The sequence below is a fragment of the Aegilops tauschii genome, chromosome 2 (genome assembly GCF_002575655.3).
Source record: "Aegilops tauschii subsp. strangulata cultivar AL8/78 chromosome 2, Aet v6.0, whole genome shotgun sequence".
Lineage (NCBI taxonomy): Eukaryota > Viridiplantae > Streptophyta > Magnoliopsida > Poales > Poaceae > Aegilops > Aegilops tauschii.
In genome coordinates, this window is record NC_053036.3 from 444,958,675 (window position 1) to 445,101,026 (window position 142,352).

General features: G+C 48.7%; 6 protein-coding genes and 2 pseudogenes across 10 annotated transcripts; 5 read left to right on the forward strand and 3 right to left on the reverse strand.

The window, feature by feature from the left end:
- Positions 1-4,806: 4,806 nt before the first annotated feature.
- On the forward strand, positions 4,807-8,411 carry LOC109746450 (cyclin-dependent kinase G-2). 3 transcript variants are annotated; one of them, XR_006670367.2, is made up of 8 exons: positions 4,807-6,694; positions 6,792-6,920; positions 7,037-7,172; positions 7,306-7,394; positions 7,482-7,593; positions 7,709-7,815; positions 7,908-8,081; positions 8,155-8,411. XR_006670367.2 is itself a non-coding variant. In XM_020305572.4 (7 exons), exons 1-7 carry the CDS (start codon positions 5,181-5,183, stop codon positions 7,999-8,001), a joined length of 2,181 nt encoding a protein of 726 aa, XP_020161161.1. In that variant the 5' UTR covers positions 4,822-5,180; the 3' UTR covers positions 8,002-8,411. The 3 variants fall into 3 exon arrangements, 1 of the variants encoding a protein (XP_020161161.1); XR_006670368.2 differs by having other exon boundaries at positions 4,822-6,694; positions 8,152-8,411; XM_020305572.4 differs by having other exon boundaries at positions 4,822-6,694; positions 7,908-8,411.
- A 3,659-nt stretch (positions 8,412-12,070) lies between these two features.
- Positions 12,071-13,360, reverse strand: LOC109746446 (uncharacterized). Its single transcript, XM_020305568.1, has one exon. It carries the CDS (start codon positions 13,358-13,360, stop codon positions 12,071-12,073), a length of 1,290 nt encoding a protein of 429 aa, XP_020161157.1.
- A 2,912-nt stretch (positions 13,361-16,272) lies between these two features.
- LOC109746448 (sister chromatid cohesion 1 protein 2) lies at positions 16,273-22,399 on the forward strand. 2 transcript variants are annotated; one of them, XM_020305569.3, is made up of 16 exons: positions 16,273-16,525; positions 16,655-16,831; positions 17,762-18,095; positions 18,185-18,225; positions 18,299-18,345; positions 18,873-18,922; positions 19,001-19,126; positions 19,217-19,342; positions 19,451-19,656; positions 19,739-19,865; positions 20,517-20,689; positions 20,773-21,131; positions 21,228-21,267; positions 21,370-21,394; positions 21,483-21,618; positions 21,933-22,399. In XM_020305569.3, the coding sequence occupies exons 2-16, from the start codon at positions 16,705-16,707 to the stop codon at positions 22,053-22,055; spliced, it is 2,040 nt and encodes a 679-aa protein (XP_020161158.1). In that variant the 5' UTR covers positions 16,273-16,525; positions 16,655-16,704; the 3' UTR covers positions 22,056-22,399. The 2 variants fall into 2 exon arrangements, with proteins under 2 accessions (XP_020161158.1, XP_020161159.1); XM_020305570.3 differs by having other exon boundaries at positions 20,517-20,659.
- Positions 22,400-40,049: 17,650 nt separating this feature from the next.
- LOC109746455 (uncharacterized) lies at positions 40,050-41,354 on the forward strand. Its single transcript, XM_020305580.4, has 2 exons — positions 40,050-40,541; positions 40,745-41,354. The coding sequence occupies exons 1-2, from the start codon at positions 40,344-40,346 to the stop codon at positions 41,135-41,137; spliced, it is 591 nt and encodes a 196-aa protein (XP_020161169.1). The 5' UTR covers positions 40,050-40,343; the 3' UTR covers positions 41,138-41,354.
- A 1,470-nt stretch (positions 41,355-42,824) lies between these two features.
- LOC109746449 (protein FAR1-RELATED SEQUENCE 5) lies at positions 42,825-46,293 on the forward strand. 2 transcript variants are annotated; one of them, XM_073508780.1, is made up of 5 exons: positions 42,825-43,199; positions 43,297-43,427; positions 43,549-43,849; positions 43,929-44,367; positions 44,474-46,293. In XM_073508780.1, the coding sequence occupies exons 3-5, from the start codon at positions 43,809-43,811 to the stop codon at positions 46,205-46,207; spliced, it is 2,214 nt and encodes a 737-aa protein (XP_073364881.1). In that variant the 5' UTR covers positions 42,825-43,199; positions 43,297-43,427; positions 43,549-43,808; the 3' UTR covers positions 46,208-46,293. The 2 variants fall into 2 exon arrangements, with proteins under 2 accessions (XP_073364881.1, XP_020161160.1); XM_020305571.4 differs by having other exon boundaries at positions 42,847-43,199; positions 43,549-44,367.
- Positions 46,294-46,437: 144 nt separating this feature from the next.
- On the forward strand, positions 46,438-55,784 carry LOC109746454 (pentatricopeptide repeat-containing protein At4g38010-like; annotated as a pseudogene).
- LOC109746452 (protein FLOWERING LOCUS T) lies at positions 50,017-53,656 on the reverse strand. The gene is made up of 4 exons (XM_020305579.4): positions 52,028-53,656; positions 51,014-51,075; positions 50,854-50,894; positions 50,017-50,492 (listed from the first exon to the last, which is right to left on the reverse strand). Exons 1-4 carry the CDS (start codon positions 52,217-52,219, stop codon positions 50,263-50,265), a joined length of 525 nt encoding a protein of 174 aa, XP_020161168.1. The 5' UTR covers positions 52,220-53,656; the 3' UTR covers positions 50,017-50,262.
- A 12,512-nt stretch (positions 55,785-68,296) lies between the features above and the next one.
- On the reverse strand, positions 68,297-97,194 carry LOC141041107 (uncharacterized; annotated as a pseudogene).
- Positions 97,195-142,352: the final 45,158 nt, after the last annotated feature.

Genomic DNA, 142,352 nt, shown 5'->3' on the forward strand with positions numbered 1-142,352 from the left:
TATCTTGGACATTTTTTATGATTGTGAGCCCCCATCAAAATATTATATGCCAAAATTGTTGACCTTGGACAAGGAAGACAACGTAATGATTTATGTTTGTTCATATTCACACAGAAGTTATATTGTCATAGATCCTTTAACATGTGGTGCTTGCTCCCCATCTTTGCTAGCCAAAAATTCCGCACTAAGTAGAGATACTACTTGTGCATCCAAAACCCTTAAACCAAATCTTGTTTTGAGAGTCCACCATACCTACCTATGGATTGAGTAAGATCCTTCAAGTAAGTTGTCATTGGTGCAATAAGGCAATAAAAATTGCTTCTAAATGTGTTAGATCATTTAGTGTAAGAGAAAATTGAGCGTTGTACGAACTTGTGATGGCAAAATAATAAAGGCGACAGACTGCATAATAAATGTTGCTATCATAAGGGGCAATATAACGTGACGTTCTTTTGCACTAAGAGATCGAGCATACAACCAAAAAGCGCATGGCAACCTCCGCTTCCCTTTGCGAAGGGCTTATCTTTTACTTTTATGTATTTACTTTTATGCAAGAGTCAAAGTATCTCTCTTTCCCTTTTATGTTTCTCTTTTGGTAAGCACCATATGGTGAGGAAAGATCTAGGCACATATATCCAGTTGGATATGGGTGGCATGAGTTATTATTGTTGACATCACCCTTGAGGTGAATATGTTGGGAGGCGAAACTATAAGCCCCTATCTTTCTATGTGTCCGGTTGAAACTTTTTGCTCGTGTGTATGCGGTGAGTGTTAGCAATCATAGAACACCGTATGATGGTTGAGTATGTGGACTTGCCAAAAGGCTCCGATACGTGACCCTTCCTGAAAAGATAATGAATTGTAGTTGCAAAGTTGACTGAGAACATAGTTTGTTGGTTTTCAATAGAGTTTATGCTTTATACTTTGGATGTTGTGATGAATTGTTACTTGTTCATGAGAAGTTTATGATAAAAGTTATGTGATAAAAGTTCTATAATAAAGTTTGTTGCTCTTATAATAATATACATGATGCTTCTATGTCCATATTTTGTTTTTATCGATACCTCTCTCTCTCTCTCTAAGCATGTGGACATGTTTTTTGATTTCGGTTTTCGCTTGAGGACAAGCGATGTCTTAGCTTGGGGGAGTTGATACGTCCGTTTTGCATCATGTTTTCCTACTGTTAGTATGATGCTTTTATGCATAATAATGCTTTATGGAGTAATTCTAATGCCTTCTCTCTCATAATATGCAAGGTTCACACAAAGTGGGAGAATACCGACAGCTGGAATTCTGGACCTGAAAGAGCTACGCCAGGCCACCTATTCTACACAACTCAAATGAGCTGAAACTTCATAGAGAATTTTTATGGAATATTTAAGAATTATTGGAGCAAATAACTATCAGAGGGGGCCCACCACGTGGGCGCAACCCACCTGGGCGCGCCAGAGCCCCTAGGCGCGCCCTGGTGGGTTGTGCCCTCCTCGGCCCACCTTCGGTGCCCCTCTTCTGGTATATAAGTCATTTTGACCTAAAAATAAGGGGAGGACTTTCGGGATGAAGCGCCGCTGTCTCGAGGCGGAACTTGGGCAGGAGCACTTTTGCCCTCCGGCAGAGCAATTCCGCTGGGGGAACTTCCCTCCCAGAGGGGGAAATCATCGTCATCATCATCATCATCATCATCATCATCATCACCAACAACCTCCCATCTTGGGGACGACAATCTCCATCAACATCTTCAACAACACCATCTCCTCTCAAACCCTAGTTCATCTCTTGTGTTTTCAATCTTTGTACCGGAACCTTAGATTGGTGCTTGTGGGTTACATCTTGTAGTTGATTACTATATGGTTTTATTTGGTGGAAGATTATATGTTCAGATCCATTATGCTATTTAATACCCCTCTGATTTTGAGCATGATTATCATTTGTGAGTAGTTACTTTTGTTCTTGAGGTCACGGGAGAAATCTTGTTGAGTCATGTGAACTTGATATGTGTTCGATATTTTGATGTTATGTATGTTGTGATTCCCTTAGTGGTGTCATGTGAACATCGACTACATGGCATTTCACCTTATTAGGGCCTATGGAATGCATTGTGGAGTAGTTCTTAGATGATGGGTTGCGAGAGTGACAGAAGCTTAAACCCTAGTTTATGCGCTACTTCGTAAGGGACTGATTTGGATCCAAAAGTTCAATGCTATGGTTAGATTTTATCTTAATACTTTTCTCGTAGTTGCGGATGCTTGCGAGGGGGTTAATCATAAGTATGAGGTTTGTTCAAGTAAGAACAACACCTAAGCACCGGTCCACCCACATATCAAATTATCAAAGTAGCAAACACGAATCAAACCAACATGATGAAAGTGACTAGATGAAATTCCCGTGTACCCTCGAGAACGCTTTGCTTATTATAAGAGACCGTTTTCGCCTATTCTTTGCCACAAAAGGATTGGGCTACCTTGCTGCATATTATTTGTCGTTACCGTTACTTGCTCGTTACAAATTATCTTGCTATCAAACTACTCGTTACTTATAATTTCAGTGCTTGCAGAGAATACCTTGCTGAAAACCACTTGTCATTTCCTTCTGCTCCTCGTTGGGTTCGACACTCTTACCTATCGAAAGGACTACGATGTATCCCCTATACTTGTGGGTCATCAATCCTCTATACTTGCGGGTCATCAGAGAGGTGCTTTGTGATGGGTTCGATCTTGCGGTGTTCAATCCCAGTGACAGAAAGGGACGTGACACATATTTGTATCGTTGCCATTAAGGATAAAAAGACGGGGTTTATTCATATTGATTGTTTACTTTGTCTACATCATGTCATCTTGCCTAATGCGTTACTATGTTCTTTATAAACTTAATACTCTAGATGCATGCTGGATAGCGGTCGATGTGTGGAGTAATAGTAGTAGATCCAGGCAGGAGTCGGTCTACTTGTCTCGGACGTGACACCTATATACATGATCTTTGCCTAGAATGTTGTCATAACTATGCGCTTTTCTGTCAATTGCCCAACAGTAACTTGTTTACCCACCGTATGCTATGTTCAAGAGGGAAGCCTCTAGTGAAAACGATGGCCCCCGGGTCTATCTTTATCATATATTAACATCTAAAAATACCTTGCTGCAACTTATTTACCGTTATTTTTTTGTGTGTTTTTATTTACCTATCTATTACTACGCCAAGGTAATGGCAACCCCTTGTTTGCGTTGGCTGCAAGTATTTGTTCTTTTGTGTGTAGGTGATGTTCATGAGGTCTTGTTTGATTCTCCTACTGGATTGATAACCTTGGTTCTTAACCTAGGGAAATACTTATCTCTACTGTACTGCATCATCCTCTCCTATTTGAGAAAATCCCAACGCAGCGCACAAGTAGCAGCGTCATGGGACTCGTAGAAGAAGACTCTGGAAGGCTTGATGTTCAAGACAAGGAAGTTAGAGCCGTGGAAGACCCCCCTTCATCGACGTAGTTGACTAGGTTGTGTAATCTTAGGGGGCTCGTATCTTATATAAGATGGGGCCGAGCTAATCGATAGACCGTCCTACAATCCGTAGGTATTATCTGTACTTTGTACACCTCAATCGCAATATACAATGAGCGGGAATAGGTTTGTTCTCTATCAGAGGGCCTGTACCCGGGTAAAATCGTCTCATGTTTCCCCTCCGACCTAATCATCATGCCGGGATACCCTACTGGGAGTTCTGCCGGAATCATCTCTGACAATGGTGGCCCATGTAGGTTCCGCGTGGTGAACGCAAAGGTCTGATGGGATCTCGATGAACGCCAGTGTGATCTACGCGTTAGGTCAAATCTTCGTCTTTGGTGCCATCACTCTCGTCGCCGACTTGACCGGCCAGATCGGCTAGGTCGAAAACTACGGTCCAGCCCAAATCATTAGATTTGGCACTCTGAAGTGCGTGGTGGATTCCCGTGCTAAAATATCATCGATACAAAAAAATATATCATAAAAATAGTGATGCAAAATGGACGTATCAGTGTCGCTATCTCCCCATGGCTACGCGGACCCGACTGGTGTGCCACCCTTATCATAAAGGGTTAAAACGCCAAAAAGGGTACCTATGAGAATGTGATAGTTTTTTGCATCATATTATTATTACCCGTAGAGTGGTAGTGTTTTGTTCAAAAAAGGTTGTAGAGTGATAGTTTTATACTAGTATTTACTCGTGCTCCTTCACACAAGGAGCACTCAAAAGTAACTTTTGCGCATTGCCCTCGTGAAGCTAAACGAGGTGCTAGATCATCTTGCTAGGCATGCTACTTGTAATATGGTTCGACTTTGTTTGGATGAGCCTTCTAAATTTCTTAGGCCTATGCTTGTAACCGACTTACTTTTTATCTGAGAAAAAAAAACCCTAAAATAAATCTGAGAAAAAAGAGTCACATAAATGATATAGAAAAAGAAACACATCGAAACGACCTGATCCCATAATAAATGATAGAAAACGATGTTGCAGTGAATTTTGATATCCCATGAAACTGGAGCATAAGGTGTCAATCATTTCTTGTCGCAAAAAAAGAAGAAGATGTCAATCATTTCAAAATTTTAGGGAAAGTATTTGGAGTATTTTTTTGAGAGATTCGAAGAAACCACCACCTGCCCGGAGTTCGGCCGCCAGCCCAGCCCAACTCCGATCCCGGAATCCTTTGATGAAGCATGTTTCGAACAAAACCACCAGCAGCAGCCGGACCCACCAACCTCCCGCAGCCGCTGTCCCCACCTGTCATCCACCTGCGAAACCACGTCCCCGAGGAGCCCGCGGGTTTCCCAAGTCCAGAAAGGGAAAGCCGCAAAGCCGGCCGCGGCCCCGCACCAACGCGAAGCGGCGCCTACCCGCTCGCTCGCTTCCGTCCCCGACTCCCCCTCCGTCCCCATCCTATTCGCTCCGCCGCACCACCCACCCCATCGCCCGCCTCCCGGAATCCTCTCGCCTCCCGCCGCCGCCGCCACAGCCACCACCACCCCGGCCGGAGGCCACGCGCCCCACTCGGCCGCTCGAACCCGAGGTCAGATCCAAACCACAGCCCCAGGTCCGAATCGCGCCGCATTTTTTCTAGGTTTTGGTACGGATCTAGGGTTGGCCGTGGAATTCCGGGCGTGGGGCAATTCGTTCGATTCGCTCGGATTCCTCCGAGCTCGGATTTCGTGGTTATGGCCGCCGGGCGCCACGGAGGGTACAGGGACTACGAGGCCAGGGAGCGGGAGCCCGACGCCGAGGCCGCCAGGAGGAGCCAGAGCCTCGGCGACCGCCACCGGAGCGACGCCGACCGCCGCCGCGACGGCGGGCGCAGCAGCGGTGGCAGGGAATTCTCCAACGGCTATGGCCACCGCCGCTCGCACCCGCCCAAAAGCCGCCTCTCCACCAGGCTTGGGGACCGGGAGCCCGGCGAGGTGCTCAGCGGGAGTGCGTCAGATGACTCTGGTGGGAGGTCAGGCAGAGCGGCGGGGGAAAACACCTTGGCCAGTTCTAGCAGGGAGGGCGAGGTGGCGGTGGGGGCGCCTGCTGCCCCTTCGCCCAGTAAAAAGAGGAAATTTTCGCCCATAATTTGGGACAGGGATAGCCCAAAGCCGCCGCCGTTGCATTCTGGTGCAGTGACTGTGAAGGGAGTGGTGGAATCCGCATCTGCTGATACAGCAAGTGACCAGAAAGTGGTGGAGTCCTCTTCTGCTCAACTCCCTCCCCCTCCTCCGCTGCCGCCACAGGGGCACATCCCAGAGAGATTGGTCGTGGAGAATTCACCAATGGATGTGGACCTTGCTGTTGATACTGGGAACAATGAGCAGTTGCACGAGCTGGAGGATAGTAAAGTGCTTGAGGTAGAGGAGAGTAAAGTAAAGGATGAAGAGGAGAGTAAAGTAAAGGAGGAAGAGGAGTACCCAACAATGAGGAACATATCAACTTCAAGGTGGGCAGGTGCTAACGATGACGACGAGGAGGGTGTAACACTGAGGAAGAAGAAAGGCTTATCTCCTGCAGATTCCGCTGAGCTGGGGCAGGGTAAGAAGACTCCTACTCCAGAACTTGGGGAGGTTGTGACCAGTGATATTTCTGGACGGAGGACCATGTCAAGGTCATCTGATTCAGGGAGAATGGGTAACGACGAGAAGGAAGATTTGGAATTAGGTAAAGGTGACTACATGGATGTTGATAGAGGGGAGGCTAGTGTTAATGGTTCAGCTAATCTTCTATCTTCTGATTCGGAGGATGAAGTGCGCAGGTCTGAAACCCCTGAGCCAGTGAAGCCGGCTCATCGATGTATCAATATGCTGCAAGGTTGCAGAAGTGTTGATGTGTTTGAGAGGCTCAACAAGATTAATGAAGGCACCTATGGTGTTGTATATCGAGCAAAGGATAAGAAGACTGCTGAGATTGTTGCATTGAAGAAGGTCAAGATGGAAAAGGAGAGAGAAGGTTTCCCGTTGACCTCTCTTAGGGAAATCAACATCCTTTTATCTTTCCATCACCCTTCAATTGTTGACGTTAAGGAAGTAGTAGTTGGCAGTAGTCTTGATAGTATTTTTATGGTGATGGAGTACATGGAGCATGATCTTAAGGGTGTCATGGAGACAATGAAGCAGCCATATACCCAAAGTGAGGTCAAATGCTTAATGCTTCAGCTATTAGAGGGTGTAAAATATCTTCATGACAATTGGGTACTTCATAGGTAATGGTTAGCTTACCTTTTGTTCTTGTTCTTCAAATATTATATGACCAGGTTCCTGTTGACTATGTACTGATGATATGCATCTTATTTATTTCAGGGATTTGAAGACTTCAAATCTATTGCTGAATAACCGTGGTGAGTTGAAAATATGTGATTTTGGACTGTCTCGTCAATATGGGAGCCCACTAAAACCTTATACTCAATTGGTTGTGACTTTGTGGTACAGGTAGGTCACCAGCCAACATCAGATTCCACAGCAGCGCTTTGACTACCTTAATTTTTCACTGTAAGTTCTTTTATTTATAAATCACACTAATGTCTGTTTCTCCTCCTTGGCTACAGGTCACCTGAACTATTGCTAGGAACAAAGGAATACTCTACTGCTATTGACATGTGGTCCGTGGGCTGCATTATGGCAGAGCTTCTCGCCAAAGAACCACTGTTCAATGGAAAAACAGAGTTTGAACAGCTAGACAAGGTACTCCATTTGTCTTATGTATGCTTTCCATGCATGTTTCACAGTGCATATTCTTCTATGTTGCTGATAGCTGTAGCCGCCAATATAGATATGTATTCAATGATAGCTTATGGTGAAGCTACTTTTCTTGTAGATATTTAGAACACTTGGCACACCTAATGAGAAGATATGGCCTGGTTATGCCAAGTTACCTGGTGTCAAAGTCAACTTTGTTAAACAACCGTATGTTTCTTATACCTGCTTTTGTTGTTTCTCCACCGAGCGTATATGATTGTATGATTGCATCATATTTTGATTTTTTTTCTTCAGGTACAACAGATTAAGGGATAAGTTCCCAGCTGCGTCTTTTTCTGGGCGTCCAAACCTATCTGAAGCTGGTTTTGATCTGTTGAATAAGCTCTTAACTTATGATCCTGCGAAGGTAAAATTAATACTCTTCAATGGGACTCGTGACTACATGAATCTTGCGCTGTCAATTTTTTACGCTTCATTGTCATTTATATTACTGACTAAGGACACTTGATTTTCTTGTACAGCGTATATCAGCTGAGGCTGCATTGGAGCATCCATGGTTCAGTGAAGTACCTCTACCTAAGTCGAAGGACTTCATGCCAACATTTCCAGCTCTAAACGAACTGGACAGGTAATTTTTTTACCCATCAGTTTTGCATATCCTATGCTTATAAACATTTATGTTCAATAGTCCATTTATATCTAATGTTATAAAATATACAGGCGTACCAGACGGTATATGAAGAGTCCTGATCCTCTAGAGGAGCAACGGTTGAAAGAACTGCAAGCAAAAGGCAACCGTGGCCTTTTCGGCTGAGCTCAAACCGCTTGCTTGGGTTTTGTTCGTACTGACTGCTATGCTTCAACCTGAATCAGTGAGGTCAGATGGCTTCTGAGGTGAGATGTGCCATGGACATGAAGTATCAGATCTTCTTGGTGTCTTCAAGCAACTGACAACGTTCTTTAGCAGGCTTTGTGCTTAGTGACTTGTGGCCCATCATAGAATTCTTTTCACAGGATTAGCACTCCGACCAGATTGATCATGAAAGCAAATCTAACCTGCCTCCATCGTAAGGTTTGGCCTGTTGGCTTTATTGGCTACACACTTACACCTGTTTCACCTTTGGAACCTCTGTATGTAAAATATTCCAGATTGGTACGTTGTAAACAATGCTCAGTGTGTTGGATTTACAATAAGATTATAAGAATCTATCATTTTTCTCTCTCTGCTCCTATAGTGCTCTTTTCTTTTGATCTTTGCATTTTGTTTGCAAGAAATGAAAGTGGCGAAGGGGAAGGATGCCTTTAGCTTTTCTTCAGGAAATCATGGACAGTAATACAACTTGAAAGGTAAATATATTCAAGAGTTGTTTACCTCAAGAGATGTATTGCTGATTAAAAATTGATGAATACGTGTTCTGAAAGATCATCTATACCCAAGGGCTCTGTTTTAGTATTCATAAAGAAACACCGTCTTAAATCCTAATCATGTTCGTAGCGCTAAGAACTCCCAATTCTGAAAAAAGGTGAAAAAAAGAGAATGATAGAGAACGAAGAAAAGTGCAAAACATGACTTGAATGAAGACCCAACCTGGATGGGTGTATTCTCTTTTGCACCTTGACGATGTATACAAGTCAGTGTTAGTATCGAAGTATCTAACAGACATTGTATTATTCACCAAGAATTCCTTTATCTGAGCTGTTCTTCCATGCCTGTGCGTCATATGTCTTATCGATTTAGGATACGAGTAAAGAATGTTATGTTTCTTTAGTTACTCTTTGCGATGTTTCTATTTTATATTTATCGTGCCATTTTGACACACATGTATCTGCCGAGCAAATTGAGAACATGAAGGGAGCACTTGGATTTCATTTCTATCCGGTAGTTAGTCTAAATGTCCGTTTTACGAAGCTGGTTACTTGCCCATGACAAGATCGAAGATCAGGGATATCTCTTCTTGAGCAATGTGGTTCGCTTGTTAAGTTTTTCTCCCACGTCTTCTTTGTGTGTAAATTTGCTGTTCTGTGCTATTGGTAGCCAAAGATGTACTCCATCGCTATGTTGTTTGCATTTGGTGATAACTACTTTTACATTCTGCTCAAGTACTAGAGAGTTGGTTGGACTTACTACAGCTGTTCTATCTGTGACACGTCTGCAGCTTAAGCTGTGGCTGCTTCAAGAGGAAGCTTGATGGCCGCCAGCTTGTTGTACCTAAGTGACTAAATTTTGTGGGAGGTCTTGAAGTGTATTCATCTGTTACTTGAGTGAGCCATAGTGGTCACTGGTCAGTTTACTATCCTTCCTTGTTTATTAATGCACCATATTCATCTAGCTGTTTTTGGGGGATGGTCATCTGTTATTTGTTTGCATGGAGTATGGTTTTTGTTGAACTTTCATTTCGTCCTCTCCCATATGGCCGACACTTTGTTTTCTATTTGAAATACCTCCTTGACTGATGTAAATGCCACAACATTGGCATTGTTTACTCACCTCCATGAAATTGAGGCTATTTAGATTAGTGAAGGAGGTCAAAATTAGGCTGAAATACTAGTGTTGCGTGCTCTCTGTTCCCCAGTTTGGTTATGGTAGCCTGGTTGTTTTGATGGGCCACATTTGGAACAAACGTTTGGCATGCTCTTTGGGGATGCATAACTGCTTATGGTTCTTGATGTTTTTGTAGTAGTGTTTTTCTTGTCATGGGTTAACATGAGCTGCCCTTGCCACTACAAATGTTCAATTGCTACTTGCCACTTCATTCTGTATGACGTTGGTGATTCGGAGTTTTGCGTTGTCGAATGTGATGATCAATTTCTTGCCCATTTGTTTGCCTCTTATTTTAGTTTCAGTTGTCTTGCGGAAGATATATCAGCCCATCAGCACGCTTGAGTATGTTTTTGCGATATAAACATTTGCGTAGTTGCAGTGGTGTCGGCGCGCAGAATAGAAAGATTGCAGTGGTATCGGTGCACAGAATAGAAAACAGTCTATTCCCTCTGTTCGCAAATATAAGATGTTTTACATATTTCAATATGGACTACATACGGACTGAAATGAATGAAGAAAGACACTAAAATGTGTCTATATACTCGAATCAGAAAATAGTTAGAACATCTCAGGACTGGAATTGAATTACTGGCGGAGGGAGTGCATTATAACCTATGTTGATAACTGAGACACGTAGAGTGGGGTTTTTGTTGGTGGCTACACATGCAAACGTTTTATTTGTTTGAGTTGGCAAAGTTTTGTAGCACTGGTTTTTTTTTTTGCCCGGACCTCACGAATGCAAATACATCATGACAATGGGCAAGTTTGTTACTCCCTCCGATCCATAGACAAATCTAGGACAAGTAATATGGATCGGAGGGAGTAGTAGAAAACAAAGCAACATTTGTTGCCAATGTTTTAGGAAGTTTCTTTTTTTTTGGATTTCACTGCTTATCCAATGTGCATGTGTTCCCGGAATCAGAGTTGCACTTGTGAGGCTCGTCACTTTATGGAAGAGCAGGATGCTTCTTCTAGCATTTACACCCGACGTCAAATGCCCCTGGTGAACAGTAAAATCATGAAAAATAGAAAAAAAAAAGATGAAAAACTTCTGTTTTTTTTGTGTTAACCTTGGACAAAATGTTCTACTCCCTCTTCCCTGTAATATAAGAACGAAAAAAGGTTCTTATATTATGGGACGGAGGGAGTATGTGCTTGCAAAAATTTATCAGGAACGGGCATTCCTGGAAGTCAGTGGCAAAAAGAACAAAATCGATATTCCAAAACTGCTATTTTTGAAATTATTTTGGAGTATTGATTTTTTTTGCCATGACTTCCATGAGTGTCATTTCGTGATGAAAATTTGCAAGCATAGAAATATTTTGTCAAAGGTTACCAGAAAAATTCAGCACTTTAAAAAATCATTTTCTTTTGATTTTACTGTTCATCGGAGCTCATTTGAGCTCGGGAGCAGAAGAACACTTTAGGCTTCTTTACTAGTATGTGATATAAATAGTTCTCCTCTTGTATAACAAGCAGCCTGATATCGCTCTCCTCGCTGGACGTGAATGCCATAGTGTCATTCCGTGTCTTTGTTGCACTCCCCGCTGAACCAACGGTTCGAGTCTTCTGGATTGCCATAGTTGAGTAATCTTGTTGCTCACCACCCATTGGCGTGGGCTTGTGTAGACTCCATTATTTGCAGGTCGATGGGGATATGACCAAGCAAGGAGCACGCGCAACTCGAGAGGCAATTCGGTCTGGATGACTCAAGCAATACTACTCTCCGCTGCAGCGCACACTCGATGTGATTATTATTACATGTATAAATGTAAATAGCTCGTTAATTAGTTAGAGAATCAAATACTTCCATGAGTGCATATATGTTACTGGAAGAACGTTTGGCGGTGAGACAGTAAAATGTGGTCTGCTCACGAACCTTCTCACATCACAGTTCGTTTGGGCGGTGCACACTCAGTACCGCTTTGTTTCTCGTCGACATGACTCACTGCTGCCGATAGAGTAGCTGTGGTTGTCACGTGTGATGTGCACGTGGTAACCAACCAAAGGGCCTCGCGGGAACATATGGGCCCGGCAGTTAGGCCAACTCCACCGCGTGACTGTCCGTTTGGGTAGGGCAATGGGGTCGTGGCCGTGCGTGTCCTGGGATGTGCGTGTCCTGAGATGCGGTGGTCGTGCGTCCAGCGTGCGGCCACAACCGTTTGCCCTATCCTGTCCGTCAGGCCAAAAATGCCCATATTTCATTAAAACTAGTTTTCCAACCAAAATATTTGTCTGAAAATTAAAATAGTTTTACAACCCAATTGAAATTGTCTTTAATAAAATAGTTTTACAACCAAATCGAAATTATCTTGACGGAACATAAAATGGACCAATACATCTATTGGTTGACAATGTGATCCCACAAGTGCTCAACCAAGTCATTTTGAAGATTCAAATGAGTGTGCCAATCACGCATCTCACGGTGGAATTGGGCAAACTGTTCAAATGTGGCTGGGTCTTGGTGTAGGGGCTTAATATTTTCACCTTGATAATCAAATCCTTGGTCGAAGATACTCTCATCACGCTCGTCCTCGACGATCATTTTGTGCATGATCACACAAGCAGTCATCATCTCCCAAAGCTTCCTTACATCCCGTGACAGTGCAGAGTTTTGAACGATACCCCACCGGGATTGAAGCACACCAAAAGCACGTTCCACATCCTTTCTAACACTCTCTTGCATTTGGGCAAATCTCTTTCTCTTCTCACCTTGGGGTTTCGAGATTGTCTTCACAAAAGTTGACCACTGAGGATACATACCTTCTGCTAGATAGTATCCCTTGTTGTACTGGTGGCCGTTGATCTCAAAGTTGACAGGTGGGGAGTGGCCTTCTGCAAGCCTCGCGAAGACTGGAGAATGCTGCAGCACGTTGATATCATTGTGAGAACCTGCCATGCCGAAGAAAGAATGCCATATCCAAAGATCCTGCGATGCCATCGCTTCTAATATGACAGTGCACCCGTTGACATGCCCCTTGTACTTGCCCTGCCAAGCAAATTGGCAGTTCTTCCACTCCCAGTGCATACAATCTATACTGCCAAGCATGCCTGGAAAGCCTCTAGCTGTGTTGGTCGCCAACAATCTCTCTGTATCAGCGGCAGTTGGCTGTCTCAAGTACTCTGGACCAAACACCTTGATCACAGCCTGGCAAAACTTGTACATTGACATCAGACATGTTGTCTCACTCATACGCACATACTCATCCACCAGATCGCCTGGAATTCCATATGCAAGCATGCGGATGCCCGCGGTGCATTTCTGGTAAGAGGAGAATCCAAGCTTGCCAAGGGCATCCGTCTTGCACTCAAAGTATGGGTCATGAGCAACCACTCCCTCTCGAATACGATTGAACACATGCCTTGCCATTCGAAAACGGCGACGGAATTTATCCGACTTGAAGAGCGGGGTGTTGACAAAGTAATCAGCATAGAGCAGGGCGTGGCCTCTCTCCCTGTTGCGGTTCAGGTTGGGAGCACGGTCAGGGACTGACCCCCTGTACCGAGGAAGCTGCCGTTGAATGTGGTCGTGAACGACCAGTGCAGCCACCACAAGATCTTCATCATCCGACGACGAATCGTCCAATGAACAAAAGAAGTGATGGAAGAAAAACTCGTCTCTACTGTCCATACCTTTGTGGGCAAAATGCCGAACACCTTGCGGTCGTGGTGGCGAAGAGGCAGCGATAATCACCTCGACGCAGCAGGGGTGGTTGTCGGCCGGCTACTGGCCGCTCTGGAGCTCTCGTCGGAAGCTGCCGAGGCCGCCGTGGTGCGTCGTCGGCGGTCCTGTCCCCTCTGCGGCCGGCAAAGACGGCGACGGCCAAACCTCTGATCGACGGCCAAAACTACGGCCAAAGCACGGGCGTGGTGGCGGCCATGTTGAGAAGTGGTTTGGTAGGGACGGCCGGAGGCTGCGCGGTGAGGAGGCGGCCGGAGAATAGCGGCGGCGCCGGCGGCGGGGCGGGGCGGGAGAGAGAGGGTGGAAGCGTTGGGAGCGGAGGGACTGCTAGTGTCCCCGACAGGCGGGCCACTGGGGACAAGGGCGTGCGTCCAGGCCGTCCGCGCGCGTCCGTTTCACCCCAAACCGAGCGCAAGTTTGGGCCAGGGATGGATCGAAAACGGACGGAATTCAGACATTTGTCCGTTTGAGGCCGCGCACTGGGCCGCGCTATTCGTCCGTTTTATCTCAAACGGACGGGGCCGAACAGGATAGGGTCGCACGGTGGGGTTGGCCTTAGCAAACGCCGAGGCCGTACAAAGCACTTCGCCGCCTATATGTGGCTGGCAAGTGGCCCGAAACACTGTCTGGCCTGCACCGATGAGGCGACCACCGCCTGAGCTCTCTCTCGCCGTCTCTAGCAAATCCTGTCCGTCTCGGGTTTAGGTCCCGTTGCTCATCCGAGGTTCGTAGTCATCCGTCAAAGCAAAATTACCGCAGAGGGCTCCGCGGTGCGGATCCACCGAGTACTGTTCAGATGTGTTCTTACATTCAATCTTTCCCTGGAAGTCATCCCTGGATCAGCTAAAGCAAAAAAAAAAAAGGTTCAATTTATTAACGTGGTACGGAATACGCATTTTTTCTTTTGTTGAAAGAAAAATAAAGAGATTTATTGCATCTCTCAGTCTATGCATCCAGATGCGGACGGCCTAAATTGTTGCAACTGGTTGCTAGTGCAGTACATATTGAAATGTAGAAATGCATCAATGCATCTACAGACCTACTCAAAAGTGATGGTTATCTAACCAGTAAGGGCAGCTACAATTGCGTTGGAGGACTGGGCGTTAACGCCATTGCTACATGAATTTTCTTTTCTTTTATTTCCTTAAGCGCCCATGCAAGCGCCCACGCATTGAATGTGCCCTAAAGGCCAACTCCAAATCTGCTAGAAAACCACTAATTTATTATTTATTAACATTCGGCAGTCCTGGTTTTTTAAAGTTTTATTAGGAGCATAGTATTTTTTCCCAAGAACCATGGTTTTTTTTGTTTGTTAAACATCAATACAACCGTTTTATAAACCATGGTATCTTCAATATCATGTTTTTGGCTTTTTCCTAAACTTTGGTTTTTCAAAACTGAAGTATCCATTGACCAAGCATTGGAATATTGAGGTTTTAGAACATCGCAGTTTTAAAAACTTTGCTGCCAAACTGGGGTCAAGATTTTTTTCTTCTGATATGCAATACAACATTTTTTTTTTTGCAAAACCTTGTCTTTCATAAGAAAAAATGTTTATTTAGCAAGGAATTTTTCAATAGGCTAACTAGAAAGTTTTAATATAATACTCTAGGGAAATAAATCGAAATGTTCAAACCTTTCCCCTTCTTCGTTCCTTGCGAAAGGGAAGTGCTCAGTATCCCTTCTCTCCTCGCCAAAGAGGCCATAAGTCCACTCCCCTTCGGTCCATTCCTCTGGCGACGGGAGGTTGGGAACCCAGGATCTTCATTTGCGGTTTGTTTCCCGATGTCGATGACGCCGTCGGTGAAGTATCGTTCCCCGACTCCATCTTTGCGGCGATAATGATGCCGGTGGAATAAGGTTCCCTTGGCTTTGTTCTACCTTGACGACGATGTCCTCGGCAACGACATCGAGCAACCCATGAGGATGGTTTGTCTCTACTCTTTTTGGGCAGTGTATCTAGCTTGCCCGATGCAAGTGACGATGCCAACGGTGGAATGGGGTTCCCCTGCGGTGAGGAGTCCATGAGGATGGTTTGTCACCACTCTTTATGGGACGTGTATCTAGCTTGTCGGTTTGCTGGTGACAAGGCGACATTAGTACCGCCAACATCTTTTCTCTTGGCTCCACCCCGTTGCATCGGCATTCTTTTCACCGTTGTTGCGACGACAGTGGAGGTCTTGTTCATGAGATGGCGGATGTGCTAGCTCGGTGGCGATCCTTTTTATGGTGGCAGGTACTTCTTCTTTGGGGTGTTGGTTCTCCAAGTCTGAAGCCTTACGAGTTACGAGTTACGACTTCCCAACTGTTGGATACAAGGTGGGGCCTCTGGCAACGAAGTGCGGCGACGACGGTGTCCTAGAAGTAGAGGACACGGTGCCCGGAAGGCTTGGTTGTAATTTTTTTTTCCACAGGGTGTGCTATAATTTATGTACTACATGTTAAAAAGAGAGCCTTTATTCTCTTTTAGAAAAAAAACAACCAATGAACGTAATTTTTTTTTGAACATGGCCTAGGGAGTGCAGCCACGTCTACAACGGTCTATAATCATCGAATGGCAGGTCTATAATCGCGTCGATTTCTGTTTCCAAAAACCTTTTCACACATAATTTGTTTTCACACCGCACAAGACACAACGGCTCCAGAGCTCTGTGCCGCGGTACAAAACCCAAAAACTTACCGTTGCAAGGAAGATCAAACGGGGCATTAAAACCGTTCCGTTTTCCGTGCCCCGATAAGACGGCAACCGATTAAACACGAAATTCAAAAGGAGCAAGAAAATAGGCAACTTCCCAAAACGAAAGCCTCCCATCCCAACGTCTCGTATCATAGGACACCAGGGGCGCTCCCGTCTTTTCCCCACGCGAGCCGTTCCCCCTCCGGTCTCCTCCTTCTGCGCCTGGGGTTTCCTCCTTCCACTCGAAGCCAGCCTCCCCTCCGCTCTCGACTTCTACCCCCACTCCCTCCCTCCCTCCCCCGCCTCCCCACCCGGCTCCGGCTCCGACTCCAACTCCCGCCCCCGCCCCCAGAGGACCGCGGAGCCGCCGCCCCGCACGAGGACCGCCCCTTCACCGCCCGCGGCCGCGACGGAGGGCATTGCCGGCGGTGCTTCTGGTCAGTTCTTGCCTTTGCCTTCCCCATCTGCTCTCTGATTTCGCCGCTGCGTGGTTCTTTCCCCCCTTTTCTTGGCTCGATTTGCCTCGCGCCCGTCGCCTCATTGCGGAATTCGGTTTGTTTTCGCAGTGTGATTTAGGTCGGCTGCTCGGTATCTGCTCGTGCCCGGCGACGGCGCGATGTTCTACTCCAAGACGATGCTGTCCAAGAAGGGCCCGCTGGGCGCGGTGTGGGTGGCCGGCGTCTGCGGCGTCGCCGCGCTCACCAGGGACCAGGTCCTGCGCACCGACGTCGCCTCCTCCGTTGGTAAGCGATACCACGCCTAATTTGCCTCCGCATAACCCGCCTCCTGCAATGCAACGAAAGCTCCCTCTTTTTTGTGGGGTTTTGAGGGTTTCTTGGGTTTGGTTGGGGCCTAAGCCAGGAGGGAATCTCTCCAATTTGTGGGGAAAAGAAACTTCTTTTTTGTGGCGGTCTCATGTTCTTTCCTGGCTTGGTTAAGGACTTGAGGAGAATACGGGTCTCTAATTCGTGGGGCGAGTGGAACAGTAGATTGGGAGGGTTTATGTAGGGGTTTATATCTTACACAGTGTGATGAGTGAAAGATGGGAGGGGAATCTTTGGTTCTTCACCCGAAAAAGAAGACCAAGAGAGAACCGCTCTTTTCTCTTGTGGCTTCGGTTCCCCTTACTAGGTTGTGGTTGCTGGAGTGGTGATTCAACTTTTTCTTCTCGATTTTAGGAAGCATCGATGTGCACATCTATCTTTTTTTTATGTTCTTGTGGCGTTTCAAATTTCCTTCGGGGGAAAGGAACATATTTCATTTTTTTTTGAGGATTAGAAGATGAATGTTAGGATGTTGATAAAAAACTTGAACCTGACCATGGGGTGTTTTGGCCAACGGAGGGTTTTTATGGGTGGCCACCGGACGGTCTTTGTGGATGGTTTGGAGTTCACGGCTCTTGGCCGGCGAGAACTTTTCACATATGGTTTTTTAATCTACGTTATCCAGGCGTGAACCTGAGCTGAGTTTCAGGTTGGGGTACCAACTGAATATACCATGTGAACCAACTTTACTGTCGACAAAAACTACATAACGATATTGAATTCACTGGGAAACTGCTTGAATATCGTTGAACATTGCGTCTTTCTGTTGACAGACATAGCCCTTCAAGTATTTTCTTTCTTTCTAATAGTATTGTGATGACTAGCTCACACTTTTTCTGTTCATGGCAGACAAGATTTTACCCGACGTTGAAACCACCTACAGAATACTTGGGTTGCTTCTGCTTGGCGTTGTTAGGATTTACTGCAAGAAGGTGGAATACCTCTGCTATGACAGCAATCAGTTTTTTGAATCTACTGTAAGAGGGAAGAAAGTTCTAAAGCGAGGGAAGAAAGGTGTTTGTGCAAGAAGATTGGTGCTAGACCAAGAAGACACTAGAAGAGCGAAAAGAGTTGCTGTAGTTCAAGTCCCAGAATTGGACGAACCAGCTGATCTTCCACCAATCTTCACCGTACCCAAAAGATTTGAGCTCGACTCTTTTGATTTGCAGATACCTGAAGACAGGTAATGAACAAGCATGGCCGTAAACTAGTTTCATTTCTTTGTTGCTTGAAGTGTGGTGTCTCATTTGATCCTTGTAAATTCCTCTGCAGAGAGGATGACAATGATGATCATCACCAATTGCCTCGTCAAGGTAGCAAATGCTGCAACTTGATGTTGCTGTTATTGCTAAGAAATCATTTATGACCTTCAATTATTTTGTGCAGATACTTTGTTGGAAGATGAACATCAGCGTATGCCAAATTTGTACGAGGTACCCAGCTTCCTTCCTACCATTCACTGAATAATCAAGACATGTATGCGCATAGAGTGAAATGCTTCTTATAACATCTGAAACAAAGAAATTGGGGAGCTTGCCAAAAATATGCTATGTAGTCTAGGCAGCAGTTTCCTACTGCATGCGCCTACCACCTAATATGATCTATAAATGCGATACTTCCCAGGCAGACAGAATTACTAAGCTTGCATGCATCAGGCAGCAGTTTAAGCGCCCTGTACCTTCCACCGATTGATCCTGTTCTACCACTGATGGGGACCACAGTAGGTTCCACGTGTTACCTTACCTGATTACCATGGTCCTGTGTCAGTAGTTTCATGAATTCTCCGATTAAGGTGTTAAGTATCCATTTTGTTTGTGGTTTGTAAATTATTCCACACACGTGTGTTACCTTAGATACGTTTGTTCCTTTGCATTAGCAGGTGACATGCAATACTGTCTGCTTCCTCTTCTTTTTATGCCTTATTTGTTTTGAGAAACTAAAACTTAAGATGTCTTATCAGGGGATGCCATATGCTGATCTGGACTCTGCTTACGTTGTGCCAGTATGCATGTAAGTACATAGGCTATGTTACCTAATGGTGTTAAAAGATTACTTCCAGTGGATTTCTGAGCTGATCTCTTGATGCAGCATCCCAACTGAAATGATCAGTGTCACTGATGAAGTCACCGATCTTCTGTACTTGAGTAACATAGGGGATGAACTTGAAAATGAAAGTCAGAATCCTGATCCTGCTTGCTTTACACCAGTGAAGGAGTAAGTATATGAACTATCACTCCCTCTCCTGAATCATTCATAAGAGCAGACTTGTTCCTCTCTGCTTGCTAATATGAGACTATGAAACAGTGTTCTTCCACCTGAGGCGATGGATATGATGGCTGAAGCAAGTGACCTTCCAGAGAAAAGCAAAGAGGTGAAGAAAGCTAGAAGAGAAGTGAATGGTGATCCTGCTTGTTCTACCCCTTTGCCGGAGTGAGTATTGCTACTCCCTTTCTTTTGTTACATCAAACTTTCTTTACTTCAAGATAATTCTGAAAATTATCATTGTAATTTGACATTATTAAGCATGCATTGATTCAGGAATCAAGAAATGCAAAGACCTGTGAATGCTGTGGAGAATGTGGTGTGTGCAGATCTTGATGAAAATCATCCTGTAGTCGAAGAATCAGAAAATGGGTTAGCGGTAGGAAAACCGAACACAGCACTATCTGTAGAAATTCCTGACATCGAGGAACAAGAGTCTCTGGAACCTTCCACTCCAGAGCCCTTGCGAGAGGGAGCCTCAGGTTAACTTTTGTGAGAAGTTTCCTATTCTACTTATTGTCATTATCTTGCTCATGTTTGTGACATATTTATCTCATTTACTAGAAAAATTTGTGGTTGCAACACCTGCTCAAAATGAGAAGCGCCAGGTTACCAGAAAAAGGAGGAGGGGGTTACACAATAAGAGAAAAGTTTGGGTGCTGTGGGATGAGAATGTTATCCTTGATAATGAGTTAAGTATAGTAACTTGCTTGTACAAGCTCTTTCATCTCTTGCATTGCATATTCCTGTGTGCTTGTATGCATCCTAGCAGCCAGTTTGAACTTCTCTATCAGCTTAAGAAGTTTGTATGGTGCAAATGAGTTAGTAATATGGAAGAGCTTGCACAAGATCTTCCATATGTTTCATGCTTTTTTAAGGTGATTCTGCAGTATGATGGAACAATTTCTATATACATGGTCCATTCATACTATAACATTGTTACTGTTTTTGGAACATCCCCCCTACAGCACAATGAGTTAGTAAAATAACTAGCTTGCACAAGCTCTTCCATATGTTGCAAACCATTTTTTTTTGTTTGAGAACTGGGAGTGGTCTGATCTGCATTGACATGCTTCTTTAAGGTGTTTCCTCTTTTTGTTTGAGAATTGGGAGGGGCTGATCTGCATTGTCATGCTTCTTTAAGGTGTTTCCTCTTTTTGTTTGAGAATTGGGAGGGGCTGATCTGCATTGTCATGCTTCTTTAAGGTGATCCAGTATGTAAAATGGAACTTTAAATAGGATATGCATGGTTTCTTTAAGGTGATTCCGCAGTATGGTGATGGAACGTTGAATTTCTATATACATGGCCCATTCATACTTTTTTTGGAACGTCCCCCTACAGCACGATGAGAGAAATGGTAGATGGGGTTGGTGTAGAGGATCTTGTCGTCAAAAGAAGGAAGGCGCCTCACACTCGCCATCAGATTTGGAGGGAGCCAAGATTCCGTTCTCTGCAGGATACTTTCATGGAGCCAATTATTCAATGTGGCGCTTTCCTGGAGCCAATTATTCAATGTAAGTCAATCATTCATCTAGTCAGGCTCAGTTATTGATGCAAACCTTGGTCATCAGCTTAGCTGACCATCTTATTTTAACAGATTCGACTACAGTGCGCCTTAATTCTACTACAGCTGATGCCTCATGTGGGGAATCCGTTAAAGCAAAGAAGTGTCTTTCATATGAACCTGCTGAATCCAACAATCCCCACAAGGAAGCTGCAAATGAAGAAACAGAATGTGTCCCAGATGAACTGACAAATGGCATCCAGACTCCTGTTGGGTGCTACAATCAAAGTCAGCAAAGTCAAGATGTTTGTGAATGCAATGATGAAACACCCTATGAAAAGAACAACACACTAGTCAATGGAGATGAATCAGTGCTGCCAGAAGAGAGATTGTATGAATCAACCAGTCACAGTGCATTGCGCAATGAATCATTGACTGCTGATATAGATGCGGTAAGCAAACGTCTACATCTAAACTCGGTGGGAAAAAAGATTCTATTATGGTTTTACACCACACTTTATTCATTTGAGTATGTTCTCTGGTTGCAGGATATTCCTATGGATGAAGAGCATGCTGCCAGAGATGAAGGTAATGTTTACAACTTATAGCAGTTTATACTGCTTGTGCTCGTGCTGTTTGATGTTTGTGCTTTGTCATCCTATTCTTATACACTCACTATTATTTTTGCAGATTTCCCGCTTTCAACAAGAACTAGGTGAGAACAAGATTGTTGTTGCTTTTCCTTTGTATTCTTCCTGCTTTTGTCTGCCTGTAATACTTACTCTCTAGGTTCACTATTTCAGGGCAGTAGCAAAGTGCCTCCATCAGCTATTCTTGGACCAGAAGTCCCAGGAGCAAAGTAATGTCCCTGTGACGCTCGGCCAAGCCCTTGAAGGCAGCAAGAGGAAAACCACAGCAAGATTCTTCTATGAAACTCTGGTAAGCCTGCCGTAACATGTTTCCTAGTTGAGTTCTTTTCTTGAAAGATTGAACTGGATAAAAGGCATGGATTGGTACAAATGATCGATCACTCGGTGTCTTGACATATTTATGCATATCCATCGCATTTTTCATTCTTAAGTAAGAAATATTCTTCTCTGCAATGCGATTTGATGCCGTGTCCTCTTTCATTGCAACGCGCGTCTTTGTAAATTTGCAAAATTTGTTCCATTCTTATTCTTGCCAACAGTTGCTTGTGTCTTGCAAGGTAAATAAATAAATGCTAATAAGCTACGTACCCCTCTCTTGTGCAGATCCTAAAGAGCCGCGGGTTGATAGACGTGAATCAGGAGAAGCCCTATGAGAACATCACAATCTCTGCAACTCCACAACTCAACGCGATGCTGCAGAATCCAGTGCCCCCTTCAACTTCTTAGCAGCAGCATGTCAGGGTAGGTGGGTAGTTTTAGGAGAAGAGGACTCAAGTTTCAGCTTTTTGCTATATCCCGTAGCATCATCTCGAGGATATGTACTGGTGACAGGCCAGTTGTATATATGGATCGTTCGTTCGTATGGGTCAGGATTACATAGAGAGAGCTTTAGGATCTTGCTCGGTTAAGTTAACGGCAGGCCTAGTTTCTTGCTGGTCGCATGCGGGATGTAAGTTAGCTGAGGAGGGGGTTTATTCAGATTGCAGTTTCTTGCCGGTTGCATATTGAATGCTGATGGCATCTGCCAATGAGTAAAATAGCAGGCAAAACACTCTGCCTGGTTTGATTGATGCCGAGAGCGAGCAATTTCTTTTCTTGGTAATTTTTGGATCAGTTTTCTTGGCAGTTTCTTTTCTTAGGGGGAGCAAGTCTGTTGCTTTTGCCTTGAGAGGCGACCTTCACTGCACATGGACCTGTGACCTGTCCAATGGGAGGGCTGGGGTTAATTTGGACGGCGTTCTTGTCGAATAAGAGATAATTTTTGGCAATACAATGTTCTGGGATCTTCATCTCTTCTCATGCAGTGCGCGATAACACAATACTTCAAAAGGAGCAGCCAAGAGTAGAATGAAAAATGAATACCAAAACCCTGTCAACGGCACTGAGACGGTAGGGCAAGTTTGTGTCATACTACACCTCAAATAAGTTCCCAATTGAGGCGCTCAGTTTGGCCACCTATTTGGGTGATAACTGAACTCATATTTACTGTGGTAACCTGACAGTTGAGTAGCTATCACAAGGCACTGGTAATAACATTGGTATCCAAATACAAGACAGTTTAAAACGACACCATAAATGTGATGATAATATCTCATGTAATTGGCACGATCCCCCACATTTCGTAGATCAGGATTTAATAATGAGGTAAAAGCACGGCAGGCCCAGGAACTTCTCGCGCCCATGATGTTTTGGTCCACAAACTTGCAAATCCTCACTCCGCCACCCACAAACTTGCAGCCGATGTGCAAAAAAACCCACAGCCAATCCCGCTGCGACATCTGGCGCCACGCTGGCGGAGGCGGTCGTCGCGCGACTTTGCAGAAACCCCCCTGGCCTTTACCAGTAATGAACCCGCACTCCACGTCTCTCCCTCTCGTTCCCCATTGCAGCTCCAGCCAAATCCCTAGTTTCTCTCCCTCTCGTAGTCTCGTTCCCCACTGTATCGCCCGACGCAAGAAGCATGAGAGCTAGGTCGACGGCGGCGGCGAGTCTGGGCTACGGAGCGAGCGGCAGCAGGAAGGGCGGCGCCATTGGAATCAGTGGAGCCATGCTTGATTGCCCCTGTTCGTCGTGTTTGCACTGACGGAGTACATGTACTGGAACCTGACAGAAAAGTGAACAAGCTAAATTGAAAATAGAACGCATGGGGTGATAAGAGCGAAATGCAGGTTCTTCTTATACTCGTCGTTGTCAGATGAGAGTATAATTGGGTTCTTGTCGTTGCCTTGTTGAGCTGACGTCGAGGAAGACGCAGCGGCAGTCGCTGCCCTTGCTCGCTCTGTGGCTGCGCGCTCTGCTTCTGGAGCCCGACGGAGGACGACGTCTGCCTGCGCCATGGACCAGGACACAGCTATGATGGCGTCGCCGAGCTGCTGCTTGGCTGCGCGCAGAGCCTCATCGGCCTGCGCGTTGAGCAATGATGCCTCATACGGCGGAGCTAGTAGCCCGAAGACGACTTCGTCGGGCGGCAGGTATTCGTCGCCTCCAGCCTCCCTCCGCTGGGCGCGCCGTCTCGCCTACACCTCCTCGAACACCGCCTCCTCCCGTGCATCTTCCAGCTCGTGCTCCCGACGGACAACAGCGAGCTCCGCAGCAGTTGGCTCGATATCAGAGTTCGCGGTGGAGCGGCTCGATTAGCTTCGTGTGGCCGACAAGGAGCTGCGCGTCCTTGAAGACGAGCGGTGCGTGCCCGACGAGGGATCCGCCCCACCCATGGCTCCACTGACTCCAATGGCGCCGCCGTCATCGACCTAGCTCTCATGCTTCTTGCGTCGGGCAATACAGTGGGGAACGAGAGGGAGAGAAACGGGATTTGGCTGGAGCTGCAATGGGGAACGAGAGGGAGAGATGTGGAGTGCGGGTTCATTACTGGTAAAGGGCAAGGGGGTTTTCTGCAAAGTCGCGCGACGACTGCCTCGACCCGCCTCTGCCAGCGTGGTGCCAGATGTCGCAGCGGGATTGGCTGTGGGCTTTTTTGCACATCGGCTGCAAGTTTTTGGGTGGCGGAGTGAGGATTTGCAAGTTTGTGGGCCAAAACATCACGGGCGTGACAAGTTCCTGGGCCTGCCGTGCTTTTACCTCTTTAATAATCTTGTTACCTGTTCAATAAAGTAGCCATGACGACATTCCCTAGAAAAAAAGAAAAATAATGACCGGAAAGTCCATCTTACTTATGAAGTTATGAGTGTCATGTACTCCCTCTGTCTCATAATATAAAAGCGTTTTTGACACTTGATGGCTCACAAATGTATTTCTTAGGTATTGTGACTAAGGAGTTACTGAGTTAGTCACGAGGATACCAAATTAATTGCGAGGATACCAAATTAATTGCTCATATTTACAACTCGATGCAAGAACTACAAAGGCTTAAACGACTAGCTAAGGACGAGTTGTTTATGCACATAAAAACCCGGAGTAATAGTTATATGATCGCTGTCGGCATGCCTTGATATTTATCTTCAAGTTTATTTAAGAGCTTAGTAATTATTATTATGTTTCTGCCTTAAGGACAATAGTTCTTTGATTTATGTGAATGATATACTTTATGACCATATTCCCGTTGTGAATGGGTCATTTGTTATACATACATCCATAACACTGACGCTTAGTGTCACAAGACTGATGATTCAAATACCACTTGTTTATGGCAGTGGCGTTTGGGTCATAAAAGCGCATGAAGAAACTCTATTATGATGAATTTTTGGAGTCATTTGATTTTGAATTACTTGACACTTGAGAATCTTGTCTAATGGTTAAAATGACTAAAACACTCTTCACATGCCATATGAGACTGTCGTGGTGGGCGCACGGCAGATGCCAAGGGATGGCTAAAGAGAGGAGGAGGCTCGAGAGCGCTGGTGGGCTCCAGAGGCGAGGTTGGCATGAGCGGGCGCGGGACGCCGGACATACCCAGGTTCGGGGCTCTCCGGAGAGATAATACCCCTAGTCCTGCCGAGTGTAGTTGGATGATCGATAGTACAATGTTGCTCCTAGAGCTGTATGGAGGAGGAAGGAAGCTGGTCAAGGCTTGGGCTGCTCCTTCTCTTCGGTGTTGCTATTTTGTGGCTAGTCTTCCCGCTCGCCCCTATGATCGTGGGCTCCCGGGGGGTTTTATAGTCCAACCCCCGGGGGTACAATGGTAATGTTATAAGTCGGTGGGTCCGTGTTGTCGGTGTCCGGGGACCCGTGCTGGGTCCCGCTGAGGGCTTCTGGTTCGCCGGGTTCCCCTAGGTGCAGGCCCCGCAAGCCTAGGGGGACTGTGCGCCGTCTTGTCGATCGTCAGGGCGTGGCCGAGTTGAGTCACGTACAGTGCTCTCCGTTAGGTTGCCGCTTGCTGTCGTCAGCGGTGAGGGCGGGGGCACTGTAGCCACGCCGGCCCTGGTCAGCGGGTAGGTGAGGGGCACTGTTGCCACGTTCCTGTTGACCAGAGGCATGGGAGGGGCACTGTTGCCTCGGTCATCGTTGATTGAAGTCTCGTCCCCATCATACGACCTGGATGGGACGGGAGTTGACCCGCGGCTGGATTGCGTAGCACGGGTGGCGCTGGCTTGTTGAGGAGGCTTCGGCCGTGCCGGGTTCGGTTGTCTTGCGCCAGTTGTTGAGGCCGAGTCGACGTGTCTTGCCGGGTCGGCTAGTCTGGCCGGCTTGCGGGGCTTGGCCGGGTCGAGCGACCCGGCCAAGCGCGTGCCGGTATTGAGGGGCGGTGCTAGCCCTGTTGTTTTTGAAGAGGATCCGGGTTCCGTTGCCTGCCCGGGGTCCATCCCCCCGACAGTAGTCCCTGAAGCTGTGAAGGTCCGCCGTCTTCGGATGAGTGGGCCTTCGCAGTTTCCCCCTTAAGCAAGGTGGATTCTGCGAGCGCCGGGTCCGGCAACACCCACTGTGTGCCGGTTTTCTCGGAAACCGGATCGTGGCATCCCGGCCGTGGCGGGGACCGAGAAGTCCGCCGAATCTTGGGGCAATCCCTCGGGCTCTGCGCGGGCGCCACGTGGTGCCCGGAAGTCGGAGGGGCCCGACAGGCCACGCGCGTGACGGGACCGGACGACGGGCTGGGGCCCACCGCCGCGCGCCCTCGGCCCAAGCGCGCAGATTTATTGCGGCGTCCGGGGGCCGGTTGCTCTTCCCCGGGCAGTTACTGCGCGTGTACGCGCGCACTTATTGCGGGGTAGTGGAACGGGCGCATGCAGACGATCCCACTTCCCCACTTCCCCATGTTCAAACCGAGGGTTATAAATCGGGGGGCAGGGAGCGGCGGACATTATTCTCGCTCGCGCCCTCCTGTCCCTTTGCTCTCGCTCCACTCTTTGCAACTGACGCACTGCGGCGCCCGCTGCTCCGAGCAGAACTCCTTCGCCGTCCATCTTCCTTCTCTTCCTTCAATCATCTCGCTGCCATCGGGCTCCTCGATGGGTTCGAATGTCACCTCCGAGGACATCACCCAACTCCGGGCAACGCGGCGCCTGCCGCGGGAGACGGACGTCGGCGTTCGCCTGCCGCACGACGAGCAGAGGCCTCGGCCCGAGGGGCAGGAGCGCGTGGTCTTCCTCACGCACTTCGAGCGCGGGTTCAGGCTGCCGGCGAGCACCTTCTTCCGCGCGTTCCTGGAGTTCTTCGGGCTCCAGTCGCATCATCTTGGCGCCAGCGCCATCGTCCAGCTCTCCGGCTTCGTCACCCTCTGCGAGGGGTACCTGGGGGTCGAGCCGACGATCGACCTCTGGGCGCGCTTCTTCTCCTTGAAGCAGCAGGGCCCGTCGGCCGGGGAGTTTGCCGATTGTGGCGCCGCCGTCATCTCGAAGCGGTCGGGGGCGGATTTCCCCGAGATCCTGCTGGAGGATTCTGCCAAGAAGTGGCAGAACTCCTTCTTCTACGTCCGCAGCCTTGGTGCGGATCGCATCAACCTTCCCGCCTTCGCCATCGCTCCGCCGCGGGCGAAGATGAACTGGGGCTACTCGCCCAAGCGCCCGTCGCAGGAGATCGTTAATCTCTGCGAGCGGGTGACAGTGATGAGGACGCAGGAGGGGCTCACCGGCACCGACCTCCTCGCCGCGTTCATCATGCGCCGGGTCCTTCCGCTTCAGGGGTGCTCCTGCCTCATCGGCGAAATGGTCGGCCTTCAAGACCCCAAGTGCATGGGGTCGACGCGGCTGTCCGCGGAGCAGGTCGCGCGCGGCGTGAATGACATCTCCAAGGCCAACCTTGGGGAGGACTGGCGGTTCGGCAAGGCGCCGTACAGCCAGTCGAACCCGGCGCCGCAGGTGAGTGTCTGGTCTCCTTACTTTGCTGGCGCGCACCTTCTCATCCGTCCTGACGCGACGCGGGGGGTACTTCTGAACGCGATTCGGCATCCTTACGCCCGGGCCCCGTCGCAGGTGGCGCCGGTGGCGCCAGAGGAGCCCGCGGCTCATGGCGGGGAGGAGGCCGAGTCCGACGCCGGCGCTGGGCGTCGCGCAGGTAAGTCTCGTGCTTTTCTTCATGTGTCTTGAATTGCTGACCGCGGCACGGAACGGTCGGTGCTGACGCCAGTTGTTTGTGTAGTGGCGTTGGGCGGGGGAGGCGACGACGCGGGCGGAGCCGGGTCCCCGCATGGGGCGGCGCCGAGCCGCCCGCATGGGAAAGACAGCGTCGCGCCGCGACCCCGGGCCCCGAAGCGCACGACGGACCCGGCCGGGGTCGGGAGGCCGGCCAAGAGGAAGCGCGGCGGCGGGCACGGGAGGCCAACCCCGGTCCCGGTCTTGGCAGGGTAAGCTTCGTCTCTCATTTGCGCTCAGATTTTTTTTCTTGAGCTAGTCTTGTTTCTTTTCTGCTCATTCTGTCTTCTTCTCCAGGTCGCCAATCGCGCTGGCGAGGGCGGCGGCGGAAGCCGCGACCGCCGAAGGGGCCATGTTCCGCAGGAGCCGGTCCGACCTTGCTGACCCGACCGAGGTGGAGGGACGGGCCAACTCGGACCTCGGCCTGGATCCGAACGACGCCGAAGCCCTGGCCTGGCGGGACAGGAACCGGGCCGAGGCGGAGCTGGAGGCGGCGTCGGTCCGGGCTTGGACCGACGCGGCGGCGGCATGGGCGCGACCCGGCGCGGAGCCGGCCTGGCGCGAGATGCCGGAGGGCACGGTGGTGGCGGCGACGGTCTTTTAGCCGTCGTCGGTGAGGGAGCGCGGCCGTGGAGGCTGGGCTGAGGTGGTGATCCCCGACCGGGGGGTCGTGGAGGTGGACGATGACACCCCGCCGCGAGCCGATGTGGTCGAGCGAGCGGGGACTGATGGTGGTGGAGGCGGCGTCGTTTTGGAAGAGACGCTGCGGGCGGCGGTGTCGGAGGCGCCGCCGGTTTTGGAGGAGGCACCGCGGGCGGCGGTGCCGGAGGCCGCCCCGGCAGCTGGGCCGGAGATGGCGACGCAGGGCGTCCCGGCGTCCAGGCCAGAGACGGCGACGCAGGGCGTCCTGGCGTCCGGGTCGTTGTCGGCGCTGGGAGGGGCGTCGGAGGAGGTGCTGGCCGTGTCGCGAGCGGCCAGCGGGGAGTACGCGTTGGTGCCCCGGCAGGGAGGGCGCCGAGCTGCCGTGCCGCAGCCGGCGCGTGGCGGGGGCGCCGTTGTCTTCGGGCCTCAGACCCAGGAGGAGGCGGCGCTGGACGCCGTCAGTCGCCGCCTGCGAGGCCGGACGGAACGGCTCGAGGCCTTCGCCCAGGCCGAGGTGGAGCGGACGCGCGACCTGGAGCGTGTCGTTCTGGTAAGTCTTCTTGTAATTTTCTTCTTTGTGGGGGCGCGCCAGCGCACCCATTGGGTGTAGCCCCCGAGGTTCGGGCCAACTACGTAGTAGTTGGGTCGAATCTTTAGAGTGTTGGCCTTGTTCTGATTTCTGCTTTCTTCACCATCTCGACGCCTTCCGGGTCGCCGCCTACAATCATCTCCTGGGCAAGCACCGGGAGCTCATGGAGCAGCTTGCCGCCAAGGAGGAGGAGCTTCGCATCGCCGCAGGTATTCTTGTGCTCTTTTCTAGTGGGGGCGCGCTAGCGCACCTACTGGGTGTAGCCCCCGAGATTCGGGCCAACTGTGTAACAGTTGGGCCAAATCGTAAGTCTTGCTTTTTTTCTTCTGCTGAATCTTTCTTTTTCGTAGCCGAGGTGATGTCCTCGCGGACTCGTCTGCTCCGGGCTGGTCATCACTACGACCGGCTCGTTGCCGACACCGGCCGTCTTGGCGTCGAGGCGGCGCAGGCGAGGGCGGAGGCGGCTGCGGCTCGGCGGTCTCTCGACGAGGCCAACCGGTTGCATGAGCAGCTGGTGGGTCACAAGAGCCGCCTCGAGGCTGAGGTGGAGCTCCTTAAGGCGGAAGCCGCCAAGGTGGCAGAGGCGCAGCAGGCCCTGGTGGAGGCGGACCAGCAGCGCGGCCAGCTGGCCGACGACAAGGGCCGGCTCCAGGCCGAGGGGGATCGCCTGCGGGGGCAGGTCACCACGGCTGAGGGGGCCCGGCAGGACGGGGCCCGTCGCCGCGAGGAGGCCGAGAAGGCGGTCGAAGACAAGGACGCCAAGCTGAAGCGGCCCTTACCAAGGCGGCCGATCTGGAGAAGGCGCTCGAGGAGCGCGACCGCGCCATTGAGCGGGAGCGGCGTGGTACGTTGCTTGAGGCGCAGCACCTGGAAGAGTCCTTCTCCATTAAGTGCTTTTTCTTGTCGTTTGCCGGGTCGGGATCCAGCCTTTCTTCCTTGTTATTCTTCTTCTAACTCGCTTCTTCCTTTGCGGCAGGGGCCTTCCCCGAGACGCAGCGTCTGGCGGAGGAAGCCGCCCGCTATCAGCGCGACCCGACCAGCGTCGTTGGGTCCGGGACGGATCCGCGGGTGGCCTGAACCTTCCCGGAGATTATCGTCGCCGCTGAGGCCCACCTGCAGGTTCTGGGAACGCAGCTGGGGCGGCTGTCCCAGGCTGGCACCGCGATGACGGCGGCCCTATGGCCGGACTGCGTCCAACCGAGCACCCTCTTGCGCCTGGCGCGTTGGTTGGAGATGGGGCCGGACCGGCTTGGCGAGTGGCGCGTCTCCGCCGCTCGTGCCGGTGCTGAGATGGCGCTCCGATTCGCGCTGTCCTGGCATCCGGACCTGCAGCTGGACGCGTTGATGGGCCAGCGGGCCGGTTCGGAGCAGCTCTTGCAGGAGCAAGCCGGCCGGATCGCCTCCCGGGCCAGCTACATCGCCGAGTTCCATCCGGAGCGGACAGAAGACGGCAGGGCCGTGGACGGTGACGACTACGGCTTGCTCCTCCACGATCCGAAGGGGAGCTCGGAGGAGACGGGCGTCTACCGCGACGCGGGTGCTGAGGAGGGCACCGGCACCTTGCTGGACCCGGAGGCCGCCAAGGGAGAGCCGTCGATGTCGCGACGCGGCGCTGGAGATGCCTGAGACACTTTGTGTGAAATTTGTTAAATAGCAGGTCCACCCACCCACTGGGTGTTTTTAGGGTGTAATGAACTCGGGCCGTGGGCCTTTTCTTAAGTACTTGTGTAGATGTCGTGGGTGCTTTTGCTTTTTGCCTTTTGTTTTTTTGGACCGATTTCATCCGCTTTTCCTTTCTCAAACCTCTCCCCCCCCCCCCCGCGAGTCAGACGGCCGAGGCTCCGGTCCGTGACAAGGAGTTCGGTTCTTTGAGAGGAGCGCGCAGGACTTGGGTCCCTCGAAACGTTGAGCGCGAGCGAAACACCCACTGGGCCGGCTGCGGCAATCCGGCGAAGCCGGTTGGCGAGCAGCTGGTCGTGCGGCTGTTCATTTGATGAATGGTGGGCCGGGTTGATCGACCCGGCGGCCTTTGACTTAGTGTATGAAGCGTAAAGGAGCTTTGGCCCGTTGTGCTTGCCAGCCGACGGCCAAAGCTGGATCTGTGGCTTTAGGGCGAAGCGGGGGCCGCGATATCCTAACTTTATCAGGAATCACCAAGTAAGGCGGCGGGGTGGCGACCGAGCCGGCCAGCCCCCGAGCCCCCGGGTCAAGCGAGTCGGACCAGCGGCCGGGTTTAGTGGTATAGTGATGCAAGAAAATAGGGACACAATAAATTGGTCGACAAAAGGCAGCCCCCGAGTCTCGTTCGGGGACCCCATAGTTTCATGCGTTTACAAAAGGCGATGATACATACGCTCGTGCGGCTAACTGTAAAACGGGCGGAGGAGTTCCGCGTTCCACGGCCGGGTCATTTCTTCACCAGCGGTGTCCTTCTTGCGCTTCCTTGACTTGCGTGCGTCGATGAGGTAGTAGGCGTTGCGGTTGCGCAAGGCCCTGCTCACGATGAATGGGCCCTCCCATGGAGGGGACAGCTTGTGCTGGCCTGCCTGCTCTTGGACGAGTCGGAGGACGAGGTCGCCCTCGCGGAACGCGAGGGGCTTGATCTTCTTGCTGTGGTAGTGCCTCAGGCCTTGCTGGTAGATGGCCGAGCGACTGAGCGCCAGGAGGCGTGCTTCTTCGAGCAGGTCGACGCCATCTTTGCGGGCTTCTCTGGCTTCGGCTTCGGTGTACATCGCGATGCGCGGCGAGTCGAACTCGATGTCGGTCGGGATGACGGCTTCGGCTCCGTAGACGAGGAAGAACGGGGTGAACCCGGTCGACCGATTCGGCGTGGTGCGTAGACTCCAGAGAACGGCTGGCAACTCATCAAGCCAGCTGCCGGGTGAGCGGATGAGTGGCCCGACGAGTCGCGGCTTGACGCCGGACAGGATGAGTCCATTGGCCCGCTCGACCTGCCCGTTGGACTGCGAATGCGCAATGGAGGCCAGGTCGAGGCGGATGCCGGAGACGGAGCAGTATTGCTCGAGCGCGCCCTTGGCGAAGTTGGTGCCGTTGTCGGTGATGATGCTGTTCGGCATGCCGTAGCGCACCGCTATGTCCTTGATGCACCGGACGGCTGTTGGCCCGTCCAGTTTCTTGATTGGTCTTGCTTCGATCCACTTGGTGAATTTGTCCACTGCCACCAGCAAGTGCGTCATGCCGCCTCGAGCGGTTTTGAAGGGTCCCACCATGTCGAGTCCCCAGACCGCGAAGGGCCAGGCGATCGGTATGGTGCGGAGTGCTGACGCCGACTGGTGGCTGCGTTTGCTGAAGCGCTGGCATCCCTCACACTTGAGGACGAGCGACTCGGCATCTTGGAGGGCCGTGGGCCAGTAGAAACCGTGGCGGAACGCCTTGGCCACCAAGGATCGTGATGCGGAATGGTGCCCACACTCGCCCTGATGTATGTCGAGGAGGATGTCGATGCCCCGTTCCTGCTCGACGCAGCGCTGGAACACGCCGGTGGAGCTGCGCTTGACGAGCTCGTTGTTGATGATGCTGTAGGCGGACGCCCGGCGCTGCACTTGCCGAGCTTCGTTCTCGTCCATGGGGAGAACCTCGTTCTCCAAAAATTCTGATATTGGGAGGGCCCAAGATGGAGCCATAACCACGGCGAAGACGGCCACCAGGGTGGGTTAGGTGGGTTCCGAGTCGGCACCCCCGAGCCGGGTTGAGCAGCCCCCGGGTCGGGCATGGCGACGGCCGGGTCTGGGATGATGGTGGCCGGGTTGAGCTGAGCAGCCCCCGGGCCGGGTTCAGCAGTCCCTGGGTCGGGTTGAGGTGCGGCCGGGTCGTCTGTGTTGGGGAACGTAGTAATTTCAAAAAATTTCCAACGCACACGCAAGATCATGGTGATGCATAGCAACGAGAGGGGAGAGTGTTGTCCACGTACCCTCGTAGACCGACAGCGGAAGCGTTATCACAACGCGGTTGATGTAGTCGTACGTCTTCACGATCTGACCGATCAAGTACCGAACGCACGGCACCTCCGAGTTCTACACACGTTCAGCTCGATGACGTCCCTCGAACTCCGATCCAGCCGAGTGTTGAGGGAGAGTTTCGTCAGCACGACGGCGTGGTGACGATGATGATGTTCCACCGACGCAGGGCTTCGCCTAAGCTCCGCAACGGTATTATCGAGGTGTAATATGGTGGAGGGGGGCAGCGCACACGGCTAAGAGATCTCAAGGATCAATTGTTGTGTCCATGGGGTGCCCCTGCCCCCGTATATAAAGGAGCAAGGGAGGAGGAGGCCGGCCCTAGGAGGGGGCGCACCAAGTGTGGAGTCCTACTAGGACTCCCTAGTCCTAGTAGGATTCCACCTCCCATATGGAATAGGAAAAAAGGAAGGGAAAAAGAGAAGGAAGGAAGGGGGCGCCCCCCTTCCCTAGTCCAATTCGGACCAGACCAAGGGGAGGGGTGCGGCCACCCTTGAGGCCCTTTTCCTTCTTTCCCGTATGGCCCAATAAGGCCCAATACGTATTCCCGTAACTCTTCGGTACTCCGAAAAATACCCGAATCACTCGGAACCTTTCCGAAGTCCGAATATAGTCGTCCAATATATTGATCTTTACGTCTCGACCATTTCGAGACTCCTCGTCATGTCCCCGATTTCATCCGGGACTCCGAACTCCTTCGGTACATGAACATACATAAACTCATAATAAAACTGTCATCGTAACTTTAAGCGTGCGGACCCTACGGGTTCGAGAACTATGTAGACATGACCGAGACACGTCTCCGGTCAATAACCAATAGCGGGACCTGATGCCCATATTGGCTCCCACATATTCTACGAAGATCTTTATCGGCCAGACCGCATAACAACATACGTTGTTCCCTTTGTCACCGGTATGTTACTTGCCCGAGATTTGATCGTCGGTATCTCGATACCTAGTTCAATCTCGTTACCGGCAAGTCTCTTTACTCGTTCCGTAACACATCATCCCGCAACTAACTCATTTAGTCACAATGCTTGCAAGGCTTATAGTGATGTGCATTACCGAGTGGGCCCAGAGATACCTCTCCGACAATCGGAGTGACAAATCCTAATCTCGAAATACGCCAACCCAACAAGTACCTTTGGAGACACCTGTAGAGCACCTTTATAATCACCCATTTACGTTGTGACGTTTGGTAGCACACAAAGTGTTCCTCCGGTAAACGGGAGTTGCATAATCTCATAGTCATAGGAACATGTATAAGTCATGAAGAAAGCAATAGCAACATACTAAACGATCGGGTGCTAAGCTAACGGAATGGGTCAAGTCAATCACGTCATTCTCCTAATGAGGTGATCTCGTTAATCAAATGACAACTCATGTCTATGGCTAGGAAACATAACCATCTTTGATTAACGAGCTAGTCAAGTAGAGGCATACTAGTGACACTCTGTTTGTCTATGTATTCACACATGTATTATGTTTCCGGTTAATACAATTCTAGCATGAATAATAAACATTTATCATGATATAAGGAAATATATAATACTTTATTGTTGCCTCTAGGGCATATTTCCTTCAGTCTGGAACGTGGATGGACTCGGAGTCCAGCGATGGCTTGCGCAGGTGCTCGAGGGAGACGTCGGACGGGATGGCTTGTCGTGACGAAGCGATCTTGGCGAGCGTGTCGGCTGCTTCGTTCTCCGCGCGCGGGACGTGGAGGAACTCGCAGCCCTCGAAGGATCCGGATAGCTTCTGTACGAGGAAGCGGTAGCTTGCCATGTTGGAGTCGCGGGCGTCCCATTCGCCGGAGCATTGCTGCACCACCAGGTCCGAGTCGCAGCACAGGATGCGCCGGATGCCGAGTTCCTTGGCAAGCCGGAGGCCATGCACAAGGGCTTCGTACTCGGCGACGTTGTTGGAGGCGGCGAAGTGGATCTGGAGCGCGTAGCAGAGCCGGTCGCCCTTCGGGGACGACAGTACGATGCCGGCCCCCAAGTCGAGTCGCATCTTGGATCCGTCGAAGTTCATGCGCCAATGCGTCGAGTCAGAAGGCGGCGACAAGTACTGGGTCTCAGCCCAGTCAACGAGGAAGTCGGCCAGGGCTTGAGACTTGATGGCGGTGCGGGGCTCGTAGAGGATGGTGTGGCTGGCTAGCTGGATCGCCCACTTGGCAACCCGGCCAGAGGCATCCCGGCACCCGATGATTTCTTCGATAGGCGCCGTGCTGACCACGGTGACGACGTGCTCTTGGAAATACTGCTTCAGCTTCTTAGCGGTGAAGTACACGCCGCAACACATCTTGGGTTGAGGACAAAGGCGTAACCACCCGGGCTCGGCATGACTGCCGGGTGATCCTCCCGGGTCCAGGTGATTGAGTGATCCGACCAATGCATGAACTCCGGCTTGGCCGGGACGACGGTGTTCACCTCCTGCCGAAGGAGGCGCTCGCTACGCTTGTCATCGCCGAGGCTGGTGAAGACGACGTAGGCCGCGCTTTTGTCCGGGTAGGTGTCGTCGCGCATCGCGCCGCCAGCTGGAGGCGGCGGTGGAGGCGGAGGCGGCTGTCCCGCGCCTGGAGCCGGAGCCGGAGGGGGCGGGACGTCGCCCCTCATGATGCGCTTGGTGATGGCGCACTGCCGGAGCGTGTGCGTGGAGGGTCTTGCGCCGCTGTGGTGCTTGCAGGGGGCGTCGAGCATCTGCTCGAAGCTCATGGCGAGTTGCCATGCCGTCTTGCCGGTTTGCCGGCATTTTGCCGCCAGGTCCGCCGCGGGCTCGGTGGCCGCGACGAGCCGGTTGTCGTGATGCGGCACCGGCTGGTCGGCCTTGCGCTTGTTATTCTGGTGATGCTGCTGCCGGCTGCTTTCGCCGGCCGGCTTCGGAGGGGGAACCGGCTTCACCTTGCCGGCTTCATCCAGCGCCACCTGGATCTTCAAGGCGGAGTCGACGTTGGCGTACTTGTGCGCTGTCACCATGAGGACGGCCATGGTGGCCGGCTCGGAGCGTAAGAGCTTGTGCTTGAGGAGGGTGCCGTCTCGGCACCCGCTGACGAAGTACTGGATCGCCTGGACTTCATGGACGCCCTCGCAGCTGTTCCGGAGCTCGGTTCAGCGTGCGAGGTACTCACGACCAGTCTCCGTAGGCCCTTGCACGCACATGGCGAGCTGGCTAGGGCGGCCGGGTTGCTTGTAGTTCCCGTGAAGTTGCGGACGAAGGCTTCCTCGAAATCCACCCACGTGTTGATGCTGCCCATCGGCAGGCTGTTCAACCACGTGCGGGCCGACCCTTGGAGCATGAGCGGTGCGTAGCGCACGGCGAGACGACGATTGGCACCGGTGAGGCCAATGGCCGTGGTGTAGTCGGTGAGCCAGTCTTCTGGCTTCACCGTCCCGTTGTACTTGGGGGTGTCGCGGGGGAGCATGAATCCTTTGGGGAAGGGCTCCTCCCGGATGCGCGGGCCAAAGCACGCCGGCCCGATAGCGCCGCTCTCCTCCACCTCCAGGGAGCGAGCGAGCTGATTGAGGCGGTGGCGAGCGTCGGCGTCATCGATGGCGCGCGGGCCGAGTCGACTTGCGGCCAGGCCACGGGGGGCCGGGTCGGTTGGAGCCGGACGCCGGCCATGCTGGCCGGGTCCGCGCTGGGTCTCTAGGACGGGCTCGTCGCCCAATCCGCCGCCGGCTGTAGCGGCCCGGTCGCGCCGAGTCCGGGCTCAGCCGGAGTGCGCCTCGCCGGGTGGCAAGGAAGCGGTGTGCAGAAGTTCGCCGGGCCCGCCAAGGCGGGCGGAGCCGGATCCCGCCGGCTTGGCGAGCTGGTTGAGGCGGTCCTGCTGGGTGTTGGCGGCGTGGAGGAGTTCAAGCATCCGCCCGATGCGCTCTTTCAGCTCCTCACCCGCGAGCTGGTCCAGGACGACTGCGGCTGCCTGGGCAGCGCACATGTTCTTCGTTGGGGTCTCGTAGACGGTTGGGACGGCGCCGAAGGCCCGGCCGATCGCTCCTCCCCGGGCACGCACATCGGCGACCCGGCTTGGCTCGGCCGCAGCGGGCGTGAATCCGTAGGCGGCGTCGCGCTCCAGCTGAGCGGCGTCCAGGCGACGCAGAGTGGCGGCGAGCGTCTCAGATAGGTCCAGCATCTGCTGGCGCCTTTCCTCGAGCTGGGTTCGGGCCTCAACGACGTTGGTGGCGTCGACGTCGGTGCCGATGGGGATGCGGAGGCTCTGCATCGCGACGCGCAATGGATCGGACGGCTCGATCCGATCCGCTGCGGCCCTGGCTTCGGCAGCCTTCCTCGTCTTGCTCAACGAGGAGGAGGCGCCGTCGCCGGTGACGAAAACCTCCACATGGACGTCCATTGCCCCGGCGGAAACGCCGCCGCCGAGGGAGAGGGGAGAGTCAGAGTAGCTGAGCACCTCGCTGGGGTACTGGTCGGCCGCGAACGCATCGGAGATGCGCAGCGCGGCGAAGGAGGCGACAAGCGCGCCGACGACGTCGTCCGCTAGCGCGACGGACTCGTCGGCGTAGGGGGAGGGCCCCGTCTGAAGCATGCTCCCGGCCAGCTCCTCGAGTTGCCCCACGGTGGGCGCCAACTGTCGTGGTGGGCGCACGGCAGATGCCAAGGGATGGCTAAAGAGAGGAGGAGGAGGCTCGAAGGCGCTGGTGGGCTCCAGAGGCGAGGTTGGCATGAGCGGGCGCGGGACGCCGGACATACCCAGGTTCGGGGCTCTCCGGAGAGATAATACCCCTAGTCCTGCCGAGTGTAGTTGGATGATCGATAGTACAATGTTGCTCCTAGAGCTGTATGGAGGAGGAAGGAAGCTGGCCAAGGCTTGGGCTGCTCCTTCTCTTCGGTGTTGCTGTTTTGTGGCTAGTCTTCCCGCTCGCCCCTATGATCGTGGGCTCCCGGGGGGTTTTATAGTCCAACCCCCGGGGGTACAATGGTAATGTTATAAGCCGGTAGGTCCGTGTTGTCGGTGTCCGGGGACCCGGGCTGGGTCCCGCTGAGGGCTTCTGGTTCGCCGGGTTCCCCTAGGTGCGGGCCCCGCAAGCCTAGGGGGACTGTGTGCCGTCTTGTCGATCGTTAGGGCGTGGCCGAGTTGAGTCGCGTACAGTGCTCTCCGTCAGGTTGCCGCTTGCTGTCGTCAGCGATGACGGCCCTGGTCAGCGGGTAGGTGAGGGGCACTGTTGCCACGTTCCTGCTGACCAGAGGCATGGGCGGGGCACTGTTGCCTCGGTCATCGTAGATTGAAGTCTCGTCCCCATCATACGGCCTGGACGGGACGGGAGTTGACCCGCGGCTAGATTGCATAGCACGCCATGGGTGGCGCTGGCTTGTTGAGGATGCTTCGGCCGTGCCGGGTTCGGCTTCTTGCGCCAGTTGTCGAGGCCGAGTCGACGTGTCTTGCCGGGTCGGCTAGTCTGGCCAGCTTGCGGGGCTTGGCCGGATCGAGCGCCCCGGCCAAGCGCGTGCCGGTATTGAGGGGCGGTGCCAGCCCTATTGTTTTTGAAGAGGATCCGGGTTCCGTTGCCTGCCCGGGGTCCACCCCCCGACAGAGACGGACATCTGACTTGTTGGAAATCGTACATGCAGATCTATATGATCCGATGAGCGTAGCTGCGCATGACGGGTTCCTCTACTTTCATAGATGCTTTGAGTAGATATGGTTATACTACCCCTATCCTGGTTTATTGTTTCCAATTGTATTTTGTGTCAAATTTTGATCATAATTTAACTAACAAAATAATCATGGATGTCACAAAAAATTATATCACTGAAAACTATGTTCAAATATGAATCCAATGATATAATTTTTTAACATATATTAACATTTTATTAGTTAAATATTTGATCAAAATTTGGCATAAATTACAGAGGGGACCAATCAATTAGGACGGAGGTCATATTTACTTAATGAATCGTAAGTCTGAAACATTCAAAAAATTAAAAGAATTTCAAAGTGAAGTACAAAATCATTGAAACAAGAAAATCAAATTTCTTCGATCATATTGCAGAGGAGAATATTTGAGTTACAAATTTAACGAACATCCGAACAATTGTGGATTTAAAAATAAAATAAAATCTTACAGCTCCTGGAACACCACACATGAATGGAGTGTCCGAGAGATGTAATCGAACCTTGTATAGACATGGTGAGATTGATGATGTCATCAACTGATTTATCATTATCTTTTTGAGTTATGTTTTAGAGACTGTAACTTTTATACTGAATAGAGCACCAGCAAAATCTATCAAAACAACGCCATATAAGATATGAAATAAAAATAAACCCAATTTGTCTTCTCCTAAAATTGAAGGTTGCAATATTTATAACTAAATATTTTGTTGGTTATCGTCAAAAAATTGTTGGGTATTACTTGTATCAACCGCCGAAGGCAAAGTGCTTGTCAGCAGAAAAAATGGGAAACATAGAATGCGTTAAATTGTGGCACAAGTTTCACTAAATGGGATATAAATTGATTTTTTTTTTGCTAAATAGAGTAATATCTGTCATAAACGTAAAACTTGAGATAAAATTTGAATTTACTCTACTTAATATAGTCCCTCCGGTCCTTTTTAGTCCGCATATAAGTTTTATCCGAAGTCAAAGCATCTCTACTTTGATCAAATTTATAAAAAAAAATACCAACATTTACAATGCAATATTGTTAGATTCAATATGAAATGTAGTTTCATAGTGTTATAAATTTGGTTAAACTTCATAAAATTTGACATGATATACAAATCTAATATACAAAGTAAAAAGATCAGAGGGAGTAGATTCCTTTCCAAAGCACAAGAATCTTTTCAAGATCCTTGCTCTCGTTTGCCCGTCCCGTGGTGCCACGTCGCCGGACAAAAGAGGCCCCTAGATCGAGCACGATGCAAGGAGCATGTGGCCCGCACACGAGTTCCCATGCGGTCGCCACGCCACACGTCGCACATGCGAACTATACTATTTAGCCCTGTCGTCAAGTCCACCTCCGGCCAGCCGCCGCTGCCGCTGCTACGCCATTTTTGGATACCCCGTCCTCAACCCCCGTCCGCCAGCAGCCGCAGACCTCGCAATCTCATCTCGCCGTCGCCTGGATTGCCAGTTGCAGCGCCCGTTTGGCAGGAGCCTAGAAACACCTATCTGGGCCCGAAGGATCCCTCTGAATCCACGACAGCGACATGAATTTTGTGTAATTTTCCTCCAATTGGGAAAGGGGCGTGCACGTTCCTCTGTTTTCTTTCGTTTTCAGCCGTTCCTGCGCGTCTGTTCTTGTCCCATTCAATCGGCGTCGGCATGGCCACCGGAGGAGACGCCGGAGGTGGTGGTGGTGGTGGTGGGGAGAAGGGAAGGAGGAAGAAGGTGGAGCTGCTGCAGGAGGCCATTCATGGGCTCCTGGAGGAGAAAAGGGGCAAGCAGCGACAGCAAGGGGAAGGGGATGATGGCGCCATGGATCGTGAGGAGGATCTCTTCCTCTCCTCGTTGCTCTCCAAGGTATCTATGTCTCTGCCTCTTCTTGTACATCTGAATTGTTTCAGGTTGCAGATGCACCTTTTGGTCCCAAGATTGGATTGCATCTGCCGCTGCAATTACCTGACATTCATCTGCTACATCCGACGTCATCCTTTGTCGATACAAATCCTGCTTCATTCATTTCATCATTCGTTAGATGCAGACCCTGAATTTATTTTCAACAGTTGGAGACGCTGGAAAACGATGATGATCCGGACGGTGCCGAACTGAGCTCCATCAATCCTCACCCGGAGAGCGGCGAGGAGGCGGGGCCAGGCGACGTGGCGAAAGACCTGAGCAAGATCAAGAGGCAGAACATGATCACCCACATCCTGCTCGGCACGGTGATGGTGATGATCGCCGCGTGGCAGTTCAACGAGGTGTCGTTCCTCCTCGCGGTGCAGAAGAAGCTGACCAACCCTTTCAAGTCCGTCGGGGACATGGTCAAGAGTACCCTCAAGATAGGGAAGAAGCCGGTGGTCGAGGCGATCGAGGCGTCGCCTCTGCCCCCTGTCGGCGTCCCGGACGTTGGTCGGGCTGATCTGCCGATGCTAGCCATCGGCGACGGTGATAGCTAGATCCGCAGGATGAAGAGGGATGACTCGTGCGGCAGAAATGCCATGTGTTCTCCCCTCCAGATTATGTAATGTTGTCCATCTTGTCTACAGATGAGATTTGTATGGCCATGTGCATGTGTTCTGGGCTGATGCCGCAAGTAGGAGAAACTGAATTTAATTCAGCATATTTTGATCTCTGCACCATTTATTACTGGAGTAATCATTATCACCTGAAAAATGCCTGGGAAGGTTGAACCATCTCTTAAAAACAGCCCTGTATTTCAGACAAGGGTGGAGTGGAGGAATGTGTTTGACTGATTTCCATGTGTAGTTTCAGTAAACTCTTTGTACTACTGAAGCAAGTGTGTCTGTAGCTGAACTGATGTCTGCAGTTACACTTCATTTCTCCAAGGAATCCTGTTGTGTGGATGTGATGTTTCTGCAAATTCTGCTGGTATCGTTTTGATACATTTCCTACCTTTTTTTTTAGACGATACAATTCTGCCTGCTATGTAGCGATTCATCATGCAACTGATTTGGAGCAGCACCAAATTGGCCTGTTAATTTTCCTTTGGGACATGTCGTCAGTTTCACTGCCTGAATCCCTTCTTACCTTAGAGCATCTCCAATAGATGAGGGCACCAGGGTGCCTTTCTACATCACAAAAACCTCCTTCAATAGGTGATGTACAATAGGTCACTACTAGTGCTCCAATAGATGGTGTAAAACAAGTTCATTCACACAAACAGAAGTGCAAAGATACCAAGTTCATTTCAAACATTTTAAACATAAACATAGTTCATACTACAAACATTGCAATGACTACTTCATACCGATACTACTTGATCACCCTGAACATAAACTACTAGTCGGACTCGGGGTGCTCTGGATCGAGTTCCAGAGCGCGGTGGTCTCCTCGTCAGAACTATCGAGCTCCTCATCGTCGTCGTCCTTGTCGGACTCGATCTTGATCACCGTCGAGGGCCAGCCTCGTTCTTCTGCTTCACCTGTTTTTTTTTCTCGTGGCCGCACTTCCAGAAAAACTCCAACTCGTACTCAATGTACTATAGATTCTCCCGAGCGAACCTCGCAATCGCCACTTCATTGCTCTCGCTGGGAGCAATGTGGACCCCCCTTCTTCTTCTCACCGAGGGGGTGTATGTTCACATTGTTCAGCCCGATGAATTCCGCCTGCTCCAGGGATTCGATGTCCTAAAAGTTCATCTCATGATCGGCCAACCAAAATGCCACATGATGATGTTGTACACACGCGGGACGAGCACCACAGTTGCGAAGGTGCCGAGCCAGTAGCAATGGTTGTCACACTGAAACTCCACACAAAGCGGGCGGAGGGAAGCAACATCACCCCTTGCATCCTGTCTTGCCCTTCGGCGGCATGACAACGGCGCAGGCGCGACGTTTGATGCAGGCAACTGTGAGGCGGATCCTGGCTAGAGGACCGTGCGCGTGGGGTATTGCAGAGGTGATGCGGCGTCGAAATCGGGCAGTGTGGCTGCATGGCGGTGGATTGGGCTGATTTAGGGGTCACACGGTGGCGGGGAAGGTGCGGATCCGGGGGCGGTGGGGCGCGGCGGAAGGGTTTTGTCGGCGACGGTCACACCTGGTGGGAAATGAATGTTCCGCTTGGTGGTTGGGCGTTCACGTGGCTGGTTTTGGATTTGCTCGATCCACAAAGGTGATGCAAATATCCCTAATTTTTTTACATCTACTGTCGGGACCCGGCTTGCCTGTTCCTTCAGGAAAAAAAACCTCGGCCCCGGATGCGAAACTCGACCCCGGCCCCCGGCGCCGGCGTCACCCGAGCCCTAGAAGGAGGCCCTCCGCGCCGTGCCGCGCCCACGCCCGTTGGTCGCCGCCACCTCTCTCGCGCCCGCGCGCCGCACGGCCATCGACCTCCATTCCGCGCCGGCGTCGCCGGTGCTCGGGCGGACCGTCCTGCTCCAATCGCCGCCCAACCCTAGAATAAGAGGAGCTCGCCTTCCGCGTCTCCTCGGATCTCCGCAAGGGCCACGGCCTACGGGGACCTTGGATCCTACAATTCGCGAACTTTCTGCCGATTCAGGTACTCGCATCAGCTGGTGCTGCTGTACACCGGACATACATGTTCACTCCTGCTTGCTTGTTGGAACCTGGCTCGCTGACATTGGGAATTTTTTAAGGCGACGAGCCAGCGATGGAATCCGTAACCATCGTCCAGGCTCAGCCGTTCGCTGGGATAAACTCCCCGCTGCTGTTGGATGAGGGCCGGCCTGGTACACCGGAGAGAGATACTACAAGCATGCCTCAGCCTGTGAGTACTAGCATGAGGCAATTCCTGCCCTTTTCTATTTTCTTCAGGAATGCCTTTTTCTATCTGAGTTAGCCGGTTGTGCATTGTAATTTTAGTGAGTTTTCCCTTTCATACATTGCAGTGTTCGACTTCAACGTCCCAGAGTGCCGAGGAATGGAAGCCTGCTTTGGGGATGACATTCGAAGGCCTGGAGGCGGTGGAAGCGTTCTACAAGTCGTTCGCACACCGCGTGGGTTTCGGGGTTCGTGTCGGGCAGCAGAAGGTGGTGGACAATGTGATTGAGAGCAAGCGCTACATGTGCTCAAGCCAAGGGTTCAGGTCGGAGAAGGGTAAAAGGAATGTTAAAGCCGCGAATAAGAAGCGCAAGAGGGAGGTCACCAGATGTGGCTGCGATGCGCATATCTACGTCAAGCGCTGCAGCGGTAACACCTACAAGATCCACTCGATGATTGAGCAACACAATCATGGTTTTGTGCCACCTGATAAGCTTCATTTGATTAGATCAAACCGTGGAGCTAGCGAGAAGGAAAAGGTTATACCCGAGTGCGATGAGGCGTTGAGGCCGTCGATAGGGATGGCATTTGAAGGCCTCAGCTCTGCGGAGGAGTTCTACAAATCATATGCATGCCATTGCGGGTTTAAGGTGCGTGTTGGGCAGCATAAGTTGCTGAATAAGGAGGTAGTGCAATTCAAGCGCTTCATGTGCTCAAGGGAAGGCTTCAGGTCCGACAAAGGTAAAGACCCCTCTAATGAGAGAAAGAAGCGAAATGTGAAGGTGACTAGATGTGGATGTAATGCCCATATTGTTGTGAAATGGTGCAGTGGTAACACATATAACGTATCATCATTGATCGAGCACCACAATCATGGACTCGTTTCACCTGATAAAGTGATTAAATCAAAGCGAAGAGTTAGCGAGAAGGCAAAGAATAAACTAAGCGTACGTATCTCTCTCTGTGAGTACAATGGCTTGCCTTATGTTCTCCTTGTGACACTACTAGGTTATGCATCATGGTACTTACTGTAGTGGTTTTCTGATGTTGCAGTCTTCACTCGCGCCTGAATGTGACGAGGCATTGAAGCCATCAGTAGGGATGGTATTTGAAGACATTGGTTCTGTGGAGGAGTTTTACAAGTCATATGCACATCACTGTGGGTTTTCAGTACGTGTTGGGCAGCGTAAGTTGCTGAATAACGAGGTGGTGCAATGGAAGCGCTTCATGTGCTCAAGGGAAGGTTTCAGGTCCGACAAATGTATGGGCGTTGATGATCCCTCTAGGAAGAGAAAGGTACGAAAGGTAACCAGATGTGGGTGTGATGCTCGTATTATTGTGAAGCGGTGCACTGATAACAAGTATAAAATTACATCATGGATCGAGCACCACAATCATGGATTTGTGCCGCCTGATAAGTGTCACTTGATTAGATCTAATCGTCAATTGAGTGACAAGGTGAAGCCAACAGTATCCACACACTGCAAAGCAAGCTCAGGCACCTCCCAGGCAAACAAGCCTGATCATGTCAGTGAGGGGAGGTCTGACAATGTGGGATGCACAAAGAGAGACTTGCAGAAATACCATCATGATCTTTGCAGTAAAATCAAGAATGAAGATGCTCAGATATTTGTGGCCCAGCTATGTAGAAAGCAGCAAGAGGATTCAGCATTTTTCTTTGACTGTGATGTGGATGACCAGGGTATGTTGGTGCATGTATTTTGGGCTGATGCCACAAGCAGGAAAAACTACATTTATTTCGGTGATATTTTAACTTTTGATTCTACAAACACCATGAATCAACACGGCATGATTTTTGCACCATTTACTGGAACCAATCATCATCTGCAAAGTGTGCTTTTCGGTGCTGCATTCCTAGCTGATGAGAAGATTGAGTCGTATGCCTGGCTGTTTCAGACCTTCCTAAGGGCAATGGGAGGGGTCTCTCCTAAAACTATTGTAACTAGGGAAAATGATAGGATGAAGGCTGCGATCAGTAATGTTCTACCAGCCACCAGCCATAGGTTGTGCATGTTGGAGATGTTGGAAAGAATGCCCGAGAAGGTTGAACCATCTCTTAGAAACAACCCTCTATTTCAGACAAGGATGAACGAATGTGTTTTGGGGTCAGAAACTGTGTTCGAGTTTGAGTCAAAATGGGAGTCTATAATTTCCGACTTTGGGTTGCAGGGCAATCAGTGGCTGGCTGAAAGGTATTCCACCCGTGAAAGATGGATTCTGGCCTACTCGAGGGATACCCATCTGTCAGGCATTATCAGAAGCACTGCATGGTCAAAGAGCGCAAAGTCATTTTTCAACTGTTTCATCAACCAGAAGCTCTCTTTGGCTGAGTTTTGGCTTAGGTTTGAATCAGCCTTAGAGTGTCAGCGTCAAGAGGAATCGAATGCAGATCACACGAGCGCCTATGCGACACCTCAATTGATAACATCATGGGGATTGGAGAAGCATGGAAGTGTAGTGTTCACACATGAGGTGTTTGAGAGGTTCCAAGAAGAGATTGTCGCTGCTAGAGACCATCGCGTTGTCGAAGACATGGCACAAACCGAGGGGGTGAAAACTGTGGCCATCGGTGGTGACGACTCCGACAAAGTTAGGGAGGTGCGTTGGGACGCAGTCACCATGACGGCCAACTGCTCCTGCAAGCTATTTGAGTCGGTAGGAATCTCGTGCCGCCATATTAACCTAGTGCTGAGAAGCTCAAAACTGAATGAGCTACCGAGTAGTTGTGTTTTGAAAAGATGGCAAAAGAGTGCAAAATTTGGGTAATTTGAACTGTGTTGCAGATGTATGTTACCCTTAGCAAATCCCTTGCCAGAGTTTCATGATTGCGGCTGAAGAATTTATCTGCTGTACCTTTTGTGTGCAAGCATTGTAGTTGCTTGTCCAGACAACCAGTTATCAACAGATAACGAAGTCCTGCAAAGAGTCGGATGTCATGAACTATTGAAATTTCTGCTGAACTTACTTTTTCCATCCTAAGGGCCTCTTTGATTAGCAGGAATTTCAAAACGCAGGAACGTAAAAAATACAAGATTGAAGGGGCATGCCCACTCGAATCTTACAGGGTGCCAGAGAGTGTTTGATGCTATAGGAAAAACAAAGGAATTGAAAAAAAGAGAGGTTGGAGTGGATGTTATATTTCCTATGAAATGTAGTACTTTGAACTAAAACCATGACAAGTATTTTGGAACAGGGGGAGTACAAATGAATCCTTAAAAGAGAAAAATGTTGGAGTGGATGTTATATCTCCATGAGAGAGTGAGAGTGTTTGATGTCATAAGAAAAACAAAGAAATTGTAAAAAAATGTTGAAGTGAATGTTAGGTTATATGAAATATAGCACAATGATTCTTTAGGAAAAAAAAAATCCAATCCTACAAATCGAACGACTAACATATGGAAAATTCCTAAGGATTCTAATCCTCCAACAATCCTATGAAATTTCTTGGAATCAAAAGAGCCCCAAGAGTGTTGTGAAACAACAGCAATGGGCGGCCTCATCAAATATAGGTCTCGTTTTATTGTCTGGAATGGAGTATTTTCCAGCTACTCCATCAGTCTAGATAGAAGGTAGGGCTGAAATAGAGATTTTTCTTTTTAGTCTAAACATACTTCTCTTTATTGATCAATGTCCAAGTACATGGGAATACATGAAATATCAGGGGGATTTAGGAGCCACACATAGCGTCCTAAAAGGAGACCTAAAGTATGTTTAGCAAGGCTACGAGCGCCTCTGTATTTGATTCGCGTCCTTCGAAGATGAAGAAACATCGTTGCAACTGAGTCGAAGTTGCTCTAATCTCCTTTATTATACTTGCATATAGCCCTCCAGTGTCAAATTGAACCCACGATATTCACGATAGTACTGTAGTTTTACGGGAACGGTGAACTATCTCAAAAACAACGAAGGTGTTCCGTAACGATCTACGTATATGTAATAAAAATCAAAAAAGTGTTTTTTTGTTCCGAAACGATCTGACAATAAGGCGTTCTGAAACGAGGCTACTCCATGCCGCGATCACAAAACTCAAACCCCCTCTTCTCGTATGCCGGTCGCCCTCCGCGCCATCCTCGCGGGCCCGAGCCCTCTCCCTGCGCGCGCGCTCCCCGCCGTCCAAGCCCTCCTCCTCACCTCGGGCCTCGCCGCGGACGCCGCCGTCCTCGCGCATTTCGCCAGGCACCTCGCCTCCGCGACGCGCGCCCCGGCGGACGCCGTCCGCGCGCTGCTCCGGCTCCGCCCCCGCCCGCGCTGCGCGCACCCGTTCAACGCCCTCATCTCCCACCTCACCCTCTCCGGCGACCCCCCCGCCGCGTTCCGCGTCTTCGCGGTCCTCGCCGCGGGCGGCGACGCCGGGCGGCCCGACGGGTACACGCTCCCGGCCGCGCTCAAGGCGTGCGCGCGGCTCGGCGGCGGCCTCCGCGAGGGCCGCCAGGCGCACGCGGTCGCGGCCAGGGGCGGGTTCCTGGGGCGCCTCCCCGTCCGCAACGCGCTGGTCACGCTGTATGGCGCGTGCGGCGAGTGCGGCGACGCGAGGAGGGTGTTCGACGAAATGGCGGGGCGGGACGTCGTGTCCTGGACCGCGCTGGTGTCCGCGTTCGTCAGGGGAGGGAGGTTCGTCGAGGCTCTCGCGGTGTTTGGCGAGATGGACGTTGCGCCGAACGAGGGGACATTGGCTAGCGCGCTGGTCGCGTGCGGGCGGCTGGGGGCTGTGCGTGCTGGGAAGGCCGTGCACGGGTGGTGTCTCAAGCGGCAGAGGGAGCTGGAACTCATCGTTGGGAATGCTTTGTTAGATATGTATGTCAAGTGCGAGAAGTTGCATCTTGCAAGGCGGGTGTTCGACAGGCTTTTGGTGAGGGACATTGTTTCTTGGACGGTCATGATAAGTGGTTTGGTGCACTGCAGGCTTCCTAGCGAGGCCTTGGAGCTGTTCAATGGGATGCAGACATCAGGGGTGAAGCCAGATAAGGTTGTTCTCTCCACTGTCCTCTCAGCTTGTGCGAGCTTAGGCGCGCTGGAGTCTGGGAGGTGGGTGCATGAATATATAGAGCGTAAAGGCATCGAGTGGGATGTACATGTGGGGACATCATTGGTTGATATGTACGCAAAGTGCGGGTGCTTGGAAACTTCTCTTTCAATCTTCCATAAGATGCCCGTAAAGAATGTATCATCTTGGAATGCGTTGATCAATGGGTTCGCATTGCATGGTCATGGTAGGGAAGCTCTTGTGTACTTTGACAGGATGGTGGCTTCAGGCTTGCCCCCCCAATGAAGTCACCTTTATAATCGTCCTTGGTGCTTGCTGCCACACAGGTTTGGTGCAAGAAGGCCTCGGGTTGTTTAATTTGATGAATAATTCATACAATCTCTCGCCACGGGAAGAGCATTACGGTTGCATGGTTGATCTTCTTGGCAGAGCTGGGCTCATTCAGGAAGCATATGGTTTAATTAAGGTCATGCCTATGACGCCTGCTGTGTCCACGTGGGGAGCCCTGCTGAGTGCATGCCAAGCTCATGGGCGAGTAGAGTTTTCACAGCAGATTCTAAGGCATGTCCATGAGTTGGAGTCCTCTGGGAGTGGGTTTTATGTACTCCTCTCAAATTTATATGCTCTGAATGATAGATGGACTGATGTAAAGAGGGTGAGAGGGCTGTTGAGTGAAAAAGGCTTGTGGAAGGAGCCAGGATCCAGTTTGATTGAGGTGAATGGTAAGACCAGTGAATTTGTAGTTGGACAGACGAACCATCAAGATATGGATGCGATATGTGCCGTGCTTTTCATGCTAATGAAGCAAATACATTTGGATGCGTTGTAATTCTTCAGGCCGATTCTCAGTTTTCGTTGGAGATTTGATCTTATGCATTCAGAAAATATCTACTGATTTAGTTGGTCCTAGGGACTGGATATCAACTTTAGGTAGTCATTGCATACTGTTAGCATCATCTGGCTACACCTATTTCTGTGGGTGAGTGGGTGATCAAGTCTAACCTTGGAATTGCTACTGCACATTTATATTTCATTGTTTGTTGCTCTTGTGCTTACGCAGCTTTTCTGGCGTTAAAAATCTGAACAGCCAAGTGGAGTACAAAGTTAGCCAGACATGATTAACAGTGAATATCAGCCATTGTTGGGTGCCTCTTGGAGCCTCTCTTCAGTTCTTGAACATGATTGATGGTGAATTTCACCATCAGAACTCCTGGATGGAGGAGTGGACTCTGACCCTTACAAGGTACTGGCACAAAGCCAGACTAATTTGTAATCGTTTTATATAAGGTGAGGCAAAAAGTTGCTGAACCTTTTAACATCAGATTGAGTTGAGAGTTGAGACTGGTAGATAACCGCGCCAAGAGCTATGCAGATTACCAGCCTTGTAAACATGCCTGTTATTAGTATCTGAAGTTATCTCTGAAGCCTAGGAGTGAAGTGTTCTGAAGGAGTATGAGACATCATTAGTTCTTTGTTCTGCTATCTTTCACTCAACTTGTTAGTTGATGAAGGGCATCTGCTTTTAACATGACAGGGACAGTTGTTGGATATGCCATAATTATATATTCCTCATTAAAGAAGATAAAGTGTTGTTCAAGGTGAGATTGTAAGTTAAATTCACTCCAAAAGCACCCTGTTTAGTACTTGCATGACACTAGTTAAATTCCTTCTGAAAGCACCCTATTTAGTACTTGCATACATGACAATGTAAATTTTTAACTAAGATACATGAAACGGTCCAGCATTTACTATTGCTTTGCGATGTGGACCCTGTTTATCTTCTCACACTTTAGTTAAACCTCCTGCTTGTAGAGGATGGGTAATAATGCTTCCATATTTATCTAATGTATCGCCTGCCTCCACATCCATTCTCCCTTTGGCAATTGAAGAACACTGCTGCCACAGGGGGTCCAAGACCATAAAGTGCGGAGAAGTCTCTTGTATTGAAATTTGGTCTCCATCCTGGTGCATATATTGTTTGCCGGACGGATTGGCGGAAGAGTACAAAAGCAAAGCGATGTATTCCTGCAGTTGGTTTTGGGCTTTCATAACTGACGACTTCATTTCCTGTAACAAAATGCGTGCTAACATGTTAAAGTGATGTCACTCTAGTATTTAAATTCGAAGAACTTTCTGCCATGAATTGATGTGAACGATAGGACAATGCTCTGCTTACTATCCAGGTATGCTATTTACGTGCCTTTTCTGTTAATTGCACCCTAAGCACTTACTGTAGTTGTCATCTCCAGTTATTCTCCCTTAAGTAATCACTGATGATATATTTTGTTTGAATAAAACAAGCTACAGGTTAATTTCATCAGTACTTCTGAACCAGCTTACTATACATTTATTTTAGAATATTAGATAACTACTCAACTCATTAAGACATTCAAATTATAGTAAAGGAAAGAGAATATGAAGAACCCACCATAACTGGCATTTGTTGATTCTGGGATGTCTGTCACCAACCTGTGGCATGTATATAACCATAAGCATCACTTTTAACTCTGGAGGTGTTACATCGTAAAAGATAGAAAAGCAATTTGGTTGAGTAACTTGTACTAGTTACGACATGTTCCAGGTCTTACCAATGCAGATATTCTCTTTTTGTTGGGTTGCTTGGACTTGGCGAGTCAGGATCCACCATCACCTAATATCAAGTTAGGTTGTTATTTTAGGGAGAATAATGTTCTTATCTTAGGAACATACTAGTTACCATGGAAGCAAAATTTGATATTTGTGCAGACAAATCGATATACACATCCTGAAATGCACTTTTGCCTTGTAAGTAAGAAGCTGTGCCCACCAAGACACTGGATGCTAGTCGGGAGACAGATCAGTTCCTAGCACATAATTGCCAATTAGGCGAGTCTGGTATATTTTGGCTAGGAGGGGCCCTAATGCAGGTGGGCTAGACTAGACGGTCGCCTTCTAGAACAGTATTAAAGAAAATATCCACTACAAAGATATCCATTAACTTGATGCTTTTCGGTTAAATTTTAATTGAATTCTAAAAAGAAGGCAAAGTTAAATAACTGCAAGGCTATTACGTTGTAAGTTTCACGGTAGTATCGCTACTAGAGCACCTTCATGACGTAAGCAAAGTGTGTAGATTCATAATTGTAAGCATTTATTGCCGCATCTAGTCATGATGATTAATATTCTTGTACTTCATCGATGACGTGCATAATTTTGATTCCCGGCCATCACCGAATGAAAAAGTGCAGGTATATGTGCAGACCCTATCAAAAGTAAGTAGAATAGTATCTTTATAGGATTCACATGAAATAAATAAATGTAAGTGCAAACTTCTTTTTCAATCCGTATAGATGAGGATGTACAAATTACGGAACGTGGAGATTCTTTGCTCTCAGTGTTATATACGTACAAGTAACAACTGAAGTGCGCGGACTTGAAAAGCTCATGTTATGGATGGGAGATTGCGTACTACTTTCTAGAAGACAAATAGTAAAGCCGAGTTTGACTTGTGATGTTGAAGCCTGTGCAATTAAGCACAAGTTTTTTTTTTTTGGCTAGAACCCAAATATGCCTCCTCAAACTTAATATTGTTCATTGTAGTAATGATGTAGTTTTGGACTTACCAGAGTGTAAAGGTTCCTCATGTCGCGCCCAGCAATGTCAATCCTTGGTTCAGTTGCTACTTGTGACGGCTTGAGCTCAGAACCATTGGTTAGTTCCTTGCCGTTGTACATAACCTTAAGTGATGCTGCTTTGACAAATGGGTCCAAAATATCCCCAACAACATGTCCTATAGCAAGTGCCTCCCTCGACATGGTTAGTGAAGATTAACAATCTTCGGGGGTTGAGTAAGAATGGGTTGGGCTCTGAACAAGCTAACTTAGTTTGAGATGTGAACTTGGGTGAACTGATGAGTGCAGGTGCATGCCCTATATATACTAACAATCAAAGTGCTGAAGGCATTCATGATATCAGGAGTTATGAGCTCCAGACGCCTTGGAATCTAACTTTAAGGTAGAGTATGATATTGGTCGCCATCACTGGAAATATTTAGGCCTGTCCACTCTAAGCCTACACTAATTGAAGGAGTGTCCAATGCAATTCCACATCGATGGAATAAAATCTGATGGCCACGCTTTCTTATTCCCTATATCTGGAACCCTAGACATGATGCGTTCCTAATGAAAAGTTGATTGCCTTTTTGACTTGTCTTTCAGATTGACAACTGTTCTTCAGGCTCAACAAGAAAATTCCCTCCCTCTTCCTCAATAATAGTTCTAGGCAAATGGGATACGTAAGCATCAAAAGGCCAAGTACCTCCCCGTGTTATATTTCGCTGCTGTATACTCCCTCCGTCCGGAAATACTTGTCGTAGAAATGGATACAAATGGATGTATGTAGAACTAAAATACATCTAGATACATCCATTCCTCGGACAAGTATTTTCGGACGGAGGGAGTACAAGTTAGAGCATACATACTACAAACGATTTTATTTTATCGGTATTGCAGCCATGATCTACTAATTAATATGAACGGCAAAAGTGGTTTTTCAACCATGATTGGTTGGGAATATTATCATACCACAACGATATAAAGTGGTTACGGATTTCTATCGACACCTGTTCATTGCCGTCTCCTAATTTAATATTTTGTCTCTTGATAGTGCTTTTATCGAGTAGTGGCTTTTGAAGCTAATTAGTGGTACAGGTGTGTGGTTTATTTCAATTCATCCCGACATCTAGAATACAGAACCAAGCCTAGTTCATCCTTAAAAAACTAGAGTGGTAGTTTAGATGATGATGAGGTGGCATATTGACTTTATATTTTTGTTTCATATATTCTCTGATATGATTGTTCATTGGTCTTTCAATCGAGATCTAGCCCAGGGGACTAAACGCTCAAACAGGCATAATGTGACTAAGGCCCAGCAGTTGAGTTTGAAATGACAATTTCAGCACAGCCATTTTTCTTTTCGGAAAACCAACAAACAAAGTTTGAACAGTAACTATATCTGTGCTGGACTTGCAGTGTCATTGAAACTGAAATTCAAATGCATTTTTGCTTATCTATCCAATAGGTGAACCTATAAATTCTTTTGTTTTTGGTCCTGAAAATTAGTCATTCCCCACTCCTATAATTATATAATATTGTCATCCTTCATATCATGCTATCATCAGCGACATTCTGTCACTTAACTAATTTTTATGTACCATTAAACTGAAAGCTCCTTGGGTAACTATCGTCAGGATACAAGCTTCCACGCCAAATTCGAAGATTCATTCAACAGACACTGATTGCGATATATGCGATGTATATCGCGCATGTGCTGCTAGCTAATTTTCGACGAAGTTCTTTGTACTCCGTACGTCTCGCCCAGCTTGCCTAACAGAATATGATCTCTAAGGAGTGAGGGTATGATCTCAACGTAGCTTCCTATGTACACCCGCAAAGATGCATTTTCTCTTTGAGATGACCATCCAAACTGCCCTTGCAACTTTCTGATATTGTGATCTGTGAAATACAGTGTCGTAATCTTTCTATCATAACAGGAATATGCCTGCGGAGCTGATGGGCTTTAGATAAAGAGAAGGCGGAAAGCAAGAGAGAGATAAGGTCTACTGCATTTGTTATTGACTAGTAATAGGGGTCCACAGAATCCCATATTATTGCTGTAATCTGCGCCGTAGGCTTATGTAATCTGATAGCGTATTCCCACTTGCAGTTGCAGAGCGCAGGCCTGTTGAGCTGAACTGGAGAATCCTCTGTGATTTCTCAAGTTCTCACATTAATCGATGCAGGGGTTCCAGAAATCAGAGTGAAAGCTCATCATCTTATCATATCTTTCATGTCATCTGGAGCAAATAAACACTACTCCGGAAATTGAACCGGAGTAACGCCTGAAAGGTAATTTTGATGATGACTACTACTACTAGTAATTACTCCATTTCAAATTAATCGAGGCAGGAGTACTTAGTGCTGTCAACGAGACATTGGCAGAGGGAAACACGTTGTAGTTTCTGCTTTGAGCAACAGACGATTCTGTTCTCTGACTGTCCAATCGCATGCACTGCTCGGCAGACTGTTAATCTGGCCTTTAATATAGCACCTCCATGAAGCATGTCATGGCTAAACCTCTTCGCACACTAATTCCTGTTGGTGTCCCTGAGGTCTTTTAGGTTATTTGGATATGCCCAAATGATTAGTATGTGCTGCTACTGTATTTGATAATAAAAAGTTCACTCTTGTATGCAGGTGCTATTCTCGTCCATCAACTGGTTGGTTATGGATTACATGGATTTCTGTAGCTTTCACGGCACAAGGAGCATATCTGCAAATGGAAGCCGGATCAGATCAGTATACTGGATAGATGGAAGCTCTCTGACCGTTAGATATGCATGCCACTTTTGGGGAAAGGGGCGGAGCAGGAAAGGCAACGAGGCCGGTTACGTGGACGCAGCGAACGTCAGGCTGGAGGAAGCATCCACGGACCCAACTGTGTCTGGCATGATAATCTTGACCGGAGATGGAGCAGACAATGAGCCATCCGCCCATCCCCCTTCACGTGGCGCGGCATCCCATTCGGCATCCGCCCGATGGGACTCACCGAAATGAAAGTCGCCGACGCCGGCCCTCCCGCCGGGATTCTGGAAATGGACTACCAAGAATCGCCGGAGAGGATGGTGTGGGAGGGCAAAGCTGCTGAAAACGGCAAAAAAGATTGTTCCTCCGCCATTGGCTGGCTGGATCAGAAAATGACACTTGTTAGCGCCAAAAGTCCTTGTCGAGATTGTTCTCCTGCCATTGGCTCGTTGGATCAGAAAACGACGCTAGTTAGGAGTACTGAAGATCATTGTCTGTGCTCAGGATGCATGGAGGTCTCATGGCAAAGCAAACGTACGTACGTGGACAGCAACTGTCCTCTGGCTGAGCTGTGCGCCTACAGTGTCACCACCCAAATTCATTTTTTTATATTGAAGTTAAATGCTTATTCTTCTCGAAATGGGCTTGTTAGCGCTAAAAGCAAACTAATTTTATTTCACTTTTGCCGGCCTTAGCTTTTGACAATGTATCACAATTGCCCCTCTGAAAATTTTGTTTATGCCACTTGAATGATAATTGTCAAAAGCTAAGGCCTCCTTTGGTTTAGAGGAATGTTGTAGGAATTTCATATGATAGGATTTCTATAGGAAAAATTCCTTTAGAGCCGTTTGGTTTGTAGGAATGGAATCTTATTCCTATGAAGGAATTCTTCCTATCTTTCACATTTCATAGGAAAATAAACATTAGTCTAGACTCAATGGAAAAAAAATCCTATGATGTGAATCAAAGGGCATCTCCTTCCCTATTTCTACTCATAAGATTTGAGATACACGTCATATTATTTCCTATGACTTTCCTATTCCTACGATTTTTCTACCTTTGAATCAAAGAGACCCTAAGAGTGGCAAAAGTGGAATGTCAAAATCTAGAGTGGCATAAAGAAAATTGGCAAAATCTAGAGTGGCCAAACCAAAATTTTCTCTGTAAATAAAGCAACCAATTCGTCCATACAACAAGTCTACGAGTCGCACCAAATAAAAAAAGAGTCTATTGAGGCAACAACACAGACATGCCCTCCCCCCCCCCCCCCCCCCCCCCCCCCCAAAAGCATGAACAAAGAAGAAAAAGGCCACCATGGGGCTGGGAGCCCAGGCAATATGCGGTGCAGCAAGAGGGTGTGTGGTAGTAGTCATCACGTCTACCATGTGTTATAGTCGGTCTCGATCCCGCTGTCTACAACAGGTGTCAATGCTACAGAAATGCAAGAAATTTGAAGATGAAGTTAGAGACCCGCCTAAGAAAGACTCGCTCAATCACCACATGGTCCAAGCTAAAGCCATGAACACAAGTCGGACCCTAACAGGGGCTCTCAGTTCATAAACATCAAGATACGATACCCGACTTGGTCGAAGAAGAGAATTCTCAAGGCGAAATTATAAGACTCCGCAAGACACGGACACGAAAGGAATATACTTTACACAACAAAAGCATACAAGGCAATGTATCACACTCAAGGCGAACCGGTTGTTTATGGCACTACAAAAAAAAACACTTCCGTGATGATACGTGTTTGTCACAGTAGGTCACGTTTTCTGTCATGCATGTACATCCATAATGATTTTATGACATAATTAAGAGTCATACCTGTGTTATCGTAGAAGTGTTCCATGACAATATTGAAATTATCATCACGGAAATGACCATTTCTATGACGATAAATGGCGCATCATGGAAGTGTTTTCGTCAAGGGTAACCGACACGTGGCATCCTTCGTAGCGGGTCGCCGTTAAGCTATCGGGCCCGATTTTGGATCTGATAACCCATTAACATCAACGACCAATGACGATTTTCCATGTGTAAAATTCTCATTGGCCGAAGGAACCACGTGTCAGCTCCGCGTTGGGACAAATGTCATCCAACGAATGGACGGGACGTGCCTATGATACGTCGACACGTGGCTCGGCCCAACAGTGGTCCATTTAGGTCAAAAGGTCGGCCCGTTTGACTTGGTCAAAAGGTAGTGGGTTGGCCCACGGAAAGCCTGTTACTGGCCTGTTCGCATATAGCCCATTTACAGCCTGCTAAATTGCGGCCCGTTATGGCCTATCTGAATTAGGCCCAGTAGCATCATCTGTGCCCTCCAATATGATTCCAGCCCGTTGTAACTTTCGGCCCATGTATGGCCCATGACGTCTTTCGGCCCATATGAGGCCCTTTGCAACTCAGGGCCCTTTAACGGCCCGTGGTGAAACTGGCCCATAAAGAACAATATATCACTTTATACCCATTAACGGGCCATTATTCCGTTGGGCCGTTTCCAGCCTGTGTTATCTTTCGGCCTTCTAAGGGCCCATTTATGCTTGGGCTCATTTCCAGCATACAGTTACATACGGCCCGTTACTGTCCTGTTCCGCTGATGGGCCAAATTCAGCCTGTGGTTATAGTCGGCCCGTTTGTGGCCCATTAATCTAGTGGGCCATTTTCATACCGTCATCTAATACGGCCCATTAACGACCCGTTATGCCCGTCGATAGAATTAAGCCCGTTATACATACCGGCCTATTAATGGCCCGTTATGGTCGGCCCATAAACAGACGATTCCCATTCTAGACTGTTTACGGCCCACATTGCAACCCGTTATTGGTCCACGAATAGGACGGCCCATGTTTGGCCATTCGATCATACGACCCGTAGAAGGCCCATTGACTCTATGACCCATAGAAGGCCCATGGATCTTACGACCCGTAGGAGGCCCGTGGTCACTCCAACAGGTAGCAGGACCATGGTTACAACGGTCCATATGTTGCCCATGGTTATTGTGGCCTAGTTCTAAATAAAAAGGTTATTGTGGCCACTAGCAAACCGCCGAAAAAGAACTGCAGTGACTACAAGCAAACAAATAAACAAGACAATCAGGAAATAAATAAGCAAGAAACTTACGCTAGGCTATTACGGCTATTACAAATATTACATCCACTGGGCATCAAAATTCGCCACCAGCGCAAATATAGTGAACAAAGTAGCATATTACATACACTAGGCGTCTAAATTGGCCACCGGTGCAAATAAACGTGGCAGCAAAACAAGTCCAGAACTGAAACCACTTCAGAAGAGCTCAAGAAATGATATCCTGGGTACCCACCATGCTGGCAAGAAGATTAGTAAGCTTATTAGCTTTCTCTTGTTTGGCGCTAAAATCCTCCAACGCTTGCTCTTGCACCAGAAAGTATGCATCTGAATTCTGCAGGGACTTCCTCAATCCTTCGGCTTCTTGTCGCAGCACAACTGACAGATGCCTTTCAGCTTGTAGCTGAGACTCAAGAAGCCGAAGTGATTCAGGTAGCGAGTTCGAAGAGCTTGTGCCAGCGATAGCGGCCAGTAACTCTAACACTACATCAAGGCAGAAATTTGGGGCTGTTTCACTATCTACAAGATAGTTTTTATCACTTTGGAGACCAACAGGGTTGTCTCACTATCTTGAACCTTATCTGCATTACTTTCTCTACCATTGCATAATGGGGTGCTCTTCTTCAATATTCTATCGGCATTCTATAAGAGAAACAAGCAGACACATCACATGTTTAACATGTAGTATATGAAACTCATTTTGGTAAACCAGTTCAGTAAGGTGGACAGGATAACAACATGATACATGCATATACCTATGTACTATGGTCATTGTATTGTCTATATCATTCTAGTTTATGTTGCCAAATCAAGATAGAGACATAGTTCAAATCATATCTTTTTAAGACACAACGGCATAGACAGAATATAAGTGTGGGAAACTACACAACACTAATAACACTTGTAATGTGCATTACATGAGAACATAATTGTTTATACAACTAAAACTGAAATCAATATAGAGCAAGAAGTTAGAACAACAATCCAGTTAAATAAATATGTTTAAAACATACCTGTTGCACCATTGAAGTTTTAGTTGGATCCTTCAAATTCGAAATTAGTTGGTATGAGTAAATATAGTGATGCAAGAGCAAAGGAGTATGCACCATAGCTATGGAATCTGACCTGAGAACGATTGCTCTTCTCCTTTAAACGTGGAGTTTGGGTTCATTGTGGTGGTCTTCATGCTTTGGGCACTATAGTTGCCTTACTAACTGCTTGTGTGCGGGTACTCTGTGGTGGACATGATGCCGTGTCAACTAGAAGTGTGTTACTATCTGCTGGGGTTGGGGTTAGATGGGGTGTAGCTAGTTCTATGTCCAACGGTGTAGGTGTACAATCTGCAAGAGTCTCGATTATGTGTGGTGGGGCTAGTTCGTGGGTAGCACCGTCTTTTGTGAAGAACGGGTTTTTACTCCCTTAGATACTGCCATCACCCCCTCTAATTCAAATGGCTGATAAACAAGAAAAGAAATTGAGTGCACATATATTGTATGATGGACAGATGAAGTAATTCACATATATGTTGTCTAACCAAACATTACAGCATGACACAATTTCACCTATATGATGGCTAACTAAACAGGATAGCATGACACAGTTTTAGATATATGATGGATTAATTAATAGGATAAGCAGCTGGCGCTTGCATGTATGATCTCTAAACTAAGCAGATGGCATTGAATATTGTGTATATGATGTCTAAACTAAGGAATGCAGGACACAATATGCATGATATAAGAAATATAAACATAGCAAGTTAGAGCATACACCTCAGGTGGGATATAGGACTCGTCATCTGTCTCTGAATCCCCCTCCGAGGAGCTACCTGTAACCATCGAGATATATGCTTCAACAAGTACCATTGTCTGCTATGAAGACCTTGGTTTCACTCCTGATTTTTCCATAACCGACTCAAATGGCTGATGCACATAAAGAATAAGTTCAATATACAAAGATCGTCGACAAATGGAATATGTAATAAAAAAAGGATGGCATGGATAATTCACATATATGATGCCTGGCTACACAGGATGGCGTTGCATAATTCACATATATGATAACTGGCTAAAAAAGATGGCATTGCATAATTCACATATCTGATATAGAAACTAAACAGGAGGCATTCACACAAAGCATATCTAATCTAAGCAGATGTCATGGCAATGCAAGACACCATATGCATGATATGAGCAATATAACCCTGCCAAGTTAGAGCATACACCTCGAGGGGGGATATGACTGGTCTTCTGTCTCTGAATCCTCCTCTAAGGAGCTATCTGTAACCAGCAAGAAATCTGCATCAACAGGTAGCACTGACTGCTTAGAAGACCTTGTTTTCACTCGAGATTTTCCCTTCACCGACTCAAATTGCTGAAGCACAGGAAGAGTAGATGAATGTACAAACATTTTCAACAAATGGAATACATGATGAAAAAATAGTATGTCACGATACAATTCACATATACGATGATTGGCTAAATAGGATGGCGTTGCATGATTCACGTATATGATGCCTGGCTAAACAAGATGGCATTGCATAATTCACATATATGATATAGAAACCAAACAGGTGGCATTCACACAAAGCAAATCTATACTAAGCTGATGACATATAAGATGTACTCCCTCCATCCCAAAATAAGTGACTCAACTTTGTACTAACTTTAGTACAAACTTATTATATAGGAGAAACTATTCGTATTTCTCATTACTACGTGTTCTCAGTGTGTCTTCTTGCCGGCATGAAACGGATATTTTTGAAAAGAAATCTTAAGTTTTTGAATATATACTACATGTGCTCTGTTATACTCTGAATTTTTTTGAGCTTATATGGACAACATAAGTAGGTCCGTTATTCTGGTTTAAAAATTATATCTTAAAAAAACCAATTCAGTAATAGTACATGTTCCCGTTGTAATCTGAAATTTTGTGAGCTTATTTGGTCCACATGAATATCACATAATGGCTATCTTGCTAAACCAATTCAAATTGTGTTTCAAAAGAGCATTTAGTTTTCTCCTTGTTAACTTTGTGACCACCCTTCATTTCTTTCTAGATTTGCAACTGCTTTGAACCAAAGGATCCCTGAGGGATCGACATGAATATAGAGTAAAAAAAAGTGATGCGACGAGTGTACAACCACTTTGGCGTAGCCTTGTCAACCTCAACATCATTGGGTTGGACATGGAGGATGGTGATGCTGGTGTGACTGTCGGAGGCGGGGAAGAAGATCTGAGGCCTCTGGAGATGGCGCCGGGGGTACTGCTCTAATGTGATGGACGGTTTCGTCGTTGGAGCAGCTCCGGTGAGGTATACGACGGCGAGGCTGAAGTAGGACAAGGCAAACAACGTTAATTTGAAGTGGGATTCTAATAGCATCTGCAATAGATGATGTAAATACATCACCAAAAAGTGCTAGATGTAAAGTGATGCGTCTTCATCGTATCTATAAATTTTGATTGTTTCATGCCATTATTCTACAATTTTCATATACTTTTGGCAACATTTTATATTATTTTTGGGACTAACATAATCCAGTGCCCAGTGCCAGTTCCTTTTTGTTGCATGTTTTTTGTTTCGCAGAATATCCATACCAAACGAAGTCCAAACGCGATAAAAATTTACGGAGATTTATTTTGGAATATTTGTGATTTTTGGGAAAAAGAATCAATGCGAGACGATGACCGAGGGGGCCACAAGCTCGAGGGGCGCGCCCCCTACCCTGGGCGCGCCTGGAGGGCTTGTGGGTCCCCTGTAAGGCGGTTGGTGCCCTTCTTTCGCCATAAGAAAGATAATATCCGGATAAAAATCGTGTTAAAATTTTAGCCCAATCGGATTTAGGGATCTCCGGGAATTTAAGAAACAGTGAAACACCAGAAAAGAGGAACACAAAAACGGAAGGAAACAAGGAGAGAGATCAAATCTCGGAGGGGCTCCTGTCCTCAGCCGCCATGGAAGCCATGGACCAGAGGGGAAACCCTCCTCCCATCTAGGGGGGCCAAGGAAGAATAAGGACGGGGTCTCTCCCCCCTCTCTCCCGATGGCGCCGGAACGCTGTCGGGGCCATCCTCGTGACGGCGATATGCACCAACAACTTCGCCGCCATCATCACCAACTCTCTCCCCCTCTATGCAGCGGTGTAACATCCCTTCTCCCCGCTGTAATCTCTACTTAAACATGGTGCTCAACACTATATATTATTTCCCAATGATGTATGGCTATCCTATGATGTTTAAGTAGATCTGTTTTGTCCTATGGGTTGATTGATGATCATGATTGGTTTGAGTTGTATGTTTTATTAGTGGTGTTGTCCTATGGTGCTCTCCGTGTCGCGCAAGCGTGAGGATCCCCGCTGTAAGGTTTGCAATATGTTCATGATTCGCTTATGGTGGGTGGCGTGAGTGACAGAAGCACAGACCCGAGTAAGTAGGTAGTTTGCGTATGAGAGTAAAGAGGACTTGATACTTTAATGCTATGGTTGGGTTTTACCTTAATGATATTTAGTAGTTGTGGATGCTTGCTAGAGTTCCAATCATAAGTGCATATGATGCAAGTAGAGAAAGTATGTTAGCTTATGCCTCTCCCTCATATAAAATTGCAATAATGATTACCGGCCTAGTTATCGATTGCCTAGGGACAAATAACTTTCTTGTGACAAAAAGCTCTCTAACAAAACTAACTTAATTGTTTATTTATCTAAACAGCCCCTAGCTTTTATTTACGTGTTCTTTATTATCTTGCAAACCTATCCCTTTACACCTACAAAGTACTTCTAGTTTCATACTTGTTCTAGGTAAAGCAAACGTTAAGCGTGTGTGGAGTTGTATCGGTGGTCGATAGAACTTGAGGGAATATTTGTTCTACCTTTAGCTCCTCGTTGGGTTCGACACTCTTACTTATCGAGAAAGGCTACAATTGACCCCCCATACTTGTGGGTTATCATAAAGCATCATCCGCGCCGCGGCCGCTTCAACAGATGCTGTAAATACTATTGACTCTGAACTTAACTGAAGAAACTGAATTTTATAGTCGAAACTGAATTTTACTGACAAAACTAATTGCACTAGCTAGTAGTAGAGCACTGTAATAGAAGTTTAGGCCGCATGAGCACTAGTAGCAGAGAAGCAGTGATCTAAATCAGCAACCACTCGAGCAGGGAACACACTAGCAGAGAGCAGCTCATGCAATAGCAGCGCGAGTGAGAGCTAAAGCAGCATCTCCTGTAGCTGCAGTAGGTCGTGTAGCAGTAGCAGCAACGCGAGCAAGAGCAGAGCAGAGCAGCAGCACGAACGAGAGCAAGAGCAGAGCAGCAGCGCGATCGACAGCAACAGCAGAGCCGGAGCAGCAGCAACAACAGCGCGAGTGAGAGCTGGAGCAGCAACAGCTAGTGCTGGTGTGGATGTCGCCGTTGAGGGAGCAATGACATGGGGGAGATACACCATGGAGGAAGTGGTCGGCGATGGCGCCATCGATGGAGATCCACCATGGCTGCTCGGTATCGAGCACCGGGAGCCCCGTGAGACCAAATAAAAGATAAAATGCAGCGGTGAGTGCAAAACCTCCTTGGTGGCGCCGAGTAGGCCTCACCTTCATCAGAGGAATTGGTGAGGGTGTTGCGGTTCTGGCCGGGCAGGTGAAGATAACGCTGTGGGGATGGAGGTGGCGCGATAGACAAGGCGAACATCGGGGCAACTCCTTGGAGGTGGAGGATGGGGCGGCTGGACTGGCGGGACGACGTGGTCGACGACGGGTCCTCATCCAGTGCGGTGGATGACGGACGTCGAGCTGTTGCTGTGGACGACATCATCGGGGAAGAGGCTCCGGCTGGGCGGCGGCCGGGAGGCCGACGGAGGAGCGTGGGGTTTTGCGGGTTTTGGTGGCCTCGGTGTAGGAATGGGGGGAACGAAGGGGAAGGGAGGGGGTTCCATGGCTTAGGGACGCGCTTGTCCGAAATGTGGGGTAAGTTACGAAAGTTCCCCCACCGGTTTTGACCATGCAACATCGAGGCAACATTTCTCGCTGAGGGGTAGAAGGGGGATTTCGCGTATCTGGGCTGCGCGACCGATTTCGGATGAGGAGGGAGTTTATGCGCGCGTTGAAATTTCGGGATAACAAGGCGCGGCGCGGGTTGAAGAGGCGGGAGTTTCACAGCAGAAGAGACAAGAGATACTCTAGCTTGAAAATTTCGGGATAACAAGGCGCGAATTCCATGTCCGGCAGAACAAACTTAATGTGTACAAAAAATACAACTCATACAAGACAAAATAAAGTCATGTCCCCTTTTACTATATTGCTACAAATGCCATTCAAAAACCACAAGAAAAATCTAAAAAATTCAGGAGTACAAGATTAGCATGTACAATACCAAATCAATTCACGCTTCCCTCAACAACTAAAACAAATTAATTCGCACCACAAGAAAGAGTCATGTCCCGTTTTATATGATTACATATGCCAGGATCTCGAATTTCAAATTTTGAATCCACGTTATGTTGAATTCGAATATATCGTTAGGTGATCTTGCAGTGTATAATGGATGTAGTCCTACATTTTGATCTTCCATCTTATATGAACATTTTACTCCATCCTATGAATATATATATTGTCGTCTACCATATGGACTAAATTTGAATTAATTTTCCCTATTTGAATACGATTGTTGTCAAGTTATACCATCATTTAAATATTATCTTGATTACAGGAAACATACATATAGTAGTAATCGTATTTAAATATGAACTACAGGTATCATACGATCTCGAATTCAAATATTTGTATCCATTTTATCTTGAATTCAAATCATAGTACATTCATGATCTACGTAGCCAGACGTTCGGAATAATCTAAACCCTGTTTTCATATGTATAATGTGTTTAACACACACAACAATGCATCCCCCCCTCGCCCACACACACATTAGATGTTAGCTTTGAAAGACACACATTATCTCAAATTCGAATAGTTATGTCCATGCACGGATGCAATGTGGTCAGACGATGCCTGCCATCGGTATCGCAAATTCAAATTGATTTGGCCTTGTTCGATATGAATATAGTATATAACACATTTGATTCAAAAGCACGCCAGACATATCTCCATTATATTCATGCATGCATGAATTACAAACATCATGAGCTCTTATTCAAATATTTGAATCCACCTTTATACTGATTATCGTCTCTGTGAGTCTTTTACACGCGCGCGCGCGCACACACACACACACACTCCTCCTCCCCTTGTGGATAACAATAACTTTCCTATCGTGCATGCATATATGCACACGCGTTCTTGTTCTTTAGGTCGGTCTCCCATGATCTCCCTACCTCTCTCCATCTCCCTCTTTCCCACACACACCGATCGATATACCCCTCTAGCTAGCCAGGCCTGCCTATGACACACAAACATGTACACTCATAGTCCCTCCCCTCCTCTCACCATCCATGCCTCCCGCCCTAACTCTGAGGCACGCTGGCACTGTCGCCCCCTCTATTGTTATCCATCTTGCACTCGTACAGTGTCACAAGCTAGCTGCACCCCCTCCCCCCACCACACACACACCTCTCCCTCTCTTTGTCACTCCGGGTGTTCTTTATCTATGACACATGCATGCATGTGCACCAATCAATTTCCCTCTATGTGTAGCTAGGTCTCTCGCTATTTCCCCACACAAAATGTCCAATCTATATCTCTAGTTAAGTCTCCCCCTCTTTACCTACGTACACATAGACCGAACCATGACCTCTCTACATAGGACCGCCTACCTCACACACATTAGTTGTCCCTTCCCGTCTCATCATCCATGCCTTCCGCTTTTTCCATCGACCAGACAAGCGTGCCCACGCATGTTATTGTCTCCTCTCTTTAGTTACTGATCTCTCACTTGTACTCCTTCCTTGTCTTCGCCTAGTTGGCCTCTCGCATCATCTTCCAACATGCACCCCCTTCCTAGCGCTTGTACACTCATAAAGTTCTTCCGTCTATCCGTGTCTATCAATATGTCATGTAAACGATCCCTCCCCCTCTCTTCTCGTATATTGCCCCCTCCCCATATATATACTATGTATTCAGGCCTCTCTTTGGCACAAACATATGTATAGAGGCATGTCCGACACACCATCTCCCCCCCTCTCTCTGAATCTCTAACACACCCACTAGGTGGAGGACATGTATGAAGAGAAGAGGTGCATGCACTACCTCCCTCATACACACACGTGTAGTACACGGTGGAGCACATTTCTCTAAGGAGAGTTAGCCCTCGTGATAATTTGACGCATGTTGAAAGACTTGTTAGATGACGTGGCACTAGTAATTCGAGCATGGTTTAGTATAGACAACAACCGACTATATGGAGTTGCCATTTCATATATAGTCAACCTAATAGCCAACATGTATAGTAGCTAGTTGTTAAGTAGTACTACTTTATTAATGCATGGCCCACTGTACACTCTCACAATGTTTTTGGAGTCCGTGCTGCACCGCCATTTAATCTACAGCTCGCTTCCCTTCCCTCTCCTCTTCTCTCTCATCCAACTCAACACAAATATAATTGTTTAATCATTATAGCCTGCTAACCGTACCTTATTATACTTGCTCTTCCGGTACGTGCAAAGCAAGTAGGAAACAAAATACGAGCAAGTTTTTGTTTCGGGCGATGTCTCTCTTTTTCAGTCAATATATTTATGAATAAAATGATGGGGGAGGGGGCATCAATGAAGCCACGTGGCACATGTGGAGGTGTTGTTTGCCAGCTTCTTGCGTGGATTGATCACGCTGACATGCTGATGCTTCCACAAGAACGTAGACACTGCTAGGTACAATGAGGTTACTGTAGACGCGAATCCCAGGCACTTAGACCGTTGGATCAACATCAATGAACGGCTAATATTGCGTCACATGTGAATCTAAGAATTTCTAAATTGATTATATAAATAGCCAGCAGCGGGCTACTCATTTTTTGCTCCGAGAGGTTGCGGGCGTCTGGCTACGTCACGATGGCCTCTGAGAATGCGGGCCCACGTATGCGTCCAAGAAACGTATGTAATGAGGATTTCTAGCGAACGATCTCGTTAAGGAGCCAAAGCAAGTGTTACCCTTTACAAATTAAGTTAGGCGGTAAACTTACAGCCTATCGCACTGGCGTCACCTCAATACACGGTCGGTCCGGCCCACCGCTCACCGAGGGGACGTGCATCGGCATGGTGCGTCACTGACATGTGCGACCGCATGTAAGCAGTAGCACCAACACACGGTTGGACCGGCCTGCCGCTTACAGAAGGGACGCGCATCGGCTTGGAACATCACTTACATGTGTGACCACATGTGAGCAGTAGCATGAAAAGACGGTATGTCCGGCCTACCGCTCACCGAAGGGACGTGATCGGCTTGGTACATCACTTATGTTCGACTGCATGTGAGCAGTAGCAAACCGACAGGCCAAGATCCCCCACCTACCATGCACCAAAAGCCCGGCCTTTTATTTTAGATCCCTTTTAAAAAATGAAGATCACACCAAGGAGCAGGCCATGGCAGTTGCGAACGCTTGTGTGGCAGTTTCATTAGTAGGGGAGGGGCGTGGTGTGGCAGTTTTGTAAAATGCCATGGCACTTCTTTTTCTACGGCTGTTTTCGTCCAATAACTGGCACTGTCGGATGCAGATCTTACGGTTATTGGGGTGTTCGCCAGGAATAGCCTTGTGGTGAGCTATTGACTAGTCATTTTTCACACGCATTACATCGACACATATCACCTCTCTCCCTCTTTCCCATGCACACACCGACACTCATGAGTCCTCGGGACTTCTCGCACACACCATCTCTAGCTCTCTAGGTCGATGCCACCCACATACACTTGTACGCTATGTTTAGTATGTTGTACACAAAGAGAAGAGGTGCACGCATGCACTCGTCCTCTCTCGCACACGCATCTGTAGCTACGAATTGTAGTGTTCTCAACCATCCGATTGACTCTATGAAAGGTTCACGTTGCTCCTTGTCCTTGAGATTGAAAAGTTCAAAACACGGAGGCTCAGCTGGAGGCGCGAGGTTTTGGTTAATGTGTGTGCCGCACACGGCACCAACACGACACGAGCATGGTTTGCCTGGTGCGCAGTCGGGTGAGTACTACTAGTAGTACTACTTTGATGTGTCGCGTCAACTCACAGAAGTATGCAACACTTCCTCAACAAACAAGCATATAAGCAGCTTATATTTAGGTTTACTTCTTACCCAAAAGGATCTTATATCCAACGGACACAAAATATCCCTTCGACTGTTCGAAATTACTTCAACTACTGATCTGATGTTGAAGTAATTGCTGCATCACCATCAAAATCCACCATCTCTTAAGCTAAAGTAGACCATACTAAACCCTACTTCAACTGCTAATCTAATGTTGGATTATTTAGCATACTACTAAGATAAATAGAAGGCACTGTGGAATCATTTAGGAGGTGAGCTTGTCAATCTGAATGTGGAGGGACACCGTCCTCGAATACCCAGCCCCGACCAGCAGCTTGGGCGGCACTGTGAAGAAGGTTAGCTCCTCCACGGTGATGGCGCCAGGCTCCTTGCTGCTTGTCACCTCTATTTCCACCTTGATGGCGTCGGTCATGCCTTTGGGCGCCCCCTGCGGCCCGTTTTCCCACACCTTGGCCGCATAGTGCGGCGGTGGGGACGCCCCTGCTCTGATGCAGATGACCGACACGACGATAGGCGCGCCAACGTCGAGCGCTCCGCCGACCATGAAAAACGTGCAGCCGTCCTCCTCTGCAACAGCAAGCGTCGCGGCTCCGACACCAGCAGCTGCAGCTGGAGCACCTTGCCGTACTGGATCATGTGCACAGGCATGGGGTGAAAGGTGCTGATGTGGTGGGGGAGCGCCAGCAGCGGGCCTTCGTAGCCGCAGCCATGCACGGGGCATTTGGAGGGCGTGAGCGGACACATGCTCTGGTGATCAGCGAGCTTGTGGTAAGTGACGTAGAGCCCACAACCTTCGTGCGGGCACTCGACCCTCGCCGAGGAGAGGATGGAATCCATCGCCGTGTTGCGCACGTCGAAGCTACCACCGCGCTCATACTTCTGGCACTGCTGCTGGTTCCCAGGGCGCTCGCCGCGGCAGCCTGCGCAGGCCAGGTGCCCTCCCTTGCATTGCACAAATCATCGAACACCACATCAATCAAGAAACCTACACCTTGCTTGATCAACCGAACGGATGAGATGTATTCGAACCCCGTACACTAGAGGGTTCAAAGGGAGGAGGCACAAGGGGGAAGTGGAGCAAGGTGAGGTCCATAAAGACCTCCATCATCGGGTCCTGTTCCATTGGCATGATCTCGCCCTCCTCGTGCACCACCAACTCTCACTTTAGGGCCAGGGCATTAGAGTAGCCACAATGGGGAGTAACTTAGACTAGTAACATGCATATAGTGGGGAGTAACATATGTGTGGTATCATGCAACACTTCATTTATTAGGTTGTAGACTCATCTTGTCTTGGCATGTGTGATGTTACTCATACTACCGCATGCCTCTTTTTCTTCATTAATTACTTGCCACATCATCTATTTTGCCTAGATATATGTGATGTTACCATCTATTTTTACTCCCAGTGTGGGTAGTCTTAGAAAGTTTTACCATCACATATTCATACTTCAAGGTGCATTAAATCAACATGCAAGGATCAAAAGGAAACTCATAGCATGCATGAATGCATGCATTGTAATTAATGCATTGGTAAACACAAACCTTTGAAATACTTGAGTGCACTGCTTTGGTGTGTGAAAGCACAAGTGCTCCCTGGGCGATTTTGTAATTAATGTCAACATATCTCTTGTTGGACTAATGCTTTTATCTAGTGTATTTCAGACAAGTTCAACAATGGCATGGAAAGGACAAGAGGAGTGGAACCCCTTCAAGGTGTCTAGGACATGCATTGGCAAAAGCCCAAGACTCTTCACTTATATTTTAGTGATCCAAGATCACATTGAGTCCATAGGAAAGCCAATACCATTAAAAGGGGATGAGGTGTTGCTTAATGGTCTACTTGCTCAAAATGCTTAGTGATATTGCTCCAAAGCCCTCAACCACTTTCTCATTCCAGATATGTTCAAAACCCAAAGTCAAACTCGGCTCCATTGATATCTCCTATCCGGCGCCACAAAGTTCATTTGACATAGCCACTGCCAGAAACCATAACAGTTCGGTCACACCGATACGGACCTCGGTCTCACCGAGATGGCCTTGCAAACACTATGTGACTTGTTGCATTATTTTGGTCTCACCGAATCATGCAATCGGTCCCATCGAGTTTTCTTAACATTCGCTCTGTTGCCTCATTGCTTCAGTCTAACCGAGTTGATGCAATCGGTGCCACCGAGTTGATGTTTGCCCTAAGCCCTAGTACATCGGTCCCACCGAGTTGTTCCAGTCGGTCCCACCGAGATTCCTAATGTTCACATTTTGAATTGAATCGGTCTCACCAAGTTCTTCTATTCGGTCTGACCGAGTTGGGTCAAATGTGTGTATGGTTGGATTTTGTGTGGAGGCTATATATACCCCTCCACCCCCTTCTCCATATGTGAGAGAGCCATCAGAACGTGCCTACACTTCCAGCATACATTTTTTGAGAGAGAACCACCTACTCATGTGTGGAGATCAAGATATTCCAATCCTACCAGAAGAATCTTGATTTCTAGCCTTCCCCAAGTTGCTTTCCACTCAAATCATCTTTCCACCATATCCAAATCTGTGAGAGAGAGTTGAGTGTTGGGGAGACTATCATTTGAAGCACAAGAGAAAGGAGTTCATCATCAACACAACATCTATTACCTTTTGGAGAGTGGTGTCTCCTAGATTAGTTAGGTGTCACTTGGGAGCCTCTGACAAGATTGTGGAGTTGAACCAAGAAGTTTGTAAGGGCAAGGAGATCTCCTACTTCGTGAAGATCTACCCGAGTGAGGCAACTCCTTCGTGGGCGATGTCCGTGGTGGGATAGACAAGGTTGCTTCTTCGTGGACCCTTCGTGGGTGGAGCCCCCATGGACTCGCGCAACCATTACCCTTCGTGGGTTGAAGTCTCCATCAACATGGATGTACGATAGCACCACCTATCGGAACCACGCCAAAAATCTCCGTGTCTTCATTGCGTTTGCACACTCCAATCCCATCCCTTTACTTTCTTGCAATTAGCATGCTTTACTCTTTTCGCTGCTCATACTCTTGTCATGCTTGCTTGAAATGTATTGTGAATGTTTGAACTTGTGCTACAAATCCACCTTAACTTGAACTACCGAAAAACTACCACTTTTACTTGTTGATGGTCTATTCACCCCCCTCTAGACCCCTCTTATCGATCCTTTCAATTGGTATTAGAGCATTGGTCTCCATTGCTTTGGTTTAATCACCATTGGAGGAAGATGGATGAGTCTACGATTGGGAGTATTAGACGTAGAGTGCCTATGCTTGACGGAGAGTTCTATAATTCTTGGAATAATGAGATGGTTCGGATTTTTAATGAATATAATTTGAACAAATATATTACTAGCCCTTACGCGCCCCCATTGATCCTTTGCATCCTACCCCCGATGAGTATCTTGACATGACCCGCAATCTTAGAACTATTGATTTTATCATGAGAGGATTGCCTAGAAATTTGCTTGTGTGCTTGCCTACATTTGAGTGTGCTTATACTATATGGAAATATCTTGAGGAGCGCTTTCCAAACTATTCCTTGAAAAATCTAGATGAGATTCTTCAAAAGTCCATTGCTTTTCAAAATATGGATACTAGTGATCCTAAATTTGATGATTGTCTATTTGAGCTTCGTGACCTTATGCGCGCCAAAGGAGATGTTGGAGTCGTTAGTAGCATTATTTCACAAGTTATTAGTATTCATAAACATGCACATTGTCATGGTCATAAATCTAATGAATAACTTTCCCTAGGTGATGACCATTCACATGATGTTGAACACGGATACTATGATGATGATGATGATAGTGACTTTGATCTTGATGAGTCGATGAGACACTTTGGTCTTATGGCTAACCTACGTGGTTACATGGTCGGAGGAAAGGAATGGGTTCTTGATAGTGGATGTACTGATCATATGACCAGAGATAAAGACATGTTTCGTGAGCTTGCTGAGAACGACGGTCCCCGCAAGTATGTCACTTTTGGTGACAACTCATAGGGTAAGCTAGTTGGCCTTGGTAAGGTGGCCATCTCCCATGATAGCTCCATTCAGAACGCTATTCTCGTTGAATCTCTTGGTTATAATCTACTTTCTGTATCTAGACTAGTTGACTTCGGTTTCAATGTTCTATTTACTGAAGTAGATTGCCAAGTGTTTCGAAGAGATAATCATAATATGGTCTTTAACGATATTCGTAGAGGTGATCTATACGTTGTTGATTTCACTAAGAGAGCTCCTCGTACTTGCTTTATTGCTAAATCTTCTAAAGGTTGGTTATGGCATACAAGGTTAGGTCATGTGAGCATGCGAAATCTTGATAAGCTTATTAAAGGTGATCATATCCTTTGTGTTAAAGATGTCATATTTGACAAGGATAAACTTTGCAGTGCTTGTCAAGCAGGAAAACAAGTTGGAGGAAGTCATCCCGTGAAGAACATCATGACCACGAGAAGACCGCTTGAGCTACTTCATATGGATCTTTTCGGTCCCAACACCTACAAGAGCCTCGGTGGTAACTTTTTCGGTTTGGTCATTATTGACAATTTTTCAAGATTTACGTGGGTGTTCTTTCTTGATGATAAATCACAGGTCCAAAAGATCTTCAGGAACTTCGCTAGGAAGGCCCAAAACCAATTTGAAGTGAAGATCAAGAAGGTTCGAAGCAACATTGGAACGGGTTCAAGAACGCCAATGTGGATACCTTTCTTACGAAGAAGGGATTTCACATGAGTTCTCAGCTATGCACACACCTCAACAAAATGGAGTTGTTGGGAGGAAGAATCAGACACATATTGAGATGGCAAGAACTGTCGGATTTAGGGTTCCACAGACCCTTGAGAGGTTCGAACTCTAGGGTGCGCACGAAGGACTCTTCCTCCCCAGCCTGCATACTGAACTATTCCATGGCCTAGCTCTACGAACCCAAAGAACACAAGACACAGAGGGTTATACTGGTTCGGGCCATCGTGTGGTGTAATACCCTACTCCAGTGTGGTGGTGGATTGCCTCGAGGGCTAAGGATGAACTAGTACAGGGGACGAACAGCCTCAGGAGGAGAGGTGTTCTTGAGCTCGATGAGCTGGTGGATGTGAGGATGGAATGGATCCAATCCAAGATGAGTTGCCTCCTATGGTGGTGGCTAGTCCTATTTATAGAGGCCCTGGTCCTCTTCCCAAATGTGGGCAGGAAGGGATCCCAAAACGGCCAATTTTGAAGGGAGACAACTAGTACAAGCTATCCTGACAAAAGTAGTCTTCGCCTCCCAAAGGCTCTGGTGGTGACGCTGTTGTGGGCTCCGTGGTGACCTCCGTCCTGCTGGTCTTGGTCTTGTTGCACCGATATGGAAACCTTTGCCTGATGCCTCGGGACTCCTCGCCTGCGCTTGCCTCTTTAGCACAAAAGAGGAAACTGGTACACTGCGCCTGCTGGCGCCCGGCTGGCCTTGGTCGTCACGGCTCATGTCATGTGAACCTTGCGAGGTGCCCCCTGCATAGATATCTCCGCTCCTCGGGAGCCGGCCTAGCCAGGCCGCCCCCAGGGAGGTCTTGGTGTCGTCCGCCTCGCGAGGCTTGGCCCCTCGCGAGGTCTTGAGTTGTTGCCGTCGAAGCTGGGCTGTACTGGGCCGTTGGTGGAGCCACGCCGTGGGCCGTAGGCAGGCAAGTCTGGGCACCCCCTTACCAGGACGCCGACAGTAGCCCCCGGGCCCAAGGCGCGCTTGAACTTGGCTTCGAGGCGAAGCCAAAGGGCAAGTGCGGAGCGCCACAGGCCCCAACCGCCTGCGGCCCCGGTCGACGCATGGCGATTGACGGGACGTGGGTGCCTCCGCTTCCCCATGCTGCCTCGGCAACCGTTCAACTTGACGAGACCTTGCTGCATGCAGAAGAAAACCATCATTGCGTGCGATTGTGGAGGTCGACGATTGGCCTCCTGTTGGCTATAAATTAAGAGAGGTGCGGAGCCCCCATTGCTCATCTCCTTCTTCTCACTGCCCGCTCCTTCTTCTTCCTCCTCGCTTCACCGTCTTGCCACGACACCCATGGCGCCGATAAGGAGGTTGTCCGCTGCTGAGAAAGGGAAAACCCCCCGCGAGGAGCAGGGGCCACTTCCACCGAAGAAGAGGTTTGCCTGCTCTCGCGGCGCTGGTGTGAGGCTGGAGGTGACGAGGCCTTGGTACGAGCGGCCTCCTCCCGGCTACCCGCTGCCCTTGTGCGCCCAAGCGCAAGGCTTCGGAGGTGGGGGCGGTGCCCCGCGCCGCTCGCGTCACGGCCGTGGTGGCCAAGCTGTGGTCGCACGGGCCGCTGACCCACGAACCCACGCCGAAGTCTCTGAGTTCGTGGTGTGGGAGGTGATGCCACCACGTACATGGATCAAGCTTCCGTGGTTCTTTGCCGAAGAGATGCTGTCGAGAGGGCCGCTCGAGCTGTGGCTGCAGCACGCCGAGTGCGGCACTCCGGCAACAGGGGCGAAGGTCGAGGTCGTCTCCCCGGGCAAGATCTTCATGACCCGCGGATGGGGCAAGGTCGCCCGCGCTTGCCGCGCCGAGGGGGCCCTTGCCATCCACATCGAGTATGCCGGCGCCTCCACGCTGTTCTTCAAGGTCTTCAACGAGGAGGGGGCCGCCTGGAGTGTTGCCCTGGAGGGGACCGCCAGGATGGTGCGGCAGCAGGCGCTGACCCCGCCCTTGGTCCTGCCGATAGCTCCTCCAACAGCAGCGAGGGCTCCTGGGAGTCCAGTGACTCTCCTGAGCTTGACAAGACTCCGGAGACGAGCGACGACAGCTACGTGCCCCGGGCTCTCGCCGTGCCCGGAGCGCGGCGACAACATCCGCTCGTCGTCGTCGATGATCTGGATGGGGTTGGCGTCCGCCCCTCTTGGCCCATTGTTGATGATGGCGTTGGCGGCGACGTCTGTAGATATGACTCCTGGAAGCCTTCTTCTTTTGTTCCCTGCAAGGAATCGAGATGAATCCCGTGGGGGTATGTAAAGAATCTATAGTGCTTTTGCGTCAATATTATTCCCATCCTGATGTTCGCGGTTGCGTGTCTTGCTTCGGCATTGTCCCCCCTTTTCGTCCTCGCGGTAGCTTAGCGCTCTACGCTGACAGGTCCCAGTCCCCAGGCAGGCTTCAGTCGTCGTTGGTATGCCAGGTCGCGATGCCGTGGTCAAGGCCAGGAGGTGAGCGGCCCAAGGTCCGGTAAGAGCTCCTGAGGTGCGATGCTTAGGAGGTCCCCCTTAGCGTGCAAGCAGCTTCATGAAGGCAGAAAAGGAAGGCGGCATTGCCGAAGCAAGGCTGCAAGAGTCAAAAATCCTGGGTCACAGCGCTGGGCTAACTTGAATGCGCGACTTATCTTAGCGAGCCTGAGGCGATTCCTTGTGCAGCACCTGATTTGCGCATCAGCGGTGGTGGTATGTCTAGGTTAGGCCCGCGCCAGCTTCTCCCCCCTTTTCACGCTCTTCTAAGTGCTCTGCGTCCTGGGTCCCAACCTCGAGCGAGGCTCAGCCGCCGCTGGTATGCCAGGTCGCGATGTCGTGGTCAAGGCCAGGGGGTGAGGGCTGGAGAGTTAGTAAGAGCTCCAGAGGCGTGATGCTCAGGAGCTCCCCCTTCAACGCGCAAGTGCATTGCATGAAAAAAGGAAGGAGCTGGCGAGGCCACCCATAGTTAGGCTCCGGGGATTCGTGCGGGTTAGTTTGAGAGGGAAATATAGCTCGTAATCGCGTTTGCTGTCCTGCCACTGGTCGTTCCGCAAGAAGATGAAGGCACTGAGGACCTGGTGAGGTGACGTGCGCGGGGTGGGCCACGAGCCAGAGCTCGATCTCTCAGGTTTATCAGCGTTGCAGGGACGGACCCGAGCACAAGCGTCGTGCCAACATGTGTAGCCCTTGTTGTAGGATGAGCAGGAGGCCTGTCAGCAGCACGGAAGGCCACGAAGGGCAACAGGTAAGCAGGCGATAACCATAAGGTGACTCATAGGAGGAGGCAAGCTAGTTCAGATAGATGCAAGAACGATACATGCCACAGGGAAGAACCCATGCGGCCTGGGGATGATGCAGCCCGAGGGGCGCCTCCAACAGAGTAAGCTAAAGATGCAAAAGGATACACGTCACAGGGACAGGCCCGTGCGACCTGGGGATGATGCAGCCCAAGGGGCGCCCCCAGCTGAGTAAACTAGAAAATGTCACCTTGCACCGTTGTTGAGGAGGTGTTGGAGTAGTTGAAGATGCGTGCTGAAGGAGTCGCTCCTCATGAGTCGTCCGGCGGCCGGTTCCCAGGGGACCCGAGAGGTTCCGGCTCCTCCTCCCTCAGGACTGCCTGGCGCCTGGCCTCGCGAGCCGCCAGGGCGCCCTACATGAGTCGGTGGAAGGTGATAGCCGCGTTCGGCAGGCCGAAGGGCATGTGAACGTAGCTGTGTGGTGGGCCTTCACACCAGCCGACGCGCGAGGGCCAGAAGCGCTCCTGAGATGCGGCTCTGTTGAGCCCTGGAATGTCGACGCAGACGCGCAGCTCGTCGTCCGTGCTAGGACAAAGAGCTGCGCCAGGTGGTGGGCGGCGGTCGCTGCGCATGGGTCTTGCCTCTTGGAGCTCCTTGGTGGTCTTGGTGATGAACTCCTGAGCACCAGGCACCTCGTGCCTTGTGCCCTGATGAGGTAAGTGTGCAGCGAAGCATGCCTCCACGTGGTGCCCGAGCGCCTCCCTCGTGACATTGGCTAGGTCTGAGGCCCTACAAAAAAGAGCCCCCAAGCCCAGCTGGAGGAGGGCGCCGAGCGCGCCTTCCTATGTGAGGGAGGGAGGCACCCCATCTGCGGGCGCAGGTCCTAAGGTGGTGCCGCTGGAGACGCCGCTCTCCTGGGGTCCTTGGTGGAGCAGCTACTTTTTCTTCTTGGGGACGGCCTCAGGAGGGTAGGCGGTGCCTTCGTTGTCTGGGTCCTCGATCGCTGCAGCCTGGTAGGCGCGCTCGAGAGAGCACACCGCATCCTTCTTTTCGCAGGTGACCGTGTTGACGCTGCAGCTCCCTGGCATCTTGAGGACGCTGTAACCATGATGAGTCACTGCCATGAACTTGGCTAGGGCTGGATACCCGAGGATGGCGTTGTACGGAAGGCAAATGTGGGCGACGTCGATGTCAATGAGCTCAGTGCTGTAGTTATCGCGCTTGCCGAAGGTGACAGGGAGGCGGATCTGCCCTATCGGGGTGGTGGAGCCGTCGGTCACTCCTGAGAAGGGCTTGGTCGGCTGCAGCTGATCATACAACACTTGGAGGTGGTCGAACGTATCGATGGAGAGAACGTTGAGCCCTGCACCGCCATCGATGAGGGTCTTAGTGACAAGGACGTTGCTGATGATGGGCGAGCAGAGCATCGGGAGGGCGCTGATAGTTGCCGCGCACTTGAGCTGGTCTGACGAGCTAAAGGTGATGGTGCACTTGGACCACCAGAGCGGGTGCGTGGCCTCGAGCCTGGGGAGAGCCGCGTTTACCTCACACGCGAACTGCTTGAAGATGCGCTGGGAGGCTGGGGCCTGAGTGCCGCCCAAGATGCAGGCAATGGCGCGCGGATCCTGGAAGCCCCCAGCCCCCTCGTCCTGATGATGATCGTCGTTCCTCCTTGGCGGTGGTGGCAGCGAAGGAAGGCCAGCCTTGCCTTGAGGACGGTCCTCACGAGGCTGATCCCTCCAGGCGCCCTCGTGAGGCTGGTCCTGCCAGCGGTCCTCACGAGGCTGGTCGCGCCACTCCTGGCGGGGGCCGCGGTCGTCCCAGCGTCCTCCACTTCATCCTCCTCCTCGGCCGTAGCCCCGGTCGTTGTGCTCGGGGCGTTGACCAAAGCGCCCATCACGGATGGCCCTGAGCTCCTGACAGTCATTGGTGTTGTGGTTGTGTATGTTGTGGAAGGCGCAGAATGGACGACTCCGGGTGGTCGCAGCCGCGCTTCATCTCTGGCTCAGCCGCGAGTACGGCCGCTCCCTTGCGCTTCACATCCTTGGTCTTAGCCTTCTTGTCTTCTGGGTCGACAGCTGGAAGCTCGAGGAGGGAGAGGCGCCCCTCCTTAGCTTTTGCGCACTTGGTTGCCATGTTGAACATTTCCAGAGCAGTGCATAGGTCCTTGTGGATGGTGAGCTCCTCCTTCATCTTGACGTCGCGGACGCCATCAGATAACGCTGAGATGATGGCCTCGTCCGTTACCTTGGGCATCTTGAGGCGAACGTTGTTGAAGCGCTGGATGTACTTCTGCAGGGTTTCCCCTGGCTGCTGCTTGATGCGCCGTAGGTCACCCGCGGCCGGCGGGCGGTCGCGAGTGTCCTGGAAGTTGGCGACGAAACGCTCGCGCATCTCACTGCAGGAGGAGATCGATCCCGCGGGCAAGTTCAGGAGCCACGAGCACGCGCCATCTTTGAGGGCCATGGGAAACCAGTTCGCCATGACTTTCTCATTGTCGTTGGCTACCTCGATGCTCAACTCGTAGAGCCGCATGAACTCAGTGGGTTCGGGGGTGCCGTCGTATCATGGAGGCAGGCCGGGCTTGAACTTTCCGGGCCAGACGATGCTGCACAGCTCGGGAGTGAAGGCACAGCAGCCTGCTGTAGTCACTGGAGCCCGTCGTGGGGGCGAAGCCTGGTCTTGGTACCCGCGCGCCGCCACCGCAGGCGGCACACGGTCTTGACGTGGTGGTGCTGGGAGTGCAGGAGAGTTTTCTTGTGGCCGAGGGACCTCCTGGCAGCTTCCTTCTTCACGCGCGGGCGCCCTCCGTGGTGGGTCGCGCCATGGGGCCGCGCATCTTGGTGCGAGGGCGACGTCTTGATGCGGAGGTGGTGGAGGCGCTCCGTGGGCCATGTTGCCCGCAGCGGGAGGGGGACGAGGCAGCGAGAGGGATGGTGCAGGAGAGCCCCCAGCGGCGCTGACGAGCTCAGCGATGCGGTCCAGCCAGTCCTCGTAGAGGTCGTCGATGGGGCGGTAGCGCAGGAGCTTGCGTGCCATGAGCAGCGCAGCCTGCGTGTCCGCGGGCTCGCGGCGAGCGTGGGATGACGAACTGGCCGGAGTCTGCGACGGGGTGGCGGTGCGTCCGTCCCACCGCACGGAGGGGTGTAGCGACAAAGCCTGCTGCTCATTCCCCGCCGGGCCGGTGGCGGCGTTGGCAGCAGGTGATGGAGAGTGACGGGGAGGCCCACCGACGGGCGCCGTCTGGGCGACGCGAGCATTGAGAGCGGCCCGGCTCAGCGCAGGCTCGACGAGCATCAGCCATGGAACTGGTGGAGCAGTGGAGCCTGGATCGACGGAGGAAAAGCTTCGGCGCACACCTACCTGGCGCGCCAAATGTTGGATTCAGGGTTCCACAGACCCTTGAGAGGTTTGAACTCTGGGGTGCGCACGAAGGAATCTTCCTCCCCAGCCTGCCTACCCAACGATTCCACGGCCTAGCTCGACAAACCCAAAGAACACAAGAAACAGAGGTTTATACTGGTTTGGGCCACTGTGTGGTGTAATACCCTACTCCAGTGTGGTGGTGGATTGCCTCGAGGGCTAATGATGAACTAGTACAGGGGACGAACAGCCTTAGGAGGAGAGGTGTTCCTGAGCTCGATGAGCTGGTGGATGTGAGGATGGTATGGATCCAATCCAAGATGAGTTGCCTCCTATGGTGGTGGCTAGTCCTATTTATAGAGGCCCCGGTCCTCTTCCCAAATTTAGGCGGGAAGGGATCCCACAACGTCCAATTTTGAAGGGAGACAACTAGTACAAGCTATCCAGACAAAAGTAGTCTTCGCCTGCCAAAGGCTCTGGTGGTGACGCTGCTGTGGGATCCGTGGTGACCTTCGTCCTGCCGCCCTGCTGGTCTTGGTCTTGTTGCACCGATATGGAAACCTTTGCCTGATGCCTCGGGACTCCTCGCCTGCGCTTACCTCTTTAGCACAAAAGAGGAAATTGGTACACTGCGCCCGCTGGCGCCCGCCTGGCCTTGGTCGTCACGGCTCACGTCATGTGAACCTTGCGAGGTGCCCCCTACATAGATATCTCCGCTCCTCGGGAGCCGGCCTAGCGAGGCCGCCCCCAGGGAGGTCTTGGTGTCGTCCGCCTCGCGAGGCTTGGCCCCTCGCGAGGGTCTTGAGTTGTTGCTGTCGAAGTTGGGTCGTACTGGGCCGTTGGTGGAGCCACGCCGTGGGCCGCAGGCAGGCAAGTCTGGGCACCCCCGTTCCCAGGACGCCGACAAGAACGATGCTGACGAATACAAGACGCCAAGACACTTTTGGGTGGAAGCGGTTGAGACAGCTTGTCATGTTACAAATCGACTATATCTTCACAAGCTTCTCGGCAAGACGGCATACGAGCTTCTCACCGATAACAAACCCCAAGTTGGATAATTTTGAGTATTTGGCTCAAAGTGTACATTCTTGATAAGCATCGCCGTTCAAAATTTTCCCCTAAATCTCATGAAGGTTTCCTACTCGGTTATGGCTCAAACTCTCACACTTACCATGTCTAGAACACTTTCACCCGAAAGGTTGAAGAGACGGTAGATGTGAAGTTTGATGAATCTAATGGCACGCAAGTAGAGCAATTGCCAATTGATGTAGGAGACAAAGATCCTTCGGAAGCAATCCAAGATTTGTCCATTGGCAAGATTCGCCCAAAGGAGGTGAAGGAGAGTACCTCGTCCGTTCAAGTGGAAGCCTCAACTTCACATCAAGGTGAACCACAAGTTGATTTGGAGGCATCCACAAGTGGAACACGTTAAGACGGAGGAAATGAGGAAGTGCAACAAGATGAACCACATCGACCTCCCTCTCCACCTCCACAAGAGAACGACAATGCCAACAACAATGAAGGAGAACAACGAGAAGAAGACAATGAAGAGGATGTTCCACCCCAACCCAAAAAAAAGCTCTGATGAGTTAGAGCAAGAGTCACAAGAGATCATCCCGTCGAACAAATCTTTGATGATATTCAAACCGGGAGAATTACTCGCTCTAAAACTCGTTTAGCTAACTTTTGTGAACACTACTCATTCATTTCTAGTATTGAACCTGTGAAGGCAGAAGAAGCTCTTGAGGATCCGGATTGGGTGAACGCTATGCATGAAGAGCTACACAATTTCGAGAGAAATCAAGTGTGGACATTGGTTTAAAAGTGTCATGGGAAACCACGGCCACCTATGGGACCAAAAGTCCCTTGCTGGTTCGGCGGGGGGATGGCACGTTGCACAAAGAGCAGAGGGGCGTCGAGCAACACGACAGGGATCACACAGGCAGTCTTTACCCAGGTTCGGACCGCCGTGAGGCGTAAAACCCTACTCCTGCTTTGGTGGATTGATGGTGAAACTGGTGGTGAGCGCAACACGCTTCGCCTGGCAGCGTTGCCTCGAGGCGAAACGGTTATGTGCGTATGAATGCGTATGTGTCTGGGTTAGCTAACCGAACAACCAACCCTTTCTACGGTTGCCTTGGGCCTCCTTTTATAGACAAAGGGGTCACCAAAGTGGAAAATCAGTCATTATGCACTAATTAGATAGCAAACAGTGCTATCATACCTAACTCTGCAGGCTGACAGAGCGCATTAAATGCGCCGCTTAATGTCACATCATAGCTTGCCCGATAGGCCTTGCCGGGCTGTTTTGCTAGCTTCGCATCTGCTCGCTCGACATGTCGCAGGACGAGTGTCATTTGGAGGCATTTTCTATAGGAAGTGGCTGCCATGTGGCAAATAGCAGCCACTCAATCACCTTGGAGCTTGACACCGCACCGATCGACGACGTGCGTTGTGTTGAGGTGGTGTGGTGAGGTGGTTCTGCCCTCGTGAGTCCCGGCAGGCCTGCCGGGACGTCCTAGAGGCTCGCTTCCGGGGATGACCCCATCCTTGCCAGGCTCGCCTGCCCGGCAAGGGAGGTTTCTTCCTTAGTGGTATCTTGCTCCTCTGGCTTGTCTTAGTCTCCTTGTGCTGCATGTTGGTCCTTCGAAGCGCTGAATCCTTGTGCTCTGCTCAGAGCTTGGTGCTATAATCTTGCTCTTGTGCGTGTGCACAGTCTGGGCAACGGACCCAGGGTTTGGTGCACCAACAGAAGGCCCCCGGGCCTACCCCAAACGCGCTACCGAGCGTCATCGGGGTAGGCCCTAATAAGTGCACAGGCAGGGCGTAGAAGCGGCTGGCCCCTTGAGATATTCTTTTCTTCTACATTAATCTTGAGCCCGGGCCAGTTTCCAATTTTTCTGTACGTTGAGTAAAGCCAATCGTGGTGGGGCCGCTCTTGTAATGGACCGTGAATGACTTTAACGCACGGGGGAGTAAACGCCAATTCACTCTTCCCACCACGCCCTTATCCTTAGCCACGTATGCGGCATGCATCGCGCAGGGTAGGTAACGGAGGTGCATGGTGCGGAAGAGCATCAAGGCGAGGCTTGGCCTTCTTGAATTGGTGAAGGAGGGCGGCGGTCGCCCATTGAAGGAGCGGCTCCCTCCTCGGCCCACCTATAAAAGCAGGGGCGGGGGAAGAGCGGAGGCATTCGTCCCCACACCCTTTCTCCTCCATCTTCTGCTTTGGTTATGCCAAGGAGAAGGACGTAGGGCCAAGCCCCAGTTAGTTGCTCGAGGTTGGCAACACCAAATGGTTGTGCTGGTGCTTGGGGAGTGAGTCTGGTCCATGCCCGGAGAAGTCGTGGCGGACGAGCCGCCTGTGGCGCGGGGGATATCAAGCTTCCCCATCACAGGGAAATGCTTGTCCCCTTTGCTTCGGCCGGTTGTTCGTCGGATAGTGCGGCATCTAGCCTCGTCCCGCTGCCGCGTGTTGTTTTGGTGATCAGGTCCTTGGAGCCTCCGATGTTCGCCTGCGAGGCAGGGCTAGAGATCGCCCAGCACCGCTCCTTCCGGTGAATTCGGGGTTGGCGCTGAAGGGGGCGCGCCTTCCTTCCCGCCAAGGTGGGGAGCGGCGCACCCCGAGCCCCCTGGCCATCTTGGCCTTTGGCTGCTTCTCCAGGGAAGGCGTCGGGCTGGGGTCCTGGCGCTTCTCCGGAGTGGTGTTGAGGGAGAGAAAACAAGGGAACACGGAGAAGGCGGGTGGCGGGGCGTCAGGTCGGAGTACGATGGCGTAGATGCCTTCGCCTCCTACTGGTGACCTGCCGCCTCGTCTTTCCGCTCTTTCCCTCCCCTGGCACCATCATCACCAGTCTCTTTGGGTGATAGTCGGGGAGGGATGTTCTCTTGGTGCCTTCGCCTCCCCTCCAACAGTCTTCCGGCTGAGCTTTGGTGGATGACTCCACCGGTGCTCAAGCCGGGGCTTCTTGCTGGTCCTGGAGGTGGTGACTAGGGCACCACTGTTCTGTTCTCCGTGCTCCTCCTTCGCAGCCTCATCACTCCCGGTCTTGTCAGGCCGCGCCCGGTAGGTCGTGGCTGGACCGGGATGGGTTCCTGCTTGGGTGTCCTTTTCGTCCTCTCCTATTCCCACCTCAATACCCGGTAGAGGGAAAATGAAAAGAGGGGATTATGGGGCACTTACCTTTTTTCAATCTTAAACTGGTAGGCACTTGCCAAATTTAGTTAAAATAATGTAATCTCTCAAGTCCATGTTTGTGTTCTGTAAGGTCTGTACTTGCTTGATCAACATATTAACGAAAAAGGTGAACCTTGTCGGGGATTCATGCATGTATACGTCCATGCAGAGGTGGAATGCCTCTATATTCTAAATAAACGAATTTCCCCCAGCAGGCTATCCTACCGGTCCCTCCATTTTGCTGCTGGGGACTAAGCCTACCGGGCGAAAATTGTGATGAGGGACCAGCCCCCCGCCAATCTTTTTTTCACCAAAGGCCACTGCGACCATCCTGACCGAAGCAACATTTGTGTCAAGGGATGGGAGCACCTAAGTTTCAAAAAGTGGCGAGGTTTTCTTATGCACAAGTATTTGCTTACAGAACACGTATGGACAAGAGATAGAACTTATCTGTTTGGCTTGCCGGAGATCACAGTAGCAGCTCATATTTCCAGCTTCTTGTAGAGGCCAAGCTCACGGCAGGAACCTGCAGCTTTATGCATACGGAAATGATGCAAGATGCGATCTTATCTGTCAGGACCCCGATTCCAAGTCACATCGATCTAGCCGGTAACACCTCATATCACTTTGCGGCCTCACACATGGTATTCCCACGGGTGTCACCTTACCATGGCCCGGGACCGTTTGCGCCTTTTGGCTCACGTATATGATAGTGTCGCTAGCATCCATATGACAGAGAACCCGGGCCGACATGACTAGTCGTGAACCCAAAGTGATATGAGGTGTTACCGGCTAGATCGATGTGACTTGGAATCGGGGTGCTGACAGCTTTGGTATCAGAGCCTGACTGCCTGTAGGATTACCAAGCCAAACTGGTCGAAGTTGAGTCTAGAAATTCTTTAGTTATGTAAGGGAATTTATTGTGGAAGGGAATGTAAGGCTCTTTTTACTCCTTATACCTTATGCCCTTCTAATCTGAGTCAACCTCTTCTTTTCTACGGGGATTAAGAACTAGGCCTTCTCATCTATCTATTAGGATGACGAGTTACTATGATAGAGACTTATAGGATTGTTGGTTCTAGGCCTCAATTCAGTTTCTACTACTTTTAGTATGTTGTCAGTTGAACCAGAACCTTGATATGATGTTGTTAAGTGACTATGCAAATCCTTGTGAATGTCTCAAATCTTTTTCTGAGCATTTACAACCGTTATGCTGTTCGAGTCATCCCAGGTTTCTAGATAGTTTGATGCACTTGCAATCATTCCTCCATGTTCCTAATGTCCATTTGGGCCAGGTTAATCACACTAATCGGTGATTTGAGGTACTCTGTTGCCTCGACATATATGTTGGAGCTATTATTATGACCCTAGGTGTTTTAGGGAGTCACCCAGTAATCTAGCCATGTTTTGTGTTCCAGGTGTGATGATTCTGGCCACCAATCTCGAAAGCATCTCATGATGCCATCTAGTAGTAGGTATTCTACTCTTGGGTTCTTGACCCAAGATTCACTCTACTTACCTCGTGTTGATAGTGTTGCTCGTACCTTTAGGATATTAGTAACCTTTGCGATAGTCCTCGAGGTCCGTGGTATCCCCTTCTTCCAAATACCATGAACTGCTTATGGCAGAAGTTCTTTTGAACCAAAAGATCACAACCAGAGTGCTCTTGACGAGTTCTCAATTCTATGTTGTGACTCTGTTAGTTCTACCTTCTCTGCATGGGTTATCCGGAAGGAACCTGTTAAACTTGATTCGACATACTAATCTATGCATCCACAACTCAGAAAGTTAAATGTTCCTTTGAGTTGTCCCTCTTTAGTTGTATTCTGACCCTCGTCTATCAATTGATAGTCAGGAGTAGTTGTGCCTTCGTGTTAGCGATGCTTATTATTCTTGTGGTCCGTCGAGCCGTTCTACTTCAGAATGACTAGGAGAAACAAACTCCAGTACCTCATCCATATCTAGGATTGGGTCAAAGCAGTTGTATTCCGCAGATCAAAATGCCAATCCAGCTTTTGATTCTGTTCTACCCTGAAGTATTGCCCTCTTTATGTCAGGAATATCATAGGAATTGCACAACCTCCTATGAACTCTTGATACAGTGATACTTCTCGCCATCATCGTTCATTGCTCGGTCTCCGTGTTATTGTAACCAGAATACCGACAAGTGAACCATGATGTGTGAAATCAATACTCCTAGCAACCGTGTTGCTTGGTAGTTAATGGACATTAATATCATTCTTAGCGTGTTGGTTATCGAATCACTACTCTAGGATTGATCGTGCTATCTTGTCCTTATTTCTGGTGCACTTTTCGAGTTAGGATAGTGGCAATCCTTGCTTATTTGATCATATCATCTTGCCTGAGAAGCAAGTTTGTTCTCGAGCTTAGTAACATATCGGTGGTTCGTGATTTTCTGATTATCTTCTCGGAAGTATCACCAGGTTGTTTCCTGACTGTTATGTTGAGCTCGTGATCAAGTTGGTTTCTTGTAAATCACCCCTTGTCCAAGAATCTGTGTTGGATACCCTGAACTGGTTGGTTAAGCTAAACAACAAATTGGAGAGTTGGAAGATGAAAGCTTGTCCGACTTAGTTTATCTCTAAGGGATATCCTTGTGAGTGTGTGTGTTGAAGAAAGATGATATCTTCCTCGATTGATCCTCGTGATCAGTTGTTGAACCTATTGTCTTATCAAAACTTTGATTTGAGTATGGGCTATCGTCAAATCAAGTCAGAACCAACGGTATTCGTAATGTTGTCTTACTCGCGGTTGTCCCTCGGGCATACACCATTATATATTTTGGGTCTGACCAATGCTATCATCTTGTTCACATAATTGTGGAATTCCACTTATACGGAAACCCGGATGAATTGTTGTTGAGCCCATCAGCAACATTATTCTTCTGCTCCATGATTCGTGCAGAACATCCAGCTAGTATTGGAAACTTTTATAAGCATTATCTTCATGTCCCGTTCATGAAGCATATGTTCGGATGGAAGAAGTGATTTCCTCTGGTTCACGTGCAATCGATGCAAGTTGCCGCCGTGAATTCGAGAAAGTTTATTTTTGCCCTCTGGAATCATCCCAAGTTAGTCATGCACGTGCGAAGTGCTCTATGGTTTGATAGGTTGGCCGCCTCCATTCTATAGGTGTTCCTAGCACACCAAGCCACTGATTGACTTGCTCAAGGATAAGAAGTTCCTTCTTAAGAATCATGACTTATGTTAGGACTTCGATATTCTCGATGATGGTTCCTTACCAGAACTCGGTAGTGTTTTATTGTAAGACTACTCTGTGGCCATGCTTGTCTGGGGCAGCGTGTTCACATGTTTGTAGCAGAACCCGCTCATGTTTTGGAGCTTGCTATCGTAGTTCATTTCCCGAGAATCTCGCAACGTCATCTCATCGATTTGTGTTGCAACCTTTCCTTTTCAGACATGTTGTCTGAACTGTTATGTTACCAACCAGATCTGAATCTCAGGCAGATATGATGGTTGGAACATTTCCCAAGAACTATAATATTGGTCTCTGTAACCCGGTAAAGTGGATGTCGTGGCCAACACACCCAGCCGGAAGACCTATTATCGTAGTATCTTGATTGAGGAAGTTGGCCACCTCCCCATAAGGATTCCGTAGGATTTACTTCCGTAGTTATTCCTTATGGATTCTAGTGCTCCCGAAGTCCGACCTTTTACTTGGTGTCCTAGATACCAAACCATATCTATAAATGGGTTACGCTAGCACATCAAGGAGAACATTAGAAGCGGAGTGCTAAATGTCTCTCGGTCGATCATCTGGATTTCGTTCCCTTGGCCTCGCTAAGGTGAAATCTGAGAAAGTGTTGTCTTCCTTTACATCTGCATTGCCCATCACTATTCATCACGGTAGTATGATGTGTTGCCAGGATCCCCGACACGGATGTTGGTAAGACCTTGATGAGTATGGAAATGCTCAAGTTCTTGAGAGCACGCGCAAGAAAAATCATCCCTTGCGTTGTCTTCAACAAGGTAGTCCACTTCATCCATTCTAGCCCGAGTGTGTCGTTCTTCCGAACTCCGTCAAACGATCGTTCGTAAATTGCCTCAGGCTGGTGAGAAGAGTTCCAATGATCTATGTATCAAAAGTAATTCTTTTTGCCACCTGAGGGAATAATTCTACGGGTCACCTACCCTAAGGTGCCCCGTTATGGAATCATGGCAAATTTTTCCTCGCTACTTGAAACCCTCGTCAAATTGTTTCTTCCGTCCCTCCAGATGCATGTTTTGCCTCTCAGCTCTAGAGATGTTTCTATGTCCATCCTGTGAGTTGATCTTGTGATCATTAAGATGATCCTAAGTTGCTCGAACCCCAGGAAGATTGATTCTTCTAAAAATCTCCCTTTCTACTCGTTGTCATGTTGGATGTAGTTCTCAAAGCAAGACGTCGAGATCAAGGTGATGCAATGAATCAACATCCTCGAGAAAGACATCTGGATCGTGAAGTTTGTGTTAGCTTGTGTCCCTCTGTCTTCTTACCTCACGACTTGAATCTCGGGACGAGATTCTTGTTTAGTGGGGGTGAGTTGTCACATCCCTAGTTCTGACAATGCCTAGTGCTAGCATCTGGTGTTGCATCATGTTTACTTTTCACAGAAAGTTGAAATGGGGATGACAGAACCCCCAACACCCCCTGAAAACAACTAGGGTTTACTAAAATCTTTTTCAATGAACCTGAAATGCCCTTCTAAATGTTCATCATCTTTGCCCTGGTCTTAAACCTCTGACAAAAATGGTGCATAATTTTCTAGGACACATATGGTCACTGGATTAAATCATTAGCTATTTGCATTGGACATTTAAATGCTATAGAATATTTTGAATGTCCAAATAATTCTGAACTTAAATGAGGGCTGTTGGAAATATTCCAAACAGAGCCCACAATTATTTTCAGGGTTTTTGAAAATGCCCTAGTATTTTAATTAGGTCAAAACAATTACAGAAAAATAGAAAACAGAAACTAAATTAGAAGAGAGAGAACGTACCTGGCGCAACTTACCTGTCGCCCACCAACTAGCCCAGCCCACCAGGGGCTCCTCCCTGTCGTCTCCCCCCTTGCCAGAAGGACGAGCGTGTGGCCGGCGCGCGTGAGCACGCGTCCGGCCACCTCCTGCTTGCTTGCCGCTGCTGGAGTCGGCCCCGAGCGCCACGTGCATCGGCCCGACCTCTCCCTGGACCTCTCTCACTCTCCCTCGGCCTCCTCCCCCTCCTCTGCTCTCTTCCCGCAGCACCACCGAGCGCGGACGCCGCCGCCGCTCGCCGTAGCCGGAGCCACCGTCGTCCTCTTGTCGCCTCGCCGTGTCTAAGAGCTCCTCCGTCACCCACATCAACGAGCAGGCCGAGCCCGAGCGCTTGCAAGCCCTGCACCGCCTTCACCGAGCCGTCTCTGACCTCGCGTCGCCGGAGATCCCCTTCGCCGCCCCGACCGCTCCGGTTCCTCCCCGACCTCGCCGACCCGTTCATCGTGACCGCTGTGAGCTACTGGCCGTTCTCCCCCTCTCCGTTCTCTTCCTCGCATGCCATAGCAACTGCAGCAAGCTTGACCGCACCCGCCACCGCCTGCGCTCGTCGCCGATGATGCTCCGGTGACCATTTGGTCCCGGGCATGCGACCAACGCGCTCCCCGCATCGCGTAGAGCCTTTGTAGCACCTCGCCTCGCTCATTTGTGCACCGCTGCCCCATCCCCGCTTGCACCCGAGCTCCGGCCGCCGCAGCCAAGCTCGCCAACGTCAACTCCGGCCACCCCAGCACCCGCCGTTGCCACTGTCCGACGCACCTCATCGCGCCGGTCCCGCGGAACCCATCCGCACGGCCTCTCGTCGCCGGAAACGGCCGGACGAGGACCTCCGCCGTGTCCTGCTTAGCGCCGGCGGCTAATCACCGGTTAGCCGACGTGGCCGTCATTAGATTAGGGACTAACTAACCCTATTAGTTTAACCCCTAGACACTTACAGACGGGACCGACCGGTTCAATTAATAGGCTAACTAAATTAGTTAGATTTAATCTAATTCGATGGACCCACGGGTCAGCATTGACTTTGCTGACGTGGCGTTTGCCTGGTCCCACCTGTCTGTGAGTCTGACTAGCCCTGAGTCACTGACCAGTGGGACCCGCACGTCAGGTTTGACCTAGACCCGCCCCGTTGACTGCTGACATCATAGTGACATCATGCTGAGGCAGTTAATTATTTTCTGGATTATTCTTATTCAGGAAATTTCAGAAATTAATGCTAACTTCAAAAATTCATAGAAATTAATCTGTAACTCCAAATGCAAAGATTTATATATAAAAATGATCAGAAAAATCCAATCTATCCATCTGTACTAGTTTCATGCATGTTAGAGCAACCTAACCTTGCTGTTTAGATGAAACATGATAATGCACTCATATGAGTTCATAAATTAGGTTTGTATTTGAATCTTTGATTCAAATAAGCTCAAACCACCCTGTTTGCAGATGCATTAGCCCAACACACTCATTTTGCCCTGTCATATTCATACATCATATTGTTGCATTGCATTAATTTTGTTTCCTCTCTGTTGCCGGTGTTGTTCCCCCTCGGTAGACGTTGTTCCGACGTTGTGATCGTTGACACTAATGAAGACTCAATGCTATCTTCAGAAGTGTCAGGCAAGCAAAAACCCCCTTGTTCATTCCGATACAATCCCACTCTCTCGCTCCTGCTCTATTTTACTGCATTAGGACAACAACGATTCAACTGTTACATGCTGCGGTAGTTGAACCCCTTTTCCTCTGCATGAACTGTCATTGCCACAGTAAATAGATGAAACCCACTAGCATGAGTAGGAGTTGTTTGAGCCCTGATGTGCCTACTCATTCATGCTTGTTTGCCATGCCTGCTATTGCTTAGAGTTGAGTCAGGTCTGATTCATCGGGGATGAATTGGAATGGTGATGAACATGTCCTACTGTGTGTGAGCTAAGTGTGTGAACTCGATTTGGTAAAGGTAGCGGTGAGAGGCCATGTAGGAGTACATGGTGGGTTGTCTCATTGAAACCGTCCTCAGGAACTGAGTTCTGTGTTTGTGATCCATGAACAACTACTACCACACGTTGGGCCCTGAAATATGACCCCGCTCGAGTTATTAACCCCCCTTGTCCTCTGTCCAGGAGTTGCAAGTAGTTTCTGGTGTTTGTAGTATGCTGGAGGCCATGCGCAGCGCTGACCCGAGGGGTGGGCTATGATGCAGTAGGCATGTGGCACGGTGTACCGAGCGCCCGTTTGGTGTCTCGGGAACCCTGCACACATCGTTTGGGGCTGTGAGCGAAACCCCGGCCGGATCTCCTCGCGGATGGAACCTGAATAGGCGATAAACCTGGACTAGAGACTTGTGTGGTTAGTTAGGTCGTGGTCTACACCCACGTCGGCTTTTGCTTGAAGTCTGCCGAGCACATGTCGTGTGCAGACGCTAAGTGGTGGAAACATGTGTGAAGAAGTACACCCGTGCAGGGTTATAAATGATCTATTCGAATAGCCGCGTCCACGGTAAAGGACTTCTGGGTTGCCTATAACAGTTCATAGATAATTTGAAGTGGATACTCTAAAACTCGCAAGATAAGCATGAGTGCTATGGATGGTGTTTCTCGTAGGTTGACGGGAGCGGATCCATAGTGGTGTATTTCATGGTGAATATGTGGACTCGTGTGCGCCACCTCAAAAGAGTTACTTGCAGTCGTAGTTCAGATAGCCACCAAGTCAAAGCTGGCTTGCTGCAGTTAAACTCCACCACCCCCTTTGTTGATACTGATGCATATGTAGCTAGATCTGATGTAAGTCTTGCTGGGTACATTTGTACTCATGTTTGCCTATTTTATGTTTTGCAGAGAGACGTCAGTCTCGCTAGTAGTTCCGTGTGGACTTCGACGTTTAGCTTATACCTCAGCTACGATTTTGTGCCCTCGGCAGGATCTGGTAGATAGTCAGGCTTCTCAGCCTTTTTCATTTGTAGATGTCTGTACTCAGACATGTTAAGCTTCCGCATGTGCTTTGACTTGTATGCTCTGAATGTTGGGTCATGAGACCCATGTTTGTAATATCTCGCTCCTCGGGGCCTAATGAATAAATTCTTGAGTCGTAGAGTTATGTTGTGATGCCATGTTGTATTTACACATATTGAGCATATTGTGTGTATGATTGAAATGCTTGGTATGTGTGGGATCCGACAACCTAGTTGTTTATCCTTGGTAGCCTCTCTTACGGGGAAGTGTAGTCTTGTGCTTCCATGAGCCATAGTAGTCCGCTACAGCCCGGTTCACCGGATCCTGCTAGCCCAACACTACTGCTCTGGAACACTTGACTGGCCGGCATGTGATTCACTTCGTTCCTGTGTCTGCCCCTTTGGGGAAATGTCACGCGGTGACATCCGGAGTCCTGCCTAGCCTGCTACAGCCCGGTTCACCGGAGTCCTGTTAGCCCAGTGCTACAGCCCGGATTCGCACGCTGCTGACCGACATGCTCGATGTTGATTCATGTATGCCTGTCCCCGTAAGTTAGTGCCACTTTGGGTTCACGACTAGTCATGTCGGCCCGGGTTCTCTATCATATGGATGCTAGCGACACTATCATATACGTGAGCCAAAAGGCGCAAACGGTCCCGGGCCATGGTAAGGCGACACCCGTGGGAATACCGTGCGTGAGGCCGCAAAGTGATATGAGGTGTTACCGGCTAGATCGATGTGACTTGGAATCGGTGTCCTGACATTATCTATATGCATATGCAATGCTCATGAAATGCTTATGCAATGCACATGGTATGATTATGCAATGCTGATGATATGCTTATGCATGCATGCAACTTGTTGGGGGCCCCAACGCTTCATTTATTTGTTGTTGCTCAGGGTCTGCGCCTGGCTTTGTACAAGGGGTTACGTGCAGCTGAGGCAAGGCCTGTACAAAAGGGTGGCTGCCGGGCAGGGCCCGACAGCCGCGCCTTATGGTAAAACTTACGGAGATGCTCAATATTCCATGAGTTTTGCAATTGAATGCCATCTTCGGTCTCTAGACGGACTGCGCCAGGTTTGGTGACTCGAACTACCCGGTAAGGGCCTTCCCACTTTGGCGTCAACTTGTTTGTACCCTTGGCGGACTAAACGCGCCTAAGGACAAGGTCACCTTCCTCAGAACACTGGGCATGAACCCTACGGCTGTGATAGCAGCGCAGGGCTTGCTGATAGTGTGCAGGACACATAGCAGCCCGGAGACGGTTCTCCTCGAGAAGCACAGCGTCGTCACATCGGTGTTGATCCTGCCCTACTTCATCATAGGCAAGCACTCGAGGTGACCCGTAAATGAGTTCCATGGGGATAACTGCTTCTGCCCCGTAAACAAGGGAGAAGGGAGTCTGCCCGGTAGCTCTATTTGGTGTCGTTCTGAGGGAACAGAGAACTACTGGCACCTCATCGATCCATCGCCTGCCGCACTTCTGCAGCGTATCAAAGGTTCTTGTCTTGAGTCCTCGCAGCACTTTAGCGTTCGCCCTCTCAGCTTGTCCATTGCTTCTGGGATGTGCAACAGAGGCAAATGAGATCTTGCTTCCGAGGGCATGAACACATTGCATGAAGGCGCGACTCGTGAATTGGGTGCCGTTATCAGTTATGATCCGGGCAGGGACCCCGAAGCGGCACACCAAATCTTTCAAGAACTTGATAACTGACTGAGCAGTCACCTTTCTCACGGCAGCTACTTTCTATCACTTTGTAAACTTGTCGATGGCAACAAACAAGAATTCAAAGCCCCCGGCAGCTCGGGGAAAAGGGCCGAGGATATCGAGCCCCTAGACCAAAAACGACCATGAAAAAGGGATTGTCTGTAGTGCTTCTGCAGGCAGATGGATGTTCTTGGAATGGAACTGGCAGGCTTCACACTTGGTGACTAGCTCGACCGCATCTTGGAGGGCTGTGGGCCAATAGAATCCTTTCTGAAATGCTTTCCCAACTAATGCCCTTGATCCAATGTGGGAGCCACACATGCCTCTGTGTATTTCAGCCAGCAGTTCCTTTCCTTCTTCCCGGCAGATGCACTTCAATTTCACACCATTGGGCCTCCTTCTGTACAGAGTGTCATCGACAAACTGATACATACTGGCCCTCCGGGCTACTCTTTCAGCTTCATCTTGCTCATCGGGAAGTTCTCCAGTTTGGAGGAAATGGACTATGTGCCTTGCCCAAGATGGAGTCTGAGGCTCGGCAACAAGGACTAGCGGCACCTCCTCATCTGCGGGGGCGCATTTCTCGTCCGTGGGGCCAGTGGCCCGATAGGAGAGCGCAGCCCGGCAAGCGACGGGGAGTTGTTTCCGGCAGGGTCCCTACCAGGAGCCCCGGGAGGCTCTATCGGAGTCCAACTTCCTCCTCTTTCTGGCCATTGTTGCTGGGGATACGGAGGGTTGAGTAAGATGGAGAACAAAAATTCCTGGTTCCAAAGGAAGTTTTTGTGCAGCACACTTTGACAGATGATCAGCTATGCTGTTTTCCGCACGGGGTACGTGCTCTGTTTGCAATCCGTCAAAGTGCTCTTCCAACCTTCTCACTTCCTCAACGTATGCCTCCATCAATGGACTTTGGTAATCCTTGTTGACTTGTCTCAACACAAGCTGTGAATCTCCTCGAATGATCAGCTTCTTGATTCCCAATTCTCTCGCAATCCTGAGCCCGGCAAGGAGCCCTTCATACTCTGCTGTGTTATTGGTTGCCTCCTCCCGAGGAAAATGCATCTGGACAACTATCGGATCACGGGTTCCAGCAAAACCCTTAAGGTTCGAACTCTGGGGTGCGCGCGAAGTTCTTTCCCTCCTACCGATCCATGCCCTAACAAGCTAAGATCTCGCGGACGAACTCGACGAACTCACAACACAAAAGACACAAGATTTATACTGGTTCAGGCCACCGTTGTGGTGTAATACCCTACTCCAGTGTGGTGGTGGTGGATTGCCTCTTGGGCTGATGATGAATAGTACAAGCGGAAGAACAGCCTCCTGAGGTTGAGGTGCTCTTGTGCTTGGTGTGTGGCTAAGGATCGGGCGAGATGCCACTGGATGAGATCTAGGTGAGATGTCCCCCCCATGGTGGTGGCTAGTTCTACTTATATAGGCCCTGGTCCTCTCCCCAAATATTGAGCGGGAAGGGAGCCAACAATGGCCAATTTGAAAGGGGACATCTAGTACAACTTATACTGACCAAAGCGGTCTTCGCCTGCAAAAGGCTTTGGTGGTGACGCCGCCTTGGGCTCCATGGTGACCTCCATCTTGCCGTCCTACTGGTCTTGGTCTCGTTGCACTGATATGGAAACCTTTGCTTGACACCTCGGTACTCCGCGCCTGCGCTTGCCCCTTTAGCACCAAAGAGGAAACAAGGACGCTGCGCGCGCTGGCGCCCGCCTGGCCTCGATCGTCATGGCTTACATCACGAGAACCTCGCGAGGTTTGCCTTGCCTTGATCTCTCCGCCCCTCGCGAGCCAACCTGGTGAGGCCGCTCCTAAGGAGGTCTTGTGTCTTCCGCCTCACGAGGGTCTTGAATGCCTTGTTGATGAAGATGGGCCACACGGGCCTGCTAGCGCAGCCACGCTGTGGGCCGCAGGCAGGCAAGTCTGGGGACCCCTGTTCCCAGAACGCCGATAGTAGCCCCCGGGCCCAAGGCGCGCTCGGGCTTGGCTTTGAGGCGAAGCCAAGGGTCAAGTACGGAGCGTCGCGGTCCCCAAAAGCCTGCGGCCTTGGTCGACGCGTGGCGGTTGATTGGACGTGGGCGTCTCCGCTTCCCCACGCTGCCTTGGAATCCGCGTGGCTATGCGGCCCCGCAACCTACACAATTATTCTTCCATCACCCGCGCCATTCTCCCCGATTCCTCTGCTTCCCTGAGACTCTGCTCCTCCTCCCAATCTGGCCTGCGCTCCGCCCACTCCATCGCCATGGCGCCGAAACAAGCTGTCAAGGGGAAGAAACCTCTATCTTCTGCCGGCACGCCTTCGGCCGTCGAGCCCGCGGTTGGCCGATCGCTGGTGCTCAAGGATGAGGCCATGGGCAAGGTGTGCCCCATGCTCATCTCCAGTTTCAATGAGAGGGGAGAGACGGCCGCATGGCCTGCGTCTCGCGCTCGCATCGACTGGGCAGTCACCGAGGTCCCAATCTTCATCGACGCTTTTTGGGCTGGGCTGGTCCCCCCTTTCTCCGCCTTCTTCAACGCAGTGCTGGAACACTATCAGATCCAATTGCTGCATCTTGACCCCCAATCCGTGACTCTCCTGGCCTTCTTCGCCTTTGTGTGTGAGGCCATGGTGGGCATTGCCCCTTTCGTGGCCCTTCTCCGCCATTTCTTCTCATTGCATCTGAAGGATCCTCTGCAAAGCTCGAGGTGCGTGAGCTTCCAGGCTGTGGCTGCAACGACGGGTGCTGGGATCGACTTCGAGCTTCCTCTATCCACGAGCAAGTTTCGGACACAGTGGGTATTTGTCGACGCCAGGGTGCTCAGCCCTCTGCTTCATCCTCCGTCAGCACCTGCCGTTCCCAACCCCGGTTGGGGCCACGAGAGGCTCGCGAGCTCCGGTCTTGTCCCTGTCTGGTTCAGGCTGAAGAGGCTGAAAGACAGCGGTGTGACCGCGCCTATGGTGGTGAAGGAGTTCGTCAGGCGCCGAGTCGCTCCGCTTCAGCGCCATTCTCACCCGATGTGGGCCTTGCTCAACAGTCAGGACCATATGAGGCTTCAGGAGTCCGGGCTTCCTCTTGAGATGCGGCAAACTGTGCTTGAGGTCCTGACAGGCGTCGCATCACCGGACGACATGCCCGTGAGGAGCTGTTTGCTGTATCACTGCAGGAACAAGGCAGAATTCATGGAGCACATGCCTTCCTTCGATGAGTGGGGGCTGCGCCCGGTTGGCCTAGTGGGGCCTCGCGAGAACCCCGTCAACGTGGTTCCCTTCTTCCTTACTGGCGCCGAGCTCGCCCCGAATGTGGATGCAGGGGGGCCAGCGCCACCGGAGGCTGGCGGCTCGAGTGCCGAGGTGTGGATGCCGCCTGGGGCTCCTGGGGCGTCATCCTCAGGAACTCATGATCCTTCTTCTGGGGTGTCGGTCGCTGAGACGATGCAGCACACGGCTCCCAAGGCCAAAGCTCCGGAGGCCTCGGGAGGTCATGGTGGGACGGCGCCCGGCTGCTCCCCACAGCCCGGCACCCCTGAAGCTGTCCCTCCGAGTGCTTCCCCGGCTGCGCCCCGTGCCGGCTGCCACGTCCAGCGCTTCGGCTGGCTTTGCATGGACTTCGAGGAGCTCCGCAAGAGGAAAGGATCCCCGAGCAGCAGCGGTATCTTCGGGCCGTTGAAGCAGAGGAAGTACATCGCCGTTGACGAGTAAGTACCTCATCTTTGTGCCTTCCTGAGTGCTGCTTCCCTTCCTGACGTTGGTTATTCAGGGTCCCTTCTGTAAAGGTTGCCGTGTCCCCCGAGAAGCAGCCTCCTCTTTCCTCGTCTCCCCCGCTGGTCTTGAGCGCTCCGAGTCTGCATGCTGTCCCCAGAGCTGGGTCGGTTGGAGAGGCGCGCATGCCTTCACGATGCTTCGAGTCTGCAGTCTCGTCGTCCTTCCTCCATGGCCTGGCGTGGAGCTTGGCGGGCGTGCCCAGGGCCCCTCCTCTGGTCATGGACAGCAGCTGCCTGGCTTCGGTCTTCGGCTCCTCTTCAGGCAGCGGGCCCCGTCTAGTTCGGGCCTCTCGCGAGGCCCGGCTGGCGCCTAGGGCAGCGCCAACCCCCTGCTGAGAGGGGTGCACCGCTCTAGGCTTCGCCTGCAGCTCCCGCGGCGGAGGGCGAGATGGGTCGTGCGCTTGAGTTCGAGCACGGGCAGAGCGTTGTTCGTCATGAGCTCTTCCAGGAGGCGATGGGCGCGATGAACCGACTCGGTGAAGAACTCGCGGGTGTCGACGCGCGCCTTGAGGCTGAGGGTCTTCGGCTGGCGGAGGAACGACGTAAGCTGAAGGTGGCCATCAACCTTGGTCGTTACCAGCGAGATCTTGATAATGCGAAGGCCGAGGCGTCCCTCAAGGTTTCCTGTGAGGCTTGCTCCCGAGCTTTGGAGGAAGCTCGCGAGGCCGACCGCCGCCGTGAGGCCGCAGAGAAGCGCACGTGGGAGCTCTAGGCCTGGAGCGCGTCCCTGGAGCAGCAGGTGGAGGCGCGTAAAGCCGCCCTTGCGTCAATGAGGGGGCACCTCCCGAGGAGGAAGAGATCAGGAAGATCGAGGAGGCGATGGCGTTGGAAGCTGTGGAACGCTGCCTCGAGCTAGAGCGGTTGGAGACGAGGGAGAGCCAGGTCGTCCAAGCGGAGGATGCCGTCAATGCGCGCGAGGCCAGGGCTCAGGAGGAGGTTGATCGCCGGGTGACCGAGGCTCAGCGGATCTTGAGGGTAGGTATGACTTGATGTTGAAGCTTGCGGGGACGGAGGACGTGGGCAGGGCCGCCGCCCTCAGGCCCAAGCTGGCTCAAGTGGAGAGGCACGAGGAGGCTACGGCAGCCACCCTGGTCACAGCGCAGGCAGAGTTGGCCTCTTCCCGTGCCGAGCTGCTCTCTCTCTTCAGAAGCGGGTTGATGACGCCGAGTCCGTTGCGCGGCAGAGTAGGGAGGAAGTGCTTCAGCGGCGGACGCTGGAGCGTGAGCACGCCCCCATGCTCCAGGACCTCAGGATCAGGGCCAACGTGGCGCTGGGCCACGTCTACGACGAGAATGCTCCGTACCCACACTCGAATGACTATGCCAGTCACCTACGCTTCTTTGCCGACGTGGTGACGCGCCTGGAAGCCCGGTTTGATAGAGCTCACCAGCTTGTGGAAGAGAGAAGCCGGGGCCTGCTTGGGCGCGCGTTCTCCCGTGTATTTAGCCATCTCCGGAACACCTTACCCGACTTCGACGCCGCCATTGCCCCCGTACCGCAGGCCGTCCGTGGCGACCTGGCGCAGTGGGTGGAGGACAACGTGGATGCGCTGGTCAGAGCCTTTGCTTCTGAAGACAACGCAGTGGTGGTTGCTGCGGATGAAGGCGACGTGGTTGACGATGGCGATGCCGGCGTCGGTGAAGTTGGAGGCAACGCCAACGACGGTGACAGCAATGCCAGTGGTGTGTCTGAAGACGACGTGAGGACGCGGCGAGCGACATATCTGGCTGATCTCCTGTCCCCTTGATGTTTTACCCTGTATGCAAAAACTTGGGCGTGACCCCAAAAACTTGTGAGAGCATTTTGAGAGGGGGAGCCCCTCATGTAAACAAATCGCCATTTTTACTCTACCATGCCAAGCCGTATGTGCGCCTTCGTGGATCCATGAGTCTGGTGGCCAGTTTTGCTGTTGCGGCTTACCTTAGCTGAGGCGGGCCCCGAACTGGATTGTAAGGTCGTAAGTTGCCGCGGAGCTCCCGAAGGATCTGCTGATCCGCCCGAGAGGGCCTCACGAGGATCTGGCGCCTGACAGGCACACGTGGTGCGTGTGCCACGCCCAGCCCCGCTCGCGTGGGGCTCGCGAGGGGGAGGCAGCGAGCGCGAGCTTCAGAACAAGGCAAGAACCAGAGGCAAGAAATCGCTTGAACGAGAAAAAGCACCCCCCGCGTGCATCGATGAAAATTCAACTTAAACTTAAATCCAAATCCAGAAGGCAAGGTTACAAAAAAGAGATCCAAAGCAAATGGCCGCGTCCGGCGCCTAGTCTAGTCTTCTGGTCTTCTCACCAGCGCGGAGCTAAGTGCTGCCACTAGGCGTGAGAGGGAGCCCCCGAGGCCCGAGGGCGGCTCTCCGGGGACTCCGGGGCGTGTACAGCCCCACTCATTATTACGTGAGAGTGTCACGGGCGGCGATCTTCACAGGCACTGGGCCTTCTTCACAGGTACCGGCCTTGCTTCATATCGCCAGGCGAGGGCCCCGCCTTGCGCCACCCTCGACCACCTTTGAGCCGACCGGCAACCAGGACGACACAAAGGGGGAAAAGGGGACGCCAGCGGCGCCCTCAGCGACCACGGGTCCTCTGCCGGGGGAAGGCTCGCCGGTGCCTCCCCGGCAGAGGGCCTACTTCCGGGTGATGCCTGGCTTCGCGCGACGTGGGGAGGGGCCTTGCTCCTGGCTCCCTCCATGCAGCCCCCAGCGTGCTTCCCCTGGCGGAAGGGGGGCTGCTACGCCGGGGTCGTCGGCCGACATTGTGACTTGATTCACTTGCAGCCTAGGTTAGCGTAAGCCTACTCCTGAGAGATTAGTGGTACCCTGTAGTTGTTGTTGCAGGCGCGGTCGTTGTGGTTCCTCGTCGGCTCCTGGAAGGCCTCAACTTCTAGTGCCTCTTCTTCCCAACTTTCTCCGAGGAACGAGCCGGGGTCGTCTGCCGGCGTGTACTCTTGGTCCATCATGCGGGACACGTAGGCTTCCGGGGCTGTTACCCCGAACACCTCGCCGCAGTGCCCCATACTCCACGTTGCCCGGCCCAGCGCGGCGTCCTGAGGATGATAGCGCGACGTATCGTTGGGACCATGGGAGGCAGCGCTCGTGCCCACGGTCATGGGAGGCGGCATGGGGGCAATGGGGCCCCCGGCGCTGCCGGCCGTGCTGGTGTCGGCGAAGCCCCCAGGCACACCCGAGGGCGCGTGGTTGCGGTGAGGCCCGCCGTGAGATCCACTAGCGGCCTGAGAAGGGAGCAGATAGCAGAAGGGTGGCGCTCCTGACGCCGCCGCGTCCAGCAGCTCGGCGACACATTCCAGCAGTGCATCCCGACCGCTCTCCATCAGTCGGCACCGCAGCAACTCTCGCGCCACTGTGAGTGCGGCCCGCATGTTCGCCTGCTCCCGCCGGGTGTGTGGCGCCGTTGCTGCGGCGTGGCTTGCGGCCCTTGCAGCGGCTCGCGCTTTGTCGCGGAGTGAGGGTGGACGGCGCTTGGCTGCGCCGCCCGCGCCCGGTGGCATTTGGTGGCGCCCGTGCCGCCTGGAGAGCGGGGTTGAGGTCTTCATGGGCAGGTCAAGCCGCCCGGGCGGGCCAGGCTGCCCAGCGGTCGGAGCCGGCCCTCGGGTCGTCGGACATCGGGACCGCGGAGCATCGGCGGATCGATTGGCGGGGAAGAGGCTCCGGCGCACCCCTACCTGGCGCGCCAAATGTCGGATCACGTGTTCCGGCAAAACCCTTAAGGTTCGAACTCTGGGGTGCGCGCGAAGTTCTTTCCCTCCTACCGATCCGCGCCCTAACATGCTAAGATCTCGCGGACGAACTCGACGAACTCACAACACAAAAGACACAAGATTTATACTGGTTCGGGCCACAGTTGTGGTGTAATACCCTACTCCAGTGTGGTGGTGGTGGATTGCCTCTTGGGCCGATGATGAACAGTACAAGGGGAAGAACCGCCTCCTGAGGTTGAGGTGCCCTTGTGCTTGGTGTGTGGCTAAGGATCGGGCAAGATGCCACCGGTTCAGAGCTAGGTGAGATGTCCCCCCATGGTGGTGGCTAGTTCTACTTATATAGGCCCTGGTCCTCTCCCCAAATATTGAGCGGGAAGGGAGCCAACAACGGCCAATTTGAAAGGGGACAGCTAGTACAGCTTATGTTGACAAAAGCGGTCTTCGCCTGCAAAAGGCTCTGGTGGTGACGCCGCCTTGGGCTCCATGGTGACCTCCGTCTTGCCGTCCTGCTGGTCTTGGTCTCGTTGCACTGATATGGAAACCTTTGCTTGATGCCTCGGTACTCCGCGCCTGCGCTTGCCCCTTTAGCACCAAAGAGGAAACAAGGACGCTGCGCGCGCTGGCGCCTGCCTGGCCTCAATCGTCATGGCTTACGTCACGAGAACCTCGCGAGGTTTGCCTTGCCTTGATCTCTCCGCCCCTCGCGAGCCAACCTGGTGAGGCCGCTCCTGAGGAGGTCTTGTGTCGGATGCCTCGCGAGGCTTAGCCCCTCGCGAGGGTCTTGAATGCCTTGTTGATGAAGATGGGCCGCATAGGCCTGCTAGTGCAGCCACGCCATGGGCCACAGGCAGGCAAGTCTGGGGACCCCCATTCCCAGAACGCCGACAACAACGTACTTCAAGTGCTCCCCCGAGGGAGCAACAAGAAGCACGCCAGCCCCTGCACCTTGCATGGAGAAGGCACCATCGAAATACATGATCCACTCTTGGGGTGCTTCCTTGCCGGGGATAACTGTCTCCAGCACTTCTTCATCAGGGGTTGGCGTCCATTCTGCAATAAACTCTGCCAATGCCCTGCTCTGAATTGTTGATGTGCTCTCAAACTTCAGACCAAAGCTGGATAACTCCAAAGCCCACTCCACTATTCTGTCGGTAGCCTCAGGGTTCTAGAGTATCCTTTGCAATGGGAAGCAGGTGACAATCGTGATCTCATGGGCTTGGAAGTAGTGGTGTAGTTTCCTTGAGGCCATGATGATGCCAAAAATCAATTTTTGCACACCATAGTACATCGATCTAGCCCCCTGCAGCAGGGAACTGACGAAGTATACTGGGCGCTGCACCACTTTCTTCCTTGCCGCGTCCTTGGGGTTGTCTCCGCTGCCGTGTTCTTCTCTGCTCTGATTCTCATCTGGTCTTGCCGGGCTTTGCTCATTCTCTGTTTCCTTTACTTCCCGCTGTGCCACTAGGGATGCACTAACCACTTGATTAGTTGCCGCCAAGTACAGCAGCAACGGCTCTTGAGGTTTTGGGGCAACCAAAGTGGGCACAGAGGACAAGTAGGCCTTCAACTCTTGTAAAGCTGCATCTGCTTCCGGGGTCCACTTCATGGGCCCTGCCTTCTTCAGAATTTTGAAGAACGATAGGGCGCGCTCGGCAGACTTGGAGATGAATCTGCTAAGCGCGGAAACGCACCCTGTCAGATGCCTCACATCCTTAACTGTCCTGGGTGCCTATATCTGCTCGATACCCTTGATCTTGTCGGGGTTGGCTTCGATCCCCCGATGGGATACGAAGAACCCAAGTAGCTTGCCGGAGGGAACGCCAAACACACACTTCTCAGGATTTAGCTTTAAGTTGATCTTGTGCAGATTAGCAAATGTCTCCTCCAAATCCTGGATGAGGGTTGATTTGTCCTTGGTCTTGACCACAGTATCATCCATATAAGCCTTAATGTTTCTGTGCAACTGTGGCTCAAAACCAATCTGGACACTCTTTAACCCGAAAGGCATGCGTACAAAGCAGTATATACCACATGGGGTGATGAACGAGGTCTTCTCTTCGTCTTCCTTGGACATGAAGATCTGATGATACCCAGAGTATGCATCCAAAAAGGATAGCAAATCACAACTGAAGTGGAGTCCACAATCTGATCGATGTGCGGCAAGGGAAACGGGTCCTTCGGGCAAGCCTTGTTGAGATCTGTGAAATCTATGCAAAGCCTCCATTTCTCGTTAGCCTTGCGCACGACCACTGGGTTCGCCAGCCATGTCGGATGCAACACTCCTCTGACCAGACCAGCTGCCTCAAGCTTGTTGATTTCTTCAGCATTGAATCGCTGCCTCTCCAAGGCCTGCTTTCGAACTTTCTGCTTGACGGGCCGGGCATGTGGGCAGACAGCAAGGTGGTGCTCGTTTACCTCCCTGGGAACACCGAGGATATTAGATGGTTGCCAGGAAAACACATCGATATTCGCTCGCAGGAAGGCAACGAGCACGCTTTCGTATTTGTCATCAAGGGTGGCGCTGGTGGTGAAGGTACCATCAACTCCAGCCAGCCCTGCCGGGACCTTCTTCACATGTGGTATCGTGACCTTGGATCTCTTGTTGTTGGAACTCTCCGGCAAGTCATCAACAGGCGCAACGCACTTCGAAGAGGCACGCTTCCTGGATTCCTTGCTGGCATCCCTGCTATCCTTCTTCTTTCCTTTGCTTTCCTTGGCGGGAACTGCCGCTGCCATGGCCTCTGCCGCGGCTGCATCCCGGTACATCTTATCCATGCAAATGATTGCATCCTTCTCGTCTGACGGGATGGAAATGACTCCTACCGGTCCTGGCATCTTCAAGGTGTTGTAGGCATCGTGGGATACCGCCATGAATTTTGCCAGAGCTGGGCATCCAAGAATCCCGTTGTACGGCAGGGGAAGGTCGACCACATCAAACACAACCTTCTCAGTCCGATCGTTCAGCTCTCCCCCAAATGTCACTAGCAACGTGATCTTTCCCTTAGGATGACTCCTGCCGGGATTAACTCCTTAAAACGTGCCTGTGACCTTGAGCTCCTCCTCTGCGATCTGAAGCTTGCTAATAACCTTTGGGGAAATCATATTCAACCCGGCCCCGCCATCAACCAATATCTTTGTGACTTTGAGGTTGCGAATTGTTGGAGATACCAACAACGGCAAACATCCTACTGCGATGGTGCGGTCAGGATGGTCCTCTTCGTCAAAGGTAATGGGCGTGCGTGACCATTTGAGCAGCTTCCGAGCCTCTGCCGCTGGCTCCACGGCATTGATCTAACGCACCCACCGTTTAAGTTGGCGGTGAGAGGAGTGCAAAGATGCACCCCCGTCAATGCAAAGGGCGTCAGTGGCCTTCTGGAACTCCTGCTCGCTGGTTTCATCTTCATCCCCTCCATTACTCTCATCATTGCAAACTTCCTTCTCTCGGCCCCTGGCGGGTTTTCCTTGGTTCCGAAAAGCCTTGCCGGGATGATTTGCTTCACTACCCCGGCCCTTACCACCAGTACCATCTTGACCTTTTTCCTTGTCTCGCTTCTCGTATTCTGCTCTCTGCCTCTTGACGAGTTGCTCAACCTGATGACACTCTTGGAGATCGTGGCCCTTGGTCTAATGCCCAGCCTTCTCGCCAGCCACAACCTCCCGGCAGTCAGCGCACACGGCAGCCTCCTTGCCGGGGTCTTCGGCCTTGGCCTTCTTGCCGGTACTGGGCATGCCCGATCCTTCGACGGTCATCACTGCCTTATCCTTGCGCCTCTTGTTGCGCTTCTTGCTCTTCTTCTGACTAGTGGATTCATCATCTTCCTCTGAGTCGACATTGATGCAATCTTCTTCTCTGGGGAGTTTCCTTCCCTCCTCCATCCGAGCACACTTGTCCACCAAGGTGTAGAGCTCCTTCACAGTCTTGGGCAACCGCACATTCATCTTGGAATGAATCTTGCGGTTGCGCACATTGGACTGGAAGGCAGCTATCACAGCCGCTAGATGGATATTTGGGATATTTCTATGAACTCTATTGAATCTCTGTAGATACTTGCGGAGGGTCTCTCCTTCTTTCTGCTGGAGAAGCTGCAAGTCGCTGGGCCGTCCTGGTTCTTGATGGCCGCCTGTGAAGGCGCCAATGAACTCATGGCATAGGTCGGCCCATGAAGAAATGGAGTTCTCTGGCAGGTGCATCAGCCAAGACTTCACATTGGACTTGAGTGCCAAAGGGAAGTAGTTGGCAAACACCTTCTCATCTCTTCCCCCGGCAGCTTGAACATCGATGGTGTAGATGCTCAAGAACTCTGCCAGATTCAGCCTTCCATCATACTTCTCTGGTATCTCTGGCTTGAACGTACGAGTGGATGGCCAACGTACTTGCCGCAGCTCACGAGTAAAGGCAGGGCACCCAACCTCGAAATGCAGGAACCCGCTGTCCTTGAGCACAGGCTCGTCGATGTCAAGACCATCGTACCCATCGGTCCGACGGTGGTCGTCGCGGCGTTGCTCGATGACGACGCACGCGTCTCCCCTCCTCCTGACCTCCGGTGCTCGCCGTTGTCCTGGATGTGCCCGAGGGTCGGAAGAGGCCATCAAGACATTGTCGGGTTCTTGATTCTGCCGCGCCCACGCTGGTTGCCGCAGTAGGGATTGCACCATGGGGATGGCCCCTTCCATACGGCCAGCAGCGTGAGCCGTTGTCATCGCTTGGGGAGGCCGTGACGGGCCGGCTCGTTGCGAGTCCCCAGCCTCGGTGAAGCCAATCAGACTTTGAATGGTGGCTCTCCATTCATCCATCTAACCGGCTATCGGCAGAAACCTCAGCAGCAGCTGGGCACGTGCCATGGCCTCCGTGGTGGTGCTCGGCATTGGTGACGATGATGTAGACCGTACTGTCACCCGGCTTCTGATGGTGCCGGTGGCGACGGCATCGCACCCTCGCTGCTGCGAGCCGGCCACTTGGATGGCACGGTGACACAGTGAAGGCGTTTGAGGGCTAGCGGCTCCATTGGGCACAGCGGCTGGGTCATCCCGTCCTGGGGGAGGCGCGCGCGCTGCAGCCGCGCCCGTGGTGGGGGCGGCCGGAGGACGGCGATCCGCCGTAGACCGGGCACCACCACTGTGGTTGTGCCCTTGATACGTCTCCAACGTATCTATAATTTTTTATTGTTCCATGCTATATATATTCTGTTTTGGATGTTTAATGGGCTTATTTATACACTTTTATATTATTTTTGGGACTAACCTATTAACCAGAGGCCTAGCCCAAATTGCTGTTTTTTTGCCTATTTCAGTGTTTCGCAGAAAAAGAATATCAAACGGAGTCCAAACGGAATGAAACCTTCGGGAGCGTGATTTTTGGAACAAACGTGATCCAGAGGACTTGGAGTGGACGTCAAGCAACCAACGAAGAGGCCACGAGGTAGGGGGGCGCGCCTACCCCCCTGGGCGCGCCCTCCACCCTCGTGGGCCCCTCGTGGCTCCACCGACCTACTTCTTCCTCCTATATATACCTACGTACCCCCAAACCATCGAGGAGCACCACGAAAACCTAATTCCACCACCGCAACCTTCTGTACCCGTGAGATCCCATCTTGGGGCCTTTTCCGGTGCTCCGCCGGAGGGGGCATTGATCACGGAGGGCTTCTACATCAACGCCATAGCCTCTCCGATCATGTGTGAGTAGTTTACCTCAGACCTTCGGGTCCATAGTTATTAGCTAGATGGCTTCTTCTCTCTCTTTGGATCTCAATACAAAGTTCTCCTCGATTCTCTTGGAGATCTACTTGATGTAATCTTCTTTTGCGGTGTGTTTGTCGAGATCCGATGAATTGCGGGTTTATGATCAAGATTATCTATGAACAATATTTGAATCTCCTCTGGATTCTTTTATGTATGATTGGTTATCTTTGCAAGTCTCTTCGAATTATCAGTTTGGTTTGGCCTACTAGATTGATCTTTCTTGCAATGGGAGAAGTGCTTAGCTTTGGGTTCAATCTTGCAGTGCTCGATCCCAGTGACAGTAGGGGAAACGTCACATATTGTATTGTTGCCATTGAGGATAAAAAGATGGGGTTTATATCATATTTCATGAGTTTATCCCTCCACATCATGTCATCTTGCTTAAACCGTTACTACGTTCTTATGAACTTAATACTCTAGATGCATGCTGGATAGCGGTCGATGTGTGGAGTAATAGTAGTAGATGCAAGCAGGAGTCGGTTTACTTGTCACGGATGTGATGCCTATATACATGATCATACCTAGATATTCTCATAACTATGCTCAATTCTATCAATTGCTCGATAGTAATTCGTTTACCCACCGTAATACTTATGCTATCTTGAGAGAAGCCACTAGTGAAACCTATGGCCCCTGGGTCTATTTTCCATCATATTAATCTCCCGTTAACAAGCTATTTTTATCTTTGTTTACTTTGCAATCTTTACTTTTTATCTTTATCATAAAAATACCAAAAATATTATCTTATCATCTCTATCAGATCTCACTTTTGGAAGTGGCCATAAAGGGATTGATTACCCCTTTATCGCGTTGGTTGCAAGGTTCTTATTTGTTTGTGTAGGTACGAGGGACTTAAGCGTGGCCTCCTACTGGATTGATACCTTGGTTCTCAAAAACCGAGGGAAATACTTACGCTACTTTGTTGCATCACCCTTTCCTATTCAAGGGAAAACCAACGCAGTGCTCAAGAGGTAGCAAGAAGGATTTCTGGCGCCGTTGCCGGGGAGTCTACGCACAAGTCAAGACATACCAAGTACCCATCAAAATCTCTTATCCCTCGCATTACATTATTTTCCATTTGCCTCTCGTTTTCCTCTCCCCCACTTCGCCCTTGCCGTTTTATTCGCCCTCTTTTCCGTTCGCCTCTTTTTCGCTTGCTTCTTGTTTGCTCGTGTGTTGGATTGCTTGTTTGTCACGATGGCTCAAGATAATACTAAATTGTGTGACTTTGCCAATACCAACAATAATGATTTTCTTAGCACTCCGATTGCTCCTCTTACCGAAGCTGAATCTTGTGAAATTAATGCTGCTTTGTTGAATCTTGTCATGAAAGATCAATTCGCCGGCCTTCCTAGTGAAGATGTCGCTACCCATCTAAATAGCTTTGTTGATTTGTGTGATATGCAAAAGAAGAAAGATGTGGATAATGATATTGTTAAATTGAAGCTATTTCCGTTTTCTCTTAGAGATCGCGCTAAAACTTGGTTTTCGCCTTTGCCTAAAAATAGTATTGATTCTTGGAATAAGTGCAAAGATGCTTTTATCTCTATGTATTTCCCTCCCGCTAAGATCATCTCTCTTAGAAACGATATTATGAATTTTAAGCAACTTGATCATGAACATGTTGCACAAGCTTGGGAAAGGATGAAATTAATGATACGTAATTGCCCTACTCATGGTTTGAATTTGTGGATGATTATACAAAATTTCTATGCCGGATTGAATTTTGCTTCTAGAAATCTTTTAGATTCGGCTGCGGGAGGCACTTTTATGGAAATCACTTTAGGAGAAGCTACTAAACTCTAGATAATATTATGGTTAATTATTATCAATGGCACACTGAAAGATCTACTAATAAAAAGGTTAATGCAATTGAAGAAATTAATGTTTTGAGTGGAAAGATGGATGAACTTATGAAATTGTTTGCTAATAGGAGTGTTTCTTCTGATCCTAATGATATGCCTTTGTCTACTTTGATTGAGAATAATAATGGAACTATGGATGTGAATTCTGTTGGTAGGAATAATTTTGGCAACAACGCGTATAGAGGAAACTTTAATCCTAGGCCGTTCCCTACTAATTCCTCTAATAATTATGGTAATTCCTACAACAATTCTTATGGAAATTTTAATAAGTTGCCCTCTTATTTTGAGACTAGTGTTAAAGAGTTTATGAATTCACAAAAGAATTTCAATGCTTTGCTTGAAGAAAAATTGCTTAAGGTTGATGAATTGGCTAGGAACATGGATATAATTTCTCTTGTTGTTGATTCTTTGAAGCTTAGATCTATTCCACCTAAGCATGATATCAATGAGTCTCTCAAAGCCATGAGAATTTCCATTGATGAGTGCAAAGAAAGAACCACTAGGATGCGTGCTAAGAACGATTGCTTTTGTGATGGCGTGTTCTTCTAGTTTTTATGAGAATAAAGATGAAGATCTAAAGTTTATTGATGTGTCCCCTATTAAATCTTTGTTTTGAAATATGAATCTTGATAATGATGGGACTGGAGATGAGTCAGCTTTAGTTAAAAGGCGTCCCAATGATTCGGAGTTTTTAGATCTTGATGCTAAAATTGTTAAAAGTGGGATTGAAGAGGTTAAAACTTTAGATAGCAACGAACCCACTATCTTGGATTTCAAGGAATTTAATTATGATAATTGCTCTTTGATAGATTGTATTTTCTTGTTGCAATCTGTGCTAAATTCTCCCCATGCTTATAGTCAGAATAAAGCTTTTACTAAACATATCGTTGATGCTTTAATGCAACCTTATGAAGAAAAACTTGAGTTGGAAGTTTCTATCCCTAGAAAACTTTATGATGGATGGGAACCTACAATTAAAATTAAAATTAAAGATCATGAATGCTATGCTTTGTGTGATTTGGGTGCTAGTGTTTCCACGATTCCAAAAACTTTATGTGATTTGTTAGGTTTCCGTGAATTTGATGATTGTTCTTTAAACTTGCACTTTGCGGATTCCACCATTAAGAAACCTATGGGAAGAATTAATGATGTTCTTATTGTTGCAAATAGGAACTATGTGCCCGTAGATTTCATTGTTCTTGATATAGATTGCTATCCTTCATGTCCTATTATTCTTGGTAGACCTTTCCTTAGAACGATTGGTGCAATCATTGATATGAAGGAAGGGAATATTAGATTCCAATTTCCGTTAAGGAAAGGCATGGAACACTTCCCTAGAAAGAAAATTAAATTACCATATGAATCTAATTTGAGAGCCACCTATGGATTGCCTACCAAAGATGGCAATACCTAGATCTATCCTCGCTTTTATGCCTAGCTAGGGGCGTTAAACGATAGCGCTTGTTGGGAGGCAACCCAATTTTATTTTAGTTTTTTTGCTTTTTTTGTTCTGTTTAGGAATAAATAATCCATATAGCTTCTGTTTAGATGTGGTTTTGTGTTCTAATTAGTGTTTGTGCCAAGTTAAACCTATAGGATCTTCCTGGATGATAGTTATTTGATCTTGCTGAAAATTCTAGGAACTTTCTGTTCACGAAAACGATTGTTAAAAATCACCAGAACGTGATAAAATACTGATTCCAATTGAAGTAGATCAATAAACAAATTATCTAGGTCTTCCTATTTTGGTAGATTTTTCTGAGTTCCAGAAGTTTGCGTTAGTTACAGATTACTACAGACTGTTCTGTTTTTCACAGATTCTGTTTTTCGTGTGTTGTTTGCTTGTTTTGATGAATCTATGGCTAGTAAAAGAGCTTATAAACCATAGAGAAGTTGGAATACAGTAGGTTTAACACCAATATAAATAAAGAATGAGTTCATTACAGTACCTTGAAGTGGTGTTTTGTTTTCTTTCGCTAACGAAGCTCATGAGATTTTCTGTTAAGTTTTGTGTTGTGAAGTTTTCAAGTTTTGGGTAAAGATTGGATGGATTATGGAACAAGGATTGGCAAGAGCCTAAGATTGGGGATGCCCAAGGCACCCCAAGGTAAAATTCAAGGACAAACAAAAGCCTAACCTTGGGGATGCCCCGGAAGGCATCCCCTCTTTCGTCTTCGTCTATCGGTAACTTTACTTGGAGCTATATTTTTATTCACCACATGATATGTGTTTTTCTTGGAGCGTCTTGTATGATTTGAGTCTTTGCTTTTTAGTTGTCACAATCATCCTTGCTGTACACACCTTTTGAGAGAGACACACATGATTCAGAATTTATTAGAATACTCTATGTGCTTCACTTATATCTTTTGAGCTATATAGTTTTTGCTCTAGTGCTTCACTTATATCTTTTAGAGCACGGTGGTGGCTTTATTTTATAGAAATTATTGATCTCTCATTCTTCACTTATATTATTTTGAGAGTCTTAAACAGCATGGTAACTTGCTTTAATTGTGAAATTAATCTTCCATATTGAGTTCATTGAATATCATGAGAAGTTTGATACTTGATAAGTGTTTTGAGATATAAAGGTGGTAATATTAGAGTGTGCTAGTTGAGTAATTGTGAAATTGAGAAATACTTGTGTTAAGGTTGGCAAGTCCCGTAGCATGCACGTATGGTAAAATTTGTGTGACAATTTTGACACATAAGGTGTTCTTTTATTGCTTTCCTTATGAGTGGCGGTCGGGGACGAGCGATGGTCGTTTCCTACCAATCTATCCCTCTAGGGGCATGCGTAATAGTACTTTGCTTCGAAGGCTAATAAACTTTTGCAATAAGTATATGAGTTCTTTATGACTAATGTGAGTCCATGGATTATACGCACTCTCAACCTTCCACAATGTTCTAGCCTCTACGGTACCGTGCATTGCCCTTTCTCACCTTGAGAGTTGGTGCAAACTTCGCCGGTGCATCCAAACCCCGTGATATGATACGCTCTATCACACATAAACCTCCTTATATCTTCCTCGAAACAGCCACCATACCTACCTATCATGGCATTTCCATAGCCATTCCGAGATATATTGCCATGCAACTTTCCACCATTCCGTTTATTATGACACGCTCCATCATTGTCATATTGCTTTGCATGATCATGTAGTTGACATCGTATTTGTGGCAAAGCCACCATTCATATTTTTTCATACATGTCACTCTTGATTCATTGCATATCCCGGTACACCGCCGGAGGCATTCACATAAAGTCATATTTTGTTCTAAGTATTGAGTTGTAATTCTTGAGTTGTAAGTGATAAAAGTGTGATGATCATCATTATTAGAGCATTGTCCCATGTGAGGAAAGGATGATGGAGACTATGATTCCCCCATAAGTCGGGATGAGATTCCGGACTAAATAAAAAAAAGAGGGCAAAGAAAAAAAAGGGGCCCAAAGAAAAAAAATGAATGAGAGAAAAAGAGAGAAGGGACAATGTTACTATCCTTTTTCCACACTTGTGTTCAAAGTAGCACCATGATCTTCATGATAGAGAGTCTCCTATGTTGTCACTTTCATATACTAGTGGGAATTTTTCATTATAGAACTTGGCTTGTATATTCCAATGATGGGCTTCCTCAAAATGCCCTAGGTCTTCGTGAGCAAGCAAGTTGGATGCACACCCACTTAGTTTCTTTTGTTGAGCTTTCATACATTTATAGCTCTAGTGCATCCGTTGCATGGCAATCCCTACTCCTCTCATTGACATCAATTGATGGGCATCTCCATAGCCTATTGATTAGCCGCGTCAATGTGAGACTTTCTACCTTTTTGCCTTCTCTCATAACCCCCATCATTATACTTTACTCCACACATAGTGCTATATCCATGGCTTGCGCTCATGTATTGCGTAAGGGTTGAAAAGGCTGAAGCGCGTTAAAAAGTATGAACCAATTGCTCGGTTTGTCATCGGGGTTATGCATGATGAATGTTTGTGTGACGATATTGAAACATGGCCTAACTATATGATTTTGTAGGGATAAGCTTTCTTTGGCTATGTTATTTTGATAAGACATAATTGCTTGGTTAGCATGTTTGAAGTATTATTGTTTTTATGTCAACATTAAACTTTTATCTTGAATCTTTCAGATCTAAATATTCATGCCACAATAAAAAGAATTACATTGAAAATTATGCTAAAAAGCATTCCACATCAAAAATTCTGTTTTTATCATTTACCTACTCGAGGACGAGCAGGAATTAAGCTTGGGGATGCTTGATACGTCTCCAACGTATCTATAATTTTTTATTGTTCCATGCTATATTATATTCTGTTTTGGATGTTTAATGGGCTTATTTATACACTTTTATATTGTTTTTTGGACTAACCTATTAACCGGAGGCCCAACCCAAATTGTTGTTTTTTTGCCTATTTCAGTGTTTCGCAGAAAAAGAATATCAAACGGAGTCCAAATGGAATGAAACCTTCGGGAGCGTGATTTTTGGAACAAACGTGATCCACAGGACTTGGAGTGGACGTCAAGCAACCAACGAGGAGGCCACGAGGCAGGGGGGCGCGCCTACCCCCCTGGGCGCGCCCTCCACCCTCATGGGCCCCTCGTGGCTCCACCGTCCTACTTCTTCCTCCTATATATACCTACGTACCCCCAAACCATAGAGGAGCACCACGAAACCTAATTCCACTGCCGCAACCTTCTGTACCCATGAGATCCCATCTTGGGGCCTTTTCCAGCACTCCACCAGAGGGGGCATTGATCACGGAGGGCTTCTACATCAACACCATAGCCTCTCCGATCATGTGTGAGTAGTTTACCTCAGACCTTCGGGTCCATAGTTATTAGCTAGATGGCTTCTTCTCTCTCTTTGGATCTCAATACAAAGTTCTCCTCGATTCTCTTGGAGATCTATTTGATGTAATCTTCTTTTGCGGTGTGTTTGTCGAGATCCGATGAATTGTGGGTTTATGATCAAGATTATCTATGAACAATATTTGAATCTCCTCTGAATTCTTTTATGTATGATTGGTTATCTTTTCAAGTCTCTTCGAATTATCAGTTTGGTTTGGCCTACTAAGAACGTGAAATTCTTTTTCCTTAAATGGGAGCAGAGCAGGTTTGAAAAAGGATTTTAGAGTGTCTAGGGTTGGGCTAGGAGGGTCTCTTAACGCCTTCCTTTTTCTGCCCATCGGAGTTATTGATCTTTCTTGCAATAGGAGAAGTGCTTAGCTTTGGGTTCAATCTTGCGGTGCTCGATCCCAGTGACAGTAGGGGAAACGACACGTATTGTATTGTTGCCATCGAGGATAAAAAGATGGGGTTTATATCATATTGCATGAGTGTAACATCCCAAAATTCTAAATTTTGGAATGTTATAATAAATAGATAGATTTGATTGATTGTGTGAAATGCGAAACTTTTTGAAAGTTAAATGAGAGGGAATAAAAGGACTTTCCCAAACTTTCATTTTTGCTTTTATAAATTCAAATTCTTTTCACCACAAAACCTTGGAGAGAAGATGACATGACTTCTTCCATTTAAATAAATGAAAAGGGTTTCGAAAAGATTTGAATTTTATTTGTAAATATTTTCAAATTCAGAAACTTCAAGCAACTCGATGATTTTCATGAGAGAAGATAAAATGACTTCTTCAAAACATATGAAATATGAGTTGGGAGTTTAAAAGGATCAAATTTAAAGTCCTTTTCGAAATTATTTTCAATTTAGAGTTATTTGGGTTTTATTCAAATTATTTTTCTCCAAAAATAAAATATATGGAAAATAGGGTAACATGATTCCCTACATCAGAAAATTTGAGATAAATAAATTTGAAATCATTTTGGTATTTTTAAAATGATTTTTATTGGATATTATTAGAGCAGTAGCACTCTTTGTTTTATTTGAATTTATGTGGATTTTATTTGATGCTAGAAAAATGTTCATGTTTTAGAAATTCTTTTTCTGAAAATTTTGATATATTATATGCCTATATAATATTCTTATTTAGTCATTTTATTATTTTGGTTGCCTGGAAAAGAATGTTTAAAAAAAACTTCACGCGCCGCCTGGGCCGGCCCAGCAGCACAGCCCAGTCCGCGCCGTCCCCGCCCTCACGCCGAAAGCCGGTTCCAGCACGACGCTGCCGCGCCGTGACCTTCACGGACTTCGCCACCGCCTTGCCCCCTCCCCCACGCCTTGCGCCTCCCCTCCCCTCCTATAAAGGGCGTCGCCCCGGCCCCTCTCCCGCGCCAACTATGCAGCGCCGCCGCCGCAAAAGCTGCCGCTGCCGCCCTACTCGAGCCGCCGCTGCTCCGGCCGCCGCCGTCCCGCGCCTCGCCCGCCGGACCCCGCACCCGCGCCACCACCGCACGCCGCTGCTCCGCCCGATCCCCTCGCGTCGCCGCTCCCCGCGCCTCACCTGCCTCGCCGCTCCCCGCGCCTCGCCCTGCCTCGCCGGAGAGCCGCCGTCGCCGATCTACCGGTCCGATCCGCCGCTGCGGTTTTTTTCGCGAACCGGTAAAACCCCGCAAAAACCTGATCCGGTTTTCTTCGGTTTTCCTTTTAGATCGTTTTTTTGTGGTTAGTCCTATTCAGAGAACGTTCGCTGTTTATCCCTTCGCAGTGAACGAATTCATTCGTTAGCGTTCGGTAACGAACGTTCATTATTTAGTCTCTGCCTTTTTCTTTTTAATTTCGGCCAGGGACCTATCTGTGAATTCTTTTCTTACAGTTTAGTCCCTGATCTTCAATCGGTCATACTTTTCGCTCGTTTGTCCAAATCCAACGAAACCAACGCCCACTTCTTTGTTATGATCTCCTCTATCTAGTAAAACAACTTAAATATGTTTTTGGAAGTTTTAAAATTTGAATTCAAACATATTTGTATTCAAACTTCGTTTGATCGTAACTTGAGTTTCGTAGCTCCGATTTAGTTGATTCTTTTTGCTTATCGAAGCTCTTGACCTAAACTTTCTGATAAGTCCAAATTCAAATAATTTTGGTACTGTTAGAAATTGTTTTATGTTGGAAGAGTTATTTACTTGGTTTTGATGTTTTCCGAATCATATTCTTCGTTCTTTCCGATCTTTTGAGTGATTGCTTATGTGTGGTTACTATTGCTTGTTTACGATAGATTGACCGGAGTGTGGCGAGTAGAACTATCAAGAGTTTTGAGTGCGAATCATCTTCATCAACAGTACAGGCAAGTTCACACTTTGATCATATCCCTTTCATACCCAGTTTTTATGCATTAGTTTCACCCTCAAACATTGCATGAGTAGGATTGATAACATGTGGGTATTGGGAAGTAGTTGATGAGGTAGGAACCTATTGCCCTGCATTCAAACCTTGGGAGTTACTATTGCATTATGCTTATATTGCCATGCTATGCTCGTAGACGTGGATTGGGTTTGAGTGTATCCATGACAGATGTGAGATTGCTAATTAATGGTTCAACTTAAGGTGGCAACTTTAATACACATCTGGGTGGATTGAGGCACCTGGGGTATCCAGTGATTGCCTGTATTTTTTTGGAAATCCCGGGGTACCGTGTGATTCTCCTATGGACTGCCACCCAGGCTCAAAGGGATCATGAGATTATTCATGCTAGAAACTTCCGTGTGCAGCCACAGGCAATTATGGGCTCTGGCATAGTTAATTAAGTCGTGTGAACTCTTACAGTGGTAGACTAGCAGATGTAGGGGATGTAGGTGGTACTGTCTACCCATCGTAAGGTGCTAACGCTTTTGAAAGACTGTGTCTCGGTCATCTGTTTCTCAAACACCATGTAGTGCGAGAAATCCAACGGAGGAGATCGAGTCTTGTGGGGAAAAGTGCGCAAACCTCTGCAGAGTGTACAAACTAATCATGATTAGCCGTGTCCCCGGTTATGGACATCTTGAGTATCTGGTTCTTGGATTATCATGTGGATCTCATCATTCTTAATTATAAAATTTGATTGGGTTATTAATTACTTTTAATTGGGATTGAGATGGGGTTTACCTTTCTCAATGTTTTCAACCAACTTTGTAGTTAAATAAAATATATTCCGTTGCAATAGGGAAAAATTGGCTTTTCGCAAAAACATTATAACCATAGAGCTTTTCCACCAGCCATATATGCATGTAGTGATAGTTATTATTCATCATTATCCTATGGTGTGAATTTGCCAGTACATTCAATGTACTGACCCTTTGTGGCTGCAACGTCTCATGTTGCAGGATTTTCTTACGACGAGTAAGTGATACATTAGGGTTACGATTTCTACACTCAACTTTGCCGTTGGAGTTGATGGGAATCCACAACCTTGTTGTTTCTTCCGCTATTTGGATTGAGGTAATAATATTTTATGTTACTTTATACATTTGATTTACCTATGTTATAAATCCTCGAGTACTGTGTGTGACAGCATACCGATCCAGGGATGACACTTAAGCACAGAGACTTGACCGTCTGAGGTCGGGTCGCTACAAGATGGTATCAAAGCACATGTTGACTATAGGACATGACCCTTAGAAACTAGCAAGCCCATAGGAAGGATTTTCTCTAAAACTTTCTTTTCCAAAAAGATCTTTTGCCTCTCTTCTCTTCTGAGCTTATTCAAAATATTCCCTTTTAGTGAGATTATACCCCTTTCCCCATTTGACCACGAAGATTCGACGGATGAGACCACTTCAAGAAGTACAAGATATCGGACAACTAAGACCATTCGGAATGAAGAGGATTTTACCATACATTATGATAATGGAAACTACAACGGTTGACGACTCCAAAGACTAGGAGAATTTGAAGGCTCTAAAGAATTTCCAGATTGGTATGGCCTAAGAAGGTTACCCTTATGGAACTTGGCAGACTATGGAAGCTGTCAATGCCCGAGATCAAGTTGTATCGAAGAAAGACCGGAACATGGAGCATTAGAACTCAAAGTTTTTGTCAAGAAAACCCTAATGGAGGAGATATCAATATGGAATGATAGCTCATGATAATGACAAGAGCAGAAACACGGATATCCATGAGGTTATCGCCCGCTTATGCTATTGTCACCGTGCTTAGATAAGCATGCATTTCTTCAGAAGGATTGGATGGTAGAAGGCTGATGGGGCATCTGTCAAGAAAAGGATGCAGTTTTAACCTTAGCTGGTGTATCGCCCTTAGCTGGTGTATCGCCAGGATCTGGAGTGTTACATCAAGAAGTTAAGATGGACCTGCAGGAAGCAGTATTTGATAAGGAAGCGTTTCGTGAAGAACTTAGGACCCAGAAGCTGAAGTAGCCAAACTGGAGGAACATAACCTTGAGATACCAGAGATTCGTCAGGAACTGAAGGACAGTAGGACTATGGTTCATGCCAAGGATGTTAAAACCTAGAAGTTTGGGACGCAACTCCAGAAATATTGAAGGATGTCACGAGAGAATTCGTGTCAACATGAGATGATCTGGCAAAAAGGGAGTTGAGAAGGACAAGCACGATCAGAAGAAGCCATCAGAGACATGAACAATACTTGAAGAGTTGGACGACCTTGAAGATTTATTGACCTTTAGAAGACCAAACCCCTGTTAATACCTACGTAAGATGCGACGATTGTGAGCTGTCATTTGTTTGATATTTTTTCGACAGCCACAAAATAAAAAAATCTGTCTTTTCAAAACTTTTGTTTGTATTGTGTGCAACCCTCTCTATCTCTCTTATCTCACCCCGAAACCCATGGAACCAATAGAGGACGAATGGAGATGAAATCATATTTTCTGGACCGATGAGTCAATTGAAGACGGACCGATGGATTGAGAACATGGAGGATCACATAAAGAATAAACCTATAGTCGGCCAGGATATGACCCAGCATGCTCTTCAGTGCTTTGAAAGAGGTGCTGCTACTTGGTGGAGGATGTACCAAACCATCAATGGATGGCAAGGAGTAACCACTTGGAAAGAATTTAAGATGACTCTGCCAAAGTCTCTATTTGTGTCCCAGAAATTGAAACCTATGGAAATGATATGAAGAAACCTTGTGCATGCAAGATTTGTGGAGAAATAAGACACACCCATAAAGAACACAGGGATGAATGCCCTAATTGTGAAGGAAGTCACCCAACTGAAGAATGCCCAACTAGGCAGATCACTTGTTTCTTGTGTGAAGGGACTACCCACTACCCTGCTCAGTGTCACATTTACCCCATGGTACAAAGAACCATCCAGCAGAAGAAAGAAGCAATGAAAGGAGCCCTAATGGAGATTTTAGAAGAACCTGTGATGAAGGAAGAGGTGGAGGACACACCCGAATAAGACCCAATTAAACCCTGCACCAAGTCGTGCTATTCATGTGGAGAAGAAGGACACATCTCCCAAAATTGTTTGAATGGGGATCTAGTAGAATTCCCGATAGAGGAAGTAGAGTATGACCCACAGGAAATAGAAGCCCTGATTGGAACGGAAAAGTCCAGAAAGAGAAATAGATTGGATTCCAGGAAGGATCTGAGTCATATCACCTGTTACAGGTGCCAGGGTTTAGGTCATTACGCCTATAAATGTCGAAAGAAGAAGCCAAGAGACCAAAGGGCGGAGACCATCCCCAAGAAGCCTAAAGACTTATCGGAAGTTATGTGTTTATGCTGCAAGGAAATAGGACACCATGCAAATAAATGTCCCGACAAGATGAAAGCTGGAGCTAAGTAGTTGAGAATTTAACATTGGTAATAAGCGTATAGGAAGCATTTTTTTGGGGGGATATGGAGTGAGTTATGGAATGGAAGTTTGAGATATTGTAATGAATTCATGAAAGCAATAAAGTTCTTGTGTCATGATTTCATACGCTGAATCTTTATGAGTTGTTACCCTAGGAAGAAAGAGTTTGACCATTTTCGAGGATATGAGAAGTATGGTCTATGGATGAGTTTGTGCATTTTAAGGGTGGTAGTACCCTGTGAGGACACTTGACCCATGGAAAGGAGAATGATATACCACGAAGTGGGTTTTGGACAAAATAAGAAGGAGTCTTGTCTCGATATGTGGGGTATCCCCAAGTGTATGAAGAGATGAAGTACTTTTGGATAAAGGAGGTATGATGTTGGAAATATGGAGCAATGGCAACTCCATGATGAGTTTGAGTAATCACGTCTTAGTCTTGTACAAATAGAAGGAAGGGAGACAATACAATTGGATGGATTTTTAAGTATGCTAGGAAGCTGGAAGTTGGATGTTGGAATAACGATCAGTTACCCAGAGGATGAGTTCAAGGTTTACAAGTGATGAGATGGGCCATAACCCACAGGCCCCAAGACCTGCCAAGAAGCAAGCACATTCTTGCTGAAGGAAAAACCCTGGAAGAGTTATGATTTTATCGATAGACGATCTTATAGGAGTAACGCAAAACCTGAGAGTTGTGAAGGAACGATAGATGTTTGTTTGTCTTGCAGAATCAATGGATTTATCCGAACTTGCTTCGTCGACAAGAGAAATTCTGCAATGCTTGTGAGGATGACCGAGTGTTAGAATGCGAGATTCGCTAAACCATATACAGGGTAATGATTTGGGTGTGGGATGGATTGATCACCATACCGACTTACTCTTATTATTCGCATTGCTATACGGGATGGCAAATCTGAGTGACTTGCCTATAGTAGAGTGACGACGATCGAAACCTTGTTTAAACCTTAGAATGGTATAAGAATCTTTTCCCTTGTACACGACAACTGTTGCCAATCGTAGGTTATACAGTGAGAATGAAGCCCGGGCCCATTTCCTGTAGGAGAAACCATAAATTGTTGACCACCATGAGATATCGATAGTTGTTTAGTTTTGGCGCCAGACCCATCAGCTAAGAAGACCCAGTCTCGGAACAACCTTACCAAGAAAAAGGACAAAAGAATTGCGGTAAAGGTTATGCCACTATCGGAAGAGCCCAGAGATGGAATTTCCCGAGATCTGGGAAGACCGACACTGTCAACAATAAGGATGAAATATATGAGTATTGATGAGACTGTAACGATGGTTCTAAGGGTGGTAGCACCCCAGGCCCCCTGTGACGATCGATGGATTTTGAGAAGACCCCCAAACCTAACCTATTTCTTTTTACCCTCTCCGAATCTCGAGGACGAGATTCATTTTAAGGCTGGTAGGTTTGTAACATCCCAAAATTCTAAATTTTGGAATGTTATAATAAATAGATAGATTTGATTGATTGTGTGAAATTCGAAACTTTTTGAAAGTTAAATGAGAGGGAATAAAAGGACTTTCCCAAACTTTCATTTTTGCTTGTATAAATTCAAATTCTTTTCACCACAAAACCCTGGAGAGAAGATGACATGACTTCTTCCATTTAAATAAATGAAAAGGGTTTTGAAAAGATTTGAATTTTATTTGGAAATATTTTCAAATTCAGAAACTTCAAGCAACTCGATGATTTTCATGAGAGAAGATAAAATGACTTCTTCAAAACATATGAAATATGAGTTGGGAGTTTAAAAGGATAAAATTTAAAGTCCTTTTGGAAATTATTTTCAATTTGGAGTTATTTGGGTTTTATTCAAATTATTTTTCTCCAAAAATAAAATATATGGAAAATAGGGTAACATGATTCCCTACATCAGAAAATTGGAGATAAATAAATTTGAAATCATTTTGGTATTTTTTAAAATGATTTTTATTGGATATTATTAGAGCAGTAGCACTCTTTGTTTTATTTGAATTTATGTGGATTTTATTTGATGCTAGAAAAAGTTCATGTTTTAGAAATTCTTTTTTTGAAAATTTTGATATATTATATGCCTATATAATATTCTTATTTAGTCGTTTTATTATTTTGGTTGCCTGGAAAAGAATGTAAAAAAAAAACTTCGCGCGCCGCCTGGGCCGGCCCAGCAGCACAGCCCAGTCCGCGCCGTCCCCGACCTCACGCCGGAGGCCGGTTCCTGCACGACGCCGCCGCGTCGTGACCTTCACGGACTTCGCCGCCGCCTTGCCCCCTCCCCCACGCCTTGCGCCGCCCCGGCCCCTCTCCCGCGCCGACTGCGCAGCGCCGCCGCCGCCCCGCCCTGCTCGAGCCGCCGCTGCTCTGGCCACCGCCGTCCCGCGCCTCGCCCGCCGGACCCCGCACCCGCGCCACCACTGCCCGCCGCTGCTTCGCCGTCGCCGCCCGATCCCCTCGCGTCGCCGCTCCCCGCGCCTCGCCCTGCCTCGCTGGAGAGCTGCCGTCGCCGATCTGCCGGTCCGATCCGCCGCTGCGTTTTTTTGTGAACCGGTAAAAACCCGCAAAAACCCGATCCGGTTTTCTTCGGTTTTTCCTTTTAGATCGTTTTTTTGTGGTTAGTCCTATTCAGAGAACGTTCGCTATTTATCCCTTCGCAGCGAACGAATTCATTCGTTAGCGTTCGGTAACGAACGTTCATTATTTAGTCTCTTCCTTTTTCTTTTTAATTTCGGCCAGGGACCTATCTGCGAATTCTTTTCTTACAGTTTAGTCCCTGATTTTCAATCGATCACTACTTTTCGCTCGTTTGTCCAAATCCAACGAAACCAATGCCCACTTCTTCGTTATGATCTCCTCTATCCAGTAAAACAACTTAAACATGTTTTTGGAAGTTTTAAAATTTGAATTCAAACATATTTGTATTCACACTTCGTTTGATCGTAACTTGAGTTTCGTAGCTCCGATTTAGTTGATTCTTTTTGCTTATCGAAGCTCTTGACCTAAACTTTCTGATAAGGCCAAATTCATATAATTTTGGTACTGTTAGAAATTGTTTTATGTTGCAAGAGTTATTTGCTTGGTTTTGATGTTTTCCGAATCGTATTCTTCGTTCTTTCCAACCTTTTGAGTGATTGCTTATGTGTGGTTACTATTGCTTGTTTACGATAGATTGACCGGAGTGTGACGAGTTGAACTATCAAGAGTTTTGAGTGCGAATCATCTTCATCAACAGTACAGGCAAGTTCACACTTTGATCATATCCCTTTCATACCCAATTTTTATGCATTAGTTTCACCCTCAAACATTGCATGAGTAGGATTGATAACATGTGGGTATTGGGAAGTAGTTGATGAGGTAGGAACCTATTGCCCTGCATTCAAACCTTGGGAGTTACTATTACGTTATGCTTATATTGCCATGCTATGCTCGTAGACGTGGATTGGGTTTGAGTGTATCCATGACAGATGTGAGATTGTTAATTAATGGTTCAACTTAAGGTGGCAACTTTAATACACATCTGGGTGGATTGAGGCACCTGGGGTATCCAGTGATTGCCTGTATTTTTTTGGAAATCCCGGGGTACCGTGTGATTCTCCTATGGACTGCCACCCAGGCTCAAAGGGATCATGAGATTATTCATGCTAGAAACTTCCATGTGCAGCCACAAGCCATTATGGGCTCTGGCATAGTTGATTAAGTCGTGTGAACTCTTACAGTGGTAGACTAGCAGATGTAGGGGATGTAGGTGGTACTGTCTACCCATCGTAAGGTGCTAACGCTTCTGAAAGACTGTGCCTCGGTCATCCGTTTCTCAAACACCATGTAGTGCGAGAAATCCAACGGAGGAGATCAAGTCTTGTGGGGAAAAGTGCGCAAACCTTTGCAGAGTGTACAGACTAATCATGATTAGCCGTGTCCCCGGTTATGGACATCTTGAGTGTCTGGTTCTTGGATTATCATGTGGATCTCATCATTCTTAATTATAAAATTTGATTGGGTTATTAATTACTTTTAATTGGGATTGAGATGGGGTTTACCTTTCTCAATGTTTTCAACCAACTTTGTAGTTAAATAAAATATATTCCTTTGCAATAGGGAAAAATTGGCTTTTCGCAAAAACATTATAACCATAGAGCTTTTCCACCAGCCATATATGCATGTAGTGATAGTTATTATTCATCATTATCCTATGGTGTGAATTTTCCAGTACATTCAATGTACTGACCCTTTGTGGCTGCAACGTCTCATGTTGCAGGATTTTCTTACGACGAGTAAGTGATACATTAGGGTTACGATTTCTACACTCAACTTTGCCGTTGGAGTTGATGGGAATCCACAACCTTGTTGTTTCTTCTGCTATTTGGATTGAGGTAATAATATTTTACGTTACTTTATACATGTGATTTACCTATGTTATAAATCCTCGAGTACTGTGTGTGTCAGCATACCGATCCAGGGATGACACTTAAGCACAGAGACTTGACCGTCTGAGGTCGGGTCGCTACAATGAGTTTATCCCTCCACATCATGTCATCTTGCTTAAAGCGTTACTCCGTTCTTATGAACTTAATACTCTAGATGCATGCTGGATAGCGGTTGATGTGTGGAGTAATAGTAGTAGATGCAGGCAGGAGTCGGTCTACTTGTCACTGATGTGATGCCTATATACATGATCATACCTAGATATTCTCATAACTATGCTCAATTCTATCAATTGCTCGACAGTAATTCGTTTACCCACCGTAATACTTATGCTATCTTGAGAGAAGCCACTAGTGAAACCTATGGCCCCCGGGTCTATTTTCCATCATATTAATCTCCCATCAACAAGCTATTTTTATCTTTGTTTACTTTGCAATCTTTACTTTTTATCTTTATCATAAAAATACCAAAAATATTATCTTATCATCTCTATCAGATCTCACTTTTGCAAGTGGCCGTGAAGGGATTGACAAGCCCTTTATCGCGTTTGTTGCAAGGTTCTTATTTGTTTGTGTAGGTACGAGGGACTTGAGCGTGGCCTCCTACTGGATTGATACCTTCGTTCTCAAAAACTGAGGGAAATACTTATGCTACTTTGCTGCATCACCCTTTCCTCTTCAAGGGAAAACCAACACAGTGCTCAAGAGGTAGCAGCCCTTTGGCAAGAGGGAGAGGTACGGTTAGAATGAACTCTTCGCCCGTACCTCGTGGAGCGTGGCCGCTGGGGTGTTGCCGATGTTGCTCTCCTCTGGTGCCTCCCGCTCCCGTTCCGACTGCGGGAGGTGGTGATGACGCCGCCTGCGTCGACCGCGTCCTTCGCAGCACCCACATCCTCATGGGCCTCTGCATCCCCCACGACGTCGGCGGCCACGGGCGGCGGAGCCTTTGAGGTGGACGGGTGAGCTATAGCACCAGGCTTCTTCTTGGGTGCCATAGTCGATGGAGCCGCAAGATGATGAAGATGGCGATGAGGATGACGCGGTGCTCACACTTTCAGGTTCACGCAAGTGATCCCCCAACCTGGCGCGCCAAAGATGTCGCAGGAAACCACGACCACCTATGGGACCAAAATTCTTTACCCACGTTCGGCGGGGGGATGTCACATTGCACAAAGAGCAGAGGGGCGTCGAGCAGCACGACAGGGATCACACAGGCAGTCTTTACCCAGGTTCGGGCCGCCGTGAGGCGTAAAACCCTACTCCTGCTTTGGTGGATTGATGGTGGAAAAATGGTGGTGAGCGCAACACGCTTCGCCCGGCAGGGTTGCCTCGAGGCGAAACGGTTACGTGCGTATGAATGCGTATGTGTGTCTGGGTTAGCCAACCGAACGACCAACCCTTTCTACGGTTGCCTTGGGCCTCCTTTTATAGACAAAGGGGTCACCACAGTGGCAAATCAGTCATTATGCACTAATTAGATAGCAAACAGTGCTATCATACCTAACTCTGCAGGCTGACAGAGCGCATTAAATGTGCCGCTTAACATCACACCGTAGCTTGCCCGACAGGCCTTGCCGGGCTGTTTTGCTAGCTTTGCATCTGCTCGCTCGACACGTCGCAGGAGGGGTGTCATTTGGAGGCATTTTCTGTAGGAAGTGGCTTCCATGTGGCAAATAGCAGCCACTCAGTCACCTTGGAGCTTGACACCACACCGATCGATGACGTGCATCGTGTTGAGGTGGTGTGGTGAGGTGGTTCTGCCCTCGCGAGTCCCGGCAGGCCTGTCGGGACATCCTGGAGGCTCGCTTCCGGGGATGACCCCGTCCTTGCCAGGCTCGCCTGTCCGGCAAGGGAGGTTTCTTCCTTAGCGGTATCTTGCTCCTCTAGCTTGTCTTAGTCTCCTTGTGCTACACGTTGGTCCTTTGAAGAGCTGAATCCTTGTGCTCTGATCAGATCTTGGTGCTGTAATCTTGCTCTCGTGCCTATGCACAGTCTGGCCAACGGACCCAGGGTTTGTTGCACCGACAAAAGCCGGACGACAACCACAATGTCATTGGAACCAAATGGGTGTTTCTGAATAAGAAAGATGAGGATGGACAAGTTGTATGCAACAAGGCCCGTCTTGTCGCACAAGGCTACACTCATGTCAAAGGTATGGACTATGGTGAGACATATGCCCCTGTTGCTAGAATTGAGTCCATACGCATCTTACTTGCTTATGCCAATCACCATGATATCACTTTATACCAAATGGACATTAAAAGTGCTTTTCTAAATGGAGAAATTGAGGAGGAAGTTTATGTTAAACAACCTCCCGGCTTTGTTAATCCCAAGAAACCTAATCATGTGTAAAACTTCACAAAGCTCCTTATGGTCTTAAACAAGCTCCTAGAGCATGGTATAAATGCTTGACCAAGTTCCTTATTGGAAAAGGCTTTGAAATAGGGAAAATATATTCTACACTTTTTACTAAAAGGGTGAATGGTGAATTATTTGTGTGCCAAATTTATGTGGATGATATCATATTTGGTTCTACTAACCCCCAATTTAGTGAAAAGTTTGGAAGGCTAATGTTGGAGAAGTTTGAGATGTCTATGATGAGCTATCTCAAAATTTTCCTTGGTTTGCAAATCAAGCAAACTAAGGAAGCTACCTTTGTTTCTCAAACAAAGTATACCAAGGATCTTTTCAAGAAGTTCAACATGCAAGAAAGCAAAGGTATGAAAACACCCATACCTACTAGTGGACATCTTGACTTAACTAAGGATGGCAAACCGGTTGACCAAAAGGTTTACCGCTCTATGATCAGTTCATTGTTATATCTATGCGCCTCCCATCCTGATATTATGCTAAGTGCATGCATGTGTGCACGATATTAAGCGGCCCCTAAAGAATTTCATCTTATGGCCGTGAAAAGGATTGTGAGATACTTAATTCATACACAAAACTTTGGCATTTGGTACCCTAAAAGGTCATATTTTGATCTTGTTGGCTACTCCGATTCGAACTATGCCGGTGAGAAGGTTGATAGAAAGTTCACTTCGGGCACTTGTCAATTTCTTGGTAGATTCCTTGTGTCTTGGTCCAACAAGAAACAAAACTCGGTATCCTTATCTACTGCCGAAGCGGAATACATTGTTGCCGGATCATGTTGTGCTCAATTACTTTGGATGACCCAAACCCTTAAGGATTATGGGATACATGTGAAACATGTTCCATTGCTTTGTGACAATCAAAGTGCTATTAATATTGCTCACAATCCCGTGTAACATTCTCGAACTAAGCATACTGAAGTTCGTCATCATTTCAATCAAGATCATGTTGCTAAAGGAGACATCAATCTTAAGCATGTTCGTACCGATAAGCAATTGGCGGATATGTTCACTAAACCGCTTGATGAGAAAGTATTTTGCCGTTTGAGAGGTGAATTGAATATCATTGATGCCTCAAACTTGGAGTAGAAACTCCACTTGGATACATGCAAGGCATTAGCCTTTTATGACTAATCCTTGATATTTCTCTTATGATGATGATCATATGTCTTGGATCTATACTTGTATCTTTTCATGTTATCTAACCCTTGTAGGTACTTGGATGATCCCAAATCCATGAGATTGCAAGTCACTCACATTTTGAGTAACCTCTACATCACCAAGTCCCTACTATGTGGTTGTTGAATTCAAGGAAGCATGAACTCACTCAACATATCCTTTGACAACGTCAATATATCAAGTTTCATTTGGTATAAATTTTCATGATTGTAAATTTGGATACACAAGTGCTCTTCCTTGCAAAGACTAACCCATGTAGGAAGATGAACTCAGACTACTAGTGGTGCTCCCAACTCTTGATGGACAACATTAACCTTGAGCATCCAACACAAGTTCGACTACATGATCAAGATCAACACCACAACCCAAGTTATGTCATTCCATCTTAGAGAAGCTTTGACTCAAGTCATGAGTCAAACAACTCAAAAAGATGTGAATACATCAAAATGCATAATCGAAAAATGGGAACCCCATTTTGAGCTTAAACGATGAGTATGACCTATGATCAAGTGCTATCACTTGACTCCTCAGTCAATATACTCTAACATAGGTGACTTTGTCGCCGACCCCTTCTAGATGAAGTTCTCTAGTATTCCTTTGCTCATTTACTTTGTGTTCTTGCATATGTTTCTTGCTATTTTGTCTCCCTCTAAAAAAACTTCATCTAGATCTCTTTTCTATTTTCATTCTGTGTTTAATTCATTGCAAATCTTTCTACTAATTCCTTGCAAATTCTTGTGAGATTTCTTTTGCCAAGTGAGCCGAGTTGAAAAAATCTTTACTCTGTGTTGAACTCGCTCCCTCCAATTCAAACCCATCGGTTCGACTGAAACACAAGGTCTCCTTGTAAACAGTTCATTGGTACAACCGACATGGACTGACTCGGTCTCACCGATTGGAACCTTCTGTGACTCTGTCATTTCGGCTTCATCGACGGCAAACGAATCGGCGTCATCGATTTCAACTCTGAGAAAATGTTTTGCCATTTCTTAACTCCCTATTTTTTCAGCTCCACTCAATGGTTATTTCCTCTATAAACATCATTTGCTCAGATGCATATAGCCAAGATACATGTAACTCTCTGCTTGCTCTGTCATGATTATGCATGCACATGTTCTTATATTCTAACTTCACATGATTGCATACATGTAGGGGGAGCTCATGCATGTTACATGTCTCTCCAAAGCTTTACTTGCTGCCCTTTATATCTTTTACCTAAAGCTTTTATGTATGTTGTCATCAATTACCCAAAAGCAGGAGATTGAAAGCACAAGTGCTCCCTGGGTGATTTTGGTAATGAATGTCAACATATCTCTTGTTGGACTAATGCTTTTATCTAGTGTATTTCAGATAATTTCAACAATGGCGTGGAAAGGACAAGATGATGTGGAACCCCTTCAAGGTGTCTAGGACATGCATTGGCAAAATCTCAAGACTCTTCAATTATATTTTAGTGATCCAGTATCACATTGAGTCCATAGGAAAGCCAATACTATTAAAAGGTGATGAGGTGTTGCTTAATGGTCTACTTTCTCAAAATGCTTAGTGATATTACTCCAAAGCCCTCAACCACTTTCTCATTCCAAATATGTCCAAAACCCAAAGTCAAACTCGGCCCCACCAATATCTCCTATCCAGCGCCACCAAGTTCATTTGACATAGCCACTGCCAGAAACCCTAACAGTTCGGTCACACCGAGATGACCTTGAAAACACTCTGTGACTTCTTGCATTATTTTGGTCTCACCGAATCATGCAATCGGTCCCACCAAGTTTGCTTGACATTCGCTCTGTTGCCTCACTACTTCACTTCGGTCTAACCGATTTGATGCAATTGGTGCCACCGATTTGATGTTTTCCCTAAGCCCTAGCACATCGGTCCCACCGAGTTGTTCCAGTCGGTCCCACCGAGATTCCTAACGTTCACATTTTGAACTGAATCGGTCTCACCAAGTTCTTCTATACGGTTTGACCGAGTTGGGTCAAATGTGTGTAATAGTTGGATTTTGTGTGGAGGCTATATATACCCCTCCACCCCTTCTCCATATGTGAGAGAGCCATCAGAATGTGCCTTCACTTCCAGCATACATTTTCTGAGAGAGAACCACCTACTCATGTGTTGAGGTCAAGATATTCCAATCCTACCACAAGAATCTTAATTTCTAGCCTTCCCCAAGTTGCTTTCCACTCAAATCATATTTCCACCATATCCAAATCTGAGAGAGAGAGAGTTGAGTGTTGGGGAGACTATCATTTGAAGCACAAGAGAAAGGAGTTCATCATCAACACAACATCTATTACCTTTTGGAGAGTGGTGTCTCGTAGATTGGTTAGGTGTCGCTTGGGAGCCTCCGACAATATTGTGGAGTTGAACCAAGAAGTTTGTAAGGGCAAGGAGATCGCCTACTTCATGAAGATCTACTTCAGTGAGGCAAGTCCCTCGTGGGCGATGGCCATGGTGGGATAGACAAGGTTGCTTCTTCGTGGACCCTTCATGGGTGGAGTCCTCCGTGAACTCGCGCAACCATTACCCTTTGTGGGTTGAAGTCTCCATCAACGTGGATGTACGATAGCACCACATATCGGAACCACGCCAAAAATCTCCGTGTCTTAATTGCATTTGCACACTCCAGCCCCATCCCTTTACTTTCTTGCAATTAGCATGCTTTACTCTTTCCGCTGCTCATACTCTTGTCATGCTTTCTTGAAATGTATTGTGAATGTGTGAACTTGTGCTAAAAATCCACCTTAACTTGAACTACCTAAAAACTGCCACTTTTACTTGTTGAGGGTTTAATCACCCCCCTCTAGACCCCTCTTCTCGATCCTTTTAGTGTATCACGTCAACTCGTACAACAAGGAGAAGCTTGATTACAACGCCCTCTCCCTCGCCCATGAGCATTCTCGCTCGCAGGACGAGGAGAAGCTTTTGCTACAAGCTCTCCCTCCCGCACGCGGTGGACATGCAACAGTTCAGTCGGTGTCAGATGGCCAGAAGCATACTATAGTAGTACGATCATTGTTCGACTTCCCAAAGAGGTGAAGAGCCAAGCGCAACCCGAATGCTTGCGTGGAAGTTTCATGTGTACAGGAGGTAGTAACAAAGTCTATGATAGCGTGTAGTACTATGTTACTAGTGTAAAGTTACTCTCCATTTTAGGGCTGGCTATACTACCCACTATGGTGGAGTAGTAACATAGCCTAGGGTACCGTGTATGTTATGAGGCTACCTCTAAAGCATTAGAAGTCGATGCCATACACTGCAGACCATGCCTCTAAGCTTAAATTTTTTTGAGTCGCCTCCATGCTAAGAGGCCGTCTCCAAACATTTTTTGATTAAAATAATCTTCTGGCCCTACCTATCATCCTGGTGATTGAACTTTGCATGCTAATTTTGTCAAGAGAGGAATATATATTTTAACTTGTGGTGGGGTAAATGTTGAAGGCTTCAGCAAATATTATACACTGCAGGGTCTTTTAGCCATGTTTAGAGGCAAGCATTGGGGCCCTTGTTAGAGGCAGTGCTGCCTCCAAACACTGCAGGTGCTCTCCACTGTGACAAAGTTTGATAGCTAGTATCATGCATGCCAACTAGGCAATTTTGATGAGGTGTCATAGAATTAAATGAAGAAAAAGAGGGTTGAGTATCATATCATGATACCGTATCATAATAAATGCTATGTTACTATGTGTCATGCATGGCAATAAATAAAGTACTACATGATACTAATATATGATACTATGCACTAGGGAGGTAGTATCATACACTAGTATCATATACAATGATAGTACTAGTATATGATACTCCCCATGACAACCAGCCTTAGCATCACATGTTCATACTTCAAGGTGCATTAAATCAACACATGCAAGCATGAACAGGAAACTCACGGCATGCATGCATTATTAATGCATAGGTAAACACAACTTTTTGAGAAAATTGAGTGTACTGCTTTGATGTGTCGCGTCAACTCATACAACAAGGAGAAACAGTGAACTACGCCCTCTCCCTCGCCCATGCGCACGGTGGCTTGTGATGTCGCTTGAACTACATTGGTATTTCCCCAAAGAGGAAGGGATGATGCAGCATAGCTACGATAGGTATTTCCCTCAGTTATGAAACTAAGGTACCAATCCAGTAGGAGAACCAAGCAACACTATGTAAATGGTAACTGCACACAAAGAACAAATACTTGCAACCCGACGCTTCTAAGGGGTTGTCAATCCCTTTTTCGGGTGACGGCACCAGAGATTGTCAAGTTGACGCTATAAAATTGTGATAGATTGGATAAATAGATCTCAATAAAACACAAAATAAAAAGTGTAGCAAGGTATTTTTGGGTTTTTGGAATAATAGACCTGAAAATAAAAGTGGCAAATAATATATCAGAAAGCAAATATGATGAAGAATAGACCCGGGGGCCATAGATTTCACTAGTGGCTTCTCTCAAGAAAGAGCACATGGTGGGTAAACAAATTACTGTTGGGCAATTGATAAAACCTCGAATAATTATGACGATATCCAGGCAATGATCAATATATAGGCATCACGTCCAAGATTAGTAGACCAACTCCTGCCTGCATCTACTACTATTACTCCACACATCGACCGCTATCCAGCATGCATCTAGTGTATTAAGTTCATGGAGAAATGGAGTAATGCAATAAGAATGATGACATGATGTAGACGAGATCTATTCACGTAGGAATAGCCCCCATCTTGTTATCCTTAATAGCAACGATACATATGTGTCTTCCTGCCCCTTTTGTCACTGGAAAGAACACCACACGATCGAACCCATCACAAAGCACCTCTTCCCATGGCAAGAAAAATCGATCTAGTTGGCCTAACTAAACCAAAGATTCGAAGAAGAAATACAAGGTTATAAATAATCATGCATATAGATATCAAAAGAAGACTCAATAATATTCATGGATATAGATCTGATCATAAACTCAAAGTTCATTGGATCCCAAAAAACACACTGCAAAAAGAGTTACATCAAATAGTTCTCCAAGAGACCATTGTATTGAGAATCAAAAGAGAGAGAGGAAGTAATCTAGCTACTGACTACAGACCCGCAGGTCTATGATGAACTACTCATGCATCGTCGGAGAGGCACCAATGAGGATGATGAACCCCTCCGTGATGGTGTCTAGATTGGATCTCGTGGTTCTGGAACTTGCGACAGCTCGAATTGTGTTTCGTCGACTCCCCTAGGGTTTTTGGAATATTTGAGGATTTATAGGGCGAAGAGGCGGTGCGGGAGGCCACGGAGGTGGTCACAACCCACCTGGGTGTGCCTGGGCCCCCAGGCGCGCCCTGGTGGGTTGTGCTCCCCTCGGAGGCCCCCTCTGGAACTTCTTTGGTCCATATTGTGTCTTCTGGTCTAGAAAATTCTCCAAAAAGTTTCGCTGCGTTTGGACTCCGTTTGTCACGTCCCTAGCCTTGATATGCACTTGGACTAGCTTGGTTGCTGCATCATGTCTAAATTTCATTTAAAGTTGAATTGGGGATTGTTAAACCCTAGCACCAAATGAATTCAACTAGGTTCAAAATAAAAATATTTTCAATGAACCCAAAATGCCCTTAAAAAATGTTCATTATTTATGGAAAAAGGTTAAAACCTTTACCAGAGGTCATGCACATTTTTCCAAGCCATTTATGGTCTTTGAATTAATCCATATTGTATTTGAATTGGGGCATTTAAATACTATTAATATTTTCCAATGCTCCAACAATTCTAAAAATAGTTAAGGGCCTCTGTAATAATTCATTTAATGCCCACAATTATTTTCAGGATTTATTAAAATGATTTGGGCTATAAACTAAATCAAAACAAAATAACAAAAATAGAAAAGCAGAACAAATTATTGTTAGAGAGAGAGAGAACTGATCTGGCGCCCATTGGTCCGGCCCAGCACGGCCCAGTCCATCTGGCCGTGCCAGTCGTCCCCTTCCTTGGGACAGAAGGACGCCGGGCGTGTGCCCCTTGCGCGCGGCCACGCGTCTCAGCCACCTCCTGCTTCCGCCGCCTCCCCGACGTCGCTCTGGACGCCCTGGACGTCGACACGCACCCCCCGACCCCTCTCACTCTTCCCCGAGGCCCTCCTCTCCTCTGCTCCCTCTCTCTCGCTCGAACCCGAGCGCCACCGTCGCCGCCGCTCGTTGCTGCCGCGCCCACCACCGATGCCTTGCCTCCCTGATCAGTCCAGCACCTCCGCCACCTCGCACCACGCCTCTCCATCGAAGAAAGCTAACGCGGAGGCCCTGTGGAGCCGCCATCGTCGCCATCTTCCTCATCCCTGTCCGGTGATCGCCGTCATCGATTCGCCGCACGCAGGACGTCCCCGAGCCCGCTGAGCTTGTATACCTGACCGCTGTGAGCTCTCCGTCTTTTCCCGCTCGTTATCTTCGTTGTTTGCGACCTCCAGCGTCCGTAACCGCCGTGGCCGAGCTTCCCCTGCCGCCGGCCATGTCGCCGTCGTCATTGCAGCCACTGCACCTCGAGCCTAAGCGCGTCACCGTGCTCAGCATGTCTGCAGGACCACGAAGCACCCCACCGCTCGACCCGCCGTGCACCACAACGCCAATTCCAAGCTTGACTGAACCACGGCCACCGCAAACCTCGTCGCCGGCGTTGATTCCGGCGACCCCCGCACCCAACTCCGCCTCCTCTTGATGCGGGCGAGCAAGGGCTATGCCCTGGTGCCCTCAGCGCGCTGACCCGACGCCTCTAGCGCAAATCCGGCGCGCCCCGCCGTGTTCTGTGGTCGCCGCCGGCTGAACTCCGGCGAGGTCGACGTGGTCCCATCATTAGCAGCTAATGACATCGCTAATTAACCCTAGAGCCACTTATAGACGGGCCCCACTTCCTAATTAACCACGGCTTAGTTTTGTTTAGACTAAACTAACCCCGCAGGGCCCACAGGTCAGTTTGACCTGGCCACATCACCTGTTGACCGACCCCACACGTCAGCGTTGACTTGCTGACGTGGCTGTTGACCTGACCCCACCTGTCAGTGACCCAGACAACACTGTGTGACTGACCAGTGGACCCCACTGGTCAGGTTTGACCTGCTCAGCCGCAGTTGACCTGCTGACGTCACAGTGATGCAATGATGACGCAGTTAATAATTTTCTGGATCTAAAATAATTCAGGAAATTCCAGAAAATCCTATAAACTTCTAAAAATCATAGAAAATAATCTATAACTCAGATGGAAAACATTTATATATGAAAAATTATCAGAAAAATCCAATCTATCCATTTATGCTACTTTCATGCATGAAAAACCAACTTATACCTGCTGTATAAGTGAAAACATTCAAATGGCATTTTAAATGCTCAAACTAGAGTTTGCATTTGAACCTTTGGTTCAAATGGATTCCCTTGCACTTGTTGCTAGCTGCATTAGGTCAATTCACAGCATATTGCCATGTAACATTCATGCATCATATTGTTGCATTGCATTGATTGTGTTTCCTCTCTGTTGCCGGTGTTTGTCCCCTCTCAGTAGACGACGTTCCGATGATTTGATCGTTGACACTAATGAAGACTCAATGCTATCTTCAGAAGTGTCAGGCAGTCAAAACCCCCTTGTTCATTCCGATACAATCCCACTCTCTCGCTCCTGCTCTCTTTTACTGCATTAGGACAACAACGATTCAACTGTTACATGCTGCGGTAGTTGAACCCCTTTCCTCTGCATGACCTGTCATTGCCACAGTAAATAGATGAAACCCACTAGCATGAGTAGGAGTTGTTTGAGCCCTGATGTGCCTACTCATTCATGCTTGTTTTTCATGCCTGCTATTGCTTAGAGTTGTGTCAGGTCTGATTCATCGGGAATGAATTGGAAAGTTGTGAACATGTCCTACTGTGTGAGAGCTAAGTGTGTGAACACGATTTGGTAAAGGTAGCGGTGAGAGGCCATGTAGGAGTACATGGTGGGTTGTCTCATTGAAACCGTCCTCAGGAACTGAGTTCTGTGTTTGTGATCCATAAACAGTTACTACCACACATTGGAATGCTTAAGTGCCCCTCTCGACTTATTAATCAACTTGATCTCTGTCGAGGAGTTGCAACTAGTTTCTGGTGTTTGTAGGTAGTGTTAGTAGTCTACCAAGTGGCACCCGGTACAGGTGGGCTTGGGACAGACTAGGCACACGTGGCCTGGTGTACCGAGTGGCACCCGTATGGTGGGCTCGGGAACCCTGCACACATCGTTTGGGGCCGTGAGCGACACCCTGGCCGGATCTCCTTGCGGATGGAATCCGAATAGGTGATAAACCTGTACGAGAGACTTGTGTGGTTAGTCAGGTCGTGGCCGACTCCCTCGCCAGGCTTCCGCTTGAAGGTTGCCGAGGTACACGACGTGTACATGGTGGTAAGTGGCGAGAGCGTGTGTGACGAAGTACACCCCTGCAGGGTTAATATGATCTATTTGAATAGCCGTGTCCGCGGAAAAGGACTTCTGGGTTGCCGGTACAGTTCATAGACAAGTGAAAGTGGATACTCTAAAATGCGCAAGATAAGCGTGAGTGCTATGGATGGCGTTCTCGTAGGGAGACGGGAGCGGATCCATAGTGGTGTATTGATATGGTGAATATGTGGACTCATGTGCGCCACCTCAAAAGAGTTGCTTGCAGTCGTAGTTCAGGATAGCCACTGAGTCAAAGCTGGCTTGCTGCAGTTAAACTCCACTACCCCCTTTGTTGATACCGATGCTTATGTAGCTAGTTCTGATGTAAGTCTTGCTGGGTGCATTTGTACTCACGTTTGCCTATTCTATGTTTTGCAGAGAGACGTCAGTCTCGCTAGTAGTTCCGTGTGGACTTCGACGTTTAGCTTGTTACCTCAGCTACGATCTTGTGCCCTCGGGAGGATCTAGTAAATAGTCAGGCTTCTTAGCCTTTTTCATTTGTAGATGTCTGTACTCAGACATGTTAAGCTTCCGCATGTGTTTGACTTGTATGCTCTGAATGCTGGATCGAGAGACCCATGTTTGTAATATCTGGCTCTTCGGAACCTAATGAATAAGTACTTGAGTCGTAGAGTTATATTGTGATGCCATGTTGTATTTACACATATCGAGCATATTGCGTGTATGATTGAAATGCTTGGTATGTGTGGGATCCGACAACCTAGTTGTTTATCCTTGGTAGCCTCTCTTATGGGGAAATGTAGTCTTGTGCTTCCATGAGCCATAGTAGTCCGCTACAGCCCGGTTCAGCGGAGTCCTGCTAGCCCAGCACTACTGCTCCGGAACACTTGACTGGCCGGCATGTGTTTCACTTCGCTCATGTGTCTGTCCCTTCGGGGAAATGTCGCGCGGTGACATCCGGAGTCCTGCCTAGCCTGCTACAGCCCGGGTTCCCGGAGTCCTGTTAGCCCAGTGCTACAGCCCGGATTCACACGCTGCTGACCGACATGCTCGATGTTGATTCATGTATGCCTGTCCCCGTAAGTTAGTGCCACTTTGGGTTCACGACTAGCCATGTCGGCCCGGGTTCTCTGTCATACGGATGCTAGCGACACTATCATATACGTGAGCCAAAAGGCGCAAACGGTCCCGGGCCATGGTAAGGCGACACCCGTGGGAATACCGTGCGTGAGGCCGCAAAGTGATATGAGGTGTTACAGGCTAGATCGGTGTGACTTAGAATCGGGGTCCCGACACCGTTTGGTATTGATTTTCTGCGAAGTAAAAAACAAGCAAAAAATAGCAACTGGCACTGGGCACTATGTCAATAGGTTAGTCCCAAAAATGATATAAAGTTGCTATAAAATGATTGTAAAACGTCCAAGAATGATAATATAACAACATGAAACAAGCAAAAATTATAGATATGTTGGAGACGTATCAGCTTACAGGACAAGGAGAAGCTTTTGCTTACAACAAGCTCTCCCTCCCCCACGCGGTGGACATGCAGCAGTTGATTCGGTACTGTAGTAGTAACATCATTGTTTGACTTCTCAAAGAGGCGAAGAGCCCAGCACAATCCGAACGTGGGAGTTGTGAACGCTCGCGTGGTAGACTTATGTGTAGGGGAGGGGCGTGGTGTGGCATTTCTTTTCTACTGTTGTTTACGTCCAATAGGTGCCACCGCGGATGCAGATCTTGTGGCGATCGCTTATGAAAACCAAATAATCCCAAACCGCTTAGGCGTGGTGAATTAACTCGACCTCGTTTCTTGTTTCTTGACATGAATAAAGGAATCAACCAGAGATGTGGGGCATGTATGTTTTTAATACCTTGAGACTACCTAGCACGGCATGCAGCGGTCAGTTCATTGCATGCAATGGTAGTAAATATTAAGTTCTCTCGTTTTCCCCTCTGCCTCGGTCGTGGTGCACAATGTAGTACCACCTCCGTCCTGGTTTATTGGTCCTCATTATATTTTGTGCCAATGTTTGACCATAAATTTAACTAACAAAATGTTCATGCATGTCATTAAAAATTATATCATTGAAAACTAGGTTCAAATACGAATCCAACGATATAATTTTTGTCAACATGCATTAACATTTCATATTTGGTCAAAATTTGACACAAATTACAAAGGAGAGTAATAAACCAGGACGGAGGTAGTAATGACTAGTCTCTTTTTGACACGCATTTACATTGATACGACTTGAATGCCATGAAGGAGAGGGTACCTGGTTCCCGGTACGTTGAACGGTCAATGATGCATCCGCAGTTAGCATGCAGAGGGAATTAATTGGAGAAGCGGAATGGAGCCAGCATGATGTGAATGCAACGCAGTTTGCACTCTTATATGAAGCCGCCCCAGCACTCCAATCCATCTACCAGATCATATGCACCACTGCTCACTCCAATCCAAGACCAACATCAAGTGACCAGAAGCCAGAATCACCCATGGAGCCGATGCACGTGAGCAGCAGTTGGCTGTGCCAGATCATCCAAGACGCCGGCCTATGGCCGCTCACCACACAATGTTTCCAGATGGTGCTGGCGACCGCCGGCGTCATAGCCCTCGTCGATGCTGGCTTCGCCTCTCGCATTGACGAGATGATAGTCCGCTCCATCCGCAAGTTCAACACTGTCAAGAAGCACGCGGACGAACTTGTCGTACTCCTCCAGCCCGCGCGCCTAGGCTCCTCGTTGCCTACCACCCTCATCGGCCTCCATGGTGATGACCACTTTCAAGCACTAGTGGCCCTATAGCTGTTAGACGTCGTGTCGAAGAATGTCCACCTCAAGGCTGCGCTCGCTGCGCAGCACCTCACCATGCAAGTAACCGTCGACCTACACATCCACGTCTAAGAGGAAATCATCTACATAGGTCACTACAGGGCCAGGGACGACGCAAAGATGTTGGCCTTCTCCAATCGACTGGAGCCTTTGGACGCCATTATTCAGAAGCACGTTCACCTCGCCATGAAAGCCGCTGCTTCTCAACCGCCGTTCGATGGGCCGGTGCCCTGAGTCGAGGAGGAGGAGATCATCGATGGATGCATCTTTCTTCTTGCATCCTGTAACCAGCACTGCATCGCCTCGTGGCCTTAATGTGTTAGTGTAGGGCATTATTATTCGAGTCGTAAATGACATGTGTGATCCCTTGCTCTTATTTGGTGTTAATTATATGTAGTATTAGTGTTTTCGTCCTGATTTATTGGTCACCATCGTGTTTTGTCCCAAATTTTGACTTCAGAATTACGTACGAGACTCAACCTACCAAACTATACTATATATATTGGCGCAACAACCAAACTTATAAATTAAAAAGTAAGCGTTACGTACATGTCATGATTTCAAAACGAGAAAGTGGAACAAGTACAACACGCCTATCCCATTCGCGTCGCACCCCAGACCGTCGTTCCGGCCTGCCGCTGAGCATGCATTGGCTTGGCATTTTCTATCTACAAGTTAAAAAGGTAAAGATTGTCGCGTTCGCGTCGCACCCCCCACACGGTTGGGAGTACTCCACGGACGGTCCGGCACGCCGCTCAAGCTAGGGAACACTTGTTGTCTTAGCATTTTCTCTGTCGGGTGGGGCCATAGCTGAGAAAACCAACTATCGGCAAATCCCCACCCCGCCCACCGCGTGTTGGCTAAGTTAGAATTAGAAGAGAGAAACAAGGAGGGAGAAGAGCTAGCGGTAGCACGTACGTTGTTTTCAGATGAGACTCGTGTTGATAGAATATGAGTATTGAGTACTCGTACGTCTACTACTCAACTACCACTAGTTGGGTGTGTGTGACCTATATCTGCCATCACTTTAGGTCTCCTGTTCGAACCGCAGCTATGCTTCATAGTACATATTTTTTCGCGCATTTTTCCTCCTATATGTACTCCATGGATATTTCTCCTGTTTGACTCGTGTTGATAGAATAGGACAATAGGATTAGCAAAGAGTGTTCAAAGCCACAGGAAAAGCAAAGGAATTGTAAAAATAGGTTGGAGAAAAAATTCCTATGTAATCCGATCCTCTATACTAGTTAAAAAATGCTCTTATACTTATGGGATGGAGGGAGTACTAGCTAAGCTGCACCGACGCTCTTACTTCGCTGATGGCTATAGACCGATAGGGGGAGGAAGCGGTGTCGTGTTTTCAATGGCCATATCGCCTGCTGGTTCACTGGGCCACCGCGTTTCGCACTCCTCCTACGTAGTACGTTCAAGAGTGTCGAGCACCGACAAGAACCGGCTATCGTCCGTCATGACCTTATACACGCAGGCCTACAACGTCGAGCTCAGCTTGCTGTTAGAGTTCATCATAGACAAGGCAATGGTGAGTACAGCCAGCACAGTGGATTTCCCCTTGCCACGTAAGCAATCCCAGAAAACCAAATGAGCTTTCAGCTAAAAATGGTCGGGATCGACCAGGATAAGGATGGCATGCCAATTTCAAGGATTTGAAGGTTAGGGTTCAATTCAAACCCGGAGTACAAGTTTAAGGTTTATTTTATACTTTTCTCATTTTGTATCGATGAATTGTGCCATTGAGCAAAAAACCAAAAGAAAAAGGGTTGTACATGTAAACAAATACAGTTCAAGCTCTAGATAGAGATTCGGAATGTAAACCGACCATGTGTGTCGGGGGGATGAACCCCGGGCAGGCAACGGAACCCGGATCCTTTTCAAAAACCCCAGGGCCGGCGATGCCCCTCAATCCGGCTCGCACTTGGCCGGGTTGCTCAAGCCGGCCAAGTCCCTCAACCCGGCCCCAACGGCTGGCACAAGACTGCCGAACCCGGCACGACCAAGACTTCTCCAACATGCCAGCCCTCCTTTGGCGTGTTTCTCAACCCGGCCACGGGTCAGCTCCCGCCCCATCCCGACCGTACGATGGGACGAGTCTCCATTCAGGGATGAGCGTGGCAACAGTGCCCCACCAACTCCTCTGGTCAGCCAGAGCGTGGCAACAATGCCCCACCTAACCTGCTGACCAGGGCCGACGTGGCTACAGTGCACCCGTCGTCACTGCTGACGCCAGCAACCGGCGACCTGACGGTGCGCCACTGTAGCGGACTCAACCCAGCCACACTGTGACGATCGACAAGACGACAAATAGTGCCCTGATACGTCTCCAACGTATCTATAATTTTTGATTGTTCCATGCTATTATATATTCTATTTTGGATCTTTAATGGGCTTTATTATACAATTTTATATTATTTTTGGGACTAACCTATTAACCGGAGGCCCAGCCCAAATTGCTGTTTTTTTGCCTATTTCAGTGTTTCGAAGGAAATCAAACGGAGTCCAAACGGAATGAAACCTTTGGGAACGTGATTTTCGGAACAAAACATGATCCAGAGGACTTGGAGTGGACGCCAAGCAACCAACAAGGAAGCCACGAGGCAGGGGGCGCACCCTCCACCCTCGTGGGCCCCTCGTGGCTCCACCGACCTACTTCTTCCTCCTATATATACCTACGTACCCCCAAACCATCAGATACGGAGCCAAAACCCTATTTCCACCGCCGCAACCTTCTATACCCGTGAGATCCCATCTTGGGGCCTTTTCTGGCGCTCCGCCAGAGGGGGCATCGATCATGGAGGGCTTCTACATCAACACCATAGCCTCTCCGATGATGTGTGAGTAGTTTACCTCAGACCTTCGGGTCCATAGTTATTAGCTAGATGGCTTCTTCTCTCTTTTTGGATCTCAATACAAAGTTCTCCTCGATTCTATTGGAGATCTATTCAATGTAACTCTTCTTTTTGCGGTGTGTTTGTCGAGATCCGATGAATTGTGGGTTTATGATCAAGATTATCTATGAACAATATTTGAATCTCCTCTAAATTCTTTTATGTATGATTGGTTATCTTTGCAAGTCTCTTTGAATTATCAGCTTGGTTTGGCCTACTAGATTGATCTTTCTTGCAATGGGAGAAGTGCTTAGCTTTGGGTTCAATCTTGCGGTGCTCGATCCCATTGACAGTAGGGGAAACGACACGTATTGTATTGTTGCCATCGAGGATAAAAAGATGGGGTTCACATCATATTGCATGAGTTTATCCCTCTACATCATGTCATCTTTCTTAAAGCGTTACTCCATTCTTATGAACTTAATACTCTAGATGCATGCTAGATAGCAGTCGATGTGTGGAGTAATAGTAGTAGATGCAAGTAGGAGTCGGTCTACTTGTCACGGACGTGATGCCTATATACATGATCATACCTAGATATTCTCATAACTATGCTACATTCTATCAACTGCTCGACAGTAATTCGTTTACCCACCGTAATGCTTATGCTATCTTGAGAGAAGCCACTAGTGAAACCTATGGCCCCGGGGTCTCTTTCCATCATATTAATCTCCCGTCAACTAGCTATTTCTATTACCATTTATTTTACTTTCTTTACTTTTAGTCTTTATCATAAAAATACCAAAAATATTATCTTATCATCTCTATCAGATCTCACTTTTGCAAGTGGCCGTGAAGGGATTGACAACCCCTTTATCGCGTTGGTTGCAAGGTTCTTATTTGTTTGTGTAGGTGCGTGGGACTTGAGCATGGTCTCCTACTGGATTGATACCTTGGTTCTCAAAAACTGAGGGAAATACTTACACTACTTTACCGCATCACCCTTTCCTCTTCAAGGGAAAACCAACGCAGTGCTCAAGAGGTAGCAAGAAGGATTTCTGGCGCCGTTGCCGGGGAGTCTACGCACAAGTCAAGACATACCAAGTACCCATCACAAAATCTTATCCCTCGCATTACATTATTTGCCATTTGCCTCTTGTTTTCCTCTACCCCACTTCACCTTTGCCGTTTTATTCGCCCTCCTTCCGTTCGATCTTGTGTTACCATGTGCCTTCTTTTTGCTTGCATCTTCGCTTGCTAAAAGTTTATGGATCCTCATCCCCTTGCTAATCTTTTTAAGGGATCCAATTATGATGAACCAATTTCTAGTGATTTGAGTG

Coding starts and splice junctions, on each gene's coding strand:
- LOC109746455 (XM_020305580.4), top strand. CDS start 40,344: ATGGCCACCGGAGGAGACGCCGGAGGTGGTGGTGGTGGTGGTGGGGAG. Junction 40,542..40,744: donor TCTCCTCGTTGCTCTCCAAG/GTATCTATGTCT, acceptor TATTTTCAACAG/TTGGAGACGCTGGAAAACGA.
- LOC109746452 (XM_020305579.4), bottom strand. CDS start 52,219: ATGTCGAGGGAGGCACTTGCTATAGGACATGTTGTTGGGGATATTTTG. Junction 51,076..52,027: donor TGAGGAACCTTTACACTCTG/GTAAGTCCAAAA, acceptor ACTTGATATTAG/GTGATGGTGGATCCTGACTC. Junction 50,895..51,013: donor AAAAGAGAATATCTGCATTG/GTAAGACCTGGA, acceptor TACATGCCACAG/GTTGGTGACAGACATCCCAG.
- LOC109746449 (XM_020305571.4), top strand. CDS start 43,311: ATGGAATCCGTAACCATCGTCCAGGCTCAGCCGTTCGCTGGGATAAAC. Junction 43,428..43,548: donor CTACAAGCATGCCTCAGCCT/GTGAGTACTAGC, acceptor CATACATTGCAG/TGTTCGACTTCAACGTCCCA. Junction 44,368..44,473: donor AGGCAAAGAATAAACTAAGC/GTACGTATCTCT, acceptor CTGATGTTGCAG/TCTTCACTCGCGCCTGAATG.
- LOC109746446 (XM_020305568.1), bottom strand. CDS start 13,360: ATGGACAGTAGAGACGAGTTTTTCTTCCATCACTTCTTTTGTTCATTG.
- LOC109746448 (XM_020305569.3), top strand. CDS start 16,705: ATGTTCTACTCCAAGACGATGCTGTCCAAGAAGGGCCCGCTGGGCGCG. Junction 16,832..17,761: donor CGACGTCGCCTCCTCCGTTG/GTAAGCGATACC, acceptor TGTTCATGGCAG/ACAAGATTTTACCCGACGTT. Junction 21,268..21,369: donor GCATGCTGCCAGAGATGAAG/GTAATGTTTACA, acceptor TTATTTTTGCAG/ATTTCCCGCTTTCAACAAGA.
- LOC109746450 (XM_020305572.4), top strand. CDS start 5,181: ATGGCCGCCGGGCGCCACGGAGGGTACAGGGACTACGAGGCCAGGGAG. Junction 7,173..7,305: donor AGTTTGAACAGCTAGACAAG/GTACTCCATTTG, acceptor CTTTTCTTGTAG/ATATTTAGAACACTTGGCAC. Junction 7,816..7,907: donor GCTCTAAACGAACTGGACAG/GTAATTTTTTTA, acceptor TAAAATATACAG/GCGTACCAGACGGTATATGA.